This window comes from Bufo bufo, chromosome 1 (assembly GCF_905171765.1).
Source record: "Bufo bufo chromosome 1, aBufBuf1.1, whole genome shotgun sequence".
NCBI lineage: Eukaryota > Metazoa > Chordata > Amphibia > Anura > Bufonidae > Bufo > Bufo bufo.
The window spans coordinates 360,739,994-360,884,172 of NC_053389.1; the positions used below are offsets into that span (position 1 = coordinate 360,739,994).

Sequence of the window (144,179 nt, forward strand, 5' to 3'; positions counted from 1 at the left end):
GGGACCCACATCCTCTCCTCAGGACCATAACCCTCCCAATGAACGAGGTACTGGAGAGAACCGCGGACAACACGAGAATCCACAATCCTAGAGACCTGAAATTCAAAATTACCATTAACCACAATCGGAGGAGGAGGCAAAGACGAGGGTACAATGGGTTGGACATAAGGTTTTAATAAGGACTTATGAAAAACATTATGGATCTTCCAAGTCTGAGGACGATCAAGACGGTAGGCAACAGGATTCATGACGGACAAGATTTTGTAAGGCCCAATAAACTTAGGACCCAACTTCCAGGAGGGAACCTTCAATTTGATATTCTTAGTAGACAACCACACCAGATCACCAACATTCAGGTCCGGACCAGGCACACGTCTCTTATCCGCCACACGCTTATATCTCTCACTCATGCTCTTTAGATTATCCTGAATCTTTTGCCAAATCGATGACAAAGACGAGGAGAATCTGTCCTCATCAGCTAAACCAGAAGACCCCTCTCCAAAGAATGTCCCAAACTGCGGATGAAACCCATATACACCAAAAAATGGTGACTTATCAGAGGACTCCTGACGACGGTTATTTAAAGCAAACTCAGCAAGGGACAAAAAAGAACACCAATCCTCCTGATTCTCCGCCACAAAACAGCGCAGATATGTCTCCAGATTCTGATTGACGCGCTCTGTCTGACCATTCGACTGCGGGTGGAAAGCAGAAGAGAATGACAACCGAACCCCCAAGCGAGTACAGAAAGCCTTCCAGAATCTGGAAACAAACTGTGTGCCCCTATCAGAGACAATGTCTGAAGGAATACCATGCAATTTGACAATGTGATCAATAAATGCCTGCGTCAGCATCTTAGCATTGGACAAGCCAGGAAAAGGAATGAAATGCACCATTTTGCTAAAACGGTCCACCACCACCAGAATCACAGTCTTCCCCGAGGAACGAGGCAGGTCCGTAATGAAGTCCATGGACAGATGTGTCCAAGGACGGGAAGGAATGGGTAACGGAAGGAGAGGACCTGATGGCCGTGAATGAGGGACTTTGGCACGAGCGCAGGTCTCGCAGGCTGCCACAAAACCCTCAACCGACTTACGAAGCGCCGGCCACCAGAATCTCCGAGCGATGAGATCCACCGTGGCTCTTGCCCCCGGGTGCCCAGCAAGGACAGTATCAAGGTGCTCCTTAAAAATCTTGTGTCTTAAAGCGAGAGGCACAAACAACCTCCCAGGAGGACAAAGATCAGGAGCCTCTGACTGGGCTACCTGAACCTCTGCCTCCAATTCAGAATAAAGAGCAGAGACCACCACACCTTCAGCCAAAATGGGACCCGGGTCTTCAAAATTCCCACTCCCGGAAAACAACGTGACAGGGCATCCGCCTTCACATTCTTAACCCCAGGGCGGAAGGTGACAACAAAATTAAACCTTAAAAAGAACAAAGACCATCTGGCCTGTCTCGGGTTCAGACGTTTGGCTGACTCCAAGTAGGCCAGATTCTTATGGTCAGTAAACACGGCCAATGGCGCCATTCCTCAAAAGCTAACTTGATGGCCAACAACTCCCTATCTCCCACATCGTAATTTCTCTCTGCGGAGGAGAGTTTCTTCGAGAAAAAGGCACACGGTCGCCATTTGGCAGGAGAGGGACCCTGAGACAAGACCGCACCCACACCCACCTCAGAAGCATCAACCTCAACTATGAAGGGCAGAGAGACATCAGGTTGTACCAAGATGGGAGCGGAATCAAAACTCTCCTTGATATTAGAAAAGGCCTTACGCGCCTCTACCGACCAGGAGGAAAAATCTACCCCCTTTCTAGTCATATCAGTGAGTGGTTTAACAACAGAGGAATAATTCAAAATAAACTTCCTGTAATAATTGGCAAAACCCAGAAAACGCATCAGCGCCTTCTGATTCTCAGGAAGCTCCCACTCAAGCACAGCGCGGACCTTCTCGGGGTCCATGCGAAAACCAGAAGCGGAGAGAAGAAACCCCAGAAATTGAATTTCTGGAACCGCAAACACACATTTTTCTAGTTTAGCGTACAATTTATTCTCCCGCAGGATGAGCAAGACCTGACGTAAATGTTCCTTATGAGTTTTGAAATCAGGAGAAAAAATCAAAATGTCATCCAGATACACTAATACAAATTTCCCCATTAAATGATAAAAAATGCTGTTCAGAAAATGCTGAAAGACGGCTGGAGCCTTCATCAAACTAAAAGGCATAACCAAATTCTCAAAATGGCCCTCAGGGGTATTGAAGGCCGTCTTCCATTCGTCTCCTTTTCTGACCCTGACCAGGTTGTATGCCCCTCTTAGATCCAATTTGGAAAAAAGTTTAGCCCCCACAATCTGGGTAAACAGGTCTGGGATCAGAGGAAGCAGATAAGGGTCACGAATTGTGATACTGTTCAGCTCCCTGAAATCCAGACATGGTCTTAAAGAGCCATCTTTTTTTCTTAACAAAGAAAAAACCAGCGGCAACAGGTGACTTCGAGGGTCGTATGTGTCCCTTTCTCAGACTCTCAGAGATATAAGCACGCATAGCGACCCTTTCAGGTTGGGAGAGATTGTATAAACGAGATTTAGGCAGCTTGGCGCCTGGGGTGAGATTAATAGGGCAATCGTACTCCCTGTGAGGGGGCAATTCCTGAACACCACTCTCAGAAAACACATCCAAAAATTCAGAGAGGAAAGATGGTACAGTCTTAGTAGAAACCTCTGAAACAGATGTCGTGAGGCAATTCTCTCTGCAAAACTCACTCCAACCATTTATTTGCCTCGCTTGCCAATCAATGGTGGGGTTATGTTTAGTGAGCCAGGGTAGCCCCAACACTAGAGGAGTAGGCAACCCGTTTAGGACGAAACATGACACATCCTCAACATGAGTATCACCCACAATCATACGGATATTGTGAACTATGCCCTTTAACGATTTCTGAGAAAGTGGAACGGAATCAATAGCAAAAACAGGTATATCCTTTCCCAAAGTGCATACCTGGAAACCATGAGTTATAGCAAATTGATTATCAATAAGATTGACAGCTGCTCCACTATCTACAAAAATCTCACAAAAATATTCTTGCTCTCTAGCGCCACCCTGGCAGGTAGGACAAAACGGGAACTACAAGCAAACGGAAAACCTTCAATTTCCGCATCAACCTTGCCAATAGTAACAGATGGAACGTTTTTAGAGGATTTTTTTTCATTCTGTTTCTTTATTACTCTCAAAAAACTGCCTGAATCTCCTAGAGGGACAAACATTTGCCAAATGATTTATACCTCCACAACAGAAACAACCAGTATCAGCTGCCCATCTCCGAAATTCTGAACAATATATCTCTGCGGACTGTTTACCCTGGCATAAAAGACGTAATCTAGACTCAGCCAGAGCAATACGATCCGGATCATCATATATCTGACCCAGGGCTAAAAAAAATTCATCCACTGAACAGAGGGGCCGTGTCCCCAACGGCAGCGAAAAAGCCCAGGACTGAGCGTTATCCCTGAGCAGCGAGATGATGATCCCCACCCTCTGCTCCTCATCACCAGAGGAATGGGGAAGTAGGCGAAAATGGAGTTTGAAAGCCTCTCTAAAACAAACAAAATTCTCACTACCCCCGGAGAACGTATCCGGGAGCGAGATCTTAGGCTCAGAACAAACTCCATGAACGCAAGCTGAACCGGTCACCTGAAACTGCGAAACAGTTTTACGGAGATCTGCTACCTCCAATGAAAGACCCTGCATGTGTTCAGTCAAAAGTGAAACCGGATCCATGCTTGAGACGGTTTTGGTGGTTTATAATGTCACGGAAGGTGTACAGCAAACTAGAAGACACAAAAGGAAGATCCGGCTGACTGGATCCAAAACTAAGGAACCAAAGGGATAGCCCTGCAACAGACCTGGCTCTCTCCCTAAACTGCTCAGCCTATGCAAAATTCTAAAATTGGCTACTTAAAATCCTTATACTGCGATTTATCAATATATAGTGCTCTTACTCAGTGCGCCTGTGCCGGGTGTAGACGTGACGTTATCGGCGCAGGCGCATTGAGGAAGGAGTGGCCAAGCGAGTGTCTTCCTCTCAGTGCGCCTGCACCGACTGAAGACCGGTATGGCGCAGGCGCGAGATTTAGAACGCAGACAAGGCCAGCCAGAGGACAATAGCACTCGCTGGCCCTGTCAATCAACATGAGGAGGGGGCGTCTTTATGAAAGGAGGATGCGGCTGCTACCAATTTACATATTATAAAAGTCAGTTTTTTGAAGAAACTACTGAACAAAAAAAAGTAAGAGCACTATATATTGATAAATCGCAGTATAAGGATTTTAAGTAGCCCAAAGATGAAAAATGACTTTAGGGGGGGTGACAGAAGCCCTTTAACAAAAAATAACTGCACCGCTGAGTGACAAATTTTATTTTTTATTTTTGTGTTAATACACGTCACAAAAGGCTTAACAAGAAATAACTGCACCACTGAGCAGCAAATATATTTTTTCTTTTTCTGCTAAAACACCCCACAAAAACCTTTACCACAGATTACTGCACCACAGAGCGGCAAATGTATTTTTTCTTTTTGCACAAATATACATTATAAAAGGCTTTAAAAGAAATAACTGCACCACTAAGCGGCAAATCTGTGATTGCTATTACAAAAGATGCACTTCTATAAAGTGATGATGGCCATATATAAAACTATGATTGATTGCATTGTGACAACCTTTGGATCATTCTTAGCCCTCATGAACACGGCCGTTGTTTGGGTCCAAATCCGAGCCGCCGTTCTTGTGGCTTGGATGCGGACCCATTCACTTCAATGGGGGCGCAAAAGATGTGGACAGCACTCCGTGTGCTGTCCGCATCCGTTGCTTTGTTCCATGGCCCCGCAAAAAGAAATAGAACATGTTCTATTCTTGTTCGTTTTGCGGACAAGAATAAGCATTTGTACAATGGACCGCCCATTCCGTAAATTGCGGAAGGCACACAGGCGGCTTCTGTGTTTTGCGGCTTCCGTTTTTTGCGGATCCGCTGTTTGCGGACCGCAAAAAAGTGAACGGTCGTGTGTAAGAGGCCTAATGAAAGATCCTAACAACATGTCAGGCTAAACTGCATGACTAGGAACCCACTTTTTATTTTATTTTATGACTCCTTTGTCCTCTAACACAATAGCAAATTAGCACATCATTAGTTGATCATGACATACACATGTAGTTTCATTCAACAACGGCCAACATTTTCCAACCTGGCCAATCACAATTTTCAGCACACAGAAGTCTGCCATTGGCCATCATGCTATTATTCCAAAAATGGTTGGCTAAAATGGCCAATGTTAATCTTATGTGCATGGCCAAGCTTAAAGGGGTTGTCTCACTTCAGCAAATAGTATTTATTATGTAGAGGAAGTTAATATAAGGCACTTACTAATGCATTACTATATTTGCTGGCTGAATTCATTTTTTCATCACATTATATACTGCTTGTTTCCATGGTTACAACCACCCAGCAATTCATCAGTGGTGGTTGTGCTTGCATACTATATGAAAAAACATTAGCTTATGTGCACTCCCATGGTTATTTTGATTATGTGGATACCTAATAAGTGTTTTTTTTTTTTGCTTTAACTAAATATATGCAATATTTCTTTAGGAAATATAACTTACGGTATTAATTATTATTTTGCCAGCTTTTATTATTAATCGTTATTAATTATTAATAATTATATATAATTATTAATTACTGAATTTACAGTCCTGCATAGTTTTTCAATGCTGACTTTAGAAGGCTTACCCAGCCTGCAATCATATCACTTGGACCCAATCAGAGGGGGAAATCCCCTTTGATCATGCTGTGATCATAGACTTTGATAGTTAACAGTTGAAAATTGACAGTTAAAAGGGTTAACAGTTGGCATTGGAGCCACCTCCAATCCTGGCTATAGAGCTTTAAGAACTACAACAGAAGCTTGAAGAAGCACTTAGCTCCCTCTAAAACAGTGATGACAAAAGACAATGGGGTTAAAAATTCAATTTTTGTTATACAGAACATCATAAAATCTCAAGGGCAATTTTCTGGCCCAAATAAAAATGTATCTCTACCAAAATAAAAAGGCAATGATGTTACAATTTGGGGAAAAAAAAGTGGTGACATTAAGAATAGGGATGAGCGAACCCGAACTGTACAGTTCGGGTTCGTACCGAATTTTGGGGTGTCCGTGACACGGACCCGAACCCGAACATTTTCATAAAAGTCTGGGTTTGAGTTCGGTGTTCGGCGCTTTCTTGGCGCTTTTTGAAAGGCTGCAAAGCAGCCAATCAACAAGAGCCATACTACTTGCCCCAAGAGGCCATCACAGCCTTGCCTACTATTGGCATGGCTGTGATTGGCCAGTGCAGCATGTGACCCAGCCTCTATATAAGCTTGGGTCACGTAGCGCTGCACGTCACTCTGCTGATACAAGTGTAGGGAGAGGTTGCAGCTGCGACGTTAGGGCGAGATTAGGCAGATTAACTCCTCCAAAAGACTTCATTCTGTGATCGATCTACAGCTGTGGATCATTGAACTGCTGCTATTCAATTGCTCAGTGTTTTTAGGCTGCTCAGAGCGTTTTTCAGTCACTTTTTTCTGGGGTGATCGGCGGCCATTTTGTGGCTTGTGGTGCGCCAGCACAAGCTGCCACCAAGTGCATTTAACCATCAATAGTGTGGTTATTTTTTGCTATATCCTACATCAGGGTCAAGCTTTCATCAAGTGCATTTAACCATCAATAGTGTGGTTATTTTCTGGCCATATACTACATCAGGGGCAAGCTGAGCCTGTCACCCAAGTGCATTTAACCATCAATAGTGTGGTTATTTTTTGCTATATCCTACATCAGGGTCAAGCTGTCATCAAGTGCATTTAACCATCAATAGTGTGGTTATTTTTTGGCCATATACTACATCAGGGGCAAGCTGACCTTGTCACTCAAGTGCATTTAACCATCAATAGTGTGGTTATTTTTTGCTCTATCCTACATCAGGGTCAAGCTTTCATCAAGTGCATTTAACCATCAATAGTGTGGTTATTTTTTGGCCATATACTACATCAGGGGCAAGTTGAGCTTGTCACCCAAGTGCATTTAACCATCAATAGTGTGGTTATTTTTTGCTATATCCTACATCAGGGTCAAGCTTTCATCAAGTGCATTTAACCATCAATAGTGTGGTTATTTTTTGGCCATATACTACATCAGGGGCAAGCTGACCTTGTCACCCAAGTGCATTTAACCATCAATAGTGTGGTTATTTTTTGCTATATCCTACATCAGGGTCAAGCTTTCATCAAGTGCATTTAACCATCAATAGTGTGGTTATTTTTTGGCCATATACTACATCAGGGGCAAGTTGAGCCTGTCACCCAGCGCCTAAAAAATAGGCCTCACATTTATATTAATCCAAATCTGTCATTACTGCTTTAGCTGGTCAAGTTATTTAGTGTCCGTCAAAGCACAGTTTTTGTTCTGGGTTGAAAAACAATTCCCAAATTTGCAATTCTCAAAATTAGTGGTTTCTGCTGTATCAGGCCTACTTTAAATCTATCCCTAAAAGGGTATATTAGATTCAAGGTGCTGATAGGGTCATTCTCAAGAACTTCACACACACGCTACAGTGCAGATCCAAGTCTAATTCTGTGATTAAACGTATACCTGTCACCCAGCGCCTAAAAAATAGGCCTCACGGGGGCGGAGCCTGCCCTGGAGCTGAATGGTTGTGTGAGGTGCAGCTCTCCGGCTAGCAGATCCCTCATAGCCCTTTATTACTAGCGAACTGGAAGTCAAGATGGTCAAGATTGGTAGCCAAAAGACCGCTGACCAAACTGGTCATAGTAGATCGCAGAGCCAAGCTGGTGAAATTGAGAAATTCATCAAGAAAGCGGCAGCTGCAGCAGTGAGCAAAGAATCTAAGATGGCGCCCGGGACACCTCGCTCCAGCCACAAGCAAGCAGCAGCTGCAAGCGCCGATAAGGTAGGAGAGGACCCTGATGACACAGAATGTCTGCCCATCTCCAGGGCTTTCCTTAAAGAAGCCCTGGCAGACGCCTTGGGGCCACTCAGCCTGGATCTCTCCTCTATGAAAGAGGACGTACGTCATATAGGTCGCAGAGTAGAAGTTTTAGAAGACACCCAGGCCACAGTCCTGCAGCACTAGAGCGAAATGGTCTCCAGTCTGTCCCTTGCTCAGAGTCATATGAACACCCTATATACCGCTATGGAGGACCAGGAGAACAGGGGCAAACGGAATAATCTTCGCTTTAGAGGCATCCCGGAGTCTGTTCCTGCAATGGATATCCCAGAGACAGTTATACAGGTCTGCCTCAAGCTTCTGGGCCCTGACTCTGCGCACGAGGTTTTAATAGAAAGAGCTCACAGAGCACTTCGCCCCAAGCCACAAGCAAGCAAGGGACGTGATCTGCAGATTTCTGCACTTTCCGGTGAAAGAAGCGGTCCTAGCTGGCTCTAGGAACTCCGACTCTGTGGAATGGGAGGGCAATTCCATCACTATCTATCAGGATTTAGCCCAAACCACCCTGAAGAAACGGAAAATGATGAAACCACTCACTGACCTGCTGCGTCACCACAAGATTTTGTACAGATGGACATTCCCATTTGGACTATCTTTTCTCCATGATGGTCGCCGCATTCACATTGCTTCCTTTAGTGATCTGAATAGAGCCTACGATCTCCTTCAAATATCACCGTTGCCTATAGAAAACTGGGACATGGTCCAAAACTTGACCGCCTTGCCAAACCTGCCTACGACAATTCCATGGGAACCTCTCCATACTAAATCTCAAAGATCCAGAAGGGGAAATGTTCCATCTACCCCTAAGCGCTTAACTCTAGCATAAGTATTATTCACTTAACCCCTCTTTTCTTTTTGTTTTTCTCTCTTTTCCCTATAATTAGGGAAACATAGGACTCAATACATTGACTTTTGTATTATTACTACTATAATTGTGCTCTCCATATAACTTGGCTCATTACACTGGGTGGTGAAATAGGTATTCATACTATTATTGCTCTTGTTTGTGCCTTATCTCCACTCAGTGTAGGAGAAAGAAACAGTAGGGACCTCCATCCCATCTGTTTGATGGCTCTTACAGCTCTATATATGAATAGTAGTTTTTGAGTCATATATGCTAATCCATATACTGTGTCCTCTACTTCTCCTCCTCTCCCCCTTCCTTATCCATTTACTCCCCCCCATCCTTCCCTACCCTCCCCCTCCCCCCTTCTATATCTGCGGAGACTATAGCCCTGAATCACTAACTACTGATTGATCCCAGGTTCAATACAACTTTAAGGACAACCCAGTCTAACCTTCCAGTTATACTAACCCCTCAGAGGGAGTTGCTGCCCATTGGTATCCACGTATACCTTCCTCCCCCTGCATTATTCCTTCTACTCAGGGAACTATATTAGTCATGTTCCCACTTCATAGACATCTATCTAACCATTTGCGATTATTGTTTCTGTTTCTGGTTTTGTTCTTTATGTTAACTTTCTGTTATTTTGCCAGGTACTCAAAATCTTCTCTGATTGCTTTGTTCATATGCGAATCTGACATGGTGTTGAAAGAAAAGACGTGGTCCCGAGGCGGATCTAGACAGAGGTTTCCGGTATGCTTCTCTCGAGGTGGCACCCTCCTCCCCCTCCGGTGGTCGGTTGGTAACCCCCTAGTAGACATCTCAATTAGATCCTACACCATTCCTTCCCCCATGCTCAAAGATGTCTGACCTTAAATTGGTATCCTACAATGTCAAAGGCTTGAGATCTCCCTCCAAGAGAAGCCAAATCTTCTCTTTGTTACATAAGGAGAAATGCTCAGTAGTCTTCTTCAGGAAACTCACTACAAACATGGTTGTTACCCGAATCTCTCCCACTCCAGATTCCCTTGCTGGTACCACTGTGGGGCCGGGGGGGTGCTGCCTCGAGGGGAGTTAGTATAGGATTCCGTAGGGGGCTCCCTTTCCAATATAAGTCCCATTTGCAGGACCCAGATGGTAGATACCTCATCCTTAAGGGTAAAGTAGGGCAAGCTATGTTTACATTTGTTGATATTTATGCCCCTAATGAAGATCAGATTAGTTGGCTCTCTAGTACCCTGGCCTTAGTAGACTCACAAAGAGAAGGCTTCTTGGTCATAGCAGGGGATTTTAACCTTGCCTTTAACCCTCTCATTGACACTTCTTCAAAGAAATCATCAATTTCTACAAAAGCCCTCAGAGTGCTACATACTAAATTATACAACATGGGTATGGTTGACATATGGCGCTGCCTCAACCCTGAATCAGTAGATTACTCCTCATACAGCAGGATAGATTATATTCTAACCCCAAAAGAGAATCTACAGCATTGCCCTGTAGCCCAGATAGGGGATATCACACTATCTGACCACTCTCCTATATATTGTATTATATGTCCTAAAGTCAAAAACAGTAGATACATAAACTGGAGACTTAATGAATCACTGTTGGGTAATTCTAAGCATAAATCGCAAATACACTGCGTGCAGAATTATTAGGCAAATGAGTATTTTGACCACATCATCCTCTTTATGCATGTTGTCTTACTCCAAGCTGTATAGGCTCGAAAGCCTACTACCAATTAAGCATATTAGGTGATGTGCATCTCTGTAATGAGAAGGGGTGTGGTCTAATGACATCAACACCCTATATTAGGTGTGCATAATTATTAGGCAACTTTCTTTCCTTTGGCAAAATGGGTCAAAAGAAGGACTTGACAGGCTCAGAAAAGTCAAAAATAGTGAGATATCTTGCAGAGGGATGCAGCACTCTTAAAATTGCAAAGCTTCTGAAGCGTGATCATCGAACAATCAAGCGTTTCATTCAAAATAGTCAACAGGGTCGCAAGAAGCGTGTGGAAAAACCAAGGCGCAAAATAACTGCCCATGAACTGAGAAAAGTCAAGCGTGCAGCTGCCAAGATGCCACTTGCCACCAGTTTGGCCATATTTTAGAGCTGCAACATCACTGGAGTGCCCAAAAGCACAAGGTGTGCAATACTCACAGACATGGCCAAGGTAAGAAAGGCTGAAATACGACCACCACTGAGCAAGACACACAGGCTGAAACGTCAAGACTGGGCCAAGAAATATCTCAAGACTGATTTTTCTAAGGTTTTATGGACTGATGAAATGAGAGTGAGTCTTGATGGCCAGATGGATGGGCCCGTGGCTGGATTCGTAAAGGGCAGAGAGCTCCAGTCCGACTCAGACGCCAGCAAGGTGGAGGTGGAGTACTGGTTTGGGCTGGTATCATCAAAGATGAGCTTGTGGGGCCTTTTTGGGTTGAGGGTGGAGTCAAGCTCAACTCCCAGTCCTACTGCCAGTTTCTGGAAGACACCTTCTTCAAGCAGTGGTACAGGAAGAAGTCTGCATCCTTCAAGAAAAACATGATTTTCATGCAGGACAATGCTCCATCACACGCGTCCAAGTACTCCACAGCGTGGCTGGCAAGAAAGGGTATAAAAGAAGAAAATCTAATGACATGGCCTCCTTGTTCACCTGATCTGAACCCCATTGAGGACCTGTGGTCCATCATCAAATGTGAGATTTACAAGGAGGGAAAACAGTACACCTCTCTGAACAGTGTCTGGGAGGCTGTGGCTGCTGCTGCACGCAATGTTGATGGTGAACAGATCAAAACACTGACAGAATCCATGGATGGCAGGCTTTTGAGTGTCCTTGCAAAGAAAGGTGGCTATATTGGTCACTGATTTGTTTTTGTTTTGTTTTTGAATGTCAGAAATGTATATTTGTGAATGTTGAGATGTTATATTGGTTTCACTGGTAAAAATAAATAATTGAAATGGGTATATATTTGTTTTTTGTTAAGTTGCCTAATAATTATGCACAGTAATAGTCACCTGCACACACAGATATTCCCCTAAAATAGCTAAAACTAAAAACAAACTAAAAACTACTTCCAAAAATATTCAGCTTTGATATTAATGAGTTTTTTGGGTTCATTGAGAACATGGTTGTTGTTCAATAATAAAATTAATCCTCAAAAATACAACTTGCCTAATAATTCTGCACTCCCTGTATTATCCTTCCTTGAGGAATATTTCAGATTAAACAATACCTCTGAGATATCTCCCCAGATACTCTGGGATGCCCACAAACCTTACATCAGAGGCAGACTGATCAGCCTCTGCTCTTTTTTAACCACTTCCCATCTGGGCCCTTTGCCCCCTTCCTGACCAGGCCAAATTTTGCAAAACTGACATATCTCACTTTATGTGGTAATAACTTTGGAACGCCTTTATTTATCCAAGTCATTCAGAGATTGTTTTCTCGTGACACATTGTACTTCATGATAGTCATAAATTTGAGTCAAAATATTTCACCTTTATTTATGAAAAAATCCCAAATTTACCCAAAAATTTGAAAAATTCGCAATTTTCTAAATTTCAATTTCTCTGCTTTTAAAACAGAAAGTGATACCTCATAAAATATAAATTATTTAACTTTCCCCATATGTCTACTTTATGTTGGCATCATTTTGGAAATGTCATTTTATTTTTTTAGGACGTTAGAAGGCTTAGAAGTTTAGAAGCAATTCTTCAAATTTTTAAGAAAATTGCCAAAACCCACTTTATAAGGACCAGTTCAGGTCTGAAGTCACTTTGTGGGGCCTACATAGTGGATACCCCCATAAATGACCCCATTGTAGAAACTACACCCCTCAAGGTATTCAAAACCGATTTTACAAACTTTGTTAACCCTTTAGGCGTTCCACAAGAATTAAAGGAAAATGGAGATCAAGTTTTTAAATTTCACTTTTTTGGCAGATTTTCCATTTTAATCAATTTTTTTCTTTAACACATCGATGGTTAACAGCCAAACAAAACTCAATATTTATTACCCAGATTCTGCGGTTTACAGAAACACCCCACATGTGGTCGTAAACTGCTGTATGGGCACACGGCAGGGCGCAGAAGGAAAGGAACCCCACATGGTTTTTAGATGCCATGTCCCATTTGAAGCCCCCTGATGCACCCTTACAGTAAAAACTCCCAAGAAGTGACCCCATTTTGGAAACTAGGGGATAAGGTGCCAGTTTTATTAGTACTATTTTTGGGTACATATGATTTTTTGATCATTCATTATAACACTTTATGGGGCAAGGTGACCAAAAAATTGGTTGTTTTAGCACAGTTTCTATTTATTTATTTTTACAGCGTTCACCTGAGGGGTTCAGTCAAGTGACATTTTTATAGAGCAGATTGTTACGGACGTGGCGATACCTAATATGTATACTTTTTTTTATTTATTAAAGTTTTACACAATAATAGCATTTTTGAAACCAAAAAATTATGTTTTAATGTGTCCATGTTCTGAGAGCTATAGTTTTTTTTATTTTTTGAGAGATTTTCTTATGTAGGGGCTCATTTTTTGCGGGATGAGGTGACGGTTTTATTGGTACCATTTTGTGGGACATACGTGTTTTTGATCACTTGGTGTTGCACCTTTTGTGATGCAAGGTGACAAAAATTGCTTGTTTTGACACAGTTTTTTTTGTTTTTTTTTTACGGTGTTCACCCGAGGGGTTAGGTCATGTGATATTTTTATAGAGCTGGTTTTTACGGACGCGGCAATACCTAATATGTATACTTTTTTTTATTTGTTTCTCTTTAACACAATAATAGCATTTTTGAAACCAAAAAAATGATGTTTTAGTGTCTCCATGTTCTAAGAGCTATAGTTTTTTTATTTTTTGAGAGATTTTCTTATGTAGGGGCTCATTTTTTGCGGGATGAGGTGACGGTTTTATTGGTACCATTTTGTGGGACATACGCGTTTTTGATCACTTGGTGTTGCACCTTTTGTCATGCAAGGTGACAAAAATTGCTTGTTTTGACACAGTTTTTTTTATTTTATTTTTACGGTGTTCACCCGAGGGGTTAGGTCATGTGATATTTTTATAGAGCTGGTTTTTACGGACGCGGCAATACTAAATATGTCTATTTTATTTTATTTTTTCTATTTAAATTTTTTTTTTTTATTCCTTACTTGGGATTTTTTTTTTTTTTACATGTGAAACTTTTTTTTATTTTATTTTTTCAACCATTTATTTTATTTTTATTTTATTTTACACTTTTCGTCCCCCATAAGGTCATACAAGACCTCTGGGGGACATTTACTTCACTTTTTATTTTTTTTTACACTGTTGATTTCTCCTGTAACTGGGGCTGACATAGTAGCCCCAGTTACAGGACAAATACACCCCTAGAGAGGCTGTACAGCAGCAATCCTGCGCTGTACAGCCTCACAGCAGGGCTGATCGAGGTCTCTGAGAGACCTCACACAGCTCCTGCACACTCCGGTCACGGCGGTCACATGACCGCCGGGCCGGAACAGGAAGCGCACAGCGCTTCCTTCTCTGCAGACACAGCGCTCGGTGAGCGCTGTGTCTGCAGCGATCGTGAAGGCAGGGACACCTGGGCACTGTCCCTGCCTTGTCTTAGGGTTGCCCTGCTGTCACTGACAGCGGGCAACCCGATCAGCAGCTGCACGATTAGCGTGCAGCTGCTATTTCTGACAGGACGTTTTAAAACGTGCTGTCAGAAATAGACGTCCACCCATAGGACGTTTATATCCTATGGGCGGACGTGAGGCGGTTAAAGAAAGAGTCTGAAAGGAAACTAAACACTTTATTGTCCAAAATCCACACTGTGGAAAAAGCATCAAATCCCCCCAAGGTACTCAGCTTTTCAAAGCAGAAAAAATAGCTGATCAGTTTAAACAGTTTTATGAAGCTCTATACAACCTCCCTCCTCCTACTCTTCCAAACACCTCTCTAGATAGAGAAGCTAATATCAAATCTTTTTTAGACACCCTCAATCTCCCGTCCCTAACTACTATACAGCAAGAATCCTTATCCAAGCCATTTACCTCCCTAGAACTAACAGCGGCCATTAAGTCTACCCCCAAAGGAAAAAGCCCTGGTCCCGATGGCCTCCCTATATCATATTATTCGACCTTTGGAGATTTATTACTTCCCTTCATGCTCCTCATCTGTAATGGTACTCTAGCCGGCCAACCTCTTTCCTCAGACATGACGAAAGCCACGATCACAATAATCCCTAAAGAGGGTAAAGATCTCACATCTTGCTCTAATTACCGCCCCATATCCTTACTTAACGTTGATCTTAAGCTCATAGCTAAAATGCTTGCCACAAGACTGCAAAACCTACTCCCTCTCTTGATACATCCTGATCAAGTGGGGTTTGTTAAAGGTCGGGAAGGGAAGGATAATACCACTAAAATACTGAATGCCTTATTTTATGCTTCACATAAAGCTATCCCCCTGGTCATGATCGGCACGGATGCTGAAAAAGCATTTGATAGAGTAGACTGGACGTACATTAAGCTGAGCCTCTCGAAATTTCAGTAGCCTGTACAATACATAAACGCTGTGTTCTCTATGTATACAAATTCTTCAGCATCCGTGTCGGTCAATGGACTCTTATCCTCTAATTTTCCAATAAGAAATGGCACGAGGCAAGGCTGCCCGTTATCCCCCCTCATATTTGTCCTGGTTATGGAATCTCTCCTACAAATTCTTAGACGAGACAAGGAGATCAAAGGTTTGATGGTCGGACGTCATGAATTTAAACTGGCGGCCTTCGCAGATGACTTATTGATCCTAACCACTAACCCCCATATTTCTATGCCCAGAATACTGTCAAAGCTCTCCCTATTCGGCTCATTATCCAACTTTAAAGTTAATCCCTCGAAATCTCAAATTCTCCATATAGGTCTTTCTCCCTTGAGTCTCTCCTCCCTTCAGGCAAACTCCCCCTTTAATTGGCAGACCCAACTATTAACATATTTAGGTATCAGGATTTCCCCCAAATTGTCAGAACTATTTAGTTTGAACTATAAACCTCTTCTAACATCTATACAAACCCAAATAGACTCACTTGATTGCCCATACCTCTCTTGGTTTGGTAGGAAAAACATTCTAATGTCCTTAATTATACCCAGACTCACTTACTTAATGCAAGTACTCCCTATAGAAATCCCTAAATCCTTCTTTGTTTCTCTAAATAAGCTCATTCGAAAATTTATTTGGAGTGGTAAAAACTCCCGCATCTCATTTCTCACACTAACTAGGTCTAAAGCTAAAGGGGGTATTGGACTCCCTGACCCGGAGACTTATATGAAAGCCATACAACTCTCTTGAGTAGTTGATTGGATCAGAGACCCACCCCATAAATCTTGGCCCATAATAGAAAATGCCTTCCTATCCTCTCCCATCAGAGCCCTCTTACTAGCTGATAAACTACCTTCCTCACTTGGTACCATTCCAAACCCTCTCATCCGTAACACATTAAAAGTCTGGAGGGGTTTCTCACTCTGCTCCAAGATCTTAAACCTGCCCTCCCCTCTTCTTCAGATAAGAGATGTCATTAATTTGGCCCCTAAAGATTTGAGAGATAGCTGTCCCTTGGCTTAAAGATCTCTTGAAACTTCTGTCTCTCAACTTCTAGACCCAAATGGATGTATACTCTCGGACCTAGAAATCTGTAAAGTACTAACCACACAGATTCATAACCTGGTCCTCATGCGCTTCATCAGAACCAAATCTCTTCTCCTTGCAAAAAAGACCCTCTCTTCCAACACTATATGCTGGTTTGAAGAATTAATAAGCTGTAAGAAATATTCCTCTAAAATCATCTCCACAATATATAAAAATTTGATATCTCCCCCTATAGCACTTAAACACGCAGTAATTGGTTTATGGGAAAGAGACCTCCAGCGAACCTTGACACCTCCCGAAATAGCTAAAGCATTAATTGCCCCTCATAAGATCTCCAGATGCGTTTGTATCCAGGAGAATAGTTACAAGGTCCTTATGAGATGGTACAGAACTCCTGATAGCATTGTTATCTTTGGGTATGAGAGGGGTCAACCCATCTAAGTCTTCACTCTTCTCACTTTTGATAGCTGCTGCCAGACTACTATTACCGACATGCTGGTTGTCTCCTGAAGTCCCTAACTTGGAACACTGGATTAACAGGGTAGATGAGATCTACAGAATGGAAGAAATCTCTCATTGGGAATCTCGCACTAAACACATTTTTCTCCAGATTTGGTCCCCTTGGAGAGGTTATAGGAACTTCTCTTAGCTATCCTCCCCCATCCTACTGTTTCTGGGCCAATACCTTAATCCTACTGTAACGGTTCTCACGCTTACACCATGTCAGTCTTATTTCAGTGCTATCTTAGTACCCTGTCACAAAGTTAAACTAACTTAGTGTTATTGTTCATCTTTATTTGACACTTGCCTTTATGTGGCCATACAGGCCTCTCTTTGCGTTTACGATTGCAAGGTGTATTTATGACTGTTAGACATGGATACTGCATATGTATAACTTTACACTTTGTATATCAGTCAATGCTCTTTATTATGACTTTGAATGTAAAAATTTAAAAAACAATAAAAATTGTCAATATAAAAAAAAAAAAATAGGCCTCACATTTATATACATCCAAATCTGTACTGTTTTAGCTGGTCAAGTTATTTTTAGTGTCCGTCAAAGCACAGTTTTTGTTCTGGGTTGAAAAACAATTCCCAAATTTGCAATTCTCAAAATTAGTGGTTTCTGCTGTATCAGGCCTACTTTAAATCTATCCCTAAAAGGGTATATTAGATTCAAGGTGCTGATAGGGTGATTCTCAAGAACTTCACACACACGCTACAGTGCAGATCCAAGTCTAATTCTGTGATTAAACGTATACCTGTCACCCAGCGCCTAAAAAATAGGCCTCACATTTATATACATCCAAATCTGTACTGTTTTAGCTGGTCAAGTTATTTTTAGTGTCCGTCAAAGCACAGTTTTTGTTCTGGGTTGAAAAACAATTCCCAAATTTGCAATTCTCAAAATTAGTGGTTTCTGCTGTATCAGGCCGACTTTAAATCTATCCCTAAATGGGTATATTAGATTCAAGGTGCTGATAGTGTCATTCTGAAAAACTTAACACACACGCTACAGTGCAGATCCAAGTCTAATTCTGTGATTAAACGTATACCTGTCACCCAGCGCCTAAATAATAGTCCTCAAATTTATATTCAGCTAAATCTGTCATTACTGGTGTGCCTGTATTAGTGTAATACGGTACCTAAATAGATAGCCAGATAGGGTTAGGTGTCTGTAAAAAAAGGCCTGAATTTTAATTCAATACATTGGCCCGAATAATATTTTTCTTATTGTGGTGAACGGTAACAATGAGGAAAACATCTAGTAAGGGACGCGGACGCGGACATGGTCATGGTGGTGTTAGTGGACCCTCTGGTGCTGGGAGAGGACGTGGCCGTCCTGCCACAGCCATACGTCCTAGTGTACCAACTACCTCAGGTCCCAGTAGCCGCCAGAATTTACAGCCATATTTGGTGGGGCCCAATGCCGTTCTAAGGATGGTAAGGCCTAAGCAGGTACAGGCATTAGTCAATTGGGTGGCCGACAGTGCATCCAGCACGTTCACATTATCTCCCACCCAGTCTTCTGCAGAAAGCGCACAGATGGCGCATGAAAACCAAGCCCATCAGTCTGTCACATCACCCCCATGCATATCAGGGAAACTGTCTGAGCCTCAAGTTATGCAGCAGTCTCTTATGCTGTTTGAAGACTCTGCTGGCAGGGTTTCCCAAGGGCATCCACCTAGCCCTTCCCCAGGGGTGGAAGAGATAGAATGCACTAACGCACAACCACTTATGTTTCCTGATGATGAGGACATGGGAATACCACCTCAGCACGTCTCTGATGATGACGAAACACAGGTGCCAACTGCTGCGTCTTTCTGCAGTGTGCAGACTGAACACGAGGTCAGGGATCAAGACTGGGTGGAAGACGATTCAGGGGACGATGAGGTCCTAGACCCCACATGGAATGAAGGTCGTGCCACTGACTTTCACAGTTCGGAGGAAGAGGCAGTGGTGAGATCGAGCCAACAGCGTAGCAAAAGACAAAGAGGGAGCAGTGGGCAAAAGCAGAACACCCGCCGCCAAGAGACTCCGCCTGCTACTGACCGCCGCCAGCTGGGACCGAGCACCCCAAAGGCAGCTTCAAGGAGTTCCCTGGCATGGCACTTCTTCAAACAATGTGCTGACGACAAGACCCGAGTGGTTTGCACGCTGTGCCGTCAGAGCCTGAAGCGAGGCATTAACGTTCTGAACCTTAGCACAACCAGCATGACCAGGCACCTGCATGCAAAGCATGAACTGCAGTGGAGTAAACACCTTAAAAACAAGGAAGTCACTCTGGAGAAACATTGGCACCTGTCGCCCAGCAAACATGGGATGTACCACCAACACCACCACCTGTGTCACCAAGCATCTCAACCATGTCACACGGCAGCGTTCAGCTCTCCATCTCACAAACATTTGAGAGAAAGCGTAAATTCCCACCTAGCCACCCTCGATCCCTGGCCCTGAATGCCAGCATTTCTAAACTACTGGCCTATGAAATGCTGTCATTTAGGCTGGTGGACACACACAGCTTCAAACAGCTCATGTCACTTGCTGTCCCACAGTATGTTGTTCCCAGCCGGCACTACTTCTCCAAGAGAGCCGTGCCTTCCCTGCACAACCAAGTATACGATAAAATCAAGTGTGCACTGCGCAACGCCATCTGTGGCAAGGTCCACCTAACCACAGATACGTGGACCAGTAAGCACGGCCAGGGACGCTATATCTCCCTAACTGCACACTGGGTAAATGTAGTGGCGGCTGGGCCCCAGGCGGAGAGCTGTTTGGCACACGTCCTTCCAGCGCCAAGGATCGCAGGGCAACATTCTTTGCCTCCTGTTTCCTCCTCCTCCTACTCAGCTTCCTCCTCCTTTTCTTCCACCTGCTCATCCAGTCAGCCACACACCTTAACCACCAACTTCAGCACAGCCCGGGGTAAACGTCAGCAGGCCGTTCTGAAACTCATATGTTTGGGGGACAGGCCCCACACCGCACAGGAGTTGTGGGGGGGTATTTAACAACAGACCGACGAGTGCTGCCGGTGAGCCTCAAGCCCGGCTTGGTGGTGTGCGATAATGGGCGAAATCTCGTTGCAGCTCTGGGACTAGCCGGTTTGACGCACATCCCTTGCCTGGCGCATGTGATGAATTTGGTGGTGCAGAAGTTCATTCACAACTACCCCGACATGTCAGAGCTTCTGCATAAAGTGCGGGCCGTCTGTTCGCGCTTCCGGGGTTCACATCCTGCCGCTGGTCGCCTGTCTGCGCTACAGCGTAACTTCGGCCTTCCCGCTCACCGCCTCATATGCGACGTGCCCACCAGGTGGAACTCCACCTTGCACATGCTGGACAGACTGTGCGAGCAGCAGCAGGCCAGTGGAGTTTCAGCTGCAGCACGCACGGGTCAGTCGCACTGCGGAACAGCACCACTTCACCACCAATGACTGGGCCTCCATGCGAGACCTGTGTGCCCTGTTGCGCAGTTTCGAGTACTCCACTAACATGGCCAGTGGCGATGACGCCGTTATCAGCGTTACAATACCACTTCTATGTCTCCTTGAGAAAACACTTAGGGCGATGATGGAGGAGGAGGAGGAGGAAGAGGGGTCATTTTTAGCACTTTCAGGCCAGTCTCTTCGAAGTGACTCAGAGGGAGTTTTTTTGCAACACCAGAGGCCAGGTACAAATGTGGCCAGACAGGGCTCACTACAGGAGGACGAGGAGGACGAGGATGAGGAGGAGGTGGAGGAGGATGAGGATGAAGCAGGTTCACAGCGGGCTGGCACCCAACGCAGCTCGGGCCCATCACTGGTGCGTGCCTGGGGGGAAACGCAGGACGATGACGATACGCCTCCCACAGAGGACAGCTTGTCCTTACCTCTGGGCAGCCTGGCACACATGAGCGACTACATGCTGCAGTGCCTGCGCAACGACAGCAGAGTTGCCCACATTTTAACGTGTGCGGACTACTGGGTTGTCACCCTGCTGGATCCACGGTACAAAGACAATGTGCCCACCTTACTTCATGCACTGGAGCGTGATAGTAAGATGCGCGAGTACAAGCGCACGTTGGTAGATGCGCTACTGAGAGCATTCCCAAATGTCACAGGGGAACAAGTGGAAGACCAAGGCGAAGGCAGAGGAGGAGCAAGAGGTCGCCAACGCAGCTGTGTCACGGCCAGCTCCTCTGAGGGCAGGGTTAGCATGGCAGAGATGTGGAAAAGTTTTGTCACCACGCCACAGCTAACTGCACCACCACCTGATACGGAACGTGTTAGCAGGAGGCAACGTTTCAATAACATGGTGGAACAGTACCTGTGCACACCCCTCCACGTACTGACTGATGGTTCGGCCCCATTCAACTTCTGGGTCTCCAAATTGTCCACGTGGCCAGAGCTAGCCTTTTATGCCTTGGAGGTGCTGGCCTGCCCGGCGGCCAGCGTTTTGTCTGAACGTGTATTCAGCACGGCAGGGGGCGTCATTACAGACAAACGCAGCCGCCTGTCTACAGCCAATGTGGACAAGCTGACGTTCATAAAAATGAACCAGGCATGGATCCCACAGGACCTGTCCATCTCTTGTGCAGATTAGACATTAAATACCTCCCATTAACAATATATTATTGTACTCCAGGGCACTTCCTCATTCAATCCTATTTTTATTTTCATTTTACCATTATATTGCGGGGCAACCCAAAGTTTAATGAACCTCTCCTCTGTCTGGGTGCCGGGGCCTAAAAATATCTGACAGTGGCCTGTTCCAGTGGTGGGTGACATGAAGCCTGATTCTCTGCTATTACATGAAGACTGATTCTCTGCTGACATGAAGCCTGAATCTCTGTTATGGGACCTCTCTCCTCTGCCTGGGTGCCTGGGCCTAAATATGTGACAGTGGCCTGTCCCAGTGTTGGGTGACGTGAAGCCTGATTCTCTGCTATGACATGAAGCCTGATTCTCTGCTGACATAAAGCCAGATTCTCTGGTACGGGACCTCTCTCCTCTGCCTGGGCCTAAATATCTGACAATGGACTGTTCCAGTGTTGGGTGACGTAAAGCCTGATTCTCTGCTATGACATGCAGACTGATTCTCTGCTGACATAAAGCCTGAATCTTTGTTATGGGACCTCTCTCCTCTGTCTGGGTGCCGGGGCCTACAAATATCAGACAGTGGCCTATTCCAGTGTTGGGTGACGTGAAGCCTGATTCTCTGCTATGACATGAAAACTGATTCTCTGCTGACATGAAGCCAGATTGTCTGTTACGGGACCTCTCTCCGGTGCCTGGGCCTAAATATCTGACAATGGACTGTTCCAGTGGTGGGTGACGTGAAGCCTGATTCTCTGCTATGACATGAAGACTGATTCTCTGCTGACATGAAGCCTGAATCTCTGTTATGGGACCTCTCTCCTCTGTCTGGGTGCCGGGGCCTAAAAATATCTGACAGTTGTCTGTTCCAGTGGTGGGTGACGTGAAGCCTGATTCTCTGCTATGACATGAAGACTGTTCTTTGCTGACATGAAGCCAGATTCTCTGTTACGGGACCTCTCTCCTCTGCCCGGGTGCCTGGGCCTAAATATCTGACAATGGACTGTTCCAGTGTTGGGTGACGTAAAGCATGATTCTCTGCTATGACATGCAGACTGATTCTCTGCTGACATGAAGCCTGAATCTCTGTTATGGGACCTCTCTCCTCTGTCTGGGTGCCGGGGCCTAAAAATATCTGACAGTGGCCTGTTCCAGTGGTGGGTGACGTGAAGCCTGATTCTCTGCTATGACATGAAGACTGATTCTCTGCTGACATGAAGCCAGATTCTCTGTTACGGGACCTCTCTTCTCTGCCTGGGTGCCTGGGCCTAAATTTTTGACAATGGACTGTTCCAGTGTTGGGTGACGTAAAGCATGATTCTCTGCTAGGACATGCAGACTGATTCTCTGCTGACATGAAGCCAGATTCTCTGTTACGGGACCTCTCTCCTCTGCCTGGGTGCCTGGGCCTAAATATCTGACAATGGACTGTTCCAGTGTTGGGTGACGTAAAGCATGATTTTCTGCTATGACATGCAGACTGATTCTCTGCTGACATGAAGCCAGATTCTCTGTTACGGGACCTCTCTCCTCTGCCTGGGTGCCGGGGCCTAAATATATTACAATGGACTGTTACAGTGGTGGGTGACGTGAAGCCAGATTCTCTGCTATGGCATGAAGAGACTGATTCCCTGCTGACGTGAAGCCAGATTCTCTGCTATGGGACCTCTCTCCATTTGATATTGGTTAATTTTTATTTTTTTTATTTTTATTTTTATTCATTTCCCTATCCACATTTGTTTGCAGGAAATTTACCTACATGTTGCTGCCTTTTGCAGCCCTCCATCTCTTTCATGGGCTGTTTTACAGCCTTTTTAGTGCCGAAAAGTTCGGGTCCCAATTGACTTCAATGGGGTTCGGGTTCGGGACGAAGTTCGGGTCGGGTTCGGATCCCGAACCCGAACATTTCCGGGAAGTTCGGCCGAACTTCTCGAACCCGAACATCCAGGTGTTCGCTCAACTCTAATTAAGAACTGTAAGAGGCTAACATTAATGCAGAGCACAGATTGGCCAGATTGGCATTGTAGCTGCCTACGCTTACTATTTCTATAAATTCATTTTTGTTCCACTAACATAGTTGTCTGCATTGAGACGGTTATTCCATTAACATTTTCTACAGTGATCTTTAGAAATCATTTCCCTTTAGACAGAGTTCTGTAAACCTCTAATCAGCACTGTGTAACCTCTCCTTTATTTAAATCTAAATTATTTAGTTCAAGAAACAAGTACAAAAGGCGATAGGTCAGCTATAATAAATACATTGAGCTAACAAGAGTTAATGCACTCTGCAATTGACTCAAATATTAGCTGGACTTGCAGGCATTAGACATTGTATATTAACATGCTGCACTGGACTTAAACATTCAAAAGTTCACAATGGAAAATGATTCCTAATTGTGGTATTTGAAAATGAATGTCAGTAATATACTTTGTGCTTAGGATTGTTATTTAAGCTTTTGACATTAAGGCCCCTTGCAGACAAGCGTGTCTGGATTAGGTCCAGATGCGTTGCGTCTGCGATCAGGGAAAATCGTGTGAGTAGGTACGCATTTGCAGTCAGTTTTGACTGCGATTGCGTTCCGATGTTCAGTTTTTATCGAGTGGTGCAATGCGTTTTGCACGCGCCTGATAAAAAACTGACTGTGGTACCCAGACCCAAACCCAGACTTCTTCACTGAAGTTCGGGTTTGGGATCGGTGTTCTGTATATTTTATTATTTTCTATTATAACATGGTTATAATGGAAAATAATAGCATTCTTTAATTCAGAATGGTAAGTAAAAGGTCCCTTGAGGGTTAAAAAAAAATATATTTTTTCAACTCCCCTCATCCACTTGATCGCGCAGCCGGGCTCGTCTTCTTTCTTCTTCTTCTTGCAGGACCTGGCTGGAAAAGGACCTTCGGTGAAATTCATCGCGCTCACCATGTGGTGAGTACGGTGACGACATCACAGGTCCTGCTGAATAAAGATATAAAAACCTTCTATCTTCATTCAGCAGGACCTCGCCATGTGGTGAGTGCAATGACGTCACCGAAGGTCCTTTTCCAGCCAGGTCCTGCAAGAAGAAGAAGAAAGAAGACCAGCCCAGCTGCACGATCAAGTGGATGAGGTGAGGTTTTTTTTTGTTTGTTTTTTATCCCCACTATGGACCTTTTACTTAATTAAAGAATAATATTATTTTCCATTATAACCATGTTATAATGGAAAATAATAAAGTAAATGGGGTCCCTGGTAACTCATCCCTCGTCTCCTTAGCAACCATGCATGAAAATCGCATTGCATCTGCACTTGCTTGTGATTTTCACGCATTCCCCATTCATTTCTACTGGGCCTGTGATGCGACATTCTGTGATTTTTCACACAACGCACAGGTGATGCGTGAAAATCACCACTCATCTAAACAGCCCTATTGAAGTGAATGGGTCCAGTTTCAGTATGGGTGCAATGCTTTCACCTCACGCATTGCACCTGTGCAGAATTCTCGCCCATGTGAAAGGGGCCTAACAGTAAATACAATGCTATCAGGATTATAGATATGTCCAAAGATTTGTGTAGAGCATGTCTGTCTGCACAGACTACTGTACTTGAAATAAAAAATCATTCATTTTCAGTCTATTTTACATCTCATTAGATATTGTTTCATTTATAAATGAAAAATACAGTGCAACTTAATTAAAAAAGCATTATCACCTTACACAACTGATTTTCAACTGAGTCCAAGTTTTAGGAACATATCAGAAGCTCTAACCTAGCACATGTGGGCACCAAAATAGAGTCAATGGCCAAATGTACAGAAATAACTTGTTTTATGCAGGGCTCATGCACGTGACCGTATGTAATTTGCGGTCCGCAAAAAATGGATCCACAAAAAATACGGATGACATCTGTTTGCATTCCGTATTTTGCGGAACAGAACAGCTGGCCCTTCATAGAACAGTACTATCCTTCTCCGTAATGAGAACAATAATGGGACATATAATTTTTTTTTGCAGAACGGAAATACAGACATACGGAAACGGAATGCACACAGAGTAAGGCCTCATGCACACGACCGTTGTTGTGTTCCGTTCCGCAAAATGGGGTTCCGTTGTTCCGTGATCCGTTTCCGTGTGTCTTCCTTTATTTTTGGAAGATCACCAGGCATGAAGAAAAGTAAAAAAAAGTCTAAGTCAAGTTTGCCATGCCTCCATTTTTTTCACGGTCCCATTGACTTGAATGGGTCCGCAAACCGTTTTCCTTGAAAAAAATAGGACAGGTTATATTTTTTTGATGGACTGGAACCACGGATCACGGACGCAGAGGATAAACGGTGCATTAGCCGAGTTTTCAACGGACCCATTGAAAGTCAATGGGTCAGCAGAAAATCACGAAAAATGGAACAACGGACATGGAATAAAACGGTCGTGTGCATGAGGCCTAACTTTCATTTTTTTTGCGGACCCATTAAAGTGAATGGTTACGCATACGGTACGCCAAAAAACTGAATGGACACGGAAAGAAAATACGGTTTGTGTGCATGAGCCCTAAATTGGAGAAAGTAGCTGGAGAGGTTGAAGCTAAATGTCTACTCTTAATTTGCAGCATTTTTAATTCAGACAGTAAAACTCATTTTAAGAATTTAAAGAGATGAGTGACTTTGCTCAAATTTGTTTCTGTTTCTGATTCATTAGATTCAGTCATCAGATACATTTTCGTCTGAATAAAATCTAGGACCGTATCCGACCCCTTTCAAGTTCTTTAACACCTAGATAGCATTAGTAATGTCAAAATTACAATGAACTATATAATTATGGGTAATCAGATAGTAGCCATTGGTAACAAACATCCTATTTAAAAACATACAGCACTGTCATAGTTTTTGTGCTTTTTAAAGTGTAACTGCCGTTCTATTTTTATTTTTTGTAATGTATAGGGGAAGTGATGCTGACTAGAGTTGAGCGAACACCTGGATGTTCGGGTTCGAGAAGTTCGGCCGAACTTCCCGGAAATGTTCGGGTTCGGGATCCGAACCCGACCCGAACTTCGTCCCGAACCCGAACCCCATTGAAGTCAATGGGGACCCGAACTTTTGGGCACTAAAAAGGCTGTAAAACAGCCCAAGAAAGAGCTAGAGGGCTGCAAAAGGCAGCAACATGTAGGTAAATCCCCTGCAAACAAATGTGGATAGGGAAATGAATTAAAATAAAAATTAAAAAAATGAAAATTAACCAATATCAATTGGACAGAGGTCCCATAGCAGAGAATCTGGCTTCACGTCAGCAGAGAATCAGTCTCTTCATGCCATAGCAAAGAATCTGGCTTCATGTCAGCAGAGAATCAGTCTCTTCATGCCATAACAGAGAATCTGTAGTAGTAAGAAGATTGCAGCACACAGTTTTTCTTGTTGCTTTTAAGTTTTAATTTAACATTTTTGTCATCACATAATTAGAGTTCCAGTGCAATTTTTTACAGCTATATGCATAGAAGAGAATGACCAGACGTTTCGGCCTTTCACGGCCTTCCTCAGTGGTCTTCCTCAGATTTAAGACCACTGAGGAAGGCCGTGAAAGGCCGAAACGTCTGGTCATTCTCTTCTATGCATATAGCTGTGAAAAATTGCACTGGAACTCTAATTATGTGATGACAAAAATGTTAAATTAAAACTTAAAAGCAACAAGAAAAACTGTGTGCTGCAATCTTCTTACTACTATAGCGCGACTGAATAAGTCCTTGCAGGCACCAGTGAACCAAAACTGGAGTGCGGTACTCCAAAACTCAACACTGATAGCAGAGAATCTGGCTTCATGTCAGCACAGAATCAGTCTTCATGTCATAGCAGAGAATCAGGCTTCACGTCACCCACCACTGGAACAGGCCACTGTCACACATTTAGGCCCCGGCACCCAGACAGAGGAGAGAGGTCCCCTAACAGAGAATATGGCCTTATGTCAGCGCAGAATCAGTCTTCATGTCATAGCAGAGAATCAGGCTTCACGTCACCCACCACTGGAACAGGCCACTGTCACATATTTAGGCCCAGGCACCCAGGCAGAGGAGAGAGGTCCCGTAACAGAGAATATGGCCTTATGTCAGCACAGAATCAGTCTTCATGTCATAGCAGAGAATCAGGCTTCACGCCACCCACCACTGGAACAGGCCACTGTCACATATTTAGGCCCAGGCAGAGGAGAGAGGTCCCGTAACAGAGAATCTGGCCTTATGTCAGCACAGAATCAGTCTTCATGTCATAGCAGAGAATCAGGCTTCACGTCACCCACCACTGGAACAGGCCACTGTCACATATTTAGGCCCAGGCACCCAGGCAGAGGAGAGAGGTCCCGTAACAGACAATCTGGCCTTATGTCAGCGCAGAATCAGTCTTCATGTCATAGCAGAGAATCAGGCTTCACGTCACCCACCACTGGAACAGGCCACTGTCACACATTTAGGCCCCGGCACCCAGACAGAGGAGAGAGGTCCCGTAACAGAGAATCTGGCCTTATGTCAGCGCAGAATCAGTCTTCATGTCATAGCAGAGAATCAGGCTTCACGTCACCCACCACTGGAACAGGCCACTGTCACACATTTAGGCCCCGGCACCCAGACAGAGGAGAGGTTCATTCAACTTTGGGTTGCCCCGCAATATAATGGTAAAATGAAAATAAAAATAGGATTGAATGAGGAAGTGCCCTGGAGTAGAATAATATATTGTTAAGGGGAGGTAGTTAATATCTAATCTGCACAAGGGATGGACAGGTCCTGTGGGATCCATGCCTGGTTCATTTTTATGAACGTCAGCTTGTCCACATTGGCTGTAGACAGGCGGCTGCGTTTGTCTGTAATGACGCCCCCTGCCGTGCTGAATACACGTTCAGACAAAACGCTGGCCGCCGGGCAGGCCAGCACCTCCAAGGCATAAAAGGCTAGCTCTGGCCACGTGGACAATTTGGAGACCCAGAAGTTAAATGGGGCCGAACCATCAGTCAGTACGTGGAGGAGTGTGCACAGGTACTGTTCCACCATGTTAGTGAAATGTTGCCTCCTGCTAACACGTTCCATATCAGGTGGTGGTGCAGTTAGCTGTGGCGTGGTGACAAAACTTTTCCACATCTCTGCCATGCTAACCCTGCCCTCAGAGGAGCTGGCCGTGACACAGCTGCGTTGGCGACCTCTTGCTCCTCCTCTGCCTTCGCCTTGGGCTTCCACTGGTTCCCCTGTGACATTTGGGAATGCTTTCAGTAGCGCGTCTACCAACGTGCGCTTGTACTCGCGCATCTTCCTATCACGCTCCAGTGTAGGAAGTAAGGTGGACACATTGTCTTTGTACCGGGGATCCAGCAGGGTGGCAACCCAGTAGACAACACACGTTAAAATGTGGGCAACTCTGCTCTCGTTGCGCAGGCACTGCAGCATGTAGTCGCTCATGTGTGCCAGGCTGCCCAGAGGTAAGGACAAGCTGTCCTCTGTGGGAGGTGTATCGTCATCGTCCTGTGTTTCCCCCCAGCCACGCACCAGTGATGGGCCCGAGCTGCTTTGGGTGCCACCCCGCTGTGAACATGCTTCATCCTCCTCCTCCTCCACCTCCTCCTCATCCTCGTCCTCCTCGTCCTCCAGTAGTGGGCCCTGTCTGGCCACATTTGTACCTGGCCTCTGGTGTTGCAAAAAACCTCCCTCTGAGTCACTTCGAAGAGACTGGCCTGAAAGTGCTAAAAATGACCCCTCTTCCTCCTGGGCCACCTCCTCTTCCATCATCGCCCTAAGTGTTTTCTCAAGGAGACATAGAAGTGGTATTGTAACGCTGTTAACGGCGTCATCGCCACTGGCCATGTTGGTGGAGTACTCGAAACAGCGCAACAGGGCACACAGGTCTCGCATGGAGGCCCAGTCATTGGTGGTGAAGTGGTGCTGTTCCGCAGTGCGACTGACCCGTGCGTGCAGCAGCTGAAACTCCACTATGGCCTGCTGCTGCTCGCACAGTCTGTCCAGCATGTGCAAGGTGGAGTTCCACCTGGTGGGCACATCGCATATGAGGCGGTGAGCGGGAAGGCCGAAGTTACGCTGTAGCGCAGACAGGTGTGCAGCAGCAGGGTGTGAACGCTGGAAGCGCGAACAGACGGCCCACACTTTATGCAGCAGCTCTGACATGTCGGGGTAGTTGCGAATGAACTTCTGCACCACCAAATTCAGCACATGCGCCAGGCAAGGGATGTGCGTCAAACCGGCTAGTCCCAGAGCTGCAACGAGATTTCGCCCATTATCGCACACCACCAGGCCGGGCTTGAGGCTCACCGGCTCGTCGGTCTGTTGTTCTATACCCCGCCACAACTCCTGTTGCGGTGTGGGGCCTGTCCCCCAAACATATGAGTTTCAGAACGGCCTGCTGACGTTTACCCCGGGCTGTGCTGAAGTTGGTGGTGAAGGTGTGTGGCTGACTGGATGAGCAGGTGGAAGAAGAGGAGGAGGAAGCTGAGTAGGAGGAGGAGGAAACAGGAGGCAAAGAATGTTGCCCTGCGATCCTTGGCGGCGGAAGGACGTGCGCCAAACAGCTCTCAGCCTGGGGCCCAGCCGCCACTACATTTACCCAGTGTGCAGTTAGGGAGATATAGCGTCCCTGGCCGTGCTTACTGGTCCACGTATCTGTGGTTAGGTGGACCTTGCCACAGATGGCGTTGCGCAGTGCACACTTGATTTTATCGGACACTTGGTTGTGCAGGGAAGGCACGGCTTTCTTGGAGAAGTAGTGACGGCTGGGAACAACATACTGTGGGACAGCAAGCGACATGAGCTGTTTGAAGCTGTCTGTGTCCACCATCCTAAATGACAGCATTTCATAGGCCAGTAGTTTAGAAATGCTGGCATTCAGGGCCAGGGATCGAGGGTGGCTAGGTGGGAATTTACTCTTTCTCTCAAATGTTTGTGAGATGGAGAGCTGAACGCTGCCGTGTGACATGGTTGAGATGCTTGGTGACACAGGTAGTGGTGTTGGTGGTACATCCCATGTTTGCTGGGCGGCAGGTGCCAACGTTCCTCAAGAGGCGGAGGAAGAGGCTGAGGCGGCGGCAGCAGCAGAAGAGGCCGAGGCGGCAGCAGCAGAAGAGGTAGCAGGGGGAGCCTGAGTGACTTCTTTGTTTTTAAGGTGTTTACTCCACTGCAGTTCATGCTTTGCATGCAGGTGCCTGGTCATGCAGGTTGTGCTAAGGTTCAGAACGTTAATGCCTCGCTTCAGGCTCTGATGGCACAGCGTGCAAACCACTCGGGTCTTGTCGTCAGCACATTGTTTAAAGAAGTGCCATGCCAGGGAACTCCTTGAAGCTGCCTTTGGGGTGCTCGGTCCCAGATGGCGGCGGTCAGTAGCAGGCGGAGTCTCTTGGCGGCGGGTGTTCTGATTTTGCCCACTGCTCCCTCTTTTGCTACGCTGTTGGCTCGGTCTCACCACTGCCTCTTCCTCCGAACTGTGAAAGTCAGTGGCATGACCTTCATTCCATGTGGGGTCTAGGACCTCATCGTCCCCTGCATCGTCTTCCACCCAGTCTTGATCCCTGACCTCCTGTTCAGTCTGCACACTGCAGAAAGACGCAGCAGTTGGCACCTGTGTTTCGTCATCATCAGAGACGTGCTGAGGTGGTATTCCCATGTCCTCATCATCAAGAAACATAAATGGTTGTGCATTCTATCTCTTCCACCCCTGGGGAAGGGCTAGGTGGATGCCCTTGGGAAACCCTGGCAGCAGAGTCTTCAAACAGCATAAGAGACTGCTGCATAACTTGAGGCTCAGACAGTTTCCCTGATATGCATGGGGGTGATGTGACAGACTGATGGGCTTGGTTTTCATGCGCCATCTGTGCGCTTTCTGCAGAAGACTGGGTGGGAGATAATGTGAACGTGCTGGATGCACTGTCGGCCACCCAATTGACTAATGCCTGTACCTGCTCAGGCCTTACCATCCTTAGAACGGCATTGGGCTCCACCAAATATCGCTGTAAATTCTGCTGGCTACTGGGACCTGAGGTAGTTGGTTACTAGGACATGTGGCTGTGGCAGAACGGCCATGTCCTCTCCCAGCACCAGAGGGTCCACTAACACCACCACGACCATGTCCACATCCGCATCCCTTATTAGATGTTTTCCTCATTGTTCCCGTTCACCACAATTTTGAAAATGGCAAATTTGGGAATAGTTTTTCAACCCAAAACAAAAACTGTGCTTTTACGGTCAATACAAATAATTTGACCAGCTAAAATAGTACAGATTTGGTTGAATAGAAATGTGAGGCCTATTTTTTTTTGCGCTGTGTGACAGGTATACGTTTAATCACAGAATTGGACTTGTATCTGCACGGTAGCGTGTGTGTTAAGTTTTTCTGAATGACACTATCAGCACCTTGAATCTAAGATATCCTTTTTGGGATAGATTTCAAGTAGGCCTCATATAGCATAAACTACTTATTTTGAGAATGTCAAATTTGGGAATAGTTTTCAACCCAGAACAAAAACTGTGCTTTTACGGTCACTACAAATAACTTGACCAGCTAAAACAGTACAGATTTGGTTGAATAGAAATGTGAGGCCTATTTTTTTTTTTGCGCTGTGTGACAGGTATACGTTTAATCACAGAATTAGACTTGTATCTGCACGGTAGCGTGTGTGTTAAGTTTTTCTGAATGACACTATCAGCACCTTGAATCTAAGATATCCTTTTTGGGATAGATTTCAAGTAGGCCTGATATAGCATAAACTACTTATTTTGAGAATGGCAAATTTGGGAATAGTTTTTCAACCCAGAACAAAAACAGTGCTTTTACGGTCACTACAAATAACTTGACCAGCTAAAACAGTACAGATTTGGTTGAATAGAAATGTCAGGTCTATTTTTTAGGCGCTGGGTGACAGGCTCAACTTGCCCCTGATGTAGTATATGGCCAAAAAATAACCACACTATTGATGGTTAAATGCACTTGGGTGACACATGCTCAGCCTGCACCTGATGTAGTATATGGCCAAAAATTAACCACACTGTTGATGGTTAAATGCACTTGGGTGACACAGGCTCAGCCTGCACCTGATGTAGTATATGGCCAAAAAATAACCACACTGTTGATGGTTAAATGCACTTGGGTGACACAGGCTCAGCCTGCACCTGATGTAGTATATGGCCAAAAAATAACCAGACTGTTGATGGTTAAATGCACTTCGGTGACACAGGCTCAGCCTGCAGCTGATGTAGGATATAGCAAAAAATAACCACACTATTGATGGTTAAAAGCACTTGGTGGTAGCTTGTGCTGGCGCACCACAAGCCACAAAATGGCTGCCGATCACCCCAGAAAAAAGTGATCTAAAAACGCTCTGGGCAGCCTCAAAAAAGTGAGCAAGTCGATATTAGCACTTCAATGATCCACAGCTGGAGATCGATCACAGAATGAAGTCTTTTGGAGGAGTTAATCTGCCTAATCTCGCCCTAACGTCGCAGCAGCAACCTCTCCCTATGCTTGAATCAGCAGAGTGACGTGCATCGCTACGTGACCCAAGCTTATATAGAGGCTGGGTCACATGCTGCACTGGTCAATCACAGCCATGCCAATAGTAGGCAAAGCTGTGATGGCCTCTTGGGGCAAGTAGCATGACGCCTGTTGATTGGCTGCTTTGCAGCCTTTCAAAAAGCGCCAAGAAAGCGCCGAACACCGAACCCGGACTTTTACAAAAATGTTCGGGTCCATGTCACGGACACCCCAAAATTCGGTACGAACCCGAACTATACAGTTCGGGTTCGCTCATCCCTAATGCTGACCATTTTTGTAATATACTCTAATTAATGAAATTGCAAATTTCTATTAGAAAATAGCTCTAAGGCTACTTTCACACTAGTGTTCGGGTGTCCGCTCGTGAACTCCGTTTGAAGGGGCTCACGAGCGGTCCCGAACACATCCGTCTGGCCCCAATGCATTCTCAGTGGAGGCGGATCCTCTGAGAATGCATCCGCCTGCCAGCGCTCAGCCTCCGCTCCGCTCAGTGAGCGGACACCTGAACGCTGCTTGCAGCGTTCGGGTGTCCGCCTGGCCGTGCGGAGGCGAGCGGATCCGTCCAGACTTACAATGTAAGTCGATGGGGACGGATCCGCTTGAAGATGACACCATATGGCTCAATCTTCAAGCGGATCCGTTCCCCATTGACTTACAATGTAAAGTCTGAACGGATCCGTTCAGGCTACTTTCATACTTAGAAAATTTTCTAAGTTTTAATGCAGACGGATCCGTTCTGAACGGATGCGAACGTCTGCATTAAAGGAGCGGATCCGTCTGATGAAACATCAGACGGATCCGCTCCGAACGCTAGTGTGAAAGTAGCCTAAGGCTGCGTTCACACGGGCGAGTATTCCGCACGGGTGCAATGCTGGAGGTGAATGCATTGCACCCGCACTGAATACCGACCCATTCATTTTTTATGGGGCTGTTCACATGAGCGGTGATTTTCACGCATCACTTATGCGTTGCGTGAAAATCGCAGCATGCTCTATATTCAGCGTTTTTCACGCAACGCAGGCCCCATAGAAGTGAATGGGGTTGCGTGAAAATTGCAAGTGCGGATGCGGTGCGATTTTCACGCACGGTTGCTAGGAGACGATCGGGATAGAGACCTGATCATTATTATTTTCCCTTATAACATGGTTATAAGGGAAAATAATAGCATTCTGTCACGGCCATGGCTATGACCGTGACTCCTGAACCGCATGCGGTTGTCAGCGGTTTTCTTTGGTGTTCAATCACAGGTGAGGGCTGTGGTATTTGCCTCACCTGTGGTTGCCGCTGGCAACAGTGTGTATGTGGCAGCGTAGCAGGCTGAGCTGTGCCATTGCAGCTCGCTACGTTGTGCATGCGGTTTTGTGTTATGTGTGGATGTGTGCACTGTGTTTTATGTTATTGTGTGCACATCTCCTTTAAGTGGTGTTTTCCCTTCCCTGTTGTTGGAAGGGTTAATCTCCTTCCTAGTGTGTGTGTGCACTGGGTGTGTCCGACTGTGGGGTGTGGCTTCTTGGCCTATATAGCCTCACTGCTTTTGCAGGCCTGCAGGTTGCTTCAGCCATGCTTAGCTGAGAGCAGCCTCATGTCTTTATTACCTGCCAGTAAGAGCCACCCCTGTGGTCATAACCATAATGTCGCTTTAAGTTATTTTTAGTTATGTGTGATGTCCGTGTGATGTTTTATATGTGATTTTGTGCAGCTATGGATCTGGGTCCCTGTGTGGGGATGCGTTTGTGATCTGCACCCTGCTAACACAGGGATCCAGTCAGCAAGGCTGTGGCAGGTAGGTGGAACTCTTTGTTCACCTGCCATATCCATAGAGCTGTTTATGTCTCCCCTTTTCCTGCAGCTTGGCCGTTGAGACTCCTGCTCCTCCGTGTCTAGGAGGAGTGGGCTTGTCTTACTCAGCTCCTAGGTGAGGGTCATCTTGAGGGCTAGCAGGGACTTTTAGGTTCCGGAGCATGGGCCCTCCTACCATCAAGGTTGGCTCATGTAGCTAGGAGCCAGGGTCAGGTTAGGGATGCGTTTAGGAGGTGACCTGCTCCCTAATCCTGTCTTCATGGCCAAGCAGCCGTAACATCACCGGGCTTCACACGGCTGAGGATTTCCCCCATCCTCAGCCGTGACACATTCTGAATAAAGAATGCATAGTAAAATAGCGCTGGAGGGGTTAAAAATAAATAAATAAATAATTTAACTCACCTTAGTCCACTTGTTCGCGCAGCCCGGCATCTCCTTCTTCTGTCTTCATCTGTGCTGTGAGGCATAGGACCTTTAATGACGTCACTCCGGTCATCACATGATCCATCACAATGGTAAAAGATCATGTGATGGATCAGGTGATGACCGGAGTGACGTCACCACAGGTCCTGTTGCTGCACAGCTAAGATGAAGACAGAAGAGATGCTGGGCTTCGCGATCAAGTGGATTAAGGTGAGTTTTTTTTTTTTTTTTTTTTTAACCCCTCCAGCGCTATTTTACTATGCATTCTGTATTCAGAATGCTATTATTTTCCCTTATAACTATGTTATAAGGGAAAATAATTCAATCTACAGAACACCGATCCCAAGCCCAAACTTCTGTGAAGAAGTTCGGGTTTGGGTAATAAACATGCCTGATTTTTCTCACGCGAGTGCAAAACGCATTACAATGTTTTGCACTCACGCGGAAAAATCGCGGGTGTTCCCGTAACGCACCCCCACCTTTTCCCGTGTGAACCCAGCCTAAGGCCCTTTGCAGATGCGTTCAATAAAAAATGCACGATTTCGCAAACAAAGCCATTCAGTTTTGTTTGCGATGGCGTTCAGTTGTTCAGTATTTATCGCACGGGTGCAATGCGATTTAATGCGTTTTGCGCGCGCGTGATAAAAACCTGAGTGTTTACAAACAACATCTCTTAGCAACCATCCATGAAAATTGCAACACATCCACACTTGCTTTTGGATGCAATATGATTTCCACGCAGCCCCATTCACTTCTATGGGGCCAGCGTTGCGTGTAAATCGCAGAATATAAAACACGGTGCGATTTTCACGCAACGCAAAAGTGACGCGTGAAAACCACCGCTCATGTACACAGACCCATTTAAATGAATGGGTCTGGATTCCGTGCGGGTGCAATGCATTTGCATCACGCATTGCACCCACGCGGAATTCTCGCTCGTGTGAAAGAGGCCTAAAGTGTCCCATTTTGAGCCTTAGCAACGCTCCTCTGTCTTCTGTTCACATAACACAGCCACTGTTAGTAAGTCTCCACAGTTAGGGCTCATGCACATGACCATTGTTGTTTTGAAATCCGTTTTTCACTGATGCGTTGTTCCGTATCAGAGTTTTTTTTTTTCTCTGAATTAAGTCCTCTTCCGTTCCGTTATTCCACAAAACATATCTGTATTGTTTCCATATTTGATACGTTTTTGCAGATCGTATACAGAAATAGTAACTTATTAATCTCCAAACACATGAGCAATACGGGCTGGGCATAGCATTTCTACAGTATGGCTCCGCAAAATACGGATGACATACGGATGTGTTCCGTGTGTTCCATATTTTTTGCGGAACCATTGACTTGAATGGGGCCTCGGACCATGATTTGCGGACAATAATAGGACATGCACTGCTTTTTTGTGGAACGGCCATGCGGAACAAACGGAAACGGAATTCACACGGAGTAACTTCTGTATTTTCTACAGCCCCATTGAAGTGAATGGTACCGGATTCAGTCCGCAAAAAAAAACGGAACAGAAGTGGAAAGAAAATACGTACGTACGCATGAGCCCTTATGTAAATAGAAGACAAAGGAGCACTACTAAAGCCTCCTGCACACAACCGTTTTTTCCCCCCGTTTACTGGCCGTTTTTTGCGTTCCGTATAAGGTCCGTATACGGAACCATTCATTTCAATGGTTCCGCATAAAAAAACGGAATGTACTCCGTATGCATTCCGTTTCCGTATTTCCGTTTTTCCGTTCCGTTTGTCCTATTATTGCCCGCAAATCACGTTCCGTGGCTTCATTCAAGTCAATGGGTCCACAAAAAAACGGAATACATACGGAAATGCATCCGTATGTCTTCCGTTTCCGTTCCGTTTTTTGCGGAACCATCTATTGAAAATGTTATGCCCAGTCCAATTTTATCTATGTAATTACTGTATACTGTATATGCCATACGGAAAAACGGAACAGAAACGGATCTGTGAAAAACGGACCGCAAAACACTGAAAAAGCCATACGGTCGTGTGCAAGAGGCCTAAGGCTCAAAATCAGCCACTTTAGAGTAATTTTTCTAACCGCACCATAGAAGGTGTTTGCAGTCAGTGAGGGATCCCATCAGGTCCCCGCTCTGCAGTGACGGTATTAGGTATTGCCATGTCAGAAATTACCTGCTCTATAAAAATATCACATGACCTACCCCCAAAGGTGAACTCTGTAAAAATAAATAAAAAAACAAAACAACCTAAACAACCATTTTTTGGTCACCTTGCCCAAGTAAAAAGTGTAATAATGAATGATCAAAAAATCACATGTACCCAAAAATGGTACCAATAAAAACATCAACTGAAAAATTAGCTCCTGCACAAGATGATCAGCAGAAAAATAAAATATGGCGTTCAGAAAATGAAGACACAAAAACAATCTTTTTTCAAAACTGCTTTATTATGTAAAACTGAAACAAAGAAAGTAGTTATATTTGATATCATCGCACCCGTAACAACCTGCAACCTGCACCCATAGCATATGATCTAACCTGTCAGACGAACATTGTAAAAAACAAAAAATTAAAACTGTTCCAGAACAGCCATTTTTTGGTTACCTTGCCTCACGAAAAACATAATATAGAGCAATAAAAAAATCATATCTACCCCAAAATAATACCAATAAAACTATCACCTTATTCCATAGTTTCTAAATAGGGTAAATTTTGGGGAATTTCTACTGTAGGCGTGCATCCGGCAAAATCTGTTTTTGTAAACAGAATCCGGATAAGGGCTAAAAACTGATCAGCAAAAAATACGGATGACGTCCGTGTGCATTCCGTATTTTGCGAAACGGAACAGCTGGCCCCTAATAGAACAGTCCTATCCTTGTCCGGACACGGAAATAAAATATGTTCATGAGCATGAGACCTAATAGATATGGAGTTTTATTTGGCTGTTAACCCTTGATGTGTTACAGGAAAAAATTTATTAAAATGGAAAATCTGCCAAAACAGTGAAATTTAGAAATGTCATCTCCATTTTCCCTTATTTCTTGCAGAGCACCTAAAGGTTTAACAAAGTTTGTAAAATCAGTTTTGAATAACTTGGGGGTTGTAGTCTCTATGTCTTTTATGGGTGGTTTCTACTATGTAAGTCCCACAAAGTGACTTCAGAACTGAACTGGTCCTCAAAAAGTGGGTTTTGGAAATTTTCTTAAATATTTTAAGAATTGCTTCTAAAATTCTAAGCCTTCTAATGTCCTAAAAAAATAAAAAGACATTTACAAAATTATGCCAACATAAAGTAGACATATGGGAAATGTTAGGTAATAAATATTTAAGGAGGTATCAATTGCTGTTTTAAAAACAGAGAAATAGATATTTTTAAAATTGCAATTTTTTATTTTTTTTTGTAAATGTAGGATTTTTTTCATAAAGGCGAAATATATTGACTCAAATTTATGACTGAAAATATACTTTTTATCACACCCTGCTTGGTAGTGCTGTATGTAGGGATCCAACCCCGTTGTATAGTAACATAATGTTTGCTCATTGATAGTAGGATTTTATTTGACATGCGGCATAAATTGTGTAACATTTCGGCACGCAGGCCTTCATTAGCCGTGAGAAGACACTAGCCAGCCGTGAAGAAATGAAAACAAAAAATTTCAAATTTACTATGACCTTGTGTGAAATATGACATAGGTCGTTACATACATAAATAGAAATAATCAAAAACAAAGGAATCCATACGTGAACAAAAAAACTAATTAAGTATGCAAAAATAATAGTAGACAAGATGGCATCTGAATTATATATATATTTTTTAAATCCTGTTCAAGGATAATTATCCAAGGATAAACACCTAATATCTATATTACTAAGTTAAAGATCTCGGTATACATACTGACAGAGATATCACATGTCAGTATGTATACCTAAATCTTTAACTTAGTAAGGCCTCCTGCACACAAATGTTCTTTTTTTCCATTTAGGTTCCGTTTTTTGCGTGCCGTATATGGACTGTATATGAAATCATTCATTTCAATGGATCCGCAAAAAAAAATGGAAGGTACTCCATATGCCTTCCGTTTCCATATTTCTGTGTTTATCCTTGGATAAGGAATTATCCTTGAACCGGATTGACAAAAAATATATATAATTTAGATGCCATCTTGTCTACTATTATTTTTGCATATTTAATTTTTTTTTTTTTCATGTATGGATTCCTTTGGTTTTGTTTATTTTTATTTATATATGTATTGACTTATGTCATATTTCACACAAGATCATTGTAAATTTGAAATTTTTTCAGTTTTAATTTCTTCACGGCTGGTGTCTGATAAAAGCCTGTGTGCCGAAACATTACACGATTTATTCCGCATATCAATTAAAATCCTACTATCAATTAGCAACATTACGTGGTATAGTTTATATTACTAAAATTTACGACTGTCATGAAGTGCAATGTGTCACGAGAAAACAATCTCAGAATTGCTTGGATAAGTAAAAGTGCTCCAAAGTTATTACTACATAAAGTGACACATGTCAGATTTGCAAAGAATTGTCTGGGCAGCAGGCCAGGGTAGAAGGGGTTAAAGTATATTACAAAAATGGTCAGTCTTACTGCCCCTATACATTGCAAAAATAAAAATAGAATGGCAGTGACACTTTAAAGTCTAGATGTGTTTATACACACACTGCGGTATCTGGTCCAAAATGATTTATTTTTAGGGTCAGATACCTGCAAGTGTTTATATATACATGGTGGTATCCAGTGGCATACATAGAGAAGTAAGGGCCTCATAGCAAGGATCAAACCAGGCCCCCCACACAGGACAGAAGAGTTTCCGCCTAAACCCCTTTCAATGACCCTTGGGCCATTTTTATTTTATTTTTTATTTTTATTTTTTGACGGTGTTCACCTGAGGGGTTAGGTCATGTGATATTTTTATAGAACCGGTCATTATGGAAATGGCAATACCTAATATGTATACTTTTTTTTATTTATTTAAGTTTTACATAATAATATCATTTTTGAAACAAAAATAAATCATGTTTTAGTGTCTCCATAGTCTGAGAGTCATAGTTTTTTATTTTTTGGGTGATTGTCTTAGGTAGGGTATAATTGTTTTGCAGTATGAGATGACGGTTTGATTGGCACTATTTTGGGTGCATATGACTTTTTTTGATCGCTTGCTATTACACTTTTTGTAATATAAGGTGACAGAAAATGGCTTTTGACACTGTTTTTGTTTTATTTTTTTGTGGTTGGGTAATGTGATATTTTTATAGGGCTTTCTGCTACGGACGCTGTGATACCTAATATGTCTACTTTTTTTTATTTATAATCACTTTAACACAATAATAGCATTTTTTAAACAAAAAATGATGTTTTAATGTCTCCATGTTCTGAAAGCTATAGTGTTTTAATTTTTTTAGCAGTTTTCTTATGTAGGGGCTCATTTATTGCGGAATGATGTGACAGTTCTATTGGTACCATTTTGTGGGACATATGCCTTTCTGATCACTTGGTGTTGCACTTTTTGTGATGTAAGGTGACAAAAATGGCATTTTTTTTACAGTTTTTATTATTTTTTGGTGTTTATCAGATGGAGTGGATCATGTGATATATTTATAGAGCCAGCCGTCACAGACGCGGCAATACCAAATATGTCTATTTTTATTTATTTTTTCCTATTTTTTTTATATATATTTTTTCTATTACTTAAAGAGGACCTTTCATCGGTCCAAACATTGTGAACTAAGTATCATGACATAAACAGCGGCGCTCAGGGATCTCACTGCACTTACTATTATCCCTGGGCGCTGCTCCGTTCTCCCGTTATGTCCTCCGGTATGTTCGGGGACTTGGTTATAGTAGGCGGAGTCTGCCCTTGTTCTGCTGGGCGTCTCCTTCTCCTAGGCTGTAGCTAGTGGCGTCGCTAGGGGCTGTAGCTAGGGGTGTCGCCCCCCCCCCCCCCATGTTGTTCTTTGCCCCCCCGGGTGCCCCCCCGCTGATTCCCCCAGGTGAATACTAATGAGTGCTTCCATTATGGAAGCGCTCATTAGAACCGAGGGACCAGGAAGTGGTGAACGCTCTGTACTTACCACTTCCTGGTCCTCGGCTGTCGGCTGTGCAGGGCTGCGCACAGCGTGAGGGCGCTCTGTGACCTCACGCTGTGCGCGCCAGTTCAGAGCACAGTCGACTGAGGAGAGGCAGGTGGCGTCCAGGAGCAGGAGAGGTAAGTGTTTTTTTTTTATTTTTCTAAAAAAATGTGGCTGCTGGGGGCATAAAGGGGCTAATGATGAGAGGCATATGGGGGCTAATGATGAGAGGCATATGGGGGCTAATGATGAGAGGCATATGGGGGCTAATGATGAGAGGCATATGGGGGCTAATGATGAGAGGCAGCATATGGGGGCTAATGATGAGAGGCAGCATATGGGGGCTAATGATGAGAGGCAGCATATGGGGGCTAATGATGAGAGGCAGCATATAGGGGCTAATGAGAGGCATAATAAGTGTCATCCACAGATGCCCCCACAACAGTGTGTCTTCCACAGATCCACCATAACAGTGCGCCTGCGCACTGACGAAAGACAGAAAGAAGGGGAAAGAATCCACGGAAGCAAGCAGAGGACGGCACAGCAGACATAGAAACATAGAAACATAGAATGTGTCGGCAGATAAGAACCATTTGGCCCATCTAGTCTGCGCAATATATCTGAATCCTATGAATAGTCCCTGGCCCTATCTTATATGAAGGATAGCCTTATGCCTATCCCATGCATGCTTAAACCCCTTCACTGTATTTGCAGCTACCACTTCTGCAGGAAGGCTATTCCATGCATCCACTACTCTCTCAGTAAAGTAATACTTCCTTATATTACTTTTAAACCTTTGCCCCTCTAATTTAAAACTGTGTCCTCTTGTGGTAGTTTTTCTTCTTATAAATATGCTCTCCTCCTTTACCGAGTTGATTCCCTTTATGTATTTAAACGTTTCTATCATATCCCCTCTGTCTCTTCTTTCTTCCAAGCTCTACATGTTAAGGTCCTTTAACCTTTCCTGGTAAGTTTTATCCTGCAATCCATGGACTAGTTTAGTAGCTCTTCTCTGAACTCTCTCTAGAGTATCTATATCCTTCTGGAGATATGGCCTCCAGTACTGCGCACAATACTCCAAGTGAGGTCTCACCAGTGTTCTGTACAGCGGCATAAGCACTTCACTCTTTCTACTGCTTATACCTCTCCCTATACATCCAAGCATTCTGCTGGCATTTCGTGCTGCTCTATTGCATTGTCTTCCCACCTTTAAGTCTTCTGAAATAATTACTCCTAAATCCCTTTCCTCAGATACTGAGGTCAGGACTGTGTCAAATATTCTATATTCTGCCCTTGGGTTTTTACGCCCCAGGTGCATTATCTTGCACTTATCCACATTAAATTTCAGTTGCCAGAGTTCTGACCATTCTTCTAGTTTTCCTAAATCCTTTTCCATTTGGCGTTTCCCTCCAGGAACATCAACCCTGTTACCTATCTTTGTGTCATCAGCAAAAAGACAAACCTTACCCTCGAGGCCTTTTGCAATATCACTTATGAAGATATTAAACAAAATTGGTCCCAGTACAGATCCCTGTGGAACCCCACTGGTAACATGACCTTGTTTTGAATGTTCTCCATTGACTACCACCCTCTGTTGTCTGTCACTCAGCCACTGCCTAATCCACTCAACAATATGGGGGTCCATGCTCAATGACTGCAGTTTATTGATAAGTCTTCTATGTGGGACAGTGTCAAAAGCCTTACTAAAATCTAGATATGCGATGTCTTTATTCACCCAGTCAAAAAAATCTATAAGATTTGTTTGACATGATCTCCCTGAAGTAAACCCATGTTGTTTTTCATCTTGCAATCCATGGGATTTTAGATGTTCCACAATCCTATCCTTTAATAGGGTTTCCATTAATTTGCCTACTATTGATGTCAGACTCACTGGTCTATAGTTGCTCGATTCCTCCCTACTACCTTTCTTGTGAATGGGCACGACATTAGCCAATTTCCAATCTTCCGGGACGACTCCTGTTACTAATGATTGGTTAAATAAATCTGTTAGCGGTTTTGCCAGCTCACCACTAAGCTCTTTTAATAATTTTGGGTGTATCTCATCAGGCCCCTGTGACTTATTTGTCTTCACCTTAGACAGCAAACTTAGAACATCTTCCTCTGTAAAGATACATGCATCAAACGATTTATTAGTCATCCTTTCTAGTGGAGGTCCTTCTCCTTTTTCTTTTGTAAAAACTGAACAGAAGTATTCATTAAGGCAGTCGGATAGCCCTTTATTCTCTTCTACATACCTTCCGTCCTTTGTTTTTAATTTAGTTATTCCTTGTTTTAATTTCCTTTTTTCATTTATATATCTGAAGAATGTCTTATCCCCTTTTTTCATAGACTGAGCTAGTTTTTCTTCTGCCTGCGCTTTAGAAGTTCTTATAACTTGCTTGGCCTCTCTCTGCCTAATCTTGTAGATTTCCTTATCTTCATTGCTCTGGTTTTTTTTATAATTACAAAATGCTAGCTTTTTATTTTTAATGATTTGGGCCACTTCTGCTGAGTACCACAGTGGTCTCTTCCTTTTTTTGCTTTTACTGACAAGTCTAATGCAATTTTCTGTTGCCTTCAATAATGCACCTTTTAAGTAGTCCCATTTCTCCTGGACTCCATGTAATCCGTTCCAGTCTGATAAGGACTCATTTATGACTAATTTCATTTTTGAAAAGTCTGTTTTTCTAAAATCTAAAACTTTTGTTTTTGTGTGGTGGGACTCTTTCACAGTTCTTATATTAAACCACACTGACTGGTGATCACTAGATCCCAAGGTTTCGCCTACAATGACATCATATACCGAATCCCCATTTGTGAATACCAAATCCAAAATGGCCTCCCTCCAGGTTGGCTCCTCAACCACTTGTTGAAGAGATAACCCCAGTAGGGAATTTAGAATATCTGTACTCCTGGTAGAACTTGCTATTTTGGTTTTCCAGTTTATATCTGGAAGATTGAAATCTCCCATAATGATAACTTCTCCTTTCATTGTCATTTTAGCTATTTCTTCAACTAGTAGATCATCTAGTTCTTTAACTTGACCACACCTATCTATCACACCTACACGAGTTACTGCATGGTTAGCAAACTGCAACGTAACCCAAACTGACTCTATGTTGGCCTCACCAACTTGTATTAGGTTAGATTTAATGCTATCTTTCACATACAGGGCCACTCCTCCTCCTTTCTTGCCTTCTCTGTCTCTTCTGTATAAAGAGTACCCTGGTATGGTTATGTCCCAGTCATTTCTTTCATTAAACCATGTCTCCGTAACAGCCACTAAATCTACATTCTCAGATGCCATTATTGACCCAAGTTCATTGATTTTTTTACCTAAACTGCGAGCATTTGTAGACAGGACTCTGAGCTTATCATTTCTTAACCTCTGTGCTTCTGACCTGTTCTGGCATTGTTTCGGGGGGCAAATGGACTCTTTTATTTTCACTCTTTTGCCCCCCCTTCCTAGTTTAAATACTCTTTCGCAAATTCTTGGAGTTGTTCACTAAGTACATTTGTTCCTTTGAGGGAAAGATGCAAACCATCTTTTTTGTACAGTTCCTTTCTATTCCAAGTAGAGCTATCATGAGAAACAAAGCCAAATCCTTGCTCTTGACACCATTTACCAAGCCATATGTTGAACTCCTTTATGCGCCTCTGCCTATCATTCTGAACTTTATGCACAGGCAGAACTTCAGAAAATGAAATGGTGGATGCAAAATCCTGTACGTCATTACCAAGTGTGATAAAAGATTTTTTCACCTCTGACACTTCATTGCAAGCCAGGTCATTTGTCCCTAGATGGACAAGAACATCCACGTCCCCTTCCTGCTTTGCTTGCTTAACAATATTAATAATACGTCTTCTATCTCTTCTAGCAGTAGCCCCAGGGAGGCATCTCACAAAACCATTTTCTTTAAGCTCCACACTTCTTATGATTGAATCACCCAGCAACAGCTGGTTCCTTTGAGACTTCACTTTATCTTTTTTGTTGCATACATTAGACATAGGAGTCGATGGTTTCACACCCTCTGTGCTTGAGTCCGTATCCATGTTGTCCTTACATTCTGAGAGTGCTGCAAATGAATTATGGAGAACCACCGACTGTGGGACATGTCTTCTATCCACCACTCTAAGACTTCCAGAACCTACAGTAACCCATCTGCCATTTCTGGGGGTCCTCTGTGGCAGTGGCATTGCAGCAGTCCTAGCTGGAGTTTGTTTAACAGATAATTTAAATATTTCAGCTTTCAAAAATGCAATTTCCTGCTGCAGTAAGGAGAACTGTCTACAGATCTGACAGCATCCGAATCTCCAAAGAGTGGAACATGAAATAAATGCACAACAATTTCTGCACTGAACCAAGTCTGCCATTTTAAAGAGGAGAAAAAAATAAATAAAAATTTGTAAATTTAAATCAAACAAATCTTACCTTTTTTTTGTATTGTTTCCACCTTCCAGCCTACCTCCTGACTATCTCCTGCAATATCTCTTTACTGTACTTAATGTAGTACTTGAAGGTAGTACTTGCAGCTAATGAATTAGGCCATCTAATGAGTCTGTCTCTATATATATATATATATACACACACTGCTTCCCAAACTCCTCCCCCAGCAACAAATGTAACACCTTAGTGAGCTAGGCTCATTAGCAAACGCACAATAGCAAACAGCTGACCAAATTCCTTACCTCTTTTCAAGCAATGGTCAGAAAAAACAACACAGATGAGCCAGATGCAGACTCTAAGCCAATCTCTTGCAGTATGTCTTCAATCTCTTCAGTCTCCTGCAATATCTCTTTACTGTACTTAATGTAGTACTTGAAGGTAGTACTTGCAGCTAATGAATTAGGCCAGCTAATGAGTCTGTCTCTATATATACACACACTGCTTCCCAAACTCCTCCCCCAGCAACAAATGTAACACCTTAGTGAGCTAGGCTCATTAGCAAACGCACAATAGCAAACAGCTGACCAAATTCCTTACCTCTTTTCAAGCAATGGTCAGAAAAAACAACACAGATGAGCCAGATGCAGACTCTAAGCCAATCTCTTGCAGTATGTCTTCAATCTCTTCAGTCTCCTGCAATATCTCTTTACTGTACTTAATGTAGTACTTGAAGGTAGTACTTGCAGCTAATGAATTAGGCCAGCTAATGAGTCTGTCTCTATATATACACACACTGCTTCCCAAACTCCTCCCCCAGCAACAAATGTAACACCTTAGTGAGCTAGGCTCATTAGCAAACGCACAATAGCAAACAGCTGACCAAATTCCTTACCTCTTTTCAAGCAATGGTCAGAAAAAACAAAACAGATGAACCAGCTGCAGACTCCAAACCAATCTCTTGCAGTATGTCTTCAACCTCTTCAGTCTCCTGCAATATCTCTTTACTGTACTTAATGTAGTACTTGAAGGTAGTACTTGCAGCTAATGAATTATTCAGACGACTGAATAGCTTCTTTTGTAAGTAAATTGTTTTATTATAAATGTATCCCTGCATACCGCAATTTTCTCGTATTTTGTAATCTTATTTATATATACTTATTTTGTTTCCCCCCCCCCATTTTTGACTGTGGTATCTTTGTGCCCCCCCTACAGTAGGTGTTTGTGATATTGTGCTTTTAGCACGACAGCGTCGCGCTGATACTCGGCGACATGGTGCCGAGATTTCGCACTCACTGGAATAGTGACAGCACATCCCAGCAAGCGCGTCATAGAAGCGACGGGAGATCCGACTTGGATTCCCGCCAATTCTACACGTGTGCAGCGTTTGTTATGAATCCTGAGGGGGAAGTCCCCGCCGGATTTTAAATAAAAATCCGGCATGGGTCCCCCCCTCAGGAGCATACCGGGCCCTTAGGTCTGTTATGGGTTGTAAGGAGAGCCCCCCCTACGCCGAAAAAAACGGCGTAGGGGTCCCCCTACAATCCATACCAGACCCGTATCCAAAGCACGCTACCCGGCCAGCCAGGAAGGGAGTGGGGACGAGCGAGCGCCCCCCCCCCCTCCTGAGCCGTACCAGGCTGCATGCCCTCAACATGGGGGGGTTGGGTGCTCTGGGGCAGGGGGCGCACTGCGGCCCCCCCACCTCAGAGCACCCTGTCCCCATGTTGATGAGGACAGGGCCCCTTCCCGACAACCCTGGCCGTTGGTTGTCGGGGTATGCGGGCGGGAGGCTTATCGGAATCTGGGAGCCCCCTTTAATAAGGGGGCCCCCAGATACCGGCCCCCCACCCTAAGTGAATGAGTATGGGGTACATCGTACCACTACCCATTCACCTGCAAGAAAAGTGGTAAAAACACAAATAAACCACACAGTTTATTAAAATATTTTATTTTTCTGCTCCGGAGGCCGCCCCCTGTCTTCTTTATTAGCTCTTTTACCAGGGGGGGCTCTTCTTCTTCCGCTATCCCGACGGGTCTTCTCCGCTATCCGGGGGGTCTTCTCAACTCTCCGGGGTTCTCCTTCTGTCTTCGCCGCTCTCCGTTGTTGACTCGGCGCACCCCGGTTCTTCGTCTCGCGAGATCTCGGATTTTAAATAAAAATTTAGCGAGACGAAGAACCGGGGTGCGCCGAGTCAACAACGGAGAGCGGCGAAGACAGAAGGAGAACCCCGGAGAGTTGAGAAGACCCCCCTGTCTTCTTTATTAGCTCTTTTACCAGGGGGGGCTCTTCTTCTTCCGCTATCCCGACGGGTCTTCTCCGCTATCCGGGGGGTCTTCTCAACTCTCCGGGGTTCTCCTTCTGTCTTCGCCGCTCTCCGTTGTTGACTCGGCGCACCCCGGTTCTTCGTCTCGCTAAATTTTTATTTAAAATCCGAGATCTCGCGAGACGAAGAACCGGGGTGCGCCGAGTCAACAACGGAGAGCGGCGAAGACAGAAGGAGAACCCCGGAGAGTTGAGAAGACCCCCCGGATAGCGGAGAAGACCCGTCGGGATAGCGGAAGAAGAAGAGCCCCCCCTGGTAAAAGAGCTAATAAAGAAGACAGGGGGCGGCCTCCGGAGCAGAAAAATAAAATATTTTAATACACTGTGTGGTTTATTTGTGTTTTTACCACTTTTCTTGCAGGTGAATGGGTAGGGGTACGATGTACCCCATACTCATTCACTTAGGGTGGGGGGCCGGTATCTGGGGGCCCCCTTATTAAAGGGGGCTCCCAGATTCCGATAAGCCTCCCGCCCGCATACCCCGACAACCAACGGCCAGGGTTGTCGGGAAGGGGCCCTGTCCTCATCAACATGGGGACAGGGTGCTCTGAGGTGGGGGGGCCGCAGTGCGCCCCCTGCCCCAGAGCACCCAACCCCCCCATGTTGAGGGCATGCAGCCTGGTACGGCTCAGGAGGGGGGGGGGGCGCTCGCTCGTCCCCACTCCCTTCCTGGCTGGCCGGGTAGCGTGCTTTGGATACGGGTCTGGTATGGATTGTAGGGGGACCCCTACGCCGTTTTTTTCGGCGTAGGGGGGGCTCTCCTTACAACCCATAACAGACCTAAGGGCCCGGTATGCTCCTGAGGGGGGGACCCATGCCGGATTTTTATTTAAAATCCGGCGGGGACTTCCCCCTCAGGATTCATAACAAACGCCGCACACGTGTAGAATTGGCGGGAATCCAAGTCGGATCTCCCGTCGCTTCTATGACGGCTCTGTCTCCATCGCGGCAAGCCAGCTCGGCGCTGGCTCCCGCGATGGGGCTCGTAGGTGCTCAATCTCGCCGAGAAAGAGAGCGAGATTGACACAAAATCGGGTTCACCTACTGTATATATTGTTCCTAGAGTCGCCACTGGCTGTAGCGCTGGCCAATCGCAATGCAGAGTTCACAGCCTGGGAGAAAAAAACTCCCAGGCTGTGAGCTCTGCGCTGAGATTGGCCAGCACTACAGCCTAGGAGAAGGAGACGCCCAGCAGAACAAGGGCAGACTCCGCCTACTATAACCAAGTCCCCTAAGTCTCTGCCTACTTTAACCAAGTCCCCGAACATACCGGAGGACATAACTGGAGAACGGAGCAGCGCCCAGGGATAATAGTAAGTGCAGTGAGATCCCTGGGCGCCGCTGTATATGTCATGATACTTAGTTCACAATGTTTGGACCGATGAAAGGTCCTCTTTAATTGTGGAATTTTTTTATTTACATGTGAAACCTTTTTTTATTTTTTTATTTTTTATTTTACACTTTGTGTCCCCCATAAGGTCATAGAAGACCTCTGGGGGACATTTGACTTCATTTTTTTTTTTTTTTTTCCACTATTGATTTCTCCTGTAACTGGGGCTGACATAGTAGCCCCAGTTACAGTGGAAATACACCCCCCAGAGAGGCTGTACAGCACAATACAGGGCTATACAGCCTCAGTGCAGGGCTGATCGAGGTCAGTAAAAGACCCGACAGCTCCTGCACTCTCCCGGCCCCAGGACAGAAAGCACATTGCCGGGCCGGGACAGGAAGCACATCGTGCCTCCTGCTCTGTATACACAGCGCTCGGTGAGCGCTGTGTATGCAGTGATCTAGAAGGCAGGGACACCTGGGAACTGTCCTTGCCTTGTCTCTGGGTTGCCCTGCTGTCACTGACAGCGGGTAACCCGCTCGGCAGCTGCACGATTAGCGTGCAGCTGCGATCTCTGAATGGACGTTACAGAACGTCCATTAAGAGTTAGGCCTCTTTCACACGGGCGTTGCAGGAAAATGTGCGGGTGCGTTACGGGAACACCGACGATTTTTCCGCGCGAGTGCAAAACATTGTAATGCGTTTTGCACTCGCGTGAGAAAAAATGCGCATGTTTGGTACCCAAACCCGAACTTCTTCACAGAAGTTCGGGCTTGGGATCGGTGTTCTGTAGATTGTATTATTTTCCCTTATAACATGGTTATAAGGGAAAATAATAGCATTCTGAATACAGAATGCTTAATAAAACAGCGCTGGAGGGGTTAAAAAAATAAAATAATTTAACTCACCTTAGTCCACTTGATCGCAATGCCGGCATCTCCTTCTGTCTCCTTTGCTGAACGGGACCTGTGGTGAGCGTCCATTACAGGTCAAGAACCTTTGATGACGTCACTCCGGTCATCACATGATCCATCACCATGGTAAAAGATCATGTGATGACCGGAGTGACGTCATCAAAGGTCCTGTTCCTGTATTTAATGCTCACCACAGGTCCTATTCAACAAAAGAGACAGAAGGAGATGAGGAGTTAAATTATTTTTATTTATTTTTTAACCACTCCAGCGCTGTTTTACTATGCATTCTGTATTCAGAATGCTATTATTTTCCCTTATAACCATGTTATAAGAGAAAATAATAATGATAGGGTCTCCATCCCGATCGTCTCCTAGCAACCGTGCATGAAAATCGCACCGCATCCGCACTTGCTTGCGGATGCTTGTGATTTTCACGCAACCCCATTCACTTCTATGGGGCCTGCGTTGCGTGAAAAACGCTGAATATAGAGCATGCTGCGATTTTCACGCAACGCATAAGTGATGCGTGAAAATCACCGCTCATGTGAACAGGTCGGTATTCAGTGCGGGTGCAATGCGTTCACCTCACGCATCGCATCCGCGCGGAATACTCGCCCGTGTGAAAGGGGCCTTAAACATCCACCCATAGAACGTTTATATCCTATGAGCGGATGTGAGGTGGTTAAGAAGCGGTCCAAAAATTATCCCTTTTTGTGGTGTATCAACAGGATTGGTGATATTTTAAAGAAAATAAATATTTTCCTGGAAAGTAAAGAAGCAATAGCTTTTTATAAAAGCTGCCAAAAGATTATAAATATTATATCAGTTTTTTAAAGCAGTTTCAGGTTTGGGCTCATGCACACAAACAAATTTTCTTTCAGTGTCCATTCGGTTCTTTTTGTGAACCGTATGCAGATTGCAGAACCATTCATTTCAACGGGTCCATAAAAAAAACCAGAAGTTACTCCGTGTGCATTCCATTTCCGTGTGTCCATATTTTCATTCCGCAAAAAAATATAACATGTCCTATTATTTTCTGCATTACGGACAAGGATAGGACTATTCTATTAGGGGCCCGCTGTTCCGTTCCGCAAAATACGGAATGCACACAGAGGTTATCCATATATATTGCGGATCCGTTTTTTGCGGACTGCAAAATACATACTGTTGTGTGCATGAGCCCTTACTGTGCAGGGTAGGGTTCCCAGCAGCAGCAGTACAGTACAAAACATAAGGAGATGTGTGGCTATGCAGAATCAGCAGTACAGTATGGAATTATGTGATGATTCACTTTATTATTAAAGTGAGTAGTATAGCTTTATAATGCTGCACACTACCACAAGTAGTCTAACAAATGGTTGACAAAGCCAACTTTTGCAAGGCAGCTTAAATCACACAATATGACAAGTATGTGAAGCCCCACTTGCGTTGTGGGCTGTCTGAAGCTCCACTACTTATCTCACCACTTTAGAAGAGTGGTGAGTAGCTAAAATAATCGAAAATTATGAGGCACATATGGCATGCACTATAATTGTTGACTTTTTGTATTCACAATGAAGGCGTAAACACTTTGGTAAATCCCCCTCATTAACTCCTGTCTCTAAAGCATATCTTGCTATAGTATAATTACAAATCTAACTAGCTATTGTCTACACTCTAAGGCCTCCTGCGCACGACCGTATGATTTTGCGATCCGTTTTTAAAGGATCCGTTTTCAGTTTTTTTGTTTCTGTAGTGTTTCTGTTTCCGTTCCACTTTCGTTCCTTTTGCCGTTCTATTTTTCCGCTTGGTTTCTGTTTGTGATCCGTTTTTTTGCGTATCGCAAACAGGAATGGAAGCATACAATGTTTAAACAGTAAGTACATAAAAAATTGGGCTGCGAATAAAATTTTCAATAGATGGTTCCGCAAAAACGTAGTGGATACGGATGCATTCCGTATGCATTCAGTATGCATTCCGGTTTTTTTTGCGGAACTATTGACTTGAATGGAGCCATGGAATGTGATTTGCGGGCGATAATAGGACGTGTTATATCTTTGAACAGAATGGAAATACGGAAACCAAATGCATTATTTTTGCAGACCCGGAACACAAACGGAACGCAAAAAAACTTAATGGAAATGGAAAAAAAAATACGGTCGTGTGCAGGAGGCCTAATAGACACTCTTTGACATTAAACTAGCTTTAATTTCAGTGTTTTAAGATCTCCTCTCTATTTAGCAGATGTGCTATCCCTCCAATGTACAAGCCCAGATCATGGCTGAGATCTTATATAGTGCTTATGACACATTCACATACCTCATAGCTGTAGTTCACCATGATTAACTGAGGTTGACTTAAGGGCATTATGGCCAATATTGCCAGGAAATGGTCATATGACCCTATTCATCTTTTTATTTTCACTGCATTCTCATATGTAAAATGATTTAGGAGGCATGAATTCCACAAACTTTGGATTTACAAAAGTTTTTGGGGACGTTTATAACAAATTTGGTTTATCTAGGATCGATTTTATCATCTCTATTTTCTACCTCACATTATTTATTGCTTTAAAAAGATGTGTCTTCAGAAAATGAGCTATTGTTTAAATCAAGTTTTAATGTTTAAAATATATATATATATATATATATATATATATATATATATTTATATCACTGTTTATATTTAAAAACATCCTAAAATTGTATAGCATTACAGTATATAATTAGACCAATCAATTCTTTACATAAAAAATTCAAGCAGAGGAGCATGAGGGAGGAGCATGAGTGCAGACGCATGCAGGTGATGTGCGCACTTCCTTCCCGGCCGTTGAGCGCCAGCCCGCACTGTGGTTGAACCGATGTAGGCGCAGCGCAGCGCAGCGCTCCTAACTCTGCCGCGTTCGACTCCATTGTATTGTCCCATGAGACTATCCTGTGTCTCTGCTGTCTGCCCACCTAAGGTCCCCTTGCCCTGAAGAATTGTGCTGAATTGCCTGGTTGACCTCTGGATATGGAGCTGCAAGCGAGTCGTGATAGCTTGATCATGATGCTGGATGTTGGACCGCTGAAAGCCTGAGCGCCGAGCGTCTGCAGTCTCTCGTCCTCCCTCCATCCATTGCATCATTACACCATCGTACCATCATACCTGTCTCCTGTTTCCCCCCCAGTTGTTGGGATCAGCTCTGAGGTGAGACGTAAGGGGCTGGAATGAGGGGACTCTGGTTGTATTTCGGCCGATGCTGCGGGAGGGTACTGGGGATTGTGGAGGGATTGGGACGAGTGGAGGATCGGCTCTGGGCGGGAGCACTGTACGGCCTTAATTTTCACTCTCAGGACAGTGGGTACTCAGGGACACAGGAATCAAGGGTGGCAGGAAAGAGGGGAGATTGTTGGTTGGAGACAGAATAGGATAACTTCCTTGAATCCCCACATTCTCTCCCTGTATACCTGGTTGGGGTGCCTGTGCTTTGGAGACCTGTTGAGGCCCTATTGAAAGTGAACAACTTAAAGTAAAGGCCACCCGTGGGGCTGAATGGGAAAAATCCCCTGCTGTCTGCTGAGGGTGCATAGCCATTGTGAAGCAAGGCAATATTGCTGGTTCGCTAAGTTGCCAAGACAAGCTGAACTTAGTAATTTACAGCCATTGCATGAACTAATCTGATTAACTGCTGCTTGTTAAATATCCTTCATTATAGCAGAGATCTTTGGGTTTTGTTAATTGGCTGTGTGCTAATACACTGCGTGCAGAATTATTAGGCAAATGAGTATTTTGACCACATCATCCTCTTTATGCATGTTGTCTTACTCCAAGCTGTATAGGCTCGAAAGCCTACTACCAATTAAGCATATTAGGTGATGTGCATCTCTGTAATGAGAAGGGGTGTGGTCTGATGACATCAACACCCTATATTAGGTGTGCATAATTATTAGGCAACTTCCTTTCCTTTGGCAAAATGGGTCAAAAGAAGGACTTGACAGGCTCAGAAAAGTCAAAAATAGTGAGATATCTTGCAGAGGGATGCAGCACTCTTAAAATTGCAAAGCTTCTGAAGCGTGATCATCGAACAATCAAGCGTTTCATTCAAAATAGTCAACAGGGTCGCAAGAAGCGTGTGGAAAAACCAAGGCGCAAAATAACTGCCCATGAACTGAGAAAAGTCAAGCGTGCAGCTGCCAAGATGCCACTTGCCACCAGTTTGGCCATATTTCAGAGCTGCAACATCACTGGAGTGCCCAAAAGCACATGGTGTGCAATACTCAGAGACATGGCCAAGGTAAGAAAGGCTGAAAGACGACCACCACTGAACAAGACACACAAGCTAAAACGTCAAGACTGGGCCAAGAAATATCTCAAGACTGATTTTTCTAAGGTTTTATGGACTGATGAAATGAGAGTGAGTCTTCATGGGCCAGATGGATGGGCCCGTGGCTGGATTGGTAAAGGGCAGAGAGCTCCAGTCCGACTCAGACGCCAGCAAGGTGGAGGTGGAGTACTGGTTTGGGCTGGTATCATCAAAGATGAGCTTGTGGGGCCTTTTCGGGTTGAGGATGGAGTCAAGCTCAACTCCCAGTCCTACTGCCAGTTTCTGGAAGACACCTTCTTCAAGCAGTGGTACAGGAAGAAGTCTGCATCCTTCAAGAAAAACATGATTTTCATGCAGGACAATGCTGCATCACACGCGTCCAAGTACTCCACAGCGTGGCTGGCAAGAAAGGGTATAAAAGAAGAAAATCTAATGACATGGCCTCCTTGTTCACCTGATCTGAACCCCATTGAGAACCTGTGGTCCATCATCAAATGTGAGATTTACAAGGAGGGAAAACAGTACACCTCTCTGAACAGTGTCTGGGAGGCTGTGGTTGCTGCTGCACGCAATGTTGATGGTGAACAGATCAAAACACTGACAGAATCCATGGATGGCAGGCTTTTGAGTGTCCTTGCAAAGAAAGGTGGCTATATTGGTCACTGATTTGTTTTTGTTTTGTTTTTGAATGTCAGAAATGTATATTTGTGAATGTTGAGATGTTATATTGGTTTCACTGGTAAAAATAAATAATTGAAATGGGTATATATTTGTTTTTTGTTAAGTTGCCTAATAATTATGCACAGTAATAGTCACCTGCACACACAGATATCCCCCTAAAATAGCTAAAACTAAAAACAAACTAAAAACTACTTCCAAAAATATTCAGCTTTGATATTAATGAGTTTTTTGGGTTCATTGAGAACATGGTTGTTGTTCAATAATAAAATTAATCCTCAAAAATACAACTTGCCTAATAATTCTGCACTCCCTGTATACTAAGGGGTTTGTGACATTGACTGTATTATCTGGACTGCTAACATAAAGGTGTTACTATACTAACGCTGAGTCACCGGGGACTGTTTCAATGGTGCTAATCATATTTACCGGAATTTACACTAATTGGAAGGCATTAATAACTGTGTTGTTGTTCTAAATGGACTATGTGTGCGGTCGTGGGGGGAAGCCACATAAATGACCCTAAACTGTCTGTTCGAGCTTGCAACCTTCTTTGTCCCCTTCCATGACCGGCTGCACATATATTGAAAGAGTTTTGCTTGTTAGTAATTTAGTGTGCTGTGGGCAGCTGGTTGTGTACGGGGTCAGTAGGAGGAATGCTGTTCAGTGCTAAAGGGCTGTGGGATTGAACAATTGGTTTTAAGGCACTTTGCTAACTGCCCCTAGGGTGTGTCGGGCTATTAATTTTGTTATATTTTCTAGAGTGTTGTATTACGGACGAAAAAATTGATAGACAGGGGGACAAGGGACAGGGAAAAAGGGGAGGGGGCAACTTGAATTAAACACTTCAATCTCCCCAATGTTTAAAAAGACTGAAAGGTCTAAACAACAGTTATTGACCAATATGCGAGGACAGACTAGCCCCCCTAAGAAAAAAAAAAGGGTGATACGTCGCAAGACCAGGAGGGTGAATTCCTTTGAAAATGGCAGAGGAGGACCCCCAGACTGGGGAGAGAGGTACTAAACAACAAAAAGAGGCAGAAAAAAATAACCCAAATAAAGGGGAATATGCGCCGAGTCTGCAGGATATATTCCAAGAAATTAAAAACTGCAGTACGGCAATAAAAGACCTCTCTCTACAGACTGGAAGTATTAAGGAGGTAGTGGGGCTCCTTAGAGCAGATTTCCAAAAGTATAGAGATAGACTGTCAGAAGCAGAGAAAAGAATATCAGATTTGGAAGATTGTTTACAGATAACGGTTAAAGAAAAAAATATATTAAAGGATGATAATAGAGAACTAAAAAATTAATTATTAGAATTAGATAGCAAGTTTAGGAGGACCAACCTGAGATGTTTGGGGGTCCCAGAGGGGGTGGAAGGACGAGACCTTTGTGGGTTTATACAAAACTGGATGGTGGAACAACTAGGCCAGGATATTTCAGAGCATAAAAACTTAGTTGAACGAGCCTACAGGGTACTGGTAACCCCCCCATTGCCCCCCCAGTTAGGAATAAGGAGGAGATAGTGAGTAGGTCGAGGAAAAGGGGCAGGCTGGAGTACTTGGATACAGAGGTAATGCTGTTTCCTGATTATGCAAGGGAAACAGTAAAAGAGAGAAGTCAGTTTATCAATGTAAAAAAAATACTGCGTCTGAATAATGTTAAGTATTCAATGATGTTTCCAGCTAAATTACGGATAGAATTGGAGAATATAACTTTGTTTTTTGACTCTGCAGAGGAGGGGAGCGAATGGATTAAAGAAAAGATAAAGAGTTGACCTGTGACGGGCTGGGGTCGGGTCGGGAGGGGAAAATGCTAAGTAAGAGAGCCAGGGCTAGACGTTATCCTGGGTCATAGGGTCATACGAAGGGTGGGTAATTAGCAATGCCTGTGTTGCTTGAAGGTTTTTTTTGTTTTTTTTTGGATCTCCTCCGTCCCCCCGTGCTCCCCCTTCCCCCTCTCTCCTCTCCCCTTTGACTCTCATAAATGAGGTAAGAGATGGATAGTATTATAGGCTTTCATGAAAATAATCTCATGGAATATTAGGGACTTCAGTAGGGGCATAAAAAGAGTTGCTGTGTTTGATGCATCACAAAGGGTTCTCCCCGCTATAGTTTGTCTGCAGGAAACGCATCTGACAAACGAGACGGTGGGGGAGATAACTAGACCATGGATGCAGCACTCCTTTCATTCAGTTTTTTCATCCTATGCGAGGGGAGTGAGCATATTAATACACCAGGATATTGATGTCAAAATAGTAAAAACGGTGGTAGATAAAGAAGGTCGCTATATTCTTATGGATTGTGTACTAGAAGGTATAGCATGGATAATAGTAAATGTCTATATACCGCCCCCTTTTAAAATAGATATTCTGCAAAAAATTCACGACCTTACACTTAATGCAGGGGACAAATCACTGTTGGTGTTAGGGGATTTCAATAACATAATGGATGACAAAATAGATAGATGTAGAATAGGGAATATTCAAGGAAAATGCATGGGTTCTAAATTAAAAAACATTGCACAAGAACTGGGTTGGACTGATATTTGGAGGTTAATGCACCGAAAATTAAGGAAATGTTTGTTTCTCTAAAACGCACAAAAGCTTATCACGCATTGATTTAGTTTTTACTAATAACAAAGGTTCACTAGATATAGAACGAGTTAACTACGGACAACGGGGGATCTCGGATCATAAGCCCATCATTATAAACACGAAAATGGGTGGTGGGAAAAAAATAAGAGGCTTGAATATAAATATAGGCTGGATAACTATAATGGGCACACATGATAAAATTACCACTATATTAACTTGAAAGAAATGAAGGAATATTTTCTTAGAAATGAGGGTACAGCAGAAACTAACACGGTCAGGGAGGCCGCAAAGGCCTTCATTAGAGGGATTATTATAAAATACACGGCGATACACAAAAATAAATTAAGGGGGAAAATACTAGAATTAGAACATGAAGTGGAAAGATATGAAAAAAAAAAGTATTGAAAATCCTATAGAGCAAAATTATAAAGAATGGTCAGATAAAGTTACCATGATGGAAGATGAACTGTTTTTGATGGCGGAACAACAAAAAGAGAACTTTGTGAGAGACAACTATATTCATGCACATATACCTGGTAAAAAGTCAGCCACTCTGGTGGCAGCCCAGACAAATAAAAATAGGTATATACATAGCCTGGTAGACAAATCCGGACACAACATTGTTGAACAAGTGGCTAAAATAGATCTACTTAAAGAATACTTTAAGAACATATATAGCAGCAAAATAAAGAAGGATACAGTGCAAATACAACAATTTCTGGAGAAAATTACTACCACTATATTAACCATAGATTAAAGGGATAGATTGGAAATTCCCTTAGACTCAACAGAAGTTGATAATATATTATCAAAGATAACTAAGAACAAGACCCCAGGTACTGACGGAATTCAGTTTGAAGTCTATACCCAATATAGAGAAATATTGACTCCTAATTTGCTGAAAATGTGGGCTGCCTCGAGAGAGTCAGGGAAATTGCCCGACTCCTTGAGGGAAGCCCTAATTACTCTTATTTTAAAATCTGGGAAAAACCCAACTTTTCCAGACTCCTATTGCCCCTTTTTAATTGATCAATACTGATAACAAGATACTATCGAAAATACTGGTGGCTAGGCTTAGGGAGGTGCTGCCGATGCTTATACATGAGGATAAGATGGGATTCATGTCGGGCAAAACAACAACTGAAAATATTATCAGATATTTTGTAAATACTCAAGTGGAACCCACAAATAGTGGTGAGAGGATGATTCTAACCTTAGATGCCTCAAAAGCTTTTGATACTATAGAGTGGCCCTTCTTAATGGCAACATTTAAAGAAATGGGGATCGGCGATACATTTATTTCTTGGGTTAAACTACTATATACCGTATTTTTTGCTCCATAAGGCGCACCCCCGGAAAATGCCCCTGCGTCTTATAGGGCGAATGTTGCCATTTTATATCGCAGTCTGTGATGCTGCAGCATCGCAGACTGCGATGTATCAGCTGGACGGGGGAGGGAGAAGGGGCCGGTGTCATGCAAATGCGGCGGGACCGGTGCGGTCACTGTACTCCGGCCCCGCTGCTCACTCACTTCCTTAATGCCTAAACCTTTTATAATAGCTTTCATTGAAGTTCCGATCCCCAGCCCCATCTGTACTACTTAATAAATGTCCTGTAGCAGGCAGAGCAGGGCGGGCGGCCGGCCGGAACTCACTGACGTCACGTGCCTGCGCTGCCTACTTCATTCATAAAGTAGGCAACGCAGGCACGTGACGTCAGTGAGTTCCGGCCGCCCGCCCGCCCTGCTCTGCCTGCTACAGGACATTTAGTAAGTAGTACAGATGGGGCTGGGATCGGAACTTCAATGAAAGCTATTATTATAAAATGTTTAGGCAATAAAGCAGTGAGTGAACGGTGGGGCCGGAGTACAGTGACCGCACCGCCCCACCGCATTTGCATGCCACCGGCCCCTCCCACAGGTATATTAGGGCATATGTGGATGGCACTATTATGGGGTGGGGAATATGTGGATGGCACTGTTATGGGGGGAGATCTGTGGATGGCACTGTTATGGGGGGGTGATCTGTGGATGCCACTATTATGGGGTGGGGGATATGTGGGTGACACATATATAGCAGTGCCATCCACAGATCCACCCCCCCATAACAGTGCCAGCCACAGATCCCCCTCCATAACAGTGCCATCCACAGATCACCCCCTTCATAACAGTGCCATCCACAGATCACCCCCCCATAAAAGTGCCATCCACAGATCTCCCCCCCATAACAGTGCCATCCACAGATCTCCCCCCATAACAGTGCTATCCACAGATCACCCCCCCATAACAGTAAAAGAAAAGTGTAGCAGCACAACAAAAATTATAGATTGTTCCTTACTGTGGTGGTGCCCGCTGTGTCAGAAGCCAGTCTTGAGCTTCCCCAACTCCAGATGCAATCATAAAAGAAACTGCAGCACTCTCCAGCCTTGGTCTTTCAAACTTTATTCACCAATACAATGAGACGTTTCGATCTGTGTGATCTTTCTCAAGCAATTAACAACGTGAAGTAAAAACCGGATACATATACCCTACTAAACGGGTCACATGACCCAATCAATTATGTTAATAAACATTTACAAAAAAGTGTGTATCGCACCTTTCAGTGTTCACCCTATTACGGGAATAACATAGCATATAGTGTCAATTATCACAAATTGTGCATATATAAATATATAACTCTATCTACTCACTGCGATACATAATGTAGACCTGGGGAGAACATCACTCAGGTGGACCAAACTCTGTCGACATGTATAGCCGATTACCACGCTTCCCTCGGCGTTCCTCTATGTCCAATGCGCCTGCGCGCCACTTCTGTGACGTCAGCCATGTGTGTCCGCGTAGTACGCTCCCCCGGTGCCATGGAAACCAGATGCCTCCCATCCACATCACCACTAGCGTACAATGCGCATGCGCGCCCAACGCACGTAGTAATAGGATCTGACGTCGGGCCTCCCGTCATCGTGTAGCGTCCTTACAGCTGGCGGCATGGTGACCATGTATACAGTCATCTTCCGAACAAAACCTATATGCGGTAAAGGCTTCTATATATTTATATACATCCTGCCCACCGTCGGGAGCAAATCTGTCCGTAATCATTAGTACAGGGAGTTGATTGAACAACGGTGTTCGGTAATAATAGAAATTGAAAACTAACAAAATTGCTAAACATACTAAGTGTCCACTACTCGTCCACACCTTAAGGTTAGAGTACCTAGTCAGATTAAATTGAGTTTAGCCTCATGGTGAATCATTTGGGGCTCATACACTCATATTTACAGGGGGACACTCTCCAGTCCAGACCATAAGGGGTAAATACCACCTCTGTTCTAGAGTGGGCCAGTACCCTCCCCCATCAAGCAATTATGGTAATCACACTGGTGACACGTCTCCCTCCATTGTATTATGGGGTCGACATGCACACCACTGGACCACCCCATTCAATTCTAGGAGGACATACATTCCAACCAAGAGGGACGACCTTCCTTAATACCAAACACTTCATTCCTGTCCTGTCAGGTAGTAAGTATCTCCATCTCCGAGTATACCTCCGTTAACCCAACATTCCCAGGTCATCTCATTCAAAACAACCCCCTCTACTATGAATATATAGACCATATGGATGCTCAGTAACGACTGTGTAGCTCCAATACCCATATGTGGAACAAGCAATGGAAACCATATATATCAATATTTCATGAACAGACCAAATATTTGCTCCCCCCGTGGGATGAATGTACAAATAGGCCCAAAACATTATTCTACAGAGGTGGCTACCATTCTATTACTTGTGTTTGGTCTTTCCTCAGTCCGTGTCCCTAGGTCTCATCTGCATACGCAGTTATCTGTAAAAAGACAGAGAGAATGTGAGAAAATGAATAAAAATACTTATATATATAAATAATTAATCTCAGCCTATCAGGTTGGGTACAAACTTAATTAAAAAAACAATACTTAGATAGAGTACAGTATTAATTTAACAAGTGAGGTGAAGACTAAACTTCGTGTCGTCAGTAGAGTGAACCAATCTTAACCACCTGCCATCTGGGCCATTTGCCCCCTTCCTGACCAGGCCAAATTTTGCAAAACTGACATATCTCACTTTATGTGGTAATAACTTTGGAACGCCTTTATTTATCCAAGTCATTCAGAGATTGTTTTCTCATGACACATTGTACTTCATGATAGTCATAAATTTGAGTCAAAATATTTCACCTTTATTTATGAAAAAATCCCAAATGTACCCAAAAATTTGAAAAATTCGCAATTTTCTAAATTTCAATTTCTGTGCTTTTAAAACAGAAAGTGATACCTCATAAAATATTTATTATTTAACATTTCCCATATGTCTACTTTATGTTGGCATCATTTTGGAAATATCATTTTATTTTTTTAGGACGTTAGAAGGCTTAGAAGTTTAGAAGCAATTCTTCAAATTTTTAAGAAAATTGCCAAAACCCACTTTTTAAGGACCAGTTCAGGTCTGAAGTCACTTTGTGGGGCCTACATAGTGGATACCCCCATAAATGACCCCATTGTAGAAACTACACCCCTCACCCTTACAAACTTTGTTAACCCTTTAGGCGTTCCACAAGAATTAAAGGAAAATGGAGATCAAATTTTTAAATTTCACTTTTTTGGCAGATTTTCCATTTTAATCAATTTTTTTCTTTAACACATCGATGGTTAACAGCCAAACAAAACTCAATATTTATTACCCGGATTCTGCGGTTTACAGAAACACCCCACATGTGGTCATAAACTGCTGTATGGGCACACGGCAGGGCGCAGAAGAAAAGGAACTCCACATGGTTTTTAGATGCCATGTCCCATTTGAAGCCCCCTGATGCACCCTTACAGTAGAAACTCCCAAGAAGTGACCACATTTTGGAAACTAGGGGATAAGGTGCCAGTTTTATTAGTACTATTTTTGGGTACATATGATTTTTTGATCATTCATTATAACACTTTATGGTGCAAGGTGACCAAAAAATTGGTTGTTTTAGCACAGTTTCTATTTATTTATTTTTACAGCGTTAATCTGCTCTATAAAAATGTCACTTGACTGAACCCCTCAGGTGGTTACGGACGTGGCGATACCTAATATGTATACTTTTTCTCATTTATTAAAGTTTTACACAATAATAGCATTTTTGAAACAAAAAAATTATGTTTTAATGTGTCCATGTTCTGAGAGCTATAGTTTTTTTATTTTTTGAGAGATTTTCTTATGTAGGGGCTCATTTTTTGCAGGATGAGGTGACGGTTTTATTGGTACTATTTTGTGGGACATCCGCGTTTTTGATCACTTGGTGTTGCACCTTTTGTGATGCAAGGTGACAAAAATTGCTTGTTTTGACACCGTTTTTTTTTTTTTTTTACGGTGTTCACCCGAGGGGTTAGGTCATGTGATATTTTTATAGAGCTGGTTTTTACGGACGCGACAATACCTAATATGTATACTTTTTTAAATTTGTTTCACTTTAACACAATAATAACATTTTTGAAACCAAAAAAATGATGTTTTAGCGTCTCCATGTTCTAAGAGCTATAGTTTTTTTTATTTTTTGAGAGATTTTCTTATGTAGGGGCTCATTTTTTGCGGGATGAGGTGACGGTTTTATTGGTACTATTTTGTGGGACATACGCGTTTTTGATCACTTGTGTTGCACCTTTTGTGATGCAAGGTGACAAAATTTGCTTGTTTTGACACAGTTTTTTTTTTTTTTTTTACGGTGTTCACCCGAGGGGTTAGGTCATGTGATATTTTTATAGAGCTGGTTTTTATGGACGCGGCAATACCTAATATGTATACTTTATTTTTTTTTTCTATTTTTAACTTTTTTTTTTTCATTCCTTACTTGGGGACTTTTTTTTTTTACATGTGAAACTTTTTTTTATTTTTTTATTTTCAACCTTTTTTTTTTTTATTTTTTATTTTACACTTTTCCTCTCCCATAAGGTCATACAAGACCTCTGGGGGACATTTGCTTCACTTTTTTTTTTCACTGTTGATTTCTCCTGTAACTGGGGCTGACATAGTAGCCCCAGTTACAGGACAAATACACCCCTAGAGAGGCTGTACAGCAGCAATCCAGCGCTGTACAGCCTCAGAGCAGGGCTGATCGAGGTCTCTGAGAGACCTCACACAGCTCCTGCACTCTCCGGTCCCGGCGGTCACATGACCGCCGGGCCGGAACAGGAAGCGCATAGCGCTTCCTACTCTGCAGACACAGCGCTCGGTGAGCGCTGTGTCTGCAGCGATCCGGAAGGCAGGGACACCTGGGCACTGTCCCTGCCTTGTCTTAGGGTTGCCCTGCTGTCACTGACAGCGGGCAACCCGATCTGTAGCTGCACGATTAGCGTGCAGCTGCTATTTCTGAAAGGACGTTCTGGAACGTCCATTCAGAAATAGACGTCCACCCACAGGACGTTTATATCCTATGGGCGGACGTAAAGCGGTTAAACTCCCTGTTGAGGCCTTTGGGTTCGAGTGTTTGTAACTCGTAGATCCTCCTCAACTCCATCCTTTTTAATAATTTTTCCCTGTCACCCCCTCTTCTTTGGGGTGGAACTCCATCGATGACTCGGAAGCGTAATTGCGAGATGTTGTGCTTAAACTTTAGGAAATGCTCTGGAACTGGTAATTCAGTCTTGGAACTATCAGCCTCTCTTACACCTGAAAGTAGTTTACGTATGTAATACCGATGTTGGTTCACTCTCTTTCTGAACTCTTGGGTTGTTTCTCTCACGTAAAAGAGCCCACATGGACATTGGAGCACATAGATGACATACTCCGATCTACATGTGTAGTAGTTCCTAATCTGGTAGGTTTTCCCTGTCCTGGGATGTGTAAAGGAGCTTCCCTTCAAATACTGGTACAGTTACAACACCCCAAGCAGGGAAATCAGCCCTTTCTCTGAATTTTGGGAGACTAAGCTGTTTAGTGTCTGCATTCACTAGCCTATCACCTACATAGCGTGGCCTTTTGTATGACATAAGGGGAGTGGTACGAAATGCCTCAATGTCAGGAAATGACTCAGTGAGAATATGCCAACTGTTCTTGAGGATGTGTGATATTTGTTTACTGAATATTGTATGGGTCGACACAAAGGAAATCCTCTTGTTCTCCTCTCATTGTTCCTTATTCTTCAAAAGATCTTCCCTTTTAAATTGATTAACCCTCCGCTTATGTCTCTGTACCATGGGCTTCGGGTAACCTCTCTCATAGAATCTGTGACACATCTCACTTAGTCTCACCTCCAGTTTCTCTTTGTCTGTTACTATTCTTTTTACCCTAAGTAGCTGGCTATAGGGCAGTGACTCTTTCATAAATCCTGGATGGTCACTCTGGAATAGCAACATGTTGTTCCTATCTGTAGGTTTTACAAACAGATCGGTTTGGAGTTTATCTCCTATACAGTATACTGTCGTGTCCAGGAACTGCAAGCTAGTTTGAGAGTACACAGCCGTGAACTGTAATTCTGCATAAACTGAATTTATATACCCCTGGAACTCTAGCAAACTTTCAAGAGTTCCAGTCCAGACAAAAAATATGTCATCTATATACCTCATCCAGCCCTTCACAGAAGTAAAGTGGCTGGATGGGTATATAGAGCACTCCTCAAATTTGTTCATATAAATATTTGCATAAGTTGGGGCCACATTGGACCCCATTGCGGTCCCCGCTGCTGTACATAATAAGTGTCCTCAAAGAGGAAATAGTTACACGTGAGGACGATCTCCAACAAGGAAAGAACAAACCTTGCAATCTCCGGTTTGATCTCACCCCTGGAGAGAGTCTATTCAACTGAATCCAGTCCTTTGATGTCGTCAATACTCGTATAGAGACTGACCACATCAAAGGAAACAAGATATTGTCCTTCCTCAACCTGCAATGTTTGCAATTTCTTGAAGAAGTCAGTTGTGTCTTTCAGATAGGACCTAGTTGACATGGCATAGTCCCTATGATATCTGTCAAGGAAAATAGCGGCTGGTGAAAAATTGAGCCAATCCCAGAGACTATGGGGCGCCCAGGTGGATCAAGCAAGCTTTTATGAATTTTAGGCAATGTATACAGTAGTGGTGTCACCGGTTTGTCTACCAATAGATATTCGATTAGTAATTTCAATCTCCTTTTAATAGCGAATTTGGGGTCCGCATCTAATGCTCGATATACTGCACTATCCCCCAATTGTCGTTGTATCTCTGCTATATACTTGTCGGTGTCCATAATTACCGTAGCTCCTCCTTTATCAGCCTTTTTTATTGTGATCTCCTTTCTACTACTAAGCTCTCTCAGTGCTCTTTTTTCTCCCTGACTCAAATTATTGTTATTACCATGTCTGTTACTGTTAGTTTTAATTTTTTCTATACCTTTTTTGACTAGGTCTATATATGTGTTCACTGCATCTTTCATGACAGGAGGTTGAAAATCACTATGCAAGTGTAAACCCGTCTCCTTTAAACACAATATATCAGTATTCACAATATCCTGTTTAGCCGTCATAGTGGTCATCTTAGGCTACTTTCACACTAGCGTTCAGAGCGGGTCCGTCTGATGTCTACTCAGACGGATCCGCTCTTATAATGCAGACGTTTGTATCCGTTCAGAACGGATCCGTCTGCATTATAGTTTGAAAAAAATTCTAAGTGTGAAAGTAGCCTGAACGGATCCGTCCAGACTTTACATTGAAAGTCAATGGGGGACGGATCAGTTTGAAGATTGAGCCATATGGTGTCATCTTCAAACGGATCCGCCCCCATTGACTTACATTGTAAGTCTGGACGGATCCGCTTGCCTCCGCACGGCCAGGCGGACACCCGAACGCTGCAAGCAGCGTTCAGGTGTCCGCTCGCTGAGCGGAGCGGAGGCTGAACGCTGGCAGACTGATACATTCTCAGCGGATCCGCGTCCACTGAGAATGCATTAGGACTGAACGGTTGCGTTCGGGGCAGCTTGTGAGCCCCTTCAAACGGAGCTCACGAGCGGACACCCGAACGCAGGTGTGAAAGTAGCCTTGGGGTTTCTTTAAAGAAAACCTGTAATTTAATGTGTCTATAAAACTTTTGCAGATCTATCTCATAATTGAACCAATCTACATCAGAAAAAGGACAAAACGTTAACCCCTTTTCCAACAGTGAAATTTCATCATTAGATAAAACAGCAGATGATATATTTACCACTAAAGTCTTTACTTTTTCTGGTTCCAATGATTTTACTACATCTGTTGTTTCTGAGTCATCTGTCCATGTTTGTAATCCAATGGTGGTTTCTTTAAGCGGGTCACCCTCAGCACCTCGCTTCCTCCGTCTGTAGTGCTTACGCCCCCCTCTTCTGGTCGGTTTTTGGCGCCTTGCATCATTCTTTGCTCTAAAAAACGCTGGTCTTCACTTATTTGCCCAGAGGATTCAGTGTCCATGTTACGGTTCTTCCTTATCTGTCGTCTCATCGGTCTTTGTCGCCCCTGTATATTTCTTCCTGGTCCCCTTCAGTGGGATTCTTTTTATATACTTCGCCTTTTAAATAATCATCCTGATCACGGAACAATTTCTGTCGCTTTGAGGTCTCGATGTTGACCCTGTACACCTGGAGATCTTTATCCGTCTGTTCTTTCATTATTATATAATCTTGTGGTGTCATCATAGATTTTAACTGTAGTTCCAATCCTTCTATCCTTATCTTGTTCTCCATTAGTTCTTTTTGTAAGTACTCCATATTCAGGAGCATTATGTCCATTGAATACCGGTTAGAGATTTGTGTGAACTTCATACAAAAATCTGCGTGCTTTGGTAACAGGATTGGCCTCAAATGTGTTCTCAGCCCCCGTGGGATCCGCTCCGCAACATAATACTCCTTCATGGTAGACAGATGTAGTTCATAATTTATGCATTGTTTCAACTCTGACTCCCATTTTGTTTTAATCAGATCTTTAGTTGGTTTGTTCAAGAATGAGCCATCTCCCACCGCACCGTCCAAAATTTGCGTCACCTCCTCACTTGAAAAAACTGATTTACTTGGTGAATCCATTGCTGGCTTCCACTTAACGCCACAAACAAAAAAATAAATTGTTGTTCATTTGTGGTATCGTGTGAACGCTACCAGACTGATCATATAGTGGAGGAGGTTTTCTGGTCAGGCGCAAAACACATAGGATCCAATCCGTCTCTTATAGGTGAATCTTTTTTAATGCATAAATAAAATAGAACAACGCGTTTCGGGGCTCAAATTGTCCCCTTCCTCAGGTTAACAGTAGTCACAATGAATAATATCAGTACAGGTATATAAAGATACAAAAAAAACGCCAAAAAACGGATTACCTGAGAGCTGTCCACAGATGGGAGGGGCTAGCTGCAGGTAATGTGTCACAGATATAAATATAACTCTTCAAATTATACATGTGGTCACAGTATGTAATTGCAGTTGATAAATAGAGATGATATAAGGGGGTATATCACAAATATTCGGCGATTCTCTCATGAGTTTATTATGAATAAAAGCGGAGGACAGGAGTCACATGACCGCACTGATGCGGTCACGTGATCGGGGCAGAATAACTCCTGTGCAAGGTACCCGGCGCCTGCACTCTGTAAGGCTATCCTCCTTACACGGGCACCCGGTCATGTGATCGCAAGCTTCATGATCACATGGCCAGTGTCCATGGTTACGGAGACGCCGGTCTGCGGAGGATGTGCGCTCCCACTAACAACACACCAGGCGGCTGTCACAGTGGGGCGCAGGACTGCGATCGAGGTCAACCACACAGGGCTTAATATATGGATGGTGTATATATATTTCCCACGATTAGGGAGAGTGCATATGAATATAAATATAGCTACAGAGGCAATTGTGAATAAGGATGAAGTGTAAATAAAAATAAAAATAGGTATATATATATAAAGCAGGGGCCGATGTCCCTATATGATAAATAATTATATAATGCAGAGAATCTCAATAGGGGGATAAAAAAGGGGGATAAAAACTGTATAGTATTATATAGTATAATAAATGACGCAATAAATACACATTGTTGCTAAAAAGCGCTAGTAGCCATAAGGCACGTTATTTTTCGGTAGTTATGGTGTATAAGTAAGGATATAAATATGAAAAATATGTATATAATATATATGGATATATAGATATATATAAGTATAGATATAGAAGGGTTTCGGCATGCGAACCCCTCCACTTTGTTGGCAGCGAGGGGTTGGGTGAGTGAATATCACACCGTAATAAATAGTTGTAGATATACGTTTAAAAATACGTTAAGAAGTACCTATAATCACAAGGATAAGAAACAATAAATATAGTAATAAGAACATAAGGATAAAAATAAAACCGAAAAGTTTTTATGGTATTAATAAATAGAATAAAATTAATATCATTAATACAATAAATAGAGATATGTATGTATATATATGTATATAGATACACATATATATACCGATAAATGGATGCCGATCTAATCTTTCTTATAAATTGATCTCAAAAGCCTCGTTGAGGCCGTATGGATGCAGACTATTCAATTTGAAGATCCAGTACATTTCTCTACGTCTAATATGTTGGATATCTTTATGTAGATGACACGGGATTTTTTCAATTGGGGTTACCGTAAATCCGGCTGAACTACCCTCATGGTGTTCCGCAGCATGTCTAGATACACTGTGTTTCCAAATTTTTTTCTTGATCTTCGATCTATGTGTATTCACTCGATTGCGTAGTGTCTGGATCGTGCGCCCCACATATTGCAGGTTGCATGGGCATTCTAGAAGATATATGACATGACTGGATTCGCAGTTGAGTGCGGACATAATGGGGAAAGATTCCCCACTCACTCGGCTATAAAAAACAGATGTTTGGCATATATTAGAGCAGCATAGGCATTTTTTGTGTCCGCACTTAGAGCTACCTATGGGGGCGGCAGTATCATTGCTCACAATATGATGTGTAGCAGAATTAAGTTTGCTAGGTGCCAGGATATTTTTGAGAGTACGTGCTCTTTTATACGTAAGTCTAGGGATTTCTGGAATGACTTGATTGAGGATGGGGTCTCTTTTTAAGATATGCCAATGTTTTTCTAAAACCGCTTTTATCGATAGATGATTTTGATTGAAGGTAGTGATGAAATTGCAGCCATATTTTCCAATACTAATCTCTTTCTTCTTCTTAGACACTGGGATCAGGCATTCATCTTGGGTAAGTTCTGTGGCCTTTTTTCTTGCACCAGAGATGATGTTAGGGGGATACCCTTTCTGAGTGAATCTGGAGCTCAAGATATCGCACTGCTGGTGAAAATCTTCCTCGCGGGTACAGTTTCGTCTGAGTCGTTTAAATTGACTAAAAGGGATGTTTGTTTTCCATTTTCTGTAATGTGTACTTTTGAAGTCTAGATAGCTATTGCTATCTACCTTTTTAAAAAACGTGCGTGTGTTTATTCTGTTGTTTAGAATAAAAATTTCTAGATCAAGAAACTCTGTCTTTTTGCTGTCAGACGTACCCGTGAACGTGATACCCCAATCATTGGTATTAATATATGAGAGGAAATTATCTATAGATGTTTGGTCCCCATTCCAAATGAGGATCAGATCATCTATATATCTGCGGAAGAAGACAATGTTTTTGTTGGCCCAGAAGCTAGATTGATATATAAATGTCTCCTCAAACGCCCCCATAAACAAATTCGCAAAACTGGGCGCGAAACGCGTCCCCATTGCGGTTCCGCGTATCTGCTTATAGATGTCATTTTGGAATGTGAAAACGTTGTGTGTGAGTATAAACTCAATACCTCTCATAATGAATGTTTTTTGCGCAACGGGCATATCTGGATCATTATCGAGAAAGCTGGAGGTGCATTTCATCCCTAAGTCGTGGGAGATATTCGAATAAAGTGCTGATACGTCCAGAGTCACCCAATGGTAATCGTCTGACCACTCCATGTCTTTGAGTATGGAAATGAGTGATGCAGAGTCTCTCAGGTGAGATTTTAGAGAGAGCACGTATTTTTGCAGATGGATGTCAATGTAGTGTGACAGATTCCGTGTGAGAGAAGAGACACCCGATATTATGGGACGTCCTGGTGGATTTTGGATGTCCTTATGGATTTTGGGAAGGTGGTAAAAGGTCGCCGGTGTAGACTCTTTGACCATGATATAATCCCTTTCTTTCTTATCTAGACAGAGGTCCCCAGACTTAATTAGGGTCTGGAACTCTCCTAGGTTGGTATCAGAGGGGTCACACTCAAGTGGTAAATAATATTTATCATTTGAAAGAATATTAAGGGCTTCTTTCACATAGTCTGCGCGGTTTTGAATGACAACCCCCCCCCCCCCTTGTCGGCATTTCTAATAACTAGATCGGTATCAAGTTGTAATTTTTTCAGAGCTAGTTTCTCAGATGGTTTCATGTTTTGTCTTGTTGCTGGTTTCAGGTTAATATCCCTAAAGTCATTCGAGACCACAGAATAGAATGTGTCAAGGAAATTTCCCTTATGGTGAATGGGATAAAAGGTTGAGGGTGGTTTCAGACCAGAAGGTAGTGGGGGTGGGGCTACAGACTGTTCCGTGTCAGGGGATATAGTGTTGGGCTCTACATTGGATCCAATATTACGATTTTCTTTTATCTTAAAGTGCCTTTTGAGGGTAAGTTTCTTGATGTATCGATTGAGGTCGAGAAAGAGATCAAATTCTTTGATTTTGCTGGTGGGACAAAATGAGAGTCCTTTTGAGAGTACTGCAATCTCATTGGGTGTCAGTATGTGGCTAGACAGATTGAAAATGCCATGGGAAAGGGGTGATGGATCCGGTTGAGATATCAATGTTGGCTGCGAGGGGTAGGAATTTTTCTTTTTGCGCTGACCTGCTCTACAGCCTCTCCTTGTTTTTTTCTTTTCACAGATTTGTGGCCTAGTGGGCGAAAAAAATGAGCTATGTTGGTGGTTTTTGGACTTTTTGGAATGGATTGAATGGTAGTGGGATAGATCTGAGGAGGAAGATCTAAGAAGGATACCATAGATGTGAAAGGGCCAGCTGATAGGGATTCAATCGTGGGTGAATTGTTTGGTTGATTCAAGTTATTATGAGTGGAGGTGGTGGATGATGTACTAGCAAATATGTCCACATGTGGAGTGGTTGACGGAGGGGTACTCTCATGGATGGTAAGAAGAGAGTCAGTCTCCAAGTCAGAGCAATCTGAGGGAGTGGGAGAATTGGATGTGACGGATGAGTATTGGTCAGGATGGATAGAGAACTCAGTTGGTGGAAGATTAAGTGGACCACAGGTGTTGAGTATTTCTGTGGAAAAAATAGAGGATGGGGAACTGAGGGTAAGTGTGGTATTGGTAATAAGAGGGACATGTATTCCACTTGGGGTAAGTAGCGGGGTCTGGAAGACAGAGATTGGGGATTCCTGAGTAACTGTGTCATCTGATCTATCGTTGGTACATGCAGATATATTTATGGGGGTGTGACAGACGTTATGAGGTGTATACTGTTCAGAGTTGGGAATCAGGTTGATTTTAGGGGATGTACCATTGTATTTGGGTGTATGGTAAGTCTGTAGTCTATAGTGCTTATTGGGTCTATTGTCTAGGGACCGTGACATTTTATTCTGATTGGATCTGTTTCGATTAGAGTATGATACCCAAGGTTTTTGAAACCTCCTATATTTGTGATGTTGATTCTTCTGAAGGGGAGGTGGGATGTGGGTGGCATTACTACTGGGAGGATTGGTTTCCATACGTGATGTATTGTCGTGATGTGTAGCATTGTCCATTAGAGTGGGTATTGCTGGGTCTGATGAAATGTGATTATTTGTATGCTGTCTAGGTATATCCGATTTCAACCAATATTTGATATTATTAGTGGCAAAATCCTGTCTATCTCTATGGAGTTAATTTTTTTCGCCCACTAGGCCACAAATCCGTGAAAAGAAAAAAACAAGGAGAGGCTGTAGAGCAGGTCAGCGCAAAAAGAAAAATTCCTACCCCTCGCAGCCAACATTGATATCTCAACCGGATCCATCACCCCTTTCCCATGGCATTTTCAATCTGTCTAGCCACATACTGACACCCAATGAGATTGCAGTACTCTCAAAAGGACTCTCATTTTGTCCCACCAGCAAAATCAAAGAATTTGATCTCTTTCTCGACCTTAATCGATACATCAAGAAACTTACCCTCAAAAGGCACTTTAAGATAAAAGAAAATCGTAATATTGGATCCAATGTAGAGCCCAACACTATATCCCCTGACACGGAACAGTCTGTAGCCCCACCCCCACTACCTTCTGGTCTGAAACCACCCTCAACCTTTTATCCCATTCACCATAAGGGAAATTTCCTTGACACATTCTATTCTGTGGTCTCGAATGACTTTAGGGATATTAACCTGAAACCAGCAACAAGACAAAACATGAAACCATCTGAGAAACTAGCTCTGAAAAAATTACAACTTGATACCGATCTAGTTATTAGAAATGCCGACAAGGGGGGGGGGGATTGTCATTCAAAACCGCGCAGACTATGTGAAAGAAGCCCTTAATATTCTTTCAAATGATAAATATTATTTACCACTTGAGTGTGACCCCTCTGATACCTACCTAGGAGAGTTCCAGACCCTAATTAAGTCTGGGGACCTCTGTCTAGATAAGAAAGAAAGGGATTATATCATGGTCAAAGAGTCCACACCGGCGACCTTTTACCACCTTCCCAAAATCCATAAGGACATCCAAAATCCACCAGGACGTCCCATAATATCGGGTGTCTCTTCTCTCACACGGAATCTGTCACACTACATTGACATCCATCTGCAAAAATACGTGCTCTCTCTAAAATCTCACCTGAGAGACTCTGCATCACTCATTTCCGTACTCAAAGACATGGAGTGGTCAGACAATTACCATTGGGTGACTCTGGACGTATCAGCACTTTATTCGAATATCTCCCACGACTTAGGGATGAAATGCACCTCCAGCTTTCTCGATAATGATCCAGATATGCCCGTTGCGCAAAAAACATTCATTATGAGAGGTATTGAGTTTATACTCACACACAACGTTTTCACATTCCAAAATGACATCTATAAGCAGATACGCGGAACCGCAATGGGGACGCGTTTCGCGCCCAGTTTTGCGAATTTGTTTATGGGGGCGTTTGAGGAGACATTTATATATCAATCTAGCTTCTGGGCCTACAAAAACATTGTCTTCTTCCGCAGATATATAGATGATCTGATCCTCATTTGGAATGGGGACCAAACATCTATAGATAATTTCCTCTCATATATTAATACCAATGATTGGGGTATCACGTTCACGGGTACGTCTGACAGCAAAAAGACAGAGTTTCTTGATCTAGAAATTTTTATTCTAAACAACAGAATAAACACACGCACGTTTTTTAAAAAGGTAGATAGCAATAGCTATCTAGACTTCAAAAGTACACATTACAGAAAATGGAAAACAAACATCCCTTTTAGTCAATTTAAACGACTCAGACGAAACTGTACCCGCGAGGAAGATTTTCACCAGCAGTGCGATATCTTGAGCTCCAGATTCACTCAGAAAGGGTATCCCCCTAACATCATCTCTGGCGCAAGAAAAAAGGCCACAGAACTTACCCAAGATGAATGCCTGATCCCAGTGTCTAAGAAGAAGAAAGAGATTAGTATTGGAAAATATGGCTGCAATTTCATCACTACCTTCAATCAAAATCATCTATCGATAAAAGCGGTTTTAGAAAAACATTGGCATATCTTAAAAAGAGACCCCATCCTCAATCAAGTCATTCCGGAAATCCCTAGACTTACGTATAAAAGAGCACGTACTCTCAAAAATATCCTGGCACCTAGCAAACTTAATTCTGCTACACATCATATTGTGAGCAATGATACTGCCGCCCCCATAGGTAGCTCTAAGTGCGGACACAAAAAATGCCTATGCTGCTCTAATATATGCCAAACATCTGTTTTTTATAGCCGAGTGAGTGGGGAATCTTTCCCCATTATGTTCGCACTCAACTGCGAATCCAGTCATGTCATATATCTTCTAGAATGCCCATGCAACCTGCAATATGTGGGGCGCACGATCCAGACACTACGCAATCGAGTGAATACACATAGATCGAAGATCAAGAAAAAAATTTGGAAACACAGTGTATCTAGACATGCTGCGGAACACCATGAGGGTAGTTCAGCCGGATTTACGGTAACCCCAATTGAAAAAATCCCGTGTCATCTACATAAAGATATCCAACATATTAGACGTAGAGAAATGTACTGGATCTTCAAATTGAATAGTCTGCATCCATACGGCCTCAACGAGGCTTTTGAGATCAATTTATAAGAAAGATTAGATCGGCATCCATTTATCGGCATATATATGTGTATCTATATACATATATATATACATACATATATCTATTTATTGTATTAATGATATTAATTTTATTCTATTTATTAATACCATAAAAACTTTTCGGTTTTATTTTTATCCTTATGTTCTTATTACTATATTTATTGTTTCTTATCCTTGTGATTATAGGTACTTCTTAACGTATTTTTAAACGTATATCTACAACTATTTATTACGGTGTGATATTCACTCACCCAACCCCTCGCTGCCAACAAAGTGGAGGGGTTCGCATGCCGAAACCCTTCTATATCTATACTTATATATATCTATATATCCATATATATTATATACATATTTATATCCCTACTTATACACCATAACTACCGAAAAATAACGTGCCTTATGGCTACTAGCGCTTTTTAGCAACAATGTGTATTTATTGCGTCATTTATTATACTATATAATACTATACAGTTTTTATCCCCCTTTTTTATCCCCCTATTGAGATTCTCTGCATTATATAATTATTTATCATGTAGGGACATCGGCCCCTACTTTATATATATATACCTATTTTATTTTTATTTACACTTCATCCTTATTCACAATTGCCTCTGTAGCTATATTTATATTCATATGCACTCTCCCTAATCGTGGGAAATATATATACACCATCCATATATTAAGCCCTGTGTGGTTGACCTCGATCGCAGTCCTGCGCCCCACTGTGACAGCCGCCTGGTGTGTTGTTAGTGGGAGCGCACATCCTCCGCAGACCGGCGTCTCCATAACCATGGACACTGGCCATGTGATCATGAAGCTTGCGATCACATGACCGGGTGCCCGTGTAAGGAGGATAGCCTTACAGAGCGCAGGCGCCGGGTACCTTGCACAGGAGTTATTCTGCCCCGATCACGTGACCGCATCAGTGCGGTCATGTGACTCCTGTCCTCCGCTTTTATTCATAATAAACTCATGAGAGAATCGCCGAATATTTGTGATATACCCCCTTATATCATCTCTATTTATCAACTGCAATTACATACTGTGACCACATGTATAATTTGAAGAGTTATATTTATATCTGTGACACATTACCTGCAGCTAGCCCCTCCCATCTGTGGGCAGCTCTCAGGTAATCCCTTTTTTGGCGGTTTTTTTGTATCTTTATATACCTGTACTGATATTATTCATTGTGACTACTGTTAACCTGAGGAAGGGGACAATTTGAGCCCCGAAACGCGTTGTTCTATTTTATTTATGCATTAAAAAAGATTCACCTATAAGAGACGGATTGGATCCTATGTGTTTTGCGCCTGACCAGAAAACCTCCTTCACTACAAGCATCCTTTGGGGGATTGGGCCTCCGATCCCAAAGATACCTCTTCTGCGGCTGCATCCACGGATCCGAAAAATCTCTCTTGTTTTATTTTACATACCTACAATAGAGTTGTGTCTATTCTTGCACAACCTAAAAAGGTGAGCACCTTTTAACTTGTTTTACAATTAAGATTGTATCGAACATACTACCCTATTGTGCGCCCCCCATACCCCTTCTTTTGTCTCCATGTTCCCCTCCTGACCGAGGGGGACTCTAGACTCGCCTGTGGTTTCCAAAACCAGACTGATCATGGCAGAAAAAGAAAAGTGTAGCAGCACAACAAAAATTATATATTGTTCCTTACTGTGGTGGTGCCTGCTGTGTCAGAAGCCAGTCTTGAGCTTCCCCAACTCCAGATGCAATCATAAAAGAAACTGCAGCACTCTCCAGCCTTGGTCTTTCAAACTTTATTCACCAATAGAATGTGACGTTTCGATCTGTGTGATCTTTCTCAAGCAATTAACAATGTGAAGTAAAAACCGGATACATATACCCTACTAAACGGGTCACATGATCCAATCAATTATGTTAATAAACATTTACAAAAAAGTGTGTACCGCCCCTTTCAGTGTTCACCCTATTACGGGAATAACATAGCATATAGTGTCAATTATCACACATTGTGCATATATAAATACAAACCGGATTCCAAAAAAGTTGGGACACTAAACAAATTGTGAATAAAAACTGAATGCAATGATGTGGAGATGGCAAATGTCAATATTTTATTTGTAATAGAACGTAGATGACAGATCAAACGTTTAATCCGAGTTAATGTATCATTTGAAAGGAAAAATACGTTGATTCCAATTTTCACGGTGTCAACAAATCCCAAAAAAGTTGGGACAAGTATCAATAAGAGGCTGGAAAAAGTAAATTTAAGCATAACGAAGAGCTGGAAGACCAATTAACACTAATTAGGTCAATTGGCAACATGATTGGGTATAAAAAGAGCTTCTCAGAGTGGCAGTGTCTCTCAGAAGCCAAGATGGGTAAAGGATCACCAATTCCCACAATGTTGCGCAGAAAGATAGTGGAGCAATATCAGAAAGGTGTTACTGTCACGAGGGTGTCAAGAACCACGCCTGACTCCGTTATACCCGAGGTCAGGAAGTTGCAGCGGTTGGCTGCACGCTCTATGTAAATAGGACTGTTTCCTTATGGTAGCTTTCTGGGTTTGCTTTGCAAACCCTTTTGGCTCACTCAGGGATCCGTAGCTCCTTCTCCTCAGCTGTTCCTTGTCCAGCACTCCCAACCTCCTTATATTCCCCTCTCACACTTCTCTGGTTGCCAGATATAGAGCTTCCTGCCTGGACATCTATTCTGACCTTCTGGAGCTGTGTTGCTGCGTTCTCTGGTAGTTGGTCCAGAACGCTACCCTCCGGATCCCTGTTGGACCTTTGTGGTCGCCCACCTGGGTGAATGTGTTTGTCTGTTTTGTCTGTCCTCTCCCTGGTGTTTCCCTCTTAGTGACAGTGGTGCGGACTAGCAATCCCACCAGCCCGTTCACTATCTAGGGCTCATTTTAGGGAAAGCCAGGGTTCAGGCACGTGATTGCCGCACGGGTGAGGAACCCATCTAGGGACGTCAGGGCAGTCAGGTGTCAGCCGCAAGGTGAGTTAGAGGTCACCACCTTTCCCTCTCCCTTGGGCAGGGCTTTCCCTTTTTCCTCCCTGTGCGTGACGCCGGTCATTACAGTTACCCAGCGAAAAATTGCAAAGACTTTGCATCTATCATCATCAACTGTGCATAACATCATCCGAAGATTCAGAGAATCTGGAACAATCTCTGTGCGTAAGGGTCAAGGCCGTAAAACCATACTGGATGCTCGTGATCTCCGGGCCCTTAAACGACACTGCACCACAAACAGGAATGCTACTGTAAAGGAAATCACAGAATGGGCTCAGGAATACTTCCAGAAACCATTGTCAGTGAACACAATCCACCGTGCCATCCGCCGTTGCCAGCTGAAACTCTACAGTGCAAAGAAGAAGCCATTTCTAAGCAAGATCCACAAGCTCAGGCGTTTTCACTGGGCCAGGGATCATTTAAAATGGAGTGTGGCAAAATGGAAGACTGTTCTGTGGTCAGACGAGTCACGATTCGAAGTTCTTTTTGAAAATCTGGGATGCCATGTCATCCGGACCAAAGAGGACAAGGACAACCCAAGTTGTTATCAACGCTCAGTTCAGAAGCCGGCATCTCTGATGGTATGGGGTTGCATGAGTGCGTGTGGCATGGGCCACTTGCATGTCTGGAAAGGCACCATCAATGCAGAAAAATATATTCAGGTTCTAGAACAACATATGCTCCCATCCAGACGTCATCTCTTTCAGGGAATACCCTGCATTTTTCAACAAGATAATGCCAGACCACATTCTGCATCAATCACAACATCATGGCTGCGTAGGAGAAGGATCCGGGTACTGAAATGGCCAGTCTGCAGTCCAGATCTTTCACCTATAGAGAACATTTGGCGCATCATAAAGAGGAGGAAGGTGCAACAAAGAAGACCCAAGACGATTGAACAGTTAGAGGCCTGTATTAGACAAGAATGGGAGAGCATTCCTATTTCTAAACTTGAGAAACTGGTCTCCTCGGTCCCCAGACGTCTGTTGAGTGTTGTAAGAAGAAGGGGAGATGCCACACAGTGGTGAAAATGGCCTTGTCCCAACTTTTTGGGGATTTCTTGACACCATGAAATTCTGATTCAACATAGTTTTCCCTTAAAATGGTACATTTTCTCAGTTTAAACTTTTGTTACGTGATTTATGTTCTATTCTGAATAAAATATTAGAAGTTGGCACCTCCACATCATTGCATTCAGTTTTTATTAACAATTTGTATAGTGTCCCAACTTTTTTGGAATCCGGTTTGTATATAACTCTATCTACTCACTGCGATACATAATGTAGACCTGGGGAGAACATCACTCTTTGCTTGAGAAAGATCACACAGATCGAAACGTCGCATTGTATTGGTGAATAAAGTTTGAAAGACCAAGGCTGGAGAGTGCTGCAGTTTCTTTTATGATTGCATCTGGAGTTGGGGAAGCTCAAGACTGGCTTCTGACACAGCGGGCAGTGGTCAGTCTCTATACGAGTATTGACCACATCAAAGGACTGGATTCAGTTGAATGGACTCTCTCCAGGGGTGAGATCAAACCGGAGATTGCAAGGTTTGTTCTTTCCTTGTTGGAGATCGTCCTCACGTGTAACTATTTCCTCTTTGAGGAATTATTATGTACAGCAGCGGGGGACCGCAATGGGGTCCAATGTCGCCCCAACTTATGCAAATATTTATATTAACAAATTTGAGGAGTGCTCTATATACCCATCCAGCCACTTTACTTCTGTGAAGGGCTGGATGAGGTATATAGATGACATATTTTTTGTCTGGACTGGAACTCTTGAAAGTTTGCTAGAGTTCCAGGGGTATATAAATTCAGTTCATGCGGAATTACAGTTCACGGCTGTGTACTCTCAAACTAGCCTGCAGTTCCTGGACACGACAGTATACTGTATAGGAGGTAAACTCCAAACCGATCTGTTTGTAAAACCTACAGATAGGAACGACATGTTGCTATTCCAGAGTGATCATCCAGGATTTATGAAAGAGTCACTGCCCTATAGCCAGCTACTTAGGGTAAAAAGAATAGTAACAGACGAAGAGAAACTGGAGGTGAGACTCAGTGAGATGTGTCACAGATTCTATGAGAGAGGTTACCCGAGGCCCATGATACAGAGGCATAAGCGGAGGGTTAATCAATTTAAAAGGGAAGATCTTTTGAAGAACAAGGAACAACGAGAGGAGAACAAGAGGGTTCCCTTTGTGTCGACCCATACAATATTCAGTAGACAAATATCACACATCCTCAAGAACAGTTGGCATATTCTCACTGAGTCATTCCCTGACATTGAGGCATTTCGTACCACTCCCCTTATGTCATACAGAAGGCCACGCAATATAGGTGATAAGCTAGTGAATGCAGACACTAAACAGCTTAGTCTACCAAAAATTCAGAGAAAGGGCTGTTTTTCCTGCTTGGGGTGTTGTAACTGTAACAGTATTTTGAAGGGAAGCTCCTTTACACATCCCAGGACAGGGAAAACCTACCAGATTAGGAGCTACTACACATGTAGATCGGAGTATGTGATCTATGTGCTCCAATGCCCATGTGGGCTCTTTTACGTGGGAGAAACAACCCAAGAGTTCAGAAAGAGAGTGAACCAACATCGGTATTACATACGCAAACTACTTTCAGGAGTAAGAGAGGCTGATAGTTCCAAGACTGAATTACCAGTTCCAGATCATTTCCTAAAGTTTAAGCACAACATCTCGCAATTATGCTTCCGAGTCATCGATGGAGTTCCACCCCAAAGAAGAGGGGGTGACAGGGAAAAATTATTAAAAAGGATGGAGTTGAGGTGGATCTACGAGTTACAAACACTCGAACCCAAAGGCCTCAACAGGGAGTTTAAGATTGGTTCACTCTACTGACTGTACGAAGTTTAGTTTTCACCTCACTTGTTAAATTAATACTGTACTCTATCTAAGTATTGTTTTTTTAATTAAGTTTGTACCCAACCTGATAGGCTGAGATTAATTATTTATATATACAAGTATTTTTATTCATTTTCTCACATTCTCTCTTTCTTTTTACAGATAACTGCGTATGCAGATGAGACCTGGGGACACGGACTGAGGAAAGACCGAACACAAGTAATAGAATGGTAGCCACCTCTGTAGAATAATGTTTTGGGCCTATTTGTACATTCATCCCACGGGGGGAGCAAATATTTGGTCTGTTCATGAAATATTGGTATATATGGTTTCCATTGCTTGTTCCACATATGGGTATTGGAGCTACACAGTCGTTACTGAGCATCCATATGGTCTATATATATTTATAGTAGAGGGGGTTGTTTTGAATGAGATGACCTGGGAATGTTGGGTTAACAGAGGTATACCCGGAGACGGAGATTCTTACTTCCTGACAGGACAGGAATGAAGTGTTTGGTATTAAGGAAGGGCGTCCCTCTTGGTTGGAAGGTATGCCCTCCTAGAATTGAATGGGGTGGTCCAGGGGTGTGCACGTTGACCCCATAATACAATGGAGGGAGACGTGTCACCAGTGTGATTACCATAATTGCTTGATGGGGAGGGTACTGGCCCACTCTAGAACAGAGGTGGTATTTACCCCTTATGGTCTGGACTGGAGAGTGTCCCCCTGTAAATAAGAGTGTATGAGCCCCAAATGATTCACCATGAGGCTAAACTCAATTTAATCTGACTAGGTACTCTAACCTTAAGGTGTGGACGAGTAGTGGACACTTAGTATGTTTAGCAATTTTGTTCGTTTTCAATTTCTATTATTACCAAACACTGTTGTTCAATCAACTCCCTGTACTAATGATTACGGACAGATTTGCTCCCGACAGTGGGCGGGATGTATATAAATATATAGAAGCCTTTACCGCATATAGGTTTTGTTCGGAAGATGACTGTATACATGGTCACCATGACGCCAGCTGTAAGGACGCTACACGATGACGGGAGGCCCGACGTCAGATCCTATTACTACGTGCGTTGGACGTGCATGCGCATTGTACGCTAGTGGTGATGTGGATGGGAGGCGTCTGGTTTCCATGGCACCGGGGGAGCGTACTACTCGGACACACATGGCTGACGTCACAGAAGTGGCGCGCACGCGCATTGGACATAGAGGAACGCCGAGGGAAGCGTGGTAATCGTCTATACATGTCGACAGAGTTTGGTCCACCTGAGTGATGTTCTCCCCAGGTCTACATTATGTATCGCAGTGAGTAGATAGAGTTATATATTTATATATGCACAATTTGTGATAATTGACACTATATGCTATGTTATTTGCGTAATAGGGTGAACACTGAAAGGGGCGATACACACTTTTTTGTAAATGTTTATTTACATAATTGATTGGGTCATGTGACCCGTTTAGTAGGGTATATGTATCCGGTTTTTACTTCACATTGTTAATTGCTTGAGAAAGATCACACAGATCGAAACGTCACATTGTATTGGTCAATAAAGTTTGAAAGACCAAGGCTGGAGAGTGCTGCAGTTTCTTTTATGATTGCACCCCCCATAAGAGTGCCATCCACAGATCACCCCCCCCATAAGAGTGCCATCCACAGATCACCCCCCATAACAGTGCCATCCACAGATCACCCCCCATAACACTGCCATCCACAGATTCCCCCTTATAACAGTGCCATCCACAGATCCCCCCCCATAACAGTGCCATCCACAGATCCCCCCATAACAGTGCCATCCACAGATCCCCCCATAACAGTGCCATCCACAGATCCCACCCATAACAGTGCCATCCACAAATCCCCCATAGTAGTGTCATGCACAGACCACAATTAGTTCAAAACCCACCAAAAGCACACCTTTTGTTTAAAATTATTTTTTTCCTTATTTTCCTCCTCAAAAACCTAGGTGCGCCTTATGGGCCGGTGCGTCTTATTGGGCGAAAAATACGGTACTGAAATATTTGCCAGAGTGATACTGAATGGAGAGCACTCCGATAATATACCCATAGGTAGAGGTGTTAGGCAAGGTTGCCCCCTTTCCCCTCTACTATTTGCCATAGCTTTGGAACCCCTAGCGGACATGATCAGGCAAGACAGGGAGATTGTGGGTTTCAGGTATGGATCCCACGAAGAGAAAATTGCTTTATACGCTGATATTATGCTATTTGTGGGGTCACATGGTTCACTTGCTAAGATTTTCCAGATATTTGATGACTATAGCAAATATGCTGGACTTAAAATAAATTGGGCTAAATCGGCTTGTATTCCAATTGATCCTTTAAATAATGTAATACCGGGCCAACTGGAAATTAATAAAATAGATGAACCTGTAAAATATCTAGGCATTCAGATTACCCCTAACCCTAAGGACTATCTACACCTAAATGTGCTTACTAAAATACATGAAATAAGGATAAAAGTAGAAGTATGGAAAAAATTACATCTACATCTAAAAAATTTCTATCTAAGGGTACTTTCACACTAGCGTTTTTCTTTTCCGGCGCTGAGTTTCGTCCTAGGGGCTCAAATCCGGAAAAGAACTGATCAGTTTTATCCTAATGCATTCTGAATGGAGAGTAATCCGTTCAGGATGCATCAGGATGTCTTCAATTCAGTCTTTTTGACTGATCAGGCTTTTCAGAAAACCGTATCATGTTGTATTTTTACCTCCGGCCAAAAATCCTGAGCACTTTGACTGAACGCCGGATCCAGTCTTTTTCCCATTGACTTGCATTAACGCCGGCGCCATGTGTTCAGTCAAACCGGATCCGGCTTTTGCATGTTAAACCCGAAAAATGTGAAAAAAAAGTTAAAGTCCATAAATGGCGGATTCGTTTTTTCAAATGCATTTTTTCATTGTGATCAAAATCCTGATCAGGATTCAAATGTAATCCGTTTTCACACGTTTTTCCGGATCCGGCAGGCAGTTCCGGTGTCGGAATTGAACGCCGGATTTAAACAACGCTAGTGTGAAAGTAGCCTTACCTTCCTTGAATTATATTATGTGGAATGCGCCGATAATAATCCCCAAGAGAATTTTCGAAAGGATAGTTTCCCTACTGACAGACTTGATATGGTGCGGTAAAAAAACTAGAATTAGAGCGCAAATACTGTATATCCGAGAGAATGAGGGTGGACTATCTGCTCTGGATTTGGAACTTTCTTTTTTTTCTGGCCATATCAGAAATATGATAAACTGGAGCAATTCACAAAGATATAAAGCTACCGTATATACTCGAGTATAAGACGAGTTTTTTGGCACATATTTTTGTGCTCAAAAAGCCTCCTCGTCTTATACTCGAGTCTAGGTCTTAGCTCCGGTAATAGCAGGCAGTGCGGGGGGCGGCGCTCACTCACTGACGTCACGCGCCTGCGCCGCCTAGTGGGAGAAGGCGCGTGACGTCAGTGAGTGAGCGCCGCTCCCCGCACTGCCTGTATTACCGAAGCAAAGACAAAGTAAGATATCCAAAGTTAAAGGTTACTGATTAGTTTAAATATACTGCTGTGAGCATCGGGGAGGGGGATCTGTGGATGGCACTGTAGGGGGATCTGTGGATGGCACTGTAGGGGGATCTGTGGATGGCACTGTAGGGGGATCTGTGGATGGCAGTGCCATCCACAGATCCCCCTACAGTGCCATCCACAGATCCCCCCTCCCCTAAACAGTGCCATCATGGCACTGTTTAGGGGAGGGGGGATCTGTGGATGGCACTGTTTAGGGGGGATCTGTGGATGGCACTGTTTAGGGGGGAGATCTGTGGATGGCTCCCTGTATTTAATGCAGAGTGTGGGTGTATATAATGCACACACTCTGCATTAAATACAGGGAGTCACCCTCTTGCAGATGTGTGTATATAATGTAGAGTGTGTGCATTATATACACATACACTCTGCATTATAGCTGCATTTCCCACCCTAGTCTTATACTCGAGTCAATAATGTTTCCCATTTTTTGGGGGTAAAATTAGGGGCTCGGCTTATACTCGAGTATATACGGTAGATGTGAAATTTCACTGCAGACACTGTTTATAGGCAAAGTGTGGATAAATTATGGAAAAAATATATTTGTTGTCAGTAATATTTTTCCCAATACTTGGCCCTGACACACAGAAGGTATTGCAGCACAGATGTCGCAAGTCACTGCAGACAACCTCTATGCAAAAAGTATTGTGTGTGCCACCACACACAATAAAATTAAAAGGAGTTTTGTGTCTTTGAAACGTTTTTCTATTGGATATATTGCGATCATACTCCCTACACTATCTGTCCCTTTCTAAGAGCAGCTCTCCCTGACTCACAATGAGCTGAACCCACGTCATCGGGTGCTATATAGCACCGATGACGAGTTCCGACCAGCCATTCACTGTAATGCCAGCAGCCAACATGGCTACTGGCATTACAGTGATTGCAGTACTTACTTGCATGTTTATTGGCTGCTTAGCAGCTGCGAAACGTGCAGGGAGGAGATTCCAGCATGGCGCTCGAGCACATGCGGTACTCGGCTGAGTACCGCCATGTGCCGAGCATGCTCGCTCAACACTAAAAAGTACATAAAAAATATATATTTTTACATAATGTAAATACACATATTAGTCATAAAAAAAAAAAAAAGTTTGCAGGAGTTGGTGAGGAGTTGGGATAGAGGGCAAACTATCCGATCACAATACATTCCCAATTTTATAATCAACATTAAGGCCATGTAGCTTTAAACAATTAATTACATGGATCCACTGTAATTCTTTTTTCTTCAGAAGATTCAATTGATTTCCCTCTCTTCTGGGCATGGGGACATGGTCAATAATACAACATTTCAAATCCCTTGCAGTATGCTTAAGGTAAAAAAAAGTTTAGAAGCCGGCAGATTAAGACGTTTTTTGTGTATTATATATCGATGATTATTTAAACAGGTCTTTAAATCAGTTGAAGTCTCGCCAACATACAATAAATTGCATGGGCAAGACAATACATATATCACAAAATTAGAATCACGTTAGGTGAAAATGGATCCAATATAAAATCCCTGTAGTTGGATGCACAAAAGAGTTTCCTTTACAAATATAGCAACAATTGACGCAGTTAACGGAAAACACCCTAGTCCAGGCTGCGTCAATGTATGGTAGATTGTTTAACAATTTTTTTTGATCCAACATCTGCCCTGACCAACTAGTCACGCAGACTACTTGCTCTCTAATATGAAAATAACGGAGGAGATCGAAATTCTGGAACATTCTTGAGACACCCTCCAAATATACTCCAATGATGTCTAATAATTTTACTAATGTCAGTACTTAACTCAGTATAGGTCGAGTTGAAAGGAATTCTGGCCTGTCTTGATCTAGATCTCTGACTGGCAAAAGTTCTTCCTCTATCCAGTTTGCACACTGCATCTTTATTTTGTTGTAAAAACTTACATGGATATCCCCGTTGTTAGAACTTACCCACCATTATATTCAAAGTAGTGTCCATCCTGCTCTGTTCAGACACAATACGTCTAGCCCTTTTTTCAGATTTCCACACCATAGCTGAGTTTGATGTGTATAGATGAACTTGTTTGACTGAAGATTTCCACAGACTATAGAACACCAATATTTTTTGGACTTGAATATAATAAGAATACTCTCCTGCAGCGCAATCCTTCTTTTCTCATTTTTCTAGGATGGCAACTATTGTAGGATAGGATAGTGTTCCTAACTGTAGGTTTAGTATAAAGCTGAGTATGTAACTTGCCATCAGAGAAAACAACCTTATTATCAAGAAATTGTACTGCTTTGAGTGTATTAGCGTAAATTGTAATGTAACATCCACATTGTTCAAAAAGTAATTCCGCCTCACTACCGGTCCAAATGAGGAAGACATCGTCTATGTATCTCCACCACCGCAAAACATGCCTGTAGTGGTGGGACACATAGACGATACCTTCCTCAAAGCATTGCATAAACACTTTAGCATAAGTAGGGGCCACATTGGACCCCATGGCCATGCCACTTTTCTGCATGTAATACGTGTCTTGAAACAAAAAATAATTATATCTCAAGATGATATTCAAAAGAGACAAAACAAATTCACCAGCTTCTTCAGAGAGAGAGGACATTTCCAACATCTGCTTCACCGCTGAGATGCCCTTGTCATGATCAATAGAGGAGTACAAAGAAATAACATCAAAATAAGCCAAAATAATAGTTTGAGCATGTGATAAATCTGTGTCTTCCAATTTCCACAAAAAATCTGATGTATCTTTTATATGTGAGGTACGCCCAATGGCAAAATTACACATTTTTTTATCAAGGAAAATTGCTATATGACTGAAAATAGTCTGACCCTGACACAATAGGGTGTCCAGGCAGATCAATCAAAGACTTTTCAGTAATACATAAATCACCGGAGTGACCAGATGAGCTACTATTAAATAGTCGGCAAGATCGCCATCAATTACGCCAGCCCCCACTGCATCAGACAGACTCTAATGAATAACCTTTGCAATCTCAAGCTTGGGGTCAGTTTGAACGACACAGTAGACATCTGTGTCACCAAGTTGCCTCAATATTTCCGCAATATACGTGTTCATAATAACGACTCCGCCCAGGGGAGGGCTGGCAGCCTTAGTCCTGGGGGGCAAATCCAGTCAAGTGGCCCATTTTTAGCCCCGCCCATTATTAAAAGCCCCTCCTACATTTAATAGGCCACTCCCAACACACACTGTACAGCTGACATTCTATAGTTGCGGCCTGTCTACACATCATACGGAGAGGGGAGGTCTGTCCTGGCTGCACTGCCTGCTTATACAACAAGCTACAGCCAGGAAGCTCCTCCGCTCTCCTCCCTCCCAGATCCTGCTTAAGGCTTGTGGTTCCCCCCCACCATCTGCCACCCGCCCGTGGCCTGCTGCCCCCTTTCGTCGTCCTCACCCAGCTCTGAATCCTCCTTCTGCAAATGGCAGGAGGAGGAGCCGGAGCATCTCCTCTCCTACATAGCACCCCATACCTCTTACATCCAATGTCACCTTTGTTGTAGACGTTCTTTTTCCTCATCTTCTCCATTCAGACCAGACCGCCATGATGATTTTTCAGCCATCTCCCGTCTCTGCAGAGATTGAGAAACAGACATTAGTTTCCTGCCACCCCCAATACTATACTGCAGAAACAGTACCCCTGGGAATACTACTACCACACAGATAGTGCCCCCTTAAACAATTATTGGCACACAGTGCTCTAAAAAATAACTGCGCCCAGACACTCATAGTATAAAGATAATGTCCCCCAAAAATAATTGTGCTAAGCTGATACTGTGCTAGGGTGCCCCCAAAGTAACAGTGCCCCCCAAAATCCCACCAATAGAAATAATTATCTGCCAGAGCACACTTAGTAGTAATAATGCCCCAATAGTGCCCTAGTAATCATGTTCCTCATAGCCCCCCAGTAGTAGTAAAGCTCCCCATAATACCCCCTAGTAGTACTAATTTTCCCTATAATATGACAGTACATGAAATACCCCCGCTTAGTGCCCGCAGTTGAGCTAATGTCCCCATAATGTATGCCAGTATAAAATACCCCTATATAGTGCCCCAGTAAATGCACTCATACTGCTCCTCTCCCCCTTCCCCATAGTGTCCCCCATAATATGCCAGTAAAAAAATGCCCCTTAGTACCCCCAGCAGATGCCCCTATAGTGCTCCTCTCCCCCACAATGTGCCAGTAAAAAAATTCCCCTTCTTAGTGCCACCATATGCCCCAATAGTGCTCCACTCCCCCATAGTGCCCCCAAATAATGCCCCATAGTGCCGCTCTCCCCTATAGTGCCTGCCATAATGTGCCAGTAAAAAAGGCCCCCTTAGTGCTACCAAATGCCATAGTGCCCCCCATAATGTTCCAATACAAAAGGCCCCTTTAGAGCCCCCACTTCCCCATAGTGCCCCCAAATAATGCCCCTATAGTAACCCCAGATGCCCCATAGTGCTGCTCTCCCCTATAGTGCCCCCCAGAATGTGCCAATAATTAAAAAAAAGCCCCTTTAGAGCCCCCAGATACCCCCATAGTGCTCCTCTCCCCCATGGTGCCCCCCCATAATGTGCCAGCAAGAAATGCCCCCATAGTACCAGCTCCCCCCCCATAGTACAAGCCCCCCATAGTGCCAGGCCCCCCATAGTGGCAGCCCCCCCATAGTGCCAGCTCCCCCATAGTGCCAGCCCCCCCCCGTAGTGCCAGCCCCCCCCCGTAGTGCCAGCTCCTACCCCATAGTGCCACCCACCCCCATAGTGCCAGCCCCCTTATAGTGCCAGCCCCTTTATAGTGTCAGTCCCCCCATAGTGCCACTTCACCCATAGTGCCAGCCCCCTTATAGTGCCAGCTCCCCCATAGTGCCAGCCCCCCCATAGTGCCAGCTCCTACCCCATAGTGCCAGCCCCCCCCATAGTGCCAGCTCCTACCCCATAGTGCCAGCCCCCCCCATAGTGCCAGCCCCCTTATAGTGCCAGCCCCTTTATAGTGTCAGCCCCCCCATAGTGCCACTTCACCCATAGTGCCAGCCCCCTTATAGTGCCAGCTCCCCCATAGTGCCAGCCCCCCCCGTGGTGCCAGCCCCCCCCATAGTGCCAGCTCCCCTATAGTGCAAGCCCCCCCATAGTGCCAGCTCCTACCCCATAGTGCCAGCCCCCTTATAGTGCCAGTCCCCTTATAGTGCCAGTCCCCCATAGTGTCAGCCCCCCCCATAGTTCCAGCCCCCCATAGTGCCAGCCGCCCCATAGTGCCAGCTGCCCCATAGTTCCAGCCCTATAGTGCCCCCCCCATAGTGCTAGCTCCCCCAAAGTGCCAGATTCCCCACCTTAGTGCCAAATCCCCCCATAGTGCCAAATCCCCCCCATAGTGCCAGATCCCCCCCCATAGTGCCAGCCCCCCTATAGTGCCAGCCCCCCCATAGTGCCAGCTCCTCCCCCATAGTGCCAGCCCCCTTATAGTGACAGCCCCCCATAGTGTCAGCCCCCCATAGTGCCAGCTCCCCCTATAGTGCCAGCCCCCCCCATAGTGCCAGCCCCCCCCCATAGTGCCAGCTCCCCCATAGTACCAGCCCCCCCCATAGTGCCAGCCCCCCCCCATAGTGCCAGCTCCCCCATAGTGCCAGCTCCCCCTATAGTGCCCCCCCATAGTGCTAGCTCCCCCATAGTGCTAGCTCCCCCAAAGTGCCAGATCCCCCCCCATAGTGCCAGATCCCCTCATAGTGCCAGCCCCCCTTATAGTGCCAGATCCCCCCCAATAGTGCCAGCCCCCTGCAAAGAAGAAAAAAAAAACAACACTAATACTTACCTCCATCAGCAGCGATGCAGCCTCTTCTGGCCTGTGTCCCTGCTGTGTGCTGGCTCAGGCGTCGCAATGATAATGACGTCATTGCTCTGCCTGAGCCGGCCTCTGATAGGCTGCAGGCATTAGTGCCTGCGGCCTATCAGAAGAACAGGGGAGGGACACGCCTCTCCCTCCCCTGCCCCACAGCACACAGCACGGCCGCAATGACATCCAGGGCCGCGCCGCCTGTGGTGATGATCGGCGGTGCGGCCCTGAAGAATAAAAAAAAAAAAAAAAAAAAAATTTTTTTTTTAAGACGGTCGGCCCAGTGGCCGTTTATTTCGGGCGGCCTGGGGGGCAATTGCCTCCCTGCCCCCCGGCCCAGCCCGCCCCTGACTCCGCCGCGCTTATCTGCTGGTTTTACCATAAGGCTAGAGTCATCTCTAAGTTGAACTAATGCTTCCACCTCTGCCGCAGTAACATTTGGATGTCTAAAAACAGACCCAGAGTGTGTAGATCTGAACATCTCTATCTCAGATTTTACAGCAGATATGCAAGGATCAAAAGCAGGTTCATTACCAACAGGATTGAAATCATTTTTAGCCGACAGTTTAAACATCCCCAAGGTGAATTCACTCAACTGGGGAATATCAACCTGCGTCTTATCCCTAAACCACACTTTCAGTTTTATGGACCGGAAAAAAGAAAATAAATCAAATTCAAGATCAAACCAATTAATAGATGTATTGGGACAAAAAGAAAGTCCATTACTGAGAACACTCACTTGTGCCGTAGTTAACTCCTTAGATGACAGATTATTCACAGTCATTTTTTCTACAGTATCAGCGCCTCGCTCACCAGTGCACGCATTTTGTTGTTGCACAGCTTTCCTAGATCTTCGATGTCTGTGGCCGCCACGCCTTGTTCGATGTCATCTCTTTTCTGTGCAGCAGGATTGTTCCCTAAAAAAGCACTTTCGCCAGATGGAGGTGTCTGTAAATTCCTCTTTTTATTTCGGATGTCCTTCTGATTCAAATTGATCATGTTATCTGACTGCCACGTGTAAATGGTTCCTTTTTGTAATAATCCATGTCCCTGTTCCACTTTATCCGCTTCCCCTCCTCAGATTCCATTTTAAACTTTTGCAACTGAATGGCTAAACTGTTTTTGTATTTAGACCACTCTTCACTGGTCATCTGTTTTTGAAGAAGTTGATCAATATTAGAGATTTCAGAAGCAACCAATGAAAGTTCATGCTGCAAGTATTCAATGTTCAAAAGGATAAAATCCAATGAGTAGGTATTGGACAGGGCTTCAAACCTTTTGCTAAAAAGTAAATTACCAAAAAATAAATTGGTCCGAAGGTGAGACCTCATATCCTCTGGGTATCCGCTGGACTTTATAATACTCCCCCAATGTAGTCATAGGTAAACGTAGTGATGTAGATCTTCTGGACAGAAACTCATACTTCCTTCTTAATTCCTTAACAGATGGGGTATTGAGAAAGGTAGCATCTCCCTCTATACCTTGTAGAATACGATCAGCCTCCTCCTGCGTATAGGTAAAGCCCCCAGGTGAAGCCAATTGCGGCATAGACATGATAAAAAAAAAGGCAAAAAAATAAAAAAAAATTCAAATGGAAAAGTTATGCTCAGCCAATATACTAAATATATAAAATGAAAAAAATGGCAGCACTGACAAAACACACAAAAATGGGTGCAACGTCCAATGGTAATAAGCACTTACCCACAATATATATAAATGGAAAAACGGACAGCACTCCAGAGATCAAAAAAGTGAAAAAAAAATTATTCACCCATGTGGTGCAGCAACGTTTCGGCTCAACAATAGAGCCTTTCTCAAGCAAAGAACCAAGACAAAGTGAGCAAGATATATACCCCAAGAACAAGTGTCCAATTACTGAATTTCATAATTATTCAATAAATCTAAAACATATGGTAATTTGTACACATGCTAACATAGTAACATAATAGTGATAATAAACTGTTGAAGAACAGAAGTCCATTAATTATGTCCTAAAAACATGATAAAAAAACTCAATAATTTAGATACCAGTACATAGTAAATTCATTAATTCTACATAAAATACATGTAAATCTCCCATAGTCCATACATGATTATCCAATAATGTGCCTGTGCAATACCATGTGAAATTCATCAAATATGCTAAAAAGAGTAACGAAAAGGTGGACTTACCGACCAGATGAATCGCAACCTCGTGTATATGCTGAACTCAGCATGTCAACATATCCACTGCACATACCCGAGGTTGTGTACATTACTTACACGGGAACCACTTGTGGGGCATACACATTGGCAGCTCTCCCCCGACTGCCATATTAGAAAAGATAAAAGGCCTCAATGTCAAAGGCGCATGCGCCCCACGTCATCAAACCAAATATGCCATGTTTATAGCTGGCAGTAGGATTTGCCTACCAGATGTTTTTTGTTGATAATTAAATTTATATTTTTATATGTATTTGATCTACTTATCATTCCCGGGTTGTGACATTATTGTTAATTTGTTTTGTTTTCATAGTTATATTATTTACATTTATGGAGAAGATCCCTCTTGGGCTGATAAAAAGGATCTTTGGAGGGACCAGTTGCGGACTCCGCATTGGCGTGCAGGGGTCTGTAAGGTTTTTCCTCCTAGTGGGAAGGTGATGCGTCCTTGATAGGATGTATATCTCCTTCCCCTGATCCGTTTTTGTATTAGCGGTCCGATTTCTGGACTCAGAGTGCTCCTCATATGAGCCACAAAAGTCATTTTAAGGACTGATATAGGTTTGCTATCAATAGGTGTGACATACTGAGGGGGTGTAATATACTTATAATATATTTTCTATCATAGAAAGTATATTATAGTGCAAATGTATTGTGCAGCAGTTGTGTGTGGTTTTGCTATGTTTCCGCATCTACACAAAGAGTGACAAACACTATTGAAATCAATAATTTCTACTGGTGTGATTTACCAGTTGCCCCCCCAAAAAAACTGATTGAAGCAGGGGTGTTATGGGGCGTGGCCAACAGCCGAACAGGGAGGAAGCGTCTACACAGAGCTCCTGCGATCCAAATTACATCTCAAGCCATCCTAACTTTTACAAAAGAAATAGGTCTCCACAACCTGCTTAATTAGACTAACATAGTCACCCGGAGTATATTGAGACCTTTCTCGGACATATACGACCGAAACAACCGGCATACCTTTTGAGGCCTAGACGGAGAGTTGATCCTCGTACTCAATTACAGCCAGAATCAGCACAGTGCTCCACGCCGAATCTCACAACGTGTAAGCGGTACCGGTATGGAAGACAATCTCTCCTCATTCCGCTAGCCCACGTAAAGGCACTACCTAACGGGAGGTCCCGGACTACAGGGATATCATCCCACTGTAAAAGTGCGCTATCAGACAGGCCCAAATCATCGGGCTGAATCTATATTATAAGAACTTTCCTGGCAATTGATCGCAACACAGTCCGTGTTTTAAGTACTACTGAGGCACGGCAGTGGTCGGAGCAGGAACGCTCATATACTTACCCCCTGAGTTCTCCACTGCAAAGAACCCGAGTGACCTGACATAGTCCTGATTCCATCGGACTTTACAAGACTGTACCTTCACTCCTCTTTGCCCCCTCCCATATAACCCCTCTCCACTCAACCTTCAACCTTCAATAGGTCTCACACAATCTTTTAGATACTCAAGTAAAGACCTATATCTTTATGCTTTAAAGGGCCATCGTTCCAATTTCCATGTATAAGCAGCAAAGCAAATACAAGTAGGGATGAGCAAACCCGAACTGTATAGTTCGGGTTCGTACCGAATTTTGGGGTGTCCGTGACACGGACCCGAACCCGAACATTTTCGTAAAAGTCCGTGTTCGGGTTCGGTGTTCGGCGCTTTCTTGGCGCTTTTTGAAAGGCTGCAAAGCAGCCAATCAACAAGCATCATACTACTTGCCCCAAGAGGCCATCACAGCCTTGCCTACTATTGGCATGGCTGTGATTGGCCAGTGCAGCATGTGACCCAGCCTCTATATAAGCTTGGGTCACGTTGCGCTGCACGTCACTCTGCTGATTCAAGCATAGGGAGAGGTTGCAGCTGCGACGTTAGGGCGAGATTAGGCAGTGATTAACTCCTCCAAAAGACTTCATTCTGTGATCGATCTGCAGCTGTGGATCATTGAAGTGCTAGTATTGACTTGCTCACTTTTTTGAGGCAGCCCAGAGCGTTTTTAGATCACTTTTTTTCTGGGGTGATCGGCGGCCATTTTGTGACTTGTGGTGCGCCAGCACAAGCTATCACCAAGTGTATTTAACCATCAATAGTGTGGTTATTTTGTGCTATATCCTACATCAGCTGCAGGCAGAGCCTGTGTCACCGAAGTGCATTTAACCATCAACAGTCTGGTTATTTTTTGGCCATATACTACATCAGCTGCAGGCTGAGCCTGTGTCACCGAAGTGCATTAAACCATCAACAGTCTGGTTATTTTTTGGCCATATACTACATCAGCTGCAGGCTGAGCCTGTGTCACCGAAGTGCATTTAACCATCAACAGTCTGATTATTTTTTGGCCATATACTACATCTGGTGCAGGCTGAGCCTGTGTCACCCAAGTGCATTTAACCATCAACAGTGTGGTTATTTTTTGGCCATATACTACATCAGGGGCAAGTTGAGCCTGTCACACAGTGCAAAAAAAAACAGGTCTGACATTTCTATTCAACCAAATCTGTACTGTTTTAGCTGGTCAAGTTATTTGTAGCGACCGTAAAAGCCGTTTTTTTTTTCTGGGTTGAAAAACTATTCCCAAATTTGCCATTCTCAAAATAACTAGTTTCTGGTATTTGAGGCCTACTTGAAATCTATCCCAAAAAGGATATCTTACATTGAAGGTACTGATAGTGTCATTCAGAAAAACCTAAGACACACGCTACCGTGCAGATAGAAGTCTGATTCTGAGATTAAAGCTTAACCTGTCACACAGTGCAAAAAAAAACAGGTCTCACATTTCTATTCAAGCAAATCTGTACTGTTTTAGCTGGTCAAGTTATTTGTAGTGACCGTAAAAGCACACTTTTTTTTCTGGGTTGAAAAACTATTCCCAAATTTGCCATTCTCAAAATAACTAGTTTCTGGTATTGGAGGCCTACTTAAAATCTATCCCAAAAAGGATATCTTACATTGAAGGTACTGATAGTGTCATTCAGAAAAACCTAAGACACACGCTACCGTGCAGATAGAAGTCTGATTCTGAGATTAAACCTTAACCTGTCACACAGTGCAAAAAAAAACAGGTCTCACATTTCTATTCAAGCAAATCTGTACTGTTTTAGCTGGTCAAGTTATTTGTAGTGACCGTAAAAGCACACTTTTTTTTCTGGGTTGAAAAACTATTCCCAAATTTGCCATTCTCAAAATAACTAGTTTCTGGTATTGGAGGCCTACTTGAAATCTATCCCAAAAAGGATATCTTACATTGAAGGTACTGATAGTGTCATTCAGAAAAACCTAAGACACACGCTACCGTGCAAATAGAAGTCTGATTCTGAGATTAAACCTTAACCTGTCACACAGTGCAAAAAAAAACAGGTCTAACATTTCTATTCAAGCAAATCTGTACTGTTTCAGCTGGTCAAGTTATTTGTAGTGACCGTAAAAGCACACTTTTTTTTCTGGGTTGAAAAACTATTCCCAAATTTGCCATTCTCAAAATAACTAGTTTCTGGTATTGGAGGCCTACTTGAAATCTATCTCAAAAAGGATATCTTACATTGAAGGTACTGATAGTGTCATTCAGAAAAACCTAAGACACACGCTACCGTGCAGATAGAAGTCTGATTCTGAGATTAAACCTTAACCTGTCAACAGTGCAAAAAAAAAACAGGTCTCACATTTCTATTCAAGCAAATCTGTACTGTTTTAGCTGGTCAAGTTATTTGTAGTGACCGTAAAAGCACACTTTTTTTTCTGGGTTGAAAAACTATTCCCAAATTTGCCATTCTCAAAATAACTAGTTTCTGGTATTAGAGGCCTACTTGAAATCTATCCCAAAAAGGATATCTTACATTGAAGGTACTGATAGTGTCATTCAGAAAAACCTAAGACACACGCTACCGTGCAGATAGAAGTCTGATTCTGTGATTAAACCTTAACCTGTCACACAGTGCAAAAAAAAACAGGTCTCACATTTCTTTTCAATGGTCTGCCGGGTGTTCACTCCAAGGTCATGGAAGTCACGCCTGCGGCCTCCCCGTTCTCCGAGGGATATGTCCTGAAATCCAGCTGAAAGCTGCAGAACATCAGTCGGAGGTCTCTCCACTACGGCGGGCCTCTCTGGCGCCCTCTTCCCACAAGCAAAGGCTCGGCTGGTGGCTGCTGGGGTCTTTCAATGCGTCTAGGTTCTTGAGCCTCTTGCTCCTGTCCAGGCTGTCCTTGGCTGGGCTGCCCCCTGGCACGTGCTCTTCCGCGGGCTCTGGCTCGTCCACTCATCTTCTATTCCTGAGAGGATATAAACCGCTAATAAGGTCAATCTGCCGCCTAGCAGCTCCGCCGTGGCACAATCACCTCAGAACTCGCACACTGGTGACTTTAGGTATCTTCACTGGTCACTTTGAGCAGAATGATGACATCCGAGTCACGGCACCAAATGTAACCCTCTTTTCCTTGCACCATCTGCGACACCTCCAGCTTTCACACTCACTCGGTCACCAGCTCCTCCAGGCATAAACTCTAAGTGGACTCTAAGGGACGACACTCAGGTCTTCTGTGGTTTAAAGCTTTATTGAGGTGGAGTGCACTTGGCTGGAGCCTGTAATACAACAGGGAAACACTGCCACTATGTGGTATACAGCCAGGTCACCAGCCCACCTATATCATAACAGGCAGTCATTATATTACATTCCCACATACATGGTACAGGATATAACAAAGCATACAGAAAAATGAACAAGAGAAAATCATTTACAAAGATATTGCAGCAGGGTGACCTGGAATACAGCATGTCTTGCAGCCATTTTAGGAAGAACACATGGCTCTCTAACTGTACATCATCTACTCAGCCTAGCATGTGCTGCAGGGTTTAAAGGCTGCTAAAAAACATACAGTCACCTCTTTACATTCTACAGAACTATTATGGGTATATATTATAACTTTTTACAATAGATAAATGAACTTTAGCTTTAGAGAACTTAGACAGAGATCCTACCTCCTTTACAGTAAATGTCTGCACTGAGGAGACCAAACCAAGTAGCAGAATACACAGGGGGCTTTCTGGAAGAGTCCACTGTAAAGACTCTGTCTGTTAAAACTTTCCTCAGTTATCTAATAGCACATTTGAAGAGGTTTATTCAGCATGTCCTGACTCTCTGCTAACAGCTTATGAATATATGGAACTATATTTAACAAGTGATCATTGCTGCAGCTCCTGTATATTGGTATGACCCTATTGCAAACCTGCAGACTGGATATTTGGTGAAACTTCATGTGGTTCATATCGACTGTACTACACCACTGACTTGGTGCCTGGGCCTAAATATGTGACAATGGCCTGTTCCAGTGGTGGGTGACGTGATGCCTGATTCTCTGCTATGACATGAAGACAGATTCTGTGCTGACATAAGGCCAGATTCTCTGTTACGGGACCTCTCACCTCTGCCTGGGTGCCTGGGCCTAAATGTGTGACAGTGGCCTGTTCCAGTGGTGGGTGACGTGAAGCCTGATTCTCTGCTATGACATGAAGACTGATTCTGCGCTGACATAAGGCCAGATTCTCTGCTACGGGACCTCTCTCCTCTGCCTGGGTGCCTGGGCCTAAATGTGTGACAGTGGCCTGTTCCAGTGGTGGGTGACGTGATGCCTGATTCTCTGCTATGACATGAAGACAGATTCTGCGCTGACATAAGGCCAGATTCTCTGCTACGGGACCTCTCTCCTCTGCCTGGGTGCCTGGGCCTAAATGTGTGACAGTGGCCTGTTCCAGTGGTGGGTGACGTGATGCCTGATTCTCTGCTATGACATGAAGACAGATTCTGTGCTGACATAAGGCCAGATTCTCTGTTACGGGACCTCTCTCCTCTGCCTGGGTGCCTGGGCCTAAATGTGTGACAGTGGCCTGTTCCAGTGGTGGGTGACGTGAAGCCTGATTCTCTGCTATGACATGAAGACTGATTCTGCGCTGACATAAGGCCAGATTCTCTGTTACAGGACCTCTCTCATCTGTCTGGGTGCCGGGGCCTAAATGTGTGACAGTGGCCTGTTCTAGTGGTGGGTGACGTGATGCCTGATTCTCTGCTATGACATGAAGACAGATTCTGTGCTGACATAAGGCCAGATTCTCTGTTACGGGACCTCTCTCCTCTGCCTGGGCCTAAATGTGTGACAGTGGCCTGTTCCAGTGGTGGGTGACGTGAAGCCTGATGCTCTGCTATGACATGAAGACTGATTCTGCGCTGACATAAGGCCAGATTCTCTGTTACGGGACCTCTCTCCTCTGCCTGGGTGCCTGGGCCTAAATGTCTGACAGTGGCCTGTTCCAGTGGTGGGTGACGTGAAGCCTGATTCTCTGCTATGACATGAAGACAGATTCTGCGCTGACATAAGGCCAGATTCTCTGTTACGGGACCTCTCTCGTCTGCCTGGGTGCCTGGGCCTAAATGTCTGACAGTGGCCTGTTCCAGTGGTGGGTGACGTGAAGCCTGATTCTCTGCTATGACATGAAGACTGATTCTGCGCTGACATAAGGCCAGATTCTCTGTTATGGGACCTCTCTCCTCTGCCTGGGTGCCTGGGCCTAAATGTGTGACAGTGGCCTGTTCCAGTGGTGGGTGACGTGAAGCCTGATTCTCTGCTATGACATGAAGACTGATTCTGTGCTGACATGAAGCCAGATTCTCTGCTATGGCATGAAGAGACTGATTCTGTGCTGACATGAAGCCAGATTCTTTGCTATGGCATGAAGAAACTGATTCTCTGCTGACGTGAAGCCAGATTCTCTGCTATGGGACCTCTGTCCAATTGATATTGGTTCATTTTAATTTTTTTAATTTTTTTAATTTTTTTTTAAATTTATTTCCCTATCCGCATTTGTTTGCAGCCTTTTTAGTGCCCAAAAGTTCGGGTCCCCATTGACTTCAATGGGGTTCGGGACGAAGTTCGGTTCAGGTTCGGATCCCGAACCTGAACATTTCCGGGAAGTTCGGCCGAACTTCTCGAACCCGAACATCCAGGTGTTCGCTCAACTCTAAATACAAGCCTTATAAAGGTGAAACTACTAGCTGCAAAGCATCTCAAACTCTATAAATCTCCACAAGTCAAAGTGGACAATACCTCCAACTAGAAGTTATTTTCCAAACTCCAATTGACTTTTAAATTTGCTGACCACTGAAGGTCCATTATGCACTAAACTATAACCCACCTCCATGTTTTATGCACGGGTGACGCAATTTACTAAGTGGTTTCAGACACAAAGCACTTATTGTGAAAATAGGAAAATACAAATGCACCAGCCAAGAACACCATAACATCACAAAACTCCCTCATCTGTCTCAATACGGTTTAGACAAATTCATTATGAAGAAATCTCATGCTTCCACAGGTGCGCAAGCTTCTACCCCTAAAGGAGCTGTACCGAAAATAACACGCACACAAGAGAGAGATAGCGACAATGAAGATGCCACAGAACCTACAGCGGAACTTCCATTATCCAGATCCTTCATTTCTAGAGCTCTATCAGATGCACTAAATCCAGTTTTGGAAGAACTGTCTGAGATCAAAAGAGAAATGAGACAGATTGGCAGCAGAGTTGAAGCACTTGAAACCACCCAAACTGCCATTACCAATTATACTAAACAAGCATCTGACACCTTCTCAAAATATCAGTAACACATCAATCATCTTTATGACTATATAGAAGATCAAGATAACAGAGGCAGAAGGAACAACATTCGCTTCAGAGGAATTCCTGAATCTGTCGCTAATAAAGCAGTACCAAAAGCAGTAGAGGAGATATGCAAGTCTTAGTTTGAAGATAGCACATCAGGCTTTACAACCATTGAAAGAGCTCACAGAGCTTTACACCCCAAACCAAAAGCTGGTGAACCTCCTAGAGATGTAATTTGCAAGATTCTGAACTTTGCACAGAAAGAAGCAATAATGAAAAAAGCTAGAGGACTGGGAAGTATTGAATATGAAGACTCAAAAATCCAACTCTTCCAAGACCTAGCACCTGTTACTTTGAATAAAAGACGCATGCTAAAGCCTCTTACAGACTCTTACAGACCTAAGACACAAAATAATTGCCTTCCGCTGGCTGTTCCCCTTTGGTATGTTAATAACCTGGAGAGAGAAGAGATATGTCATAAGAACACCAAGAGACTTACCAGATGTTCTGGCGGCCTTAGGAATAGATGACATAGATATCCCAGACTGGTCCATGGCCACTGATGTTCTCATACCACCAGAGATTCAGCCTTCTACCACCTGGGAAACAGTCCTCTCAAGCAAAGCTCAGAAGAACAGAAGGAGGCAAGGGAAGATGACACCAAGGCGTCTTATTGCAGATGACGATTGAAGATTGTGGCAAAACCAACCTTGCCACTGGGTTTTGGAGGGGCCTGGCTACCAGCCTCTTGCCCCAGGATTATGGGCCCTCTCATCAGCCAGGCTTCCTTTGTTCACAAAGGACTTATACTAACTTGAACCCCTGGTCTAATTCGTGCCATTTTGGGAGGTTACATGACTATGTGTATTGAAAAGGGTTGGACATTGTATACTTTGAGAAGTGAGGTCTGTTCCACTGTCTCTCTGTGTGTATTGGCGATGTCCTTTGTCCTGAGAGATAATTGAATTACGTCTCGGTTGTCTCCAGGACAGAGGACATTGTGTATTCTCCTGCCTGTGATGATTGCATCAACCCAGAGTGAGGTAATTGTATTGCGGGCAGAGGGGAGGATTTTGTGTGGGAGTGTCTGAGTGTATTGTACGTGGTTATTGGCTGTTTTTTCAAAACCCTGTGGGTGGTAACCTTGTTGGAAAATGTGTATAAATCAATGCTTGTGTGTTCAAATAAAGAGTTCCTGTTTTACCCTTTACCATGTTGAGGCTGGTGTTTTGGTAACTGATCGACACTGGGGGATTGCTATACACTGAAGATTTGCTATACTCCCCTGGCATAACTACTACCTCTTGTAAGATCTGTTCCTGCTCTCGGGATTTGGGGGAGGTTCACCCAATGGAGCCTGGAGCCTTGTAGTAGGTCCAGGGTGGGTAGGAGACGTTGAGAACTCAACCAAGCTTCGGCGGTTCGTGGGGTCTGCAGCGCTTACGGTGTAAAGTGGAGTGCTTGGGGACCTCTGGAAGCACTAGGAGCACCTATCAACAGAGGTACCCAGTCGGGGTGCTAGGAGATCTGTTACAAAGATATTTTGAATAATGGTTCTGGACCTTCTGGACCTCCCCCTAGGGGAGTACCACTTGAAGAGCTAGAATTCTCCTCACTTCCTCACACTGAAGTTTGGACATTATGTCCTCCATGTTGGTCCTGGTTTTCAGCGTGGGCTTTCCTACCTTTCTCTATTTACTATCTCCCCACCTCTCCCTCCACCTTTCCCATCCCCACCCCCATTCATACATTAACTCCAATTCACCAGGCTAAATATCTTAGTGATTATTTTGAGATGTGGGTGGGACGCCCTCTGCTGCACATCCGGACCACCTCCCTCCCCCCCCTTCCTGAGCCACATAAGCTGGCCCAACATATTTCTTATAATATCATTACGTTCTCACGACAAGTTTAGTATTGAATTTACTTAATGTCACCTGTGTCGTACTCATTAAGTACATACATTTTGAAATATAATATGTTATACTGTTACATATGTAGATCTTTCTCTCAGACCTATATAAAAACCTCAGTTACCTATTACTTTTACACAAAGGTCATGACCTTTGTGAAATGGTTGTCAATGACTATGTTTCTTGTTAACCTTTGTTCTGTTTTGCATTTATTCAGATTGGATCTTTCCTACTCCCCCTCCTTACCAAATCCTTTGTCTAAAGTACCACCTTATGACATCAGACGCCTCAACATACTTTCTAGTATGCCCTGGAATACTTCTCCTGTGAGTAAAACAGCAATATACACTCACCTAAAGAATTATTAGGAACACCATACTAATACGGTGTTGGACCCCCTTTTGCCTTCCTAATAATTCTTTTGGTGAGTGTACAATCTCAAACATACCACCCCCTCATGGCAGAAATTAAAGTAGTTACCTACAATGTTAGAGGATTCAAATCCCCTGTGAAGAGAAGCCAAATTATTTACCAACTTAATAAGGAGAAAACTAACAATCTTTTTACAAGAAACTCATTTTAAACATAATAAAATCCCAGAATTATCAAGAACCAAATACATCTTTGGTTCCACAGCTTATCAGCCTCAGCTAATAAATCTGGAACTAGCATAGGGATTCATAGAAATACAGACTTCCTAGAATTAAACACTATGTCAGACAGAGAAGGAAGATATATAATGGTGAAGGGTAGAATTAACACTCAACTATATACCTTAGTCAATATTTATGCCCCTAACATTGCACAAATAAACTGGTTTGACAAATTCTGGCTAGAGTCATAGTAGCTGGTGACTTCAACCTGACTTTTAATCCACGCACAGATTCCTCAACAGGAAAATCAGCAGTTTCAAATAAATCAGTGATCTCCATAAAAAGATCCATACATAAAAGTTCCCTAGTAGATGTATGGAGAGCGCTTAACCCAAAAGAAAAAGATTTCACACATTACTCAGCCCCACACAGTGGCGCACCTACAGGGGGGGTCCAGCGGGTCCCCGTCCCCCCCCCCAGAACAACCAGCCCAAATTTTTTTTAATTCTTCAGGGCCGCACCGCCGATCACCACAGGCGGCGCGGCCCTGGATGTAATTGCGGCGGCCACGGCGGTGGTGGGTGGGGCCGGGGGGGCAGTAGGAGTACTAGGAGATGAGCGCTTCCATTGTGGAAGCGCTCATCTCCATATCTAATCCATCTGTATCGCCGTACTTAGGACAGCGATACAGATGCCTGTGCTGTGCTGCGGCAGGGGAGGGAGAGGTGTGTCCCTCCCCTGTTCTTCTGATAGGCCGCAGGCACTAATGCCTGCAGCCTATCAGAGGCCGGCTCAGGCGGCGCGATGACGTCATCATCACGCGCCTGAGCCGGGCAGCACACAGCAGGGACACAGGCAGGAAGAGCCTGCATCACATCGCTGCTGATGGAGGTAAGTATCAGTGTATTTTTTTTTTGTTTGTTTTTTTGGAGGGGGGGAGCTGGCACTATGGGGGCACTAAAGGGGAGAACGGCACTATGGGGCATCTGGTGGTACTTTTTTTTTTAGGTGGCACTTCTTACTGGCACATTATGGGGGGGGCACCATGGCGGAGAGGAGCACTATGGGGGCTCTAAAGGGGCTTTTTTTTTTTACACATTATGGGGGGCACTATAGGAGAGAACGGCACTATGGGGCATCTGGTGGCACTATAGGGGCATTATTTGGGGGCACTATGGGGAAGTGGGGGTTCTAAAGGGGCCTTTTATTCTTATTGGCACATGGGAGCATTATGGCATCTGGTGGCACTAAGGGGGCATTTTTTACTGGCACATTATGGGAGGCACTATAGGGGAGGGCGGCACTATGGAGGAGTGGAGCACTATTGGGGCATATGGTGGCACTTTGAAGGGGCATTTTTTACTGGCACATTATGGGGCACCATGGGGGAGAGGAGCACTATGGGGGCATCTGGGGGGGTCTAAAGGGGCTTTTTTTATTGACATATTATGGGGGCACTATAGGGGAGAATGGCACTATGGGGCATCTGGTGGCACTATAGGGGCATTATTTGGGGGCACTAAGGGGAAGTGGGGGCTCTAAAGGGGCCTTTATTCTTATTGGCACATTATGGGGGCATTATTGCATCTGGTGGCACTAAGGGGGCATTTTTTTACTGGCACATTATGGTAGGCACTATAGTGGAGAGCGGCACTATGGGGGAGTGGAGCACTATTGGGGCATATGGTGGCACTTAGAAGGGGAATTTTTTACTGGCATATTATGGGGGACACTATGGGGAAGGGGGAGAGGAGCACTATGAGGGCATTTACTGGGGCACTATATAGGGGTATTTTATACTGGCATACATTATGGGGACATTAGCTCAACAGCGGGCACTAAGCGGGGGTATTTCATGTACTGTCATATTGTAGGGAGAATTATTAGTACTAGGAGGTATTATGCGGAGCTTTGCTAATACTGGGGGGCTATGAGGAACATGATTACTAGTATGGGCACTATAGGGGCATTATTACTACTAAGTGTGCTCTGGCAGAGAATTATTTCTATTTTGGGGAGCCCTGTTACTTTGGGGGGCACACTGCCACAGTATCAGCTTAGCACAATAGTTTTTGGGGGACATTATCTTTATAGTATTAGTGTCTGGGCACAGTTATTTTTTTAGAGCACTGTGTGCCAATAATTGTTGAAGGGGGCACTATCTGTGTGGTAGTAGTATTTCCAGGGTGACTGTTTTTGCAGTATAGTATTGGGGGCACAGCGGGCACAGTATTGGGGGTGGCAGGAAAGGGTGTTCAGAAGATGTGAAGATGATGGAAATGTGGGAAACTAATGTCTGTTTGTTAATCTCTGCAGAGATGGGAGATGGCTGAAAAATCATCATGGCGGTCTGGTCTGAATGGAAAAGATGAGGAAAGAGAACGTCTACAACAAAGGTGACATCACTGGATGTAAGAGGTATGAGGCGCTATGTAGGAGAGGAGATGCTCCGGCTCCTCCCCCTGCCATTTGCAGAAGGAGGATTCAGAGCTGGGTGAGGACGGTCAAGGGGGGCAGCAGGCCACGGGCGGGTGGCAGATGATGGGGGGAACCACAGGCCTTGAGCAGGATCAGGGGAGGGAGGAGAGCGGAGGAGCTTCCTGGCTGTAGTCGGCTGTCTTTTGTATAATGTGAAGCAGGCAGTGCAGCCAGGACAGACCTCCCCCTCTCTCCGTATGATGTGTAGAGACAGGCCGCAACTATAGAATGTCAGCTGTACAGTGTTTGTTGGGCGTGGCCTATTATATGTAGGAGGGGCTTTTAATAATGGGCGGGGCCACATTGTTATTTTCCTGCAGGGCTTTTAGAATTGAAAAATTGAATTAGCACAGCGCACTACACATGCCACATTTTTTGCCTTTCGGACCCCCCCTAGACAAAATTCCTGGGTGCTCCCCTGGCCCCACATAAATCATACCGAAGACTAGATTATATTCTCTTTCCTAGTACTAACCTTCACCTCTGCCAAGAAGCTAAAATTGGTCCCATTATACATTCAGATCATGCACCAGTGTTCCTCACTTTTAAACCTCCTAACTCATCTCCCAAGAGCTTTAATTGGCACCTGAACGAAACATTACTTAGCTCTACAAACATACAATCTGCCATAATAAAAAAATTAAAGGAATATTTTAAAAATAATAATAACCAAGGAGAGACCTCCCCACAATTTGTATGGGGAGTTTATATCTCTTGCTTCCAACTCAAACAAAGAAAGGCAAAAAAAATAAATAAAATTACTCTCCAAGATCTCCAAGTTAGAATGCTCCCATAAATGTCTCAAGAAGGACATCCTAGAAAAACACAATACAACTAGAGAAGAGTTGAAAACTCATCTTAATGCCCAAACAGCAAAAATATATTTAGCACTGAAACAAAAAATTTTTTGCCCACGGCAATAGACCTACCAAATTCATGCTGGCTTTATTACGCCAACAAAAACGCAAATCTAGGATCCTGACTAGAGTTGAGCGAACACCTGGATGTTGGGGTTCGAGAAGTTCGGCCGAACTTCCCGGAAATGTTTGGGTTCGGGATCCGAACCCGACCCGAACTTCATCCCGAACCCGAACCCCATTGAAGTCAAGGGGGACCCGAACTTTTGGGCACTAAAAAGGCTGTAAAACAGCCCAGGAAAGAGCTAGAGGGCTGCAAAAGGCAGCAACATGTAGGTAAATCCCCTGCAAACAAATGTGGATAGGGAAATAAATTTTAAAAAAAAATGGCCCAATATCCATTGGACAGAGGTCCCATAGCAGAGAATCTGGCTTCACGTCAGCAGAGAATCAGTCTCTTCATGCCATAGCAAAGAATCTGGCTTCATGTCAGCACAGAATCAGTCTCTTCATGCCATAGCAGAGAATCTGGCTTCATGTCAGCAGAGAATCAGTCTTCATGTCATAGCAGAGAATCAGGCTTCACGTCACCCACCACTGGAACAGGCCACTGTCACACATTTAGGCCCAGGCACCCAGGCAGAGGAGAGAGGTCCCGTAACAGAGAATCTGGCCTTATGTTAGCGCAGAATCAGTCTTCATGTCATAGCAGAGAATCAGGCTTCACGTCACCCACCACTGGAACAGGCCACTGTCACACATTTAGGCCCAGGCACCCAGGCAGAGGAGAGAGGTCCCGTAACAGAGAATCTGGCCTTATGTCAGCACAGAATCTGTCTTCATGTCATAGCAGAGAATCAGGCATCACGTCACCCACCACTGGAAGAGGCCACTGTCACACATTTAGGCCAAGGCAGAGGAGAGAGGTCCCGTAACAGAGAATCTGGCCTTATGTCAGCACAGAATCTGTCTTCATGTCATAGCAGAGAATCAGGCATCACGTCACCCACCACTGGAACAGGCCACTGTCACACATTTAGGCCCAGGCAGAGGAGAGAGGTCCCGTAACAGAGAATCTGGCCTTATGTCAGCACAGAATCTGTCTTCATGTCATAGCAGAGAATCAGGCATCACGTCACCCACCACTGGAACAGGCCACTGTCACACATTTAGGCCCCGACACCCAGACAGAGGAGAGAGGTCCTGTAACAGAGAATCTGACCTTATGTTAGCACAGAATCTGTCTTCATGTCATAGCAGAGAATCAGGCATCACGTCACCCACCACTGGAGCAGGCCACTGTCACACATTTAGGCCCAGGCACCCAGGCAGAGGAGAGAGGTCCCGTAACAGAGAATCTGGCCTTATGTCAGCGCAGAATCAGTCTTCATGTCATAGCAGAGAATCAGGCTTCACGTCACCCACCACTGGAACAGGCCACTGTCACACATTTAGGCCCCGGCACCCAGACAGAGGAGAGAGGTACCGTAACAGAGAATCTGGCCTTATGTCAGCGCAGAATCAGTCTTCATGTCATAGCAGAGAATCAGGCTTCACGTCACCCACCACTGGAACAGGCCACTGTCACACATTTAGGCCCAGGCACCCAGGCAGAGGAGAGAGGTCCCGTAACAGAGAATCTGGCCTTATGTCAGCACAGAATCTGTCTTCATGTCATAGCAGAGAATCAGGCATCACGTCACCCACCACTGGAACAGGCCACTGTCACACATTTAGGCCCAGGCACCCAGGCAGAGGAGAGAGGTCCCGTAGCAGAGAATCTGGCCTTATGTCAGCGCATAATCAGTCTTCATGTCATAGCAGAGAATCAGGCTTCACGCCACCCACCACTGGAACATGCCACTGTCACACATTTAGGCCCAGGCAGAGGAGAGAGGTCCCGTAACAGAGAATCTGGCCTTATGTCAGCACAGAATCTGTCTTCATGTCATAGCAGAGAATCAGGCATCACGTCACCCACCACTGGAACAGGCCACTGTCACACATTTAGGCCCCGGCACCCAGACAGAGGAGAGAGGTCCTGTAACAGAGAATCTGGCCTTATGTCAGCACAGAATCTGTCTTCATGTCATAGCAGAGAATCAGGCATCACGTCACCCACCACTGGAACAGGCCACTGTCACACATTTAGGCCCAGGCACCCAGGCAGAGGAGAGAGGTCCCGTAACAGAGAATCTGGCCTTATGTCAGCACAGAATCTGTCTTCATGTCATAGCAGAGAATCAGGCATCACGTCACCCACCACTGGAACAGGCCACTGTCACATATTTAGGCCCAGGCACCAAGTCAGTGGTGTAGTACAGTCGATATGAACCACATGAAGTTTCACCAAATATCCAGTCTGCAGGTTTGCAATAGGGTCATACCAATATACAGGAGCTGCAGCAATGATCACTTGTTAAATATAGTTCCATATATTCATAAGCTGTTAGCAAAGAGTCAGGACATGCTAAATAAACCTCTTCAAATGTGCTATTAGATAACTGAGGAAAGTTTTAACAGACAGAGTCTTTACAGTGGACTCTTCCAGAAAGCCCCCTGTGTATTCTGCTACTTGGTTTGGTCTCCTTAGTGCAGACATTTACTGTGAAGGAGGTAGGATCTCTGTCTAAGTTCTCTAAAGCTAAAGTTCATTTATCTATTGTAAAAAGTTATAATATATACCCATAATAGTTCTGTAGAATGTAAAGAGGTGACTGTATGTTTTTTAGCAGCCTTTAAAACCTGCAGCACATTCTAGGCTGAGTAGATGATGTACAGTTAGAGAGCCATGTGTTCTTCCTAAAATGGCTGCAAGACATGCTGTATTCCAGGTCACCCTGCTGCAATATTTTTGTAAATGATTTTCTCTTGTTCATTTTTCTGTATGCTTTGTTATATCCTGTAACATGTATGTGGGAATGTAATATAATGACTGCCTGTTATGATATAGGTGGGCTGGTGACCTGGCTGTATACCAAATAGTGGCAGTGTTTCCCTGTTGTATTACAGGCTCCAGCCAAGTGCACTCCACCTCAATAAAGCTTTAAACCACAGAAGACCTGAGTGTCGTCCCTTAGAGTCCACTTAGAGTTTATGCCTGGAGGAGCTGGTGACCGAGTGAGTGTGAAAGCTGGAGGTGTCGCAGATGGTGCAAGGAAAAGAGGGTTACATTTGGTGCCGTGACTCGGATGTCATCATTCTGCTCAAAGTGACCAGTGAAGATACCTAAAGTCACCAGTGTGCGAGTTCTGAGGTGATTGTGCCACGGCGGAGCTGCTAGGCGGCAGATTGACCTTATTAGCGGTTTATATCCTCTCAGGAATAGAAGATGAGTGGACGAGCCAGAGCCCGCGGAAGAGCACGTGCCAGGGGGCAGCCCAGCCAAGGACAGCCTGGACAGGAGCAAGAGGCTCAAGAACCTAGACGCATTGAAAGACCCCAGCAGCCACCAGCCGAGCCTTTGCTTGTGGGAAGAGGGCGCCAGAGAGGCCCGCCAGTAGTGGAGAGACCTCCGACTGATGTTCTGCAGCTTTCAGCTGGATTTCAGGACATATCCCTCGGAGAACGGGGTGGCCGCAGGCGTGACTTCCATGACCTTGGAGTGAACACCCGGCAGACCATTGAAAAGAAATGTGAGACCTGTTTTTTTTTGCACTGTGTGACAGGTTAAGGTTTAATCACAGAATCAGACTTCTATCTGCACGGTAGCGTGTGTCTTAGGTTTTTCTGAATGACACTATCAGTACCTTCAATGTAAGATATCCTTTTTGGGATAGATTTCAAGTAGGCCTCCAATACCAGAAACTAGTTATTTTGAGAATGGCAAATTTGGGAATAGTTTTTCAACCCAGAAAAAAAGTGTGCTTTTACGGTCACTACAAATAACTTGACCAGCTAAAACAGTACAGATTTGCTTGAATAGAAATGTGAGACCTGTTTTTTTTTGCACTGTGTGACAGGTTAAGGTTTAATCTCAGAATCAGACTTTTATCTGCACGGTAGCGTGTGTCTTAGGTTTTTCTGAATGACACTATCAGTACCTTCAATGTAAGATATCCTTTTTGGGATAGATTTCAAGTAGGCCTCAAATACCAGAAACTAGTTATTTTGAGAATGGCAAATTTGGGAATAGTTTTTCAACCCAGAAAAAAAAAAGGGCTTTTACGGTCGCTACAAATAACTTGACCAGCTAAAACAGTACAGATTTGGTTGAATATAAATGTCAGGTCTATTTTTTAGGCGCTGGGTGACAGGCTCAACTTGCCCCTGATGTAGTATATGGCCAAAAAATAACCACACTTTTGATGGTTAAATGCACTTGGGTGACACAGGCTCAGCCTGCACCAGATGTAGTATATGGCCAAAAAATAATCAGACTGTTGATGGTTAAATGCACTTCGGTGACACAGGCTCAGCCTGCAGCTGATGTAGTATATGGCCAAAAAATAACCAGACTGTTGATGGTTAAATGCACTTGGGTGACACAGGCTCAGCCTGCACCAGATGTAGTATATGGCCAAAAAATAATCAGACTGTTGATGGTTAAATGCACTTCGGTGACACAGGCTCAGCCTGCAGCTGATGTAGGATATAGCACAAAATAACCACACTATTGATGGTTAAATACACTTGGTGATAGCTTGTGCTGGCGCACCACAAGTCACAAAATGGCCGCCGATCACCCCAGAAAAAAAGTGATCTAAAAACGCTCTGGGCTGCCTCAAAAAAGTGAGCAAGTCAATACTAGTACTTCAATGATCCACAGCTGCAGATCGATCACAGAATGAAGTCTTTTGGAGGAGTTAATCACTGCCTAATCTCGCCCTAACATCGCAGCTGCAACCTCTCCCTATGCTTGAATCAGCAGAGTGACGTGCAGCGCAACGTGACCCAAGCTTATATAGAGGCTGGGTCACATGCTGCACTGGCCAATCACAGCCATGCCAATAGTAGGCAAGGCTGTGATGGCCTCTTGGGGCAAGTAGTATGTCGCTTGTTGATTGGCTGCTTTGCAGCCTTTCAAAAAGCGCCAAGAAAGCGCCGAACACCGAACACGGACTTTTACATAAATGTTCGGGTTCGGGTCCGTGTCACGGACACCCCAAAATTCGGTACGAACCCGAACTATACAGTTCGGGTTCGCTCATCCCTAATCCTGACAATAAAAACGAATAGGGACCAGATCCATAGAGATGATACATCCATTGCCCAGGCTTTCCATTATTTTTACTCAGAACTATATAACATAAATGCAGCAGAGTCAGATGAGACTAAACAGAGTAAATCAAAATCCACCTCAGATTTTCTGCAGAAATTAAAATTACCAAATATTAGTTTAGACCAGGCAAGCAAGTTATGCTCACCAATATCTGATAAAGAGATCATGGATACCCTGAAAACAATTGCCTAAGGGAAGTCTCCAGGCCCTGACGGCCTTCCTGCCATATACTATACAACATTCAAAGATATACTTGTCCCATACATGGTTCAAGTCTTTAACAATGCATTAGGAGGAACGCCCTTTACCCCCCAAACACTGAGTGCTCATATTACACTGATTCCCAAACCCCAAAAAGATCATACCCTCTGCTCAAGTTACAGGCCCATCTCCTTGCTCAACTTGGATCTTAAAATCTATGGCAGGATTTTGTCAGGATAAAACTCTTACTTCAAGACCTAATCCATTCAGATCAATCAGCTTTTGTCCCAGGTAGAGAAAGGAAAGATGGAATGTATAAAATCATCAATGATATTGTCCTAGCCAAATGCCGTAAGACACCTATTGTACTGCTCGGGACAGATGCAGAGAAAGCGTTCGATAGAGTGGCCTGGCCCTTTATCACTAGTACCTTACAAAAATTTGGATTCCTAGATCCGTTCATCAAAGCAATTTTCTCAATGTATGCTTCTCCTTGTGCCTACATAAAGGTTAATGATACCCTGTCCCGAGCAGTACATATAAATAATGGCACAAGACAAGGCTGTCCTCTTTCTCCATTACTATTCATCTTGTCATTAGAACCTCTGCTACAATCCATTAGACAGAATTCTGAGATTGGAGGCCTAAGATGTTGTGACTTGGAGATTAAACAAGCAGCATATGCTGATGACCTTTTAGTGGTTGTCTCAAACCCTAACCAGGCTTTCCCCCTTATAACCAAAACCTTTGACAGATTTGGTAAAATATCCAACTTTAAAATCAACATCTCCAAGTCACAAGCGATGGGTATACACTTCTCCCAGAAAGCTCTCAAATATCTAGAAGACAGCTCCGCCTTTCAATGGACCAAAGACTCTCTGAAATTCCTGGGAGTAAACATTCCTCCAGATCTCAGCAAACTATATAACTTGAGTTCTTGGACACCCACCTTTATATCTTGGCTAGGAAGAAAAAACATGTTCAACACCCTAATTCTCCCCAAACTTACTTACCTTATACAAGTGCTCCCAATTAAACTCCCAAAACATTTCCAAAAGACCTTCAGGAAAATATGTTCCAATTATGTTTGGGGCAAAATTAAACCAAGGATCTCCTACAAAATCCTTCAACTACCTATTACTAATGGAAGGATCGGCCTTCCCTTATTATCCAGACACATTACAGCCACCCACCTTAGTAGGATTATTGACTGGATAGGACGCCCGAAACACAAACTTTGGATAAAAATAGAAGAAGAAATAACTGGGAAAAAATGAAATCCGCAGCACATCCAAGTCGTGAAGAAGTAAAAAGAAGCTTTATTCACCAAGCATGCGACGTTTCAATCCTCTCAATGGGATTTTTCTCAAGCAGTGACATAGTGGGCAGTGCACAGTACATATTTAAACATATTGACACAATTAAACAATCAGTAAGTAAATTCCAAGCATTTAAAGTGATATAATAAAAAATATGGCAATGGCAGAGTTATCATTGCAAAATAGCATTTCATGACATTACCTACAGTGTTACAATACAAACGATGCCTGTATCAAATCCAACATACAGTGTATAGGCAAAACACTTTAATAACAGTCATAACTAGTTCAGGTGTGTACCATTATAATAACCAAAAAGTGCAGGTGTACCTCAGTGGAATGATGAATTAGATCACAGGGGTGTGCGATGAAGGCAGAACACATGGGTCACGGCGTCTCAAGCATATCAATGCGCATGTCTCAAGGACCTTCCTGGGGATTCCGATCACATGATCACCCCCTCTGGTCATTCGATGTAGTGCGCATGTCACAGGACCTGTGAGCATGTGATCACAGCATGTGATCACTCCTCTGGTCATGTGTTCAAGTAAATCATGCGGTCATGTGCTTCAGTATGTCACATGATCGGAATGAACGAGCATTAGAGATACAAGTATTCAGTAGTGTTCAAAACACATAGAAGAGTATGATTTGGCAGCTCTATTACCAAAAATCATTGTGGGGGACATATATATAACACCAAAAATAAGTAATGTATATATAAAGTATAAAGAAATACATCTTCTTAAAAACATGAGATTATGCATGTAGGCATAAGGAGTAGCAGACTATATATATAGTCTGCTACTCCTTATGCCTACATGCATAATCTCATGTTTTTAAGAAGATGTATTTCAACACCCGCCGCCAAGAGACTCCGCCTGCTACTGACCGCCGCCATCTGGGACCGAGCACCCCAAAGGCAGCTTCAAGGAGTTCCCTGGCATGGCACTTCTTCAAACAATGTGCTGACGACAAGACCCGAGTGGTTTGCACGCTGTGCCATCAGAGCCTGAAGCGAGGCATTAACGTTCTGAACCTTAGCACAACCTGCATGACCAGGCACCTGCATGCAAAGCATGAACTGCAGTGGAGTAAACACCTTAAAAACAAGGAAGTCACTCAGGCTCCCCCTGCTACCTCTTCTGCTGCTGCCGCCTCGGTCTCTTCTGCTGCTGCTGCCGCCGCCTCGGCCTCTTCCTCCGCCTCTGGAGGAACGTTGGCACCTGCCGCCCAGCAAACATGGGATGTACCACCAACACCACCACCTGCGTCACCAAGCATCTCAACCATGTCACACGGCAGCGTTCAGCTCTCCATCTCACAAACATTTGAGAGAAAGCGTAAATTCCCACCTAGCCACCCTCGATCCCTGGCCCTGAATGCCAGCATTTCTAAACTACTGGCCTATGAAATGCTTTCATTTAGGCTGGTGGACACACACAGCTTCAAACAGCTCATGTCGCTTGCTGTCCCACAGTATGTTGTTCCCAGCCGCCACTACTTCTCCAAGAGAGCCGTGCCTTCCCTGCACAAACAAGTGTCCGATAAAATCAAGTGTGCACTGCGCAACGCCATCTGTGGCAAGGTCCACCTAACCACAGATACGTGGACCAGTAAGCACGGCCAGGGACGCTATATCTCCCTAACTGCACACTGGGTAAATGTAGTGGCAGCTGGGCCCCAGGCGGAGAGCTGTTTGGCGCACGTCCTTCCGCCGCCAAGGATCGCAGGGCAGCATTCTTTGCCTCCTGTCTCCTCCTCCTCCTACTCAGCTTCCTCCTCCTCTTCTTCCACCTGCTCATCCAGTCAGCCACACACCTTCACCACCAACTTCAGCACAGCCTGGGGTAAACGTCAGCAGGCCGTTCTGAAACTCATATGTTTGGGGGACAGGCCCCACACCGCACAGGAGTTGTGGCGGGGTATAGAACAACAGACCGGCGAGTGGTTGCTGCCGGTGAGCCTCAAGCCCGGCCTGGTGGTGTGCGATAATGGGCGAAATCTCATTGCAGCTCTGGGACTAGCCGGTTTGACACACATCTCTTGCCTGGCGCATGTGCTAAATTTGGTGGTGCAGAAGTTCATTTGCAACTACCCCGACATGTCAGAGCTGCTGCATAAAGCTGCTGCGTTCACACCCTGCCGCTGCTCGCCTGTCTGCGCTACAGCGTAACTTCGGCCTTCCCGCTCACCGCCTCATATGCAACGTACCCACCAGGTGGAACTCCACCTTGCACATGCTGGACAGACTGTGCGAGCAGCAGCAGGCCATAGTGGAGTTTCAGCTGCAGCACGCACGGGTCAGTCGCACTGCGGATCAGACACACTTCACCACCAATGACTGGGCCTCCATGCGAGACCTGTGTGCCCTGTTGCATTGTTTCGAGTACTCCACCAACATGGCCAGTGGCGATGACGCCGTTATCAGCGTTACAATACCACTTCTATGTCTCCTTGAGAAAACACTTAGGGCGATGATGGAAGAGGAGGTGGCCCAGGAGGAAGAGGGTTCATTTTTAGCACTTTCAGGCCAGTCTCTTCGAAGTGACTCAGAGAGAGGTTTTTTGCAACAGCAGAGGCCAGGTACAAATGTGGCCAGACAGGGCCCACTACTGGAGGACGAGGAGGACGAGGATGAGGAGGAGGTGGAGGAGGATGAGGATGAGGATGAAGCATGTTCACAGCGGGGTGGCACCCAAAGCAGCTCGGGCCCATCACTGGTGCGTGGCTGGGGGGAAACACAGGACGATGACGATACGCCTCCCACAGAGGACAGCTTGTCCTTACCTCTGGGCAGCCTGGCACACATGAGCGACTACATGCTGCAGTGCCTGCGCAACGACAGCAGAGTTGCCCACATTTTAACGTGTGCGGACTACTGGGTTGCCACCCTGCTGGATCCCCGGTACAAAGACAATGTGCCCACCTTACTTCCTACACTGGAGCGTGATAGGAAGATGCGCGAGTACAAGCGCACGTTGGTAGACGCGCTACTGAAAGCATTCCCAAATGTCACAGGGGAACCAGTGGAAGCCCAAGGCGAAGGCAGAGGAGGAGCAAGAGGTCGCCAACGCAGCTGTGTCACGGCCAGCTCCTCTGAGGGCAGGGTTAGCATGGCAGAGATGTGGAAAAGTTTTGTCACCACGCCACAGCTAACTGCACCACCACCTGATACGGAACGTGTTAGCAGGAGGCAACATTTCACTAACATGGTGGAACAGTACCTGTGCACACCCCTCCACGTACTGACTGATGGTTCGGCCCCATTTAACTTCTGGGTCTCCAAATTGTCCACGTGGCCAGAGCTAGCCTTTTATGCCTTGGAGGTGCTGGCCTGCCCGGCGGCCAGCGTTTTGTCTGAACGTGTATTCAGCACGGCAGGGGGCGTCATTACAGAGAAACGCAGCCGCCTGTCTACAGCCAATGTGGACAAGCTGACGTTCATAAAAATGAACCAGGCATGGATCCCACAGGACCTGTCCATCCCTTGTGCATATTAGATATTAACTACCTCCCCTTAACAATATATTATTCTACTCCAGGGCACTTCCTCATTCAATACTATTTTTATTTTCATTTTACCATTATATTGCGGGGCAACCCAAAGTTGAATGAACCTCTCCTCTGTCTGGGTGCCGGGGCCTAAATGTGTGACAGTGGCCTGTTCCAGTGGTGGGTGACGTAAAGCCTGATTCTCTGCTATGACATGAAGACAGATTCTGTGCTGACATAAGGCCAGATTCTCTGTTACGGGACCTCTCTCCTCTGCCTGGGTGCCTGGGCCTAAATATGTGACAGTGGCCTGTTCCAGTGGTGGGTGACGTAAAGCCTGATTCTCTGCTATGACATGAAGACAGATTCTGTGCTGACATAAGGCCAGATTCTCTGTTACGGGACCTCTCTCCTCTGTCTGGGTGCCGGGGCCTAAATATGTGACAGTGGCCTGTTCCAGTGGTGGGTGACGTAAAGCCTGATTCTCTGCTATGACATGAAGACTGATTCTGTGCTGACATAAGGCCAGATTCTCTGTTACGGGACCTCTCTCCTCTGCCTGGGTGCCTGGGCCTAAATATGTGACAGTGGCCTGTTCCAGTGGTGGGTGACGTGATGCCTGATTCTCTGCTATGACATGAAGACAGATTCTGTGCTGACATAAGGCCAGATTCTCTGTTACGGGACCTCTCTCCTCTGCCTGGGTGCCTGGCCCTAAATGTGTGACAGTGGCCTGTTCCAGTGGTGGGTGACGTAAAGCCTGATTCTCTGCTATGACATGAAGACTGATTCTGTGCTGACATAAGGCCAGATTCTCTGTTACGGGACCTCTCTCCTCTGCCTGGGTGCCTGGCCCTAAATGTGTGACAGTGGCCTGTTCCAGTGGTGGGTGACGTAAAGCCTGATTCTCTGCTATGACATGAAGACTGATTCTGTGCTGACATAAGGCCAGATTCTCTGTTACGGGACCTCTCTCCTCTGCCTGGGTGTCTGGGCCTAAATATGTGACAGTGGCCTGTTCCAGTGGAGGGTGACGTGAAGCCTGATTCTCTGCTATGACATGAAGACTGATTCTCTGCTGACATGAAGCCTGAATCTCTGTTATGGGACCTCTCTCCTCTGTCTGGGTGTCGGGGCCTAAAAATATCTGACAGTGGCCTGTTCCAGTGGTGGGTGACGTGAAGCCTGATTCTCTGCTATGACATGAAGACTGATTCTCTGCTGACATGAAGCCAGATTCTCTGCTATGGCATGAAGAGACTGATTCTCTGCTGACATGAAGCCAGATTCTTTGCTATGGCATGAAGAGACTGATTCTCTGCTGACGTGAAGCCAGATTCTCTGCTATGGGACCTCTGTCCAATTGATATTGGTTCATTTTTATTTTTTTTATTTTTATTTTAATTCATTTCCCTCTCCACATTTGTTTGCAGGGGATTTACCTACATGTTGCTGCCTTTTGCAGCCCTCTAGCTCTTTCCTGGGCTGTTTTACAGCCTTTTTAGTGCCGAAAAGTTCGGGTACCCATTGACATCAATGGGGTTCGGGTTCTGGACGAAGTTCGGGTCGGGTTCGGATCCCGAACCCGAACATTTCCGGGAAGTTCGGCCGAACTTCTCGAACCCGAACATCCAGGTGTTCGCTCAACTCTACTTATAATGTAAAAACAACTAATATTGATGATTGTAATGAAATTTTGAAATGATAATAAAGATTTTTAAAAATAAAAAAAAGATTATAAAACTGGATCCGTTCATAACAGATGCAGATGGTTGTATTATCAGTAACGGAAGTGTTTTTGCTGAACCCTGCCGGAATCTGCCGGATCCAACAAAAACGCTAGTGTGAAAGTACCCTTAGGCCTCTTGCACAAGGCTGTATTGTTTTGCGGCCCGTTTCTAAACGGATCCGTTTTTCAATTTTTTTGTTTCAGTAGTGTTTCCGTTTCCTTTCTGCTTCCGTTCCATTTTGCCATTCCGTTTTTCCATTTAGATTCCGTTTGTGATCCTATTTTTGCAGATCGCAAACGGAAACGGAAGCATACAATAATGTTTAAACAGTAAGTACATAAAGAAATTGGGCTGGGCATACCATTTTCAATAGATGGTTCTGCAAAAATGGAACAGATATGGAAGACATACGGATGCATTCGAATGCATTCAGTTTTTTTTTTTTGCGGATCCATTGAAATGAATGGTTTCTCATACGGACCGCAAATGGAATCCGCAAAAACTGAACGAAAAAAAATAACGTTTCTGTGCTAGAAGCCTTAAGCCTCTTGCACATGTATGCGGAACAATTCATTTCAATGGTTCCGCAAAAATAAACGGAACGTATGCATTCCATTTCCGTATTTTCGTTCCGCTGAAATATAGAACTTGTCCTATTATTGCCCGCAAATAACTATCCATGACTCCATTTATGGCCTCATGCACATGACCGTTGTGTGCATCCGCGGCCGTTGTGCCGTTTTCCGTTTTTTTTCGCGGACCCATTGACTTTTAATGGGTCCATGGAAAAATCGGAAAATGCACCGTTTTGCAGCCGCATCCGTTATCCGTGTTTCCTGTCCATCAAATAAATATGACCTGTCCTATTTTTTTGACGGACAACGGTTCACGGACCCATTCAAGTCAATGGGTCCGTGAAAGAACACGGATGCACACATGATTGGCATCCGCATCCGTGATCCGTGGCCATAGGTTACTTTTATACCGACGGATCCGAAGATCCGTGTGCATAAAAGCTTTTTCAGAGATGAGTTTTCACTTCATGAAAACTCATATCCGACAGTATATTCTAACACAGAGGCGTTCCCATAGTGATGGGGACGCTTCTAGTTGGAATATACTACGAACTGTGTACATGACTGCCCCCTGCTGCCTGGCAGCACCCAATCTCTTACAGGAGGCTGTTAATGATTGGCATCCGCATCCGTGATCCGTGGCCATAGGTTACTTTCATACAGACGGATCCGAAGATCCGTCTGCATAAAAGCTTTTTCAGAGATGAGTTTTCACTTCGTGAAAACTCATATCCGACAGTATATTCGAACACAGAGGCGTTCCCATAGTGATGGGGATGCTTCTAGTTGGAATATACTACGAACTGTGTACATGACTGCCCCCTGCTGCCTGGCAGCACCCAATCTCTTACAGGGGGCTGTGATCTGCACAATTAACCCCTCAGGTGCTGCACCTGAAGGGGTTAATTGTGCGGATCACAGCCCCCTGTAAGAGATCAGGGGCTGCCAGGCAGCAGGGGGCAGACCCCCCCTCCCTCCCCAGTTTTAATTTCATTGGTGGCCAGTGCAGCCCCCCCGGCCCCCCCTCCCTCTATTGTAATATCATTGGTGGCCAGTGTGCGGCCTCCCCCGGCCCCCCCTCCCTCCCTTTATTGTATTATCATTGGTGGCCAGTGTGCGGCCCCCCCGGCCCCCCTCCCTCTATTGTATTATCATTGGTGGCCATTTTGCGGCCTCCCCCGGCCCCCCCTCCCTCTCTCTATTGTATTATCATTGGTGGCCAGTGTGCGCCCCCGGCCTCCCCTCTATTGTATTAATATCATTGGTGGCCAGTGTGCGGCCTCCCCTCTCCCCCTTCCCCGATCATTGATGGCATCGGAGATTCCGATCGGAGTCCCAGTTTAATCGCTCTGGGGCTCCGATCGGTAACCATGGCAACCAGGACGCTACTGCAGGCCTGGTTGCCATGGTTACTTAGCAATATTACAATATTAGAAGCATCATACTTACCTGCTGCGCTGTCTGTGACCGGCCGGGAGCTCCTCCTACTGGTAAGTGACAGATCATTAAGCAATGCGCCGCACAGACCTGTCACTTACCAGTAGGAGGAGCTCCCGGACGGTCACAGACAGCACAGCAGGTAAGTATGATGCTTCTAATATTGTAATATTGCTAAGTAACCATGGCAACCAGGCCTGCAGTAGCGTCCTGGTTGCCATGGTTACCGATCGGAGCCCCAGTGATTAAACTGGGACTCCGATCGGAACTCTCCCCTGCCACCAATGATCGGAAGGGGGGGGAGAGGGGAGGCCGCACACTGGCCACCAATGATATTACAATAGAGGGAGGGGGGCCAGGGGGGCCGCACAGTGGCCACCAATGATATTACAATAGAGGGAGGGGGGCCGGGGGGGCCGCACACTGGCCACCAATGATAATACAATAAAGGGAGGGAGGGGGGGCCGGGGAGGCCGCACACTGGCCACCAATGATATTACAATAGAGGGAGGGAGGGGGGGCCGGGGGAGGCCGCACACTGGCCACCAATGATAATACAATAAAGGGAGGGAGGGGGGGCTGGGGGAGGCCGCACACTGGCCACCAATGATATTACAATAGAGGGAGGGAGGGGGGGCCGGGGGTGGGGGCCGCACACTGGCCACCAATGATATTCAAACTGGGGAGGGAGGGGGGTCTGCCCCCTGCTGCCTGGCAGCCCCTGATCTCTTACAGAGGGCTGTGATCCGCACAATTAACCCCTCAGGTGCAGCACCTGAGGGGTTAATTGTGCGGATCACAGCCCCCTGTAAAAGATTGGGTGCAGCCAGGCAGCAGGGGGCAGTCATGTACACAGTTCGTTGTATATTCTAACTAGAAGCGTCCCCATCACTATGGGAACGCCTCTGTGTTAGATCGTGAAACTCATATCCGACTGTATATTCTAACTCATATCCAACAGTATATTCTAACATAGAGGCATTCCCATGGTGATAGGGACGCTTCAAGTTAAAATATACCTTCGGATTGGAGAAAACTCCGATCTGATGGTATAATAGGGACTCCTGACTTTACATTGAAAGTCAATGGGGGACGGATCCGTTTGAAATTGCACCATATTGTGTCAACGTCAAACGGATCCGTCCCCATTGACTTGCATTGTAATTCAGGACGGATCCGTTTGGCTCCGCACGGCTATAACATGATTATAAGGGAAAATAATAGGATTCTTAATACAGAATGTTAAGTAAAATGGGGATGGAGGGGTTAAAAAGAAAATTATAATAATTAAACTCACCTCATCCACTTGTTTGCGCAGCCCAGCTTCTCTTCTTTCTTCTTCTTTGATGAGCTGGGAAGAAAAGGACCTTTGGTGACGTCACTGCGCATATCACATGGTCCATCACCATGGTGATGGATCATGTGATGGACCATGTTCTGTATTAAGAATGCTATTATTTTCCCTTATAACCATGTTATAACGGAAAATAATAAAATCTACACAACACATAACCCAAACCCGAACTTCTGTGAAGAAGTCCGGGTTCGGGTCTGGGTACCAAACATGCCGATTTTTCTCACGTGCGTGCAAAACGCATTAAAATGCTTTGCACTCGCGTGGAAAAATTGCACATTTTCCCGCAACGCACCCACATCTTTTCCCGCATCTCACCCGCAACCCAGCCTAAGTCTGTCTGTAAAGATAAAGAAATGGCAGCTGAAAAATTATTTTTACAGAACAGAAAGTATTAGGCCTTTTGTGGCCAGTGCAAAAATTTTTGTATTTTTTTTATTTTTTATATATAGATAGAAAAATGATAAATTACATAAAAAAACAAAAAAAACAGTTCTTAAGAAAATAAAAAAAAGCATGATTTAAACAATATGCCACTTGTTGAGGATCACTTTTCAAAGGCATGAATGAAAAAAAAAATATAATTCATGTACATGCTTGAAAAACTAGCAATCTATGAGTTTTTCTTTTGTTATGAACTGACAAGCCAAGTTGTTCTCTACAAGAGGCACATTGAGGAACACATAATTATCATTGTTAAAAAAAATAACGCAAGATATGTATGCAACAGTCTTTAGATGAACATTTAAAGGCATTAAACAATTGAAGCAAACTTAACCAAATTGACACTTAACACAACAAAAGCCATTGAAAGTCAAGAAAACATCTGCTGCACCTGATTTGTAAATGTGCTGGGCCAATTTAAACAGCTCTTCATCTGCAGTCAGTAGATTAGAATATCTAAATTTCAAGAACTGAATTACAACCTTTAGGTATTTTTAACAATGTTCTCTTCAATTATGTGTAATTAAGGGGACAGCAATCTTGACTGTTAACAACATTCAGAAATATGCTTTACAACAGACACATTATACATGGGAACCTGTACTCTCAGTATCTGAGGAAAGGGATTTAGGGGTCATTATTTCAGAAGACTAAGGCCCCTTTCACACGGGCGAGTATTCCGCGCGGATGCAATGCGTGAGGTGAACGCATTGCACCCGCACTGAATACCGACCCATTCATTTCTATGGGGCTGTTCACATGAGCTGTGATTTTCACGCATCACTTGTGCATTGCGTGAAAATCGCAGCATGCTCTATATTCTGCGTTTTTCACGCAATGCAGGTCCCATAGAAATGAATGGGGTTGCGTGAAAATCGCAAGCATCCGCAAGCAAGTGCGGATGCGGTGCGATTTTCACGCATGGTTGCTAGGAGACGATCGGGATGGAGACCCGATCATTATTATTTTCCCTTATAACATGGTTATAAGGGAAAATAATAGCATTCTAAATACAGAATGCATAGTAAAACAGCGCTGGAGGGGTTAAAAAAAAAAAAAATCATTTAACTCACCTTAATCCACTTGAACGCGTAGCCCGGCATCTCCTTCTGTCCCCTTTACTGAATAGGACCTGTGGTGAGCATTAATTATAGTTCAAGGACCTGTGATGATGTCACTCCGGTCATCACATGGTACGTCACATGATCTTTTACCATGGTGAATCACCATGGTAAAAGATCATGTGACGTACCATGTGATGACCGGAGTGATGTCATTACAGGTCCTTGAACTATAATTAATGCTCACCACAAATCCTATTCAGTAAAGGGGACAGAAGGAGATGCCGGGCTACGCGTTCAAGTGGATTAAGGTGAGTTAAATGATTTTTATTTATTTTTAACCCCTCCAGCGCTGTTTTACTAAGCATTCTGTATTCAGAATGCTATTATTTTCCCTTATAACCATGTTATAAGGGAAAATAATACAATCTACAGAACACCGATCCCAAGCCCGAACTTCTGTGAAGAAGTTCGGGTTTGGGTACCAAACATGTGCGATTATTCTCACGCGAGTGCAAAACGCATTACAATGTTTTGCACTCGCGCGGAAAAATCGAGGGTGTTCCCGCAACGCACCCGCACATTTTCCCGCAACGCCCGTGTGCAAAAGGCCTTAAAGGTAGGCAGACAATGTCATAGAGCAGCAGGAAATGCTAGCAGAATGCTTGGGTGTATAGGGAGAGGAATTACCAGTAGAAAGAGGGAGGTGATCATGCCGCTCTACAGAGCACTAGTGAGACCTCACTTGGAGTATTGTGCGCAGTACTGGAGGCCATATCTCCAGAAGGATATTGATACTTTGGAGAGAGTTCAGAGAAGAGCTACTAAACTGGTACATGGATTGCAGGATAAAACTTACCAGGAAAGATTAAAGGACCTTAACATATATAGCTTGGAAGAAAGACGAGACAGAGGGGATATGATAAAAAACTTTTAAATACATGAAGGGAATCAACAAGGTAAAAGAGGAGAGAATATTTAAAAGAAGAAAAATTGCTACAAGCGGACATAGTTTTAAATTAGAGGGGCAAAGGTTTAAAAGTAATATCAGGAAGTATTACTTTACTGAGAGAGTAGTGGATGCATGGAATAGCCTTCCTGCAGAAGTAGTAGCTGCAAATACAGTGGAGGAGTTTAAGCATGCATGGGATAGGCATAAGGCCACCCTTCATATAAGATAGGGCCAGGGGCTATCCATAGTATTCAGTATATTGGGCAGACTAGATGGGCCAAATGGTTCTTATCTGCCGACACATTCTATGTTTCTATGTTTCTATGTTTACTCTGTAGATGACTGTTGGGCAATATACTCTCTTGCCTAACGTGTCCCTGACACATGATTTCGGTGATCAGCTTGAATTAAGTCTATCCGGTACCGGGAGAATGAATCAGATGAACACTGAACACATGTCTAGTTCCAATCCATTCTGGTTTATTTCACAGTTGGCAAACAGTTTTAATAGAGGGGGTTGAGCTTCCTTGACATCCAATCATATGTTAGCATTAGTATTTGACCAATAGTATGGTCACACATAAGCTCTGCATTAACATAATAGATGACTCATAGTAACAGCATTTGACCAATCAGGTATATACACATAGGCCAGCAAGCACTTGAGCCAAAATGACCCTATATGGTTAGAAGGCTGTTCAAACTTACAAACTAAGGAATGTATGTGTATCTCGAAACCGCACAGGAAGTTTCTCACATTCCAAAAAGGGGGAAGGGAGAAGGGAGATTTTGTAAGTGCTCTGACCAAATGTAATACACGTTGCTGAAAGGACAAAATGGAGTAGTGTTGAGCAGCATGTCCCATATTCGAATTCGCGAAATTTCGCGAATATTCGAAAGAATATTCGTAAAATATTCGAGAATATTAGAATTCGTTATTATTTCGCATATGCAATAATTCGATAATACATATTATGCGATACATTTAACACTAATCCGACAAGCGTCACTTCACTGTGTTGTTAGAATATACCATCGGATCTAAGTTTTCCATACGTTCGTGAAAACTCAGTTCCGATGGTATATTTTAACTAATGCGGCAGGGTTAATAGCATTTTTCAAAAATTTGCCTATTAGCTGGCTGGATAATTCGCTTATTCGCTATATTCGTTTATTCGCTACATAACCACTTAAAATAATGTGATGCTATTGTTCGCGCGCACGTGCGCGCGCATTATAGGCGTGGTTTATCGCAAGTACGTCAGGGTCAATAGCATTTTTCAAATATTCAAATATTCGCCTAACCGCTGCCTGTTAGATAATTTGCCTATTCGATATAGTCGCTTATTCTCTCTCTATTCGTTTATTCGCTACATACACCACCTGTTAGTGTGTTGTGATTGTGCGCGCGCACATGCGCACGTGCTCGCGCGCGCATTATAGGCGTGGTTTATCGCAAGTACGTCAGCTCCATTTTAAGGCTACTTTCACACTAGCGTTCTGCTGTCCGCTCGTGAGCTCCGTTTGAAGGGGCTCACGAGCGGAGCAGAACGCTTCCGTCCAGCCCTGATGCAGTCTGAATGGATGCGGATCCGCTCAGACTGCATCAGTCTGGCGGCGTTCAGCCTCCGCTCCGCTCGCCTCCGCACGGCCAGGCGGACAGCTGAACGCTTCTTGCAGCGTTCGGGTGTCCGCCTGGCCGTGCGGAGGCGTGCGGATCCGTCCAGACTTACAATGTAAGTCAATGGGAACGGATCCGCTTGAAGATGACACCATATGGCTCAATCTTCAAACGGATCCGTCCCCCATTGACTTTCAATGTAAAGTCTGAACGGATCCGCTCAGGCTACTTTCGCACTTAGAAATTTTTCTAAGTTATTAATGCAGACGGATCCGTACTGAACGGAGCCTCCGTCTGCATTAATATGATCGGATCCGTTCAGAACGGATCCGATCAAGGGCAAGTGTGAAAGTAGCCTAAGAGTGAATCTTCCTGAGAAGAGATAATGGTGGGCACAAAATTCCACGACGAAGAGGATGAACTCCTGCTAACCGTAAGTACAAAACTTCATGTCATAACATTTTGAACGCATGTTCGCACCATATCTGTATAGTAATTATTAAGCAATAGTATGTTTAATACTATATTCGCGCATGCGCAGTTATGCGGATATATATGCGCACTAAATATAACTTTATTTTTAATCATGTCTGATTAGATAATCATCATTGTTGTAATAAGTATTGTTTTGACATCACAGCACTTTGTAAGATGTATGTATGTACCGGTATGTATGTATGGACAGCAAAAATTATGTTTTATTGTCTCCATGTTCTAAGAGCTATAGTTTTTTTTATTTTTTGAGAGATTTTCTTATGTAGGGGCTTATTTTTTGCGGTATGAGGTGACGGTTTTATTGGTACCATTTTGTGGGACATACGCGTTTTTGATCACTTGGTGTTGAACCTTTTGTGATGCAAGTTGACAAAAAAAATTTTTTGGACACAGTTTTTTTTTTTTTTTTCACGGTGTTCACCCGAGGGGTTAGGTCATGTGATATTTTTTATAGAGCTGGTTTTTACGGACGCGGCAATACCAAATATGTCTATTTTATATTATTTTTTCTATTTTTAGAAAAAAAAATGTATTCCTTATTTATTTTTTTTTCAACCCTTTATTTATTTATTTTTTATTTTACACTTTTCATCCCCCATAAGGTCATACAAGACCTCTGGGGGACATTTACTTAACTTTTTCATTTTTTTTTCACTGTTGATTTCTCCTGTAACTGGAGCTGACATAGTAGCCCCAGTTACAGAAGAAATACACCCCCCAGAGAGGCTGTACAGCAGTATACAGAGCTGTACAGCCTCAGTGCAGGGCTGACATAGGAGCCCCAGTTACAGGAGAAATACACCCCCCAGAGAGGCTGTACAGCAGTATACAGCGCTGTACAGCCTCAGAGCAGGGCTGATCGAGGTCTCTGAGAGACCTCACACAGCTCCTGCACTCTCCGGTCCCTGCGGTCACATGACCGCCGGGCCGGAACAGGAAGCGCACAGCGCTTCCTTCTCTGCAGACACAGCGCTCGGTGAGCGCTGTGTCTGCAGCGATCCGGAAGGCAAGGACACCTGGGCACTGTCCCTGCCTTCTCTCTGGGTTGCCCTGCTGTCACTGACAGCGGGCAACCCGATCAGCAGCTGCACGATTAGCGTGCAGCTGCACTTTCTGAACGGAAGTTTTAAAACGTGGTTTCAGAAATAGAGGTCCACCTATAGGACGTTTATATCCTATGGGCGGACGGAAAGTGGTTAAAAACTCTCATAAAATAAGCATGGTCCTCACTGGAGTGAACTAGCGCATTTTTTTTGCAACTTTTTAAATAGTCCCAATAGTAAATCTGTCTAGAAATTCATCTACATAAGAAAACATGCCCACTTTCATAAAACTGGCGAGCATAGTGCAGAGCAGGAGAAAGTCGCAAATTTGTGCGCAGTTTTAGCGTTTGCGCATTTTCTTGCAACTTTTTCACTCCATTATTCTGACTTGAGCTAATGATAAATCTGGCCCCATGTCTTATTGGTCTGGAGAAGAATTAAAAATTTCTTCCTGCCATTATTTGCTGGCTCATTTAGCGTTACCCAGGGTGCACCACGGGGAGGCGAACCAGCTGTACACCCCATAACATACCGTCACTTCACTAGACAGGTACATCTCAGCTCAGCCGGGCAATATCCGATTGCTCAGACCTCACCCACATACAATCGCAATACAATCAGATCTTATAACGTGAACATTAAATATAATATTTCCACCTTCTAACAAATACTTTTTGCTGTGTTTTGGATGATATTTATTAATAATCCCTGTATTTCCTAAATTTTGTAATACATGTTTGCATCTTTATCCTGCAGCGCATGTTGAAGAAGGGTTATGACAGGACCCGGAAGCAGGCAGAGAAGAGGGCAATCGTCGTGGGGGTCGTCAACGTGTTAAAAAAAAAATTTGGACGGACCCACGACGACATGCAGATAGTTAAGAGGTGGTCCGATTTGAAAAGGAGGCACCCGGACTGGGTCAAAGAGCTCAGTGAGAGAGTCTGCCCAGGTACTTTTTTTTTTTATCACCCGTTACAAATTATTACTTATTTTTACCTGTTGTGAAACATAGCAAATCATCCTTTAACCTCATACATCTCTCCCTCGCTGTGAGTGTATATATATATATATATATTTATCCACACAGCGCGGTAGTGATGTATGATGTAACCGGCTGATTTTGTACTTTGCACACACACATAATAATAAATATATGTGTGTGTGTATATCTAGATAAACAGCAATCATCAATCTGTATTAGGGCTGTTTCACACGAGCGAAAGCCGTGCGTGACATCCGCTGCGTGAATGACAGCCAAGACCCGATGCGGACAGCAGAAGCACGGAGCATTAACATGACTGATAATGCTCCGTGCCTCTCTGTGATCTCTATACTACAAAATCACAGTGACAACTTTATCTCACTGTGATTTTGTAGTAAAGAGATCACAGAGAGGCACGGAGCATTATCAGTCATGTTAATGCTCCATGCTTCTGCAGTCTGCATCGGGTCTTGGCTGTCATTCACGCAGCGGATGTCACGCACGGCATCCGCTCGTGTGAAACAGCCCTTAGGCCCCTTTCACACGGACGGATTAGGTCCAGATACGTCCAGGGTATGTTCAGTGAAACTCGCACTATTTTGCAATAAAGTTGACTCAGTTTAATCTGCGATTGCATTCAGTTTTTTTACACGCGGGTGCAATGCGTTTTGATGCGTTTTTCACGCGCGTGATAAAAAACTTCAGGTTTAGACACAACATCTCTTAGCAACCATCACTGAAAAACGGATCACACCCCCACTTGCTTGCGGATGCAATGCGTTTTTCACGCAGCCCCATTCACTTCTATGGGGCCAGGGCTGCTTGAAAAACGCAGAATATAGAACATACTGCGATTTTCATGCAACGCAGAACTGATACGTCAAAAACAACGCTCATGTACACAGACCCATTGAAATGAATGGGTCAGGATTCAGTGTGGGTGCTATTCTTTCACGTAACGCATTGCACCCTCGCGCGGAAAACTTGCTCGTGTGAAAGGAGCCTTACAATAAAAGTCCCCATTCATCATTACATTACATACATCCCCCACTTAGGTTAGTTTCACAATAGCGGCATGGACGTCGCCAGGCTGTTCCCTCATGTGAACAGCTTGTCGGATGCGTCCTGCCGCTAGTGTACGTGTGGCCCCATACTACAGCTCCATAACCATTGACTTTCAAGGGATCGTGGCGTTATTCCTGGGCATGAACATCTGCAAACCATGCCGACATGTTGTAGTTTTATTCTGTGCACCTCTCGGCATGGTTTATCGTTGCAGCCCGGTATGACGCCCCGTTCCCACTACAGTCAATGGGTCCCGAACGATATTCCTGAGCCACACGTACACTAGCGGCAGGACGGATCCGAGGTTCCAGAGCTCTCTGCTGCTATTGTGAAAATAGCCTTACTTAGCATTTCTTATTAGTTCTGAGTTGTTTCTCGAAGGGCCCATTCACACGTGCTCAATTTCATAATTGATTTTTCTGAACTGACTTGAGGACCCATTCATCTCTAAGGGGGCCGCACGATGTGCGTCCCGTCTCCAGAAAAGCGGACCCGCACTTCTGGGTCCACATTTCAGTTCTTTAAAAAAAATGAACGAATATATTTTTGCACTAAATATAACTTCATCTTTTATGATGTCTGATTAGATATTCATCATTGTTGTAATAAGTATTGTTTTGCCATCACAGCACTTTTTATTTAGCAAGTATGTATGTATGGACAGCAAAGAAATATCAAGCACATGCACATTGCATATACATTTTCCTAGCACACACTGTATACCACATACAAACACATAGTCTATTTATTAGAGTTTATGTCTTATTGGTCTGGAGAAAAACTAAAAATTTCTTCCTGCCATTATTTGCTGGTTCATTTAGCGTTACCCAGGGTGCACGACGGGGAGGCGAACCAGCTGTACACCCCATACCGTACCGTCACTTCACTAGACAGGTACATCTCAGCTCAGCCGGCCAATATCCGATTGATCAGACCCCACCCACAATCGCAATACAATCCGATCTTAAAACGTGAACATTAAATATAATATTTACACCTTCTAACAAATACTTTTTGCTGTATTTTGGATGATATTTATTAATAATCCTTGTATTATTGTCCTTAATTGAGGCCAAGAATAGTCATATTATATTATTGCCATTGACGTGCGGTCTTCAAAATGCGTCACGCACATTGCCGGTGTCCTTTTTTTTTTTTTTGTGTGGGTGGATAAGAAAAACACATTACGGACGTTTAAATTGAGCCTAAATCCAAAGGTCCGCCGCCGTCTAACCACGGCGGATTTCGATCTGGTGGAGGTCTCCGCTGGGGAGGAGGAGGAGGAGGATGAGCAGGCGGGCCCCTCCCACAGTCTTAGAGGTGCCACCAACCCACCTGATGTGGGGAATGTTGTGGAGGTGGCATCTGATGAACCCGGACCCTCTGAAGGGCCGAAAACATCTTGCCCAGCTCCTGCAGAGGAGGATATGCCCACCCCAGCTCCTGAGGAAGACAATCAGGCGTTGGTTACCACCCCGCACCAGGAGGGTAAATATGTGCACACATCATTGTAATTATGTATACATCACATATTTAGAAACATTAACCCTCAGTACCCAATGCCCATTTTTACTTTAACGCTAATTAAAACATTTTCTTAAATATTAAAAGGTATCTATTTTTGTGCTAATAACTTTAAAACGAGTTTACTTTTCACGGGCATAGTTCTATCTTATCATTACACATTGTACTTCATGACAGTGGTAAAATTTAATGGCATCTTTGTTCTAAAATTAACTAAACTAAAAAAAATATTAGAAATAAAATTATATAATCAAAATAAAAATATCACTTGATGCTACAATATAGATTAATAGAGATTAAATAAATGTATAAGTTTACAATCGCCATATGCATATATCATGTTTAGATAATTTATTAACTGAAATATAATTCAATAACAGTTTGGTTATGCAGTCACTTTTTGTGGCCTACATAGTGTCAGCGACAAATAAATAACCCCATTTCAGAAACCACACACCCTCTATTTAATCCAAATTTATTCTATAAAGTCTGTTAACGATTTAATTGTCCAACGGTAATCTATTAAAATGTTAAAAAAATAAAAATAATTTGAACAAATTATAAATTACAAACTATTTTATTTGAAAACATTGTAGTGTTTAAATCTTAAAAAAATCTTAAACGTATTACACAGAATATGTATATTTAAAAACAGTTGTGCACAAAACCCTTAACTTTGGTCGCACAGCAGGCTGATATGCATGGGGTGATGTGACAGACTGATGGGCTTGGTTTTCATGCACTATCTGTGCGCTTTCTGCAGAAGACTGGGTGGGAGATAATGTGAACGTGCTGGATGCACTGTCGGCCACCCAATTGACTAATGCCTGTACCTGCTCAGGCCTTACCATCCTTAGAACGGCATTGGGCCCCACCAAATATCCCTGTAAATTCTGGCGGCTACTGGGACCTGAGGTAGTTGGTACACTAGGACGTGTGGCTGTGGCAGAACGGCCACGTCCTCTCCCAGCACCAGCGGGTCCACTAACACCACCACGACCATGTCCACGTCCGCGTCCCTTACTAGATGTTTTCCTCATTGTTACCGTTCACCACAATAAGAAAAATATTATTCGGGCCAATGTATTGAATTAAAATTCAGGCCTTTTTTTACAGACACCTAACATCATTCATACACATTTAGGTACCATATTACACTAATACAGGCACAGCAGTAATGACAGATTTAGCTGAATATAAATGTGAGGCCTATTTTTTTCGCGCTGTGTGACAGATATACCTTTAAACACAGAATTAGACTTGTATCTGCACTGTAGCGTGTGTGTTAAGTTTTGCAGAATTACCCTATCAGCACCTTGAATCTAATCTACCCTTTTAGGGATAGATTTAAAGTAGGCCTGATACAGCAGAAACTACTTATTTTGAGAATGGCAAATTTGGGAATTGTTTTTCAACCCAGAACAAAAACTGTGCTTTTATGGTCACTACAAATAACTTGACCAGCTAAAACTGTACTGATTTGGATGAATATAAATGTGAGGCCTATTTTTTTGGCGCTGGGTGACAGGCTCAACTTGCCCCTGATGTAGTATATGTGCAAAAAATAACCACACTATTGATGGTTAAATGCACTTGATGAAAGCTTGACCCTGATGTAGGATATAGCAAAAAATAACCACACTATTGATGGTTAAATGTACTTGGTGGCAGCTTGTGCTGGCGCACCACAAGCCACAAAATGGCCGCCGATCACCCCAGAAAAAAGTGACTGAAAAACGCTCTGAGCAGCCTAAAAACACTGAGCAATTGAATAGCAGCAGTTCAATGATCCACAGCTGTAGATCGATCACAGAATGAAGTCTTTTGGAGGAGTTAATCTGCCTAATCTCGCCCTAACGTCGCAGCAGCAACATCTCCCTATGCTTGAATCAGCAGAGTGACGTGCAGCGCTACGTGACCCAAGCTTATATAGAGGCTGGGTCACATGCTGCACTGGCCAATCACAGCCATGCCAATAGTAGGCAAGGCTGTGATGGCCTCTTGGGGCAAGTAGTATGACGCTTGTTGATTGGCTGCTTTGCAGCCTTTCAAAAAGCGCCAAGAAAGCGCCGAACACCGAACCCGAACCCGGACTTTTACGAAAATGTTCGGGTCCGTGTCATAGACACCCCAAAATTCGGTACGAAGCCGAACTATACAGTTCGGGTTCGCTCATCCCTAATAATGTGGCAACGATTGTCATTTAAAAAAACTTTTCAAATTGAATAAAAAAAAATAATGAAATTACACACAGTTTTTTATTAAACAAGTGGTTACAGGACTAAATGCACCCCACATTTAGTTCCACTACTCGCCTATAATTCACCTGAACACCACCACATATGTGAATTTATGTCATTGGCTGTACAGTTGTAACAGCCAATATCAGCGCTTGCATGGGAACAAAACACTGGTGTCCCCTGCTTCACCTCTAAGGAGACAGGTGCTGTCGTACAGTCTTGTTTAGCATTCGTCACCTCCACATGACACCTCCTTACCCCCCCTTCAGCCACGTAGCAGCAATGCTTATGTTTTTGTAATACGTCTAATAGGAGAGATCTAGACAACAGGTGTTTGTCAAAAACTTGAAAAGGCCTTATTTAATATAATTGGCTAGCTGCTCTGGACTAGTAGATCAGCTATTAGACCACGGTTAATGAGCCATTTTGTCCCCAGGGCAAATATTTTTTAATTTGGCACAAAAATATTACGGCGCAATTTTGAAAGTCATGAAACGCTGCACGCTACAATTATATAGCAGGTGATGAAGATTATAGAAGTAACAATAATAATGGGACAACAAAAACCACAGTAATATCAAACAACAGCCATGCACAAGAACTCTTTAATCTACATAAACTAATATTATCTAACACAACAAATTTAATTTAAAACTACTAAAATGTCACTAAATAATCTAATATATAACTACATTTATTATGGTATACTTTAAAAATGAGACTCAAATTATCTGCACTTAACTACATACTACACAAAATTCAATAAATGACTCTTATTGTTAATTGATATATTTATTTCTTGTGTTTTCATAACAGTAACAAAGAAAATTTCGGAAAGAATTGCTCTAATGAAAAAGAGGCAAAAGAAAATAAAGGAATTACGAGCCCAGATCCCCAAATCACAAATAATGGTTCAAGAATTTGAAGGACAATATGAGGAGAACCTAAAGTACCTCGCAAGCCTGCAGGAACAAATGAAAAAGTTGCCTTAATTTTATTATAATATTTTTTTTATTAAAAAAGTTTTCTTAAGTTATATTGATTCCATACTTATTTTTCTATAAGGTTATGTTTTTGTATCATTTTAACTGCAGAGTTATCAGTAAAGGAGCCTTTAGTCCACGTTGAAAGTCAGCAGGGTTCGGACAGACAACAGCAGTAGGTACATCTTAATAGTGTAGTATAAGGCCTACACATAAAAAAAAAATTCTTGACAGCAGCAGTAGGTAGTGTTGTATTATGAGGCATATACATAACAAATCAACTTGATCAAGACAGCAGCAGCAGGTAGAGCTAATGTATTCTGAGGGCTACAAGTCACCTTTAAATGTACAGCAGCAGCAGATATTTATAGTGTTGTATTATGAGGTATATACATAACAAATCAACTTGATCAGGACAGCAGCAGCAGGTAGAGCTAACGTTGTATTCTGAGGCATACAAGTCAGCTTCATCTGGACAGCAGCAGTAGGTAAAGTTAACATTTTCGGTTGATTAGTAAATAGAAAAATCAACTTTATCAGGACAGCTGACGTGTTGTATAAGGACTTCACATAGCTACCAAAGGACAAACAACTAGCTTGACATAACTCTGTATGATCATGACATACAGCATCTGCAGCTGGTAGATATTAAAGGTCGAGTATAAGACCTAAACATATCTCATCCTAACTCAGCAGGACAGGCAGCAGCAGGTAATGTGGATTCTCAAAAGGCTGAATGCTAACTCGCCGTGATCAGAACAGACAGCATCAGAATCCGCAGTAGTTAGATATTAACAGTTGATTATACGGCCTACACATAACTCTCAATGATCAGGAGAATAGAAGCAGTCATTGCTAACGGTGGAGTATAATGACCACACAGAACTCTGAAGTATCAGGCCAAGATCAGCATGCAGTTGGTAAGTTAAAGTAGTATTCTAATTACTACACAAAGTTTGGCATAACTAAGCAGTAATAGAGAGTGTCAGGTTATAATATTGCAGCAGACAAAATTTTGTAACAGATGGGGCTGTGGAAGAGCGATTATAAAAGTATTTAAAAAAAGATTGAACACCCAACTACAGCATGTGTATTCATCGCTTATATATACACTGTTGTCCAACAAAAATAAAATATTTAGAGCAAAAAAAAATTAACAGTTCATTATTATTATTATATGCTATTGAAAAGCCCAATATAACATTGTACACTGCTCAAAAAAATAAAGGTAACACTTAAACAACACAATGTAACTCCAAGTCAATCACACTTCTGTGAAATCAAACTGTCCACTTAGGAAGCAACACTGAGTGACAATCAATTTCACATGCTGATGTGCGAATCGGATAGTCAACAGGTGGAAATTATAGGCAATTAGCAAGACACCCCCAATAAATGAGTGGTTCCACAGGTGGTGACAACAGACCACTTCTCAGTTCCTATGCTTCCTGGCTGATGTTTTGGTCACTTTTGAATGCTGGCGGTGCTTTCACTCTAGTGGTAGCATGAGACGGAGTCTACAACCCACACAAGTGGCTCAGGTAGTGCAGCTTATCCAGGATGGCACATAAATGCGAGCTGTGGCAAGAAGGTTTGCTGTGTCTGTCAGCGTAGTGTCCAGAGCATGGAGGCGCTACCAGGAGACAGGCCAGTACATCAGGAGATGTGGAGGAGGCCGTAGGAGGGCAACAACCCAGCAGCAGGACCGCTACCTCCGCCTTTGTGCAAGGAGGAACAGGAGGAGCACTGCCAGAGCCCTGCAAAATGACCTCCAGCAGGCCACAAATGTGCATGTGTCTGCTCAAACGGTCAGAAACAGACTCCATGACGGTGATATGAGGGCCCGACGTCCATAGGTGGGGGTTGTGCTTACAGCACAACACCGTGCAGGACGTTTGGCATTTGCCAGAGAACACCAAGATTGGCAAATTCGCCACTGGTGCCCTGTGCTCTTCACAGATGAAAGCAGGTTCACACTGAGCACATGTGACAGACGTGACAGAGTCTGGAGACGCCGTGGAGAACGTTCTGCTGCCTGCAACATCCTCCAGCATGACCGGTTTGCCATTGGGTCAGTAATGGTGTGGGGTGGCATTTCTTTGGAGGGCCGCACAGCCCTCCATGTGCTCGCCAGAGGTAGCCTGACTGCCATTAGGTACCGATATGAGATCCTCAGACCCCTTTTTAGACCATATGCTGGTGCGGTTGACCCTGGGTTCCTCCTAATGAAAGACAATGCTAGACCTCATGTGGCTGGAGTGTGTCAGCAGTTCCTGCAAGACGAAGGCATTGATGCTATGGACTGGCCCGCCCGTTCCCCAGACCTGAATCCAATTGAGCACATCTGGGACATCATGTCTCGCTCTATCCACCAACGTCAAGTTGCACCACAGACTGTCCAGGAGTTGGCAGATGCTTTAGTCCAGGTCTGGGAGGAGATCCCTCAGGAGACCATCCGCCACCTCATCAGGAGCATGCACAGGAGTTGTAGGGAGGTCATACAGGCACGTGGAGGCCACACACACTACTGAGCCTCATTTTGACTTGTTTTAAGGACATTACATCAAAGTTGGATCACCCTGTAGTGTGTTTTTCCACTTTAATTTTGAGTGTGACTACAAATCCAGACCTCCATGGGTTGAAAAATTTGATTTCCATTTTTTAATTTTTGTGTGATTTTGTTGTCAGCAGATTCAACTATGTAAAGAACAAAGTATTTCAGAAGAATATTTAATTAACTCAGATCTAGGATGTGTTATTTTTGTGTTCCCTTTATTTTTTTGAGCAGTGTACAATAAATCATTTATCTAAAAGAAAAACGTAATTTATAATAGAAAATTATTGTTTAACGCACATTAATTCTCCTTTGTGTGAACACACTATTACCTTTCAAATGTATTATTGAACAAAGCTTTAGATTACAAAATACAAATCTACATTCAAAATGTATTATATATAGAGTATCAACCAAATTTTAACAAAAAATAAATTGATACTTTTAAAAAAGTATCTTATTATAAAAAAAATTATCCAACTATCCATACTGTGATCCAAATTTCAACCTCAATAAGACAATATTGCATAGTAAAATTGTCTTAAGTTATATTAGTTACATTATTTGTAAAAATTGTAAAGATCAAATGTGTCTGAAAAAAAAAAAAAATGACGAGTCAACAAAGAAATAACTAGCATGAATCAGATATAGTGTCCGTTTGTTAAACTGGACATGTCGGAGCATAGCTTCGTCAATAAAGACATCAACATGTGATGCAATGAGTAGAATCACTCACAAAATGGTGACATGGCTTCAAGATTATTATACTGTCAGCAGTTAATTTTGAAAGATTACAATCTTGAATTATATTACACTTGCATGTGAAAATAATCATTATATAATTGTCAAGAAGTAAGATTACATATAAATGTATATATCTATATATACATGTGGCAATAACGCTCCTTTACCAAAACCGGATTACCACACGGATGAGTATAACGCCAGTAACACCCAACCATGTAGAGAGGTCAACACGGAAGCCAGGCATCCTTTCCAGGACAACCGACAACACCATGTTAGAACCTAAGTCCGTATTAAAATAATAAATAAAACAAAAAACTTTTATTAGGTTTATCAATCAGTCTTGTACAATGTTAAGTGCACAAAACCTTTTGAAAATGGAAGCCCACATGCGGTCCCCACCTTGCTGAAGTAAGAACCACAACATGGACGCCAACAACCCAATTAAAGCAAAATTAAAATTTTTAAAATAAAATAAATTATTTTGGTGAATGAAGCGTAAAACCACATGAATGTATTAAACAAAAACGTTTTTATTCTATCTATATTCCAATCAAATTCTTGACAATATATGATGAATAGTGCACATTCGCAAATATTAAACATGAACACCATTTTATGAAAATAATAATACTCAATACTTGTCATATTACAAGGGCTAATAAGTGGTCCATGCTGGTTCTCCTTTGCATGATCTTGAAAAAAAAAATTCCACAGTTCGATTTTAATAATTTACTATATTTCAGACACATTACTTGGCTGCATTTGGCCAAACAGTAGCAGTGAAATAGTAACGCAACAGTAGAAGGCTTACAAATCAAAGGGCCAAACAATTAACAATAACTACTGAAACTACCATTAAAATAGAAAAATCTGTTGTCTAAAGGCCACGCATAGCTAAACTAAACTCTGCAGGAACAGGGCAGACAAAAGCAGGTAAATGTAAACACCATAGTAAAAGGTCTACATTATTTTCGCCTAACCCTGCAGGATAGGCAGCATCATAATTTAATGATAGAATTGAAGAATAAAGAGTAATTATAACTACATGTTCAGGATAGACAGATGCAGCATCAACAAGATGGAAGTTTGAAATGGTTGAGCATAAGGTCTAAACATAACTTGGCACAACTCACAGTAGGAAATGCATAATCAACATTTAAATATAATGATGTAGTGTAAGGACTAAACAAAAATCAGCCTGATCAGCAAATTCAATAGCAGCATCAACAGGATGGAAGATGGAAAATGTCTAGTAAAAGGCCTAAACATAGCTCTGAATAACTTATCAGGACAGACAGCATCACGTTCAAAGTTGGCAGCAGCAATGTGTACTGCTGAATGGGAAATCAACAGGCCATGGTAACCCCATAACTGAATTATGACATGTCAGGCAACAGCACGTTCAAAGTTGGCAGCAGCAATGTGTACTGCTTAATGGGAAACCAACAGGCCATGGTAAGCCCATAAATGAAATATGACATTTTAGACAGCATCATGTTCAAAGTTGGCAGCAGCAATGTGTACTGCTGAATGGGAAACCAACAAGCCATGGTAAGCCCATAAATGAAATATGACATGTCAGTCAGCAGCAGGTTCAAAGTTGGCAGCAGCAATGTGTACTGCTTAATGGGAAACCAACAGGCCATGGTAAGCCCATAAATGAAATAAGACATTTTAGACAGCATCACGTTCAAAGTTGGCAGCAGCGATGTGTACTGCTGAATGGGAAATCAACAGGCCATGGTAAGCCCATAAATGAAATATGACATGTCAGTCAGCAGCAGGTTCAAAGTTGGCAGCAGCAATGTGTACTGCTGAATGGGAAACCAACAGGCCATGGTAAGCCCATAGTGCCCTCTGGCGTGTAGGAATCATCACACGGTTAGGCTGGCTGTGTAGCCGCAGTGTTCTGATACTGACTCAATATGCTTTAAAGAATAAATTGTTGACTACCGATGCATGCGGCGTGTCTATTTAATTTATCTTTCGTTTTTGGATTGGTAACAATCAATTTAATTCAAATTACATAAAGTAAATTAATTAATCTAATAATATATCAAATCATTAAAATAAATAATAGTAAATAAAAGCTATAATTAAAAAGTAATATATACATCAATAATAAGATTTAATAATTCATCAATAATTTTATAATTCATACACAACAATAAATACAAATCAGACAAATTTCCTAATTGAAAATTTATAATATCTAAATAAGTAAATATATAAATAAATATTTTGTAAAATTTTTTTAAGAAAATAAGTTTTGGAGGGAGAGACAAGGAGAGGGATGGACAAGGGACCCTTCAACGGCCTGAACCGACAGCGGGGGACAAGAAGTCACTGCCGATCCAGGACTCGTTCATTTTAATGAATGTAAGTCTGTCCACTGACTCTGTGGACAGACGGGTCCGCTTGTCCGTGACCACCCCACCTGCCGCGCTAAATGTCCGCTCAGACAGTACGCTGGAGGTGGGGCAAGATAGTAACTCCAGCGCATACTGAGCGAGCTCGCGGCAGGTGTCCAGCCTGGCAACCCAGTACGCCATGGGGTCGTCGGTGCTCATGCTGTCGGAAGCACCAACGGACCCCATGTAGTCTGCCACCATGCGGGCCAGCCGCTGGTGGTGACTGCTGCTGCTGCTACTGGGTCGCGCAGACTGGTAGAACGACCGCATCTCACCCATAAGGTCACCTGCTCGGCTGGTGCTGCTGGGGCCAGCCACCTGCTGGGTGAGATGGGCGGGGAGAACTGGAGCGTGAGGCCGAGGGTTGGCCTGCTCCAGCCGCTTGATCAGACAGTCCCGCAGTTGATCCATCCGGGCCTGTCTACGGCAGGCTAAGATGAACTGCTCCAGTTTCCCCTTGCAGCGAGGGTCTAAAAGGGTGGCCAACCAATAATCTTCCCTCTCCTTGATTCTCTTGATCCGGGGGTCCCTCCGGAGGCATCGCAGCATGTGGGCAGCCATAGGGAAAAGGACAGCCCGCTGTGACTCTTCATGGATGCCCAGGACCATGACCTCTTGGTCCTCCTGCTGCTGTTGCTGATGCTCCCGGTCTGAGCTGCCCCACCCCCGGACTAACAGTGCCCCCAACACCGTCTCTCCCTCCTGACCAGGCCCAGACTCCTGGACGTCCACATCATCATCGTACTCCTCCTCCTCGTCCTGGTGAAGCATTGCCTCCTCTTGCTCCACCAAGGCACTCTCCCCAGCCTCGAGCAGGCGATCTAGTGTCCTGTCCAGCAGGAACACTATGGGGAGCACGTCATTGAGGCCGACATGCTCCCCGCTGACCATCTTGGTCGCCTGCTCAAATGGGGCCAACACGTGGCAGACCTGCTGTATCTGCCCCCACTCCGCATTAGTGATGTATGGGAGTGGGTTGGTTGGCCCTGGAGTGCCTTGGTCCAGCAGGTATTCCCTCACCGCCCTTCGCTGCTCCCACAACCTCTCCAGCATGTGGAGGGTGGAGTTCCACCGCGTCATGCTGTCGACAATCAGCCTGTGAGGTGGCAGGCTGTTGTCCCGCTGCAGTCTGGACAGGGACGCGGCAGCAGTTGGGGAGCGTCTAAAGTGGCTGGCAATCCTCCGTACCCTTGGCACAATGTCACTCAACCCTTCGTATGTTCTGAGGAACTTCTGCACAACTAGGTTGAGGACATATGCCATGCAGGGTACGTGGGTAAGACTGCCAGCATGGAGGGCGGCGAGGAGGTTGCTGCCGTTGTCACAGACAACCATACCTGCCTGGAGCCTTCGGGGTGTCAGCCACTTTCTGGACCTGAGCCTGTAGTGCGGCCAGAACATCAGGTCCAGTGTGTCTCCGTTCCCCTAAGCTCACAAGCTGGAGCACGGCCTGGCAGCGGACGTGCACCACACTTGCGTAGCTACGGGGACGCTTGCTGGGGGGCTCAGCAGCAGTGGAGACAGTGGCTTGTGAGGGGAGAGCAGCAGTTCTCCCCTGGACACCCCGGGGCGGCACCACAAAGTCAGATGCTGCCGTTCCCTCCCCGGCGCCTCGGAGGGAAACCCAATGGGCAGTAAAGCTGCTATAGCGTCCCTGCCCATGCCTGCTGGTCCAAGCATCCATTGTCAGATGCACCCTGTCACTGACAGCATGATCCAGCGACAGGGATACATTCTGCACAATGTGCTGGTGTAGGGCAGGGACGACAGTCCTGGCAAAGAAATGGCGGCTGGGGACACGCCATCTGGGTTGTGCCTGCTCCAACATCTGCCGGAATGGATTGCTGTCCACAAGATTGAAGGGCAGCAGATGTTGGGCGATAACCCTTGCCAGGAGCCCATTGAGTGAACGCACGCGTCGGTCCCCGGGGGCATAGGGCGCGGTGCGTTCAAAAAAGTCAGCAACCGTGGGCTGGCGCCGGACGGCAGTGGAGGACATAGAGGAGGGTGCGGTGGAGGCAGAGGTCTGGATGCCGGTACCAGTACCTCTAGGAGAGGGAGCGGGGGAGTGGGAACGCCTTGTTGGAAGTGGTTGGGGTGGCTGCAGAACAGTGGCAGGAGCTGCTGTCCCCTGCGCACTGCTGGTGGCGCCACTGCTGTGACCACCCCGCATCTGTTCCCACTCCCGCCAGTGGTTTACTCTCAGGTGCTGGGTGAGGGCAGTGGTACCCAGCCGAGCCGCAGACCTCCCTCTCCTCACCCTGGCATGGCACAGATTACAAATGCCAATTGTGGCATCATTTGGTGCCAGGGTGAAATAAGCCCAAACAGGCGACTTACGCACCACCCTCCTGTCAGATGGGGCGGTGCTGACTTGCGCCTGCTCGGGCTTGGTGCGGACAGGTGGAGGTGGCTGCTGCTGCCTCCTCCTACTGCCATTACCAGTGGAGCCCCTGACTCTGGACTCACTGGCAACCTGTCGCACCATTTGCCTCTGGTGCCTACCTTCCTCCTCATCAGTGCTGCTGATGCCTGACAAGGGAGGTGGCACCCATTCTCTATCACCCTCCTCTTCGTCCCCCGATATGTCAGACACCGGGCCAACCAGTGGTGGACTGAGGCGAACAGCAGACGTGGGGCCCCTGATCTGGCTCCTCTGTCCCCTCGCTGACGCCTGGGTCTGATTAGGTGTGGGGTTTCGCTGGCTGAAACCGCCCGCACCTGTTGGAAGGGATGTCACTGGGGTACATACAGGTGGTACCCCCTCCATCTCCTCCTCCATCCCTTCAATAAGGTCCTGACCCTCAGGACTGAACTGCAAATCAGCCTCCTGCATTACCTCCCCCAAGATGTCCCTCTCACTGTCGCTGTCAAACAGGAGCAGGGACGATTCTTGGGGGCTGGGGGTTGGTCCTACAGGAGACGAAGTGCAGCTGCTGCTCGGAGCCGGGGCAGAGGACTCTGTGGCACTGGCTTGTGCCACGAGAGACATAACTTCCTTGGCATCCTGTGAGGTAATTCTCCTGCTGCCAGTCCCAAAAAATTCACGAATAAGGCGGACGCCCCTGACACCTGCGTCCGCACCTCGGTGGGTAGAGGAGCGGCCCCGTGCTGGCAGCTGTCCAGCACTGGGACCAACTACTCTCCTACCCCTGCTGCTTGATCGTGAAGACCTCATTATTTTTATTTTTTGAATTTATAGAAAAATTTAATTATATAGTTTGATTTAGGGAAAAAGTTTATTGGGATGGGGACTGTCGTACAATAAAGAAAACCACGCGGACAATACACCGAATAACCAGTAAAAGAAAAACACTAAAAAGAATAAAAAAAATTTTGTCTTTTTTTTTTTTTAATTAACAAAGGACGTAGACACTGACACGACACAAACAAAACAGTAATAAACGAAAACTAAAACTTTTTTTTGTCTTTTTTTTTTTTTAACTAACAAAGGACGTAGACACTGACACGGACAATTTCACCGAATAACCAGTAAAAGAAAAACACTAAAACGAATAAACTTTTTTTTGTCTTTTTTTTTTTTTTAACTAACAAAGGACGTAGACACTGACACGACACAAACTAAACAGTAATAAACGAAAACTAATAAACTTTTTTTTGTCTTTTTTTTTTTTTAACTAACAAAGGACGTAGACACTGACACGATACAAACTAAACAGTAATAAAGTAAAACTAATAAACTACACTAAAGGACGTAGACACTGACACGACACAAACTAAACAGTAATAAACGAAAACTAATAAACTTTTTTTTGTCTTTTTTTTTTTAACTAACAAAGGACGTAGACACTGACACGACACAAACTAAACAGTAATAAAGGAAAACTAAAGCCTACACTATAACTAACCTACACCCTTCACTAGAAACTATCAGCTAACTAATCTATCTAACCTAAATAAATTATTATTTTTCTCCTAACTCTGAACCCTAATCTTTAACCTATCAGCTACACTAACCTACCCTATCTAACACTATCAGATTCAACAAATAATTCGATTTAGAATTTGCTTTTAAAAAAGCAAAGCACTGCACAGTTCCAAGCTCCTCTCTCAATCACCACCACATGAAACTGCACAAAATGGCTGCCGTGACAAAATCTTATATAGTAATGGGGTGGGCAACTTTCTGATTGGTTGCTAGGGATGTTGCTAAACTGTTGGACTCCTTCTCATTGGCCCACAATCTAAAATGAGGGAGGGATTAGTGTCCTCACGAAGAGACGATATTCGCATGTGCGCTAATAAAATCGCATTGCGAAATTTCGCGCCTCAATCACTTTCTCGGCAATGTGACTAAGATTTGAGCTTTTGGACTTTTGGGACACAATCGAGATACAGTGGGGGCTGATGAAAGTAGTTGACAGAGTACAGATCAATGTAATCTGTACGGTGGAAACTAAAATAAAAAATACGAATATTCGTAAGTCAAATTTTTCGAAGTTCTAAATATTCG

The 144,179-nt window shown here is 44.0% G+C and overlaps 1 long non-coding RNA gene across 1 annotated transcript; it reads left to right on the forward strand.

The window, feature by feature from the left end:
- Positions 1-127,849: 127,849 nt before the first annotated feature.
- LOC120987014 lies at positions 127,850-130,525 on the forward strand. The gene is made up of 3 exons (XR_005775879.1): positions 127,850-128,148; positions 128,401-128,404; positions 130,451-130,525. It is a non-coding gene; the product is annotated as an uncharacterized LOC120987014 (long non-coding RNA).
- Positions 130,526-144,179: the final 13,654 nt, after the last annotated feature.